Below are 141,092 nucleotides of genomic sequence, written 5' to 3'. Positions count from 1 at the left end.
CCTGCCAGGCGATCCTTATGACACCCCCCCCCCCCCGCGCGCCTTCATCCACGCGCCCAAACAAGCAGGCAGCGAGCGGGAGGCCGCGCTGATGTGGCTTATTAACCCAATCGCACCAAAGGACTAGAGGGTCTATGAGCGCCTGTGTTCATTCGGCAGGCCTTATTTAGGGCTTTTCTGGAAGGACGTGCCACAGGAAGACCTCGTGTCTGATGACCTCGTGCGCCCTAAAACGAAAGTCCCTTCCCCGACTCACAGGACCCCTGTGGGGTGGGGTGGGGTGGGGTGGGGTGGGGTGGGGTGGGGTGGGGGGCCGTGGGGGGGCTTCCTGTCCTCAGAGGGGCGTCGTCGGTTCTGTCCTGGGACTCCGCTGATCCTCCAGCTCTCCTGCCGAATGCATTTGCGGCTGGGGGACCCTCCAAAGGCCCTTTCCGTCAGAGCTTCTCCGCGCACACTCCTGACTGGTTGGCCACTCGGAAGACGCTGGGGAGAAACTCGGAACCGACACGAAGTGAGCAGGGCACAGCAGGAAGAGCCCCGTCAGGCCCCGGGTTTAACCCTTGGCGGGATACGCATTTCAAGCGTTCTCCTTTCCAAGGCAGTCCCTGCAACCGCCCTCTTTTTCTCCCCTCCGAAGACAGCCAGGCTCCCCGCCTGAAATGTGTCCGGCCTCCGTCTAGCGGAGGGCTCTGCGAAACCGGGGCATGCGCGGCCGAAAGAGGCAAAGGGAGCCCACCTGCGCTGGGAGGCCCCAGCACAACCCTCGGCGCCCTCCGCATGGCCGTCGGGGGAGCCCGAGCCCCGATGGAAGGAAGGAAGGAAGGAAGGAAAGGAAGGAAGGAAGGAAGGACAGACGGGCTGCCGCGGTTCTTAGCCATCCGATGAGAGAGGAGACGTTTCCTCTCCCGCACTGCCACGGGCTTCCAGAGCAGCACTTGCGTCCCGTGGCACCTTTAAGACCAACCACGAGTTAGCCAAGGCGGGAGCGTTCGTGTGCAGGCGCACGTCGTCAGACAATGGAACCGCGGTCATCAGATACAGATGAATAGTAAATTAGTGGCCAGTTAATAAAGTCCCAACAAGCTTCCAGAGACACGCTTTTTTAATAGCAGCAGCAGCAGCCGCCTCTGCTTTTCACCCTCTGGCGCTTTCGTGGCCCACCAGGTTGAGCGGGCATGCACCGGGGCCTGCCTCGGTCGCCTTGGGGGCGGCGGGGGGGGGGGGGTCCCCGCAAGCTGCCTGTTCTCCTGCGGCGCGCAGCAGCGGGGAAGTTTATGGCCTGCCGGGCGGATTAAGGGCGAGACAGGCGCGGAGCACCATACAAGGCCGGCTGGCCGGGACGACCGCGGCGCGCCGGCCTCCAGGAGACCCATCCATTACGGCGGCCGCCTCTGGAGCCAGCAAAGATACACAGACGATAAATCCCCCCCCCCTCCCTGGCGGGCCTGCCTGGGGAGTCCGCCGCCCCCTGCAGCCCCCGGCCTGCGTGCAGCGAGGCCGGCCCGGCCACCTGATCCTGCTGGGCCCCTTCTGCGCTGCCTTCGGAGAGGCCCTCGGAGCCTCGCCGGCTTGCCCAGTCCCGTCCGGATGCGCCCCGTTTAGCCAGGGGCCACAAACGCCCCAGCGCGGCGTCCTGCCGAGCGAGGGGCCGTCATCTAGCCCGCCTGGATCCGTGGCTTAGAGCGGCAGGCTCCGATCTGGAGAACCGGGTTTGGATTCCCCACTCCTGCTACACATCCAGCCAGCTGGGTGACCGTGGGCCAGTTACAGTTCTCTCAGGGCTCTCTCAGTTCCACCTGCCTCACAGGGTGTCCGTGGTGGGCATAGGAAGGGAAAGGCATTTGTAAGGTGCTTTGGGACCCCTTCGGGTAGTGAAAAGTGGGGTATAAAAACCCACTCTTCCTATTCTGGCAGGGTGCTTTCAGCTTTTCAGATTTAGGGGAATGCCCCAAAATCCCTCCACCTTAAAGAGGAAGGTGATGCCCTCTCCTCCGCTATAGGATTCCCGCCCCCCTTGCGTTCTTCTGTATGTGTCCATTCAGCCTTCCTAAGTAGCAGGAAAGTCAGGGGAAAGTAGCTGCAGAGAGAGAGAGGAGGGAATGGGAAAGCCAGCTGCCCCCAGAGGAATGTTAGGACACAAAATAACTGATACTGTTTCAATATCAACTCTTTTTTAAAGCTAGAGTTCCCTTCTTCAGATGCATGAAGTCTGTATCCATTAGGAAGATACATTTATAGCAGAAGCTTCAGTTATTAGAAAGCGGGAGGCTTTGGGGGGTGAGTGGGGTCTGGAGCATTATATGTAAATGTTAACTGCCTAACAAATGTAAACTTCATGCATTTGAAGAAGTGAACTCTGACGAAAGAGAGAGTAGGAAAGACCATTGGATCCACCCCTAGGCCCTTAAACCAGACAAATTAACTTGGATGTTTAGAAGGTCCCAGAGGCAGTCACTCTGAGTGTATTAGAAATGTCCATGGCTGAGTATTTTATGTCTGGCCCATATGTGTTCCCTTTGGGGGAGGGAAGCTTTCCCGTACAATTGCAAACACTCAATGGACGTGTTCCTAAAACACACGCATGTTCACCTGCAGAGAGATTCCCACACCCACCTGTCAGTTCTCTTCTTTCCAAGCTACAAGCCAGACAGATTTCAACCAGCTGGGAGTGGGATAAAGATACTTTTTCCATCAACCCTGGCTAAAAAAGAAGAAGAATCACGCTGGGGAAACTTAGGGGAGATCAATTTGCAAAAAGGTCGACCCCAATCTGGGCCTGACATCTGATCTGAGTGCCCCCACCATGGTCAGTTTCAGACCAAAGACTTCTCCCAGGCTGAAGGCTGGGCTGGAGGGGGGGGTGAGTTGGCCTGGACTTAAAGGCCTCTGGGGTCGACTCACAAACTGTGTGGCCCTTCTGAGCAGAGGAAGTTGGCCTCTCAGCATCACTAATGAGGCTGCCAAAGGGAGGGGAGGGGGGACTCGCTTCTTCTCCTTCTCAGCTCCTGCTGTGAGACAGAGCAGAGGACACACCTTAATCCCACCTATTCCGTCCTAATCCATGGACACGCCCATAGCTATCGCTTCCAAAGGGTCTACAAGGGAATCAAAGTAACAACACCAACGTATACCTCCCAAACGCTTTCCTAATAATGGCTCCAAAAAAATGACAGGACATGATATTGAGGATGTCTCTACTCTTCTGCAGCGTCATCAGCTGCCAATGGCAGGAAATGATGGCACAAAGGCCATGACAAGGCATCTGCATTAAGAACTGGAGAAAGTACTCGGATTCAAGTAGGTCCTGGAAGGATAATTGAGAGAAATGAAATTGCTCTCTTGTTCAGGTACACACCTGAATGCAACAGTGTTATAATCAGCAGTTGCATGCTGCCCATGAGTTTTCTTTTCCCGTGCAGGAAGCTAAGCAGGGCCAACCCTGGCTAGTATTTGGATGGGAGACCTCCAAGGATTAGGGTGGTATTTCCTCCAAGGATCACTAGGGGTCATGACAGGCAATGACAAGCCACCTCTGAACGTTCCTTGCCTGGCTACGCTACACACATCATAGGATAAGTAAATATTCCCATGCAATATTTTACTTTCTATTTCCATAAAGCAAGAAAGGGAAATCAATGGGACAACGATGTGAGAGGGAGAGAGAGAATGCACCATCAAAAATATTTTCCAACCAGAACGCTTAGCTCATGTTTACATCAAGCAGCTTAAGTCCCTGCACCACGCATGCATTCTCCTAATCATTGTTCCTACTCAGAAGCTTGGGAGAGAATGTTTGCTTAAACTCTTCTGAATCCAAGATATTAATACTAGCTACCAGGTAAGAAGAAAAAGAATAGAAAGAAGGTACCTTGCTGGCAACTCCCACAATCTGGTCTGTGATTTGAACAGTCCAGCTGGCGGCAAGGCATCCCTGAGTTCTCACATGCTTTACTGTATCCCCACCCCCACCCCTTGCACACACACAAAAGCTCTAGAGAAGTCCTTGCCTATTCCGTTACTTCATATCTTTGGCCTCCATGATGGTGTCACATGAGTTCAGAAATCAGGCAGAAATCCATGGATAACCTTAAGCTTGCCTAGCTGGTCACAAGAACCAGGCTTTGTTCAAACACTCCCCTAGTTATGGATTCCAGCGTAAGTTCTCCAGCCCACCTGGATGTCAATCGGAGGCAGCCAAACTCTTTGCGGAGGCACAAAAGGTTTTCTCTGGATGCTGAGGCTTGTCCTGGAAAACAAATCCCAGGACTGAGTTTAGGGGCGAACGACAGTCTAGAGGTAGACATGTTGCTGGGCCTCATGTTTTGAGTCTCCGGCCCTCCCCCAAGTCTTAATCATGATTGGAGACCATAGATAATATGTCTGAGCTAGACAGACAGGAAGGTTTGGAATAGGCTGGGTTTTGCTAAGAAATCCTTCCTGACATTAATGGGGAAAGGAGAATTTGCTGAAAAAAATAAGGTGAACTCACACTTCTTTAAAAAACTGCTAAAATGTTTATCTTACAATATGCTGGAATTCCTGCCACCTTGGGAGCATGAGACCCAGAGAGACAGGAAAGCTTCTGATTTCTCCAGCACCTGCCAACTCCAGTGCATGAATTTATATCCATATTCATACCTCAGCTTATCTCTTCATGCCTTCAAGGTCATGTGGTTTTTGGCAACATTTTGCCTTTGGAATAAGTCTCTCCCCCCTCCCAAGACTTTCATTCTCATTCCCTGCAGAAGTTAACTCTGCCAGAAAGTCATTTTGGGACTCCTTCAGGCAGTGAAATGTGGGATATAAGAATCCAGAAGAAGAACTAGTTTTTGTACCCCACTTTTCTTTACCCTAAGGCAGGGATTCCCAACCAGGGTGTAAACTGCATGGAGCTTTTATTCCAAACCCAGGTCAATTCAGACCCTGCCCTCTAAACAAAATGCGATTTCCGTTTTGATTTTGGGTAATTTAAATTTTCCTTCTGCAGCAAGAAGGATTGATCCGGAGTGACCCTACCTTTATTGTGTGATATCTTAGAGTGCTTTTAATGCTCAATATTTCAAGATTCGGATTGAGAAAGCAGGCTGTTTTGAACCTCTGTGGTAGAGACACCTTGATTGGCCAAAGGTGGCCATGTGACAAGCTTGCCTTAAAGGAGAAGCTCCTAATTTCTCTCAACTTCTGTCGGTCTTGGATTTTTTCTCCTCTGCCTTCTTCAATCCTCCCCCCCCCACTCCAAGAAAAGAAAGAGGCTCCCTGCTTGGCTCCTCTCCCTCCCCCCTTCAAGGAAAGAAAGAAAGAGGCTTGGCTCCCCCCCCCCCCTTCTGAACTACCCTAACCATGTGCAGAACACTTTCCTGTTTCAATGGGGAAGGGGGAGAAGAGGAAGACTCAAGTTCAAATCGATCTGAATTCAACAGGATTGACAATGGAATAAACAAAGTAAGTGCAGACTCTACCCAGAAGTCCACAGACCGCCAGGGGTCTGTGGGAGCTCCAGAGGAGGTATGTGGTCTTTCCCCTCTTGCCTTAAAGTACTGGGTTACAAGGTAGGGAACTGGCCATTTCCATTGTTCCCCTTCCCAATTGTGAGTGAGGTGTCTTGTGGTTTCTGCGCCTGGGAGGTGGGTGGAGCCTGCACATTTACTCCTAGCTGAAACCTCCTCCTGCCTGTTAATATGAGTAGTGATGTCATTTCCGGGGGTGTGGATGGCTAACAGCACTTCCAGGGCTCCTTGAAGCCTGAAAAAATTATTTCAAGAGTTCCTCCATGGTCCAAAGGTTGGAAAAGGCTGCCCAGAGGAGTCTCAAAGAGGTTTCATATCGCCTACCATTCCTCTCCCCACAACAGACACCTTGTGAGGTAGATGGGGCGAGAGAACTGTGACTAGTCCAAGGTCTGACTGCTTGTGGGGAATCAAATCAGGTTCTCCAGATGAGAGGTCTCAGCTCTTAGCCACTACAGCTCCCTGTGTATAGAAAGTTGTAGACAGTTTTTGCTCTGACTTGGATAGCCCAGGCTAGCCTGATCTCAGAGGCTTAAGCAGGCTAGGATTCGTATGGGAGAAGGCCAAGGATTATCAGCTGTGGTCGGCAGAAGCAGGTGATGGCAGCAACCTCTCCTGCAGCAACCTCTCCTCCGGGGTCACCTTCAGTTGCCTTCACCTTGACAGGACTTTCCATCCCCTGGCCAGTTTCCGGGAGAAGGACATTTATTTCCGGCGGGCAGGAGGAAGAGCTGCCCTACTGGTCCTCTGCGCTCCTTCCCCGCCTAGTTGCGGAATCAGTCGGTGGGATCCTCTGGCGAGCCTTCTCCTTCAGTCGCTGGCCAATTGGTGCCTGCCTGGGGCTCTGGATGAGGCGTCCTGAGAGGAATCCAACCAGGATCCACTGGAACTCTACTTTCGTATCCTAAGTAGGGCATTCTAAGTAGGGCTGCTGACTTCCGGCGGGAGGGAATCCTGAGGATCGCATTGTCACTGCAGCCGGGGAGAAGGAGCGGGGGGGGGGGTGAGCTCCTTCCTCTTGGTGGGAAGTGCGGAAGCAAAACCCACACCTAGCATACCGCAGGAGAATTGGTGTGGGAGGCGATTGGCCCAGACGACTTGTCCTGCCATTCCTGTGCCCAGAGGTCAAATGGAAGACCGCGCCTGAAGGCAGCCAGTTTTACTTCCCCAGACTTTGAAAAGAAAGGCGTTAACCGCTTGGAACCGTGGCCAATTCTGCTGGGTTAGAGTTGATGGGAGCAATTGAGGGCAAAAGAAGAAGGGGACGACAGAGAATGAGTTGGCTGGATGGAGTCACTGAAGCAGTAGGTGCAAACTTAAATGGACTCCGGGGAATGGTAGAGGACAGGAAGGCCTGGAGGATCATTGTCCATGGGTCAGACACGACTTCACACCTAACAACAACAAGAGTTGATGGTGATGATTATCAGGGCTGGATTTTCCTATAGGCTGACTAGGGTGTAAACTGCACTGAGCTTTTACTCCAATCCCAGGTCGATTCAGTCCCTGCCTTCTACACAGAATGCGATTTCTGTTTGGATTTTGGCGATTTAAATTTTCCTTCTGCAGCAAGAAGGATTGATCCAGAGTGACCCTACCTTTATTGTGCGATATCTTAGAGTGCTTTAAACCCTCAATATTTAAAGGCTGTTCTGAATCTGGGCTCTCCTCTGTGGTAGAGGACCCATAATTGACCACAGGTGGTCATGTGACAAACTTGCCTTAAAGGAGAAGCCCCTAATTTCTCTCAACTTCTATCCGTCTTGGAATTTTTTTCTGCCTTCTTCGATCCTCCCCCTCCCCCTTCAAGAAAAGAAAGGATTTTTTCCTTCCTCCTCTGACTTCTTTGATTCTCTCCCCCCTTCAAGAAAACAAAGAAAGAGTCCTCATTTGCCTCCCCCCCTCTTCTGAGCCTCCCTAACCACATGCAAAATACTTTCATGTTTCAATGGGGAGTGGGGGGGGGAGAGGAAGACTCGAGTTCAAATCGATCTGAATTCAACAGGATTGACAATGGAATAAACAAAGTAAGTGCAGACTCTGCCTAGGCTTCAGCCTAGGGCCTCAAGATCAAGAGGGGCCTATATTTCACATTTTTTATAAAGGTTAGTACCAAACACAACATGTTTCATTTAACATATTGATATATATCACAGTAATTATGTATTTTATTATCTCTCATGTAATTCACACACTTAAAAATGGGAGGTGAAAGGACCACATAAGTGGAATAGCCTAGGGCCTCTTTTCATGTAAATCCGGCCCTGATGGTGGTGATATTTTAATAGCCCTTCCTTCCCACTTGGCTCAGGGCGGGTACCACCAAGGCATGGTAGCGTGGAAGTTTTAACAGAGTTTCTGTGAACCGCCCAGCACCCGTTTGTCGGGAAGGGTGGGATAGGAGCCTAATCAATGAACGCCGTCCGGCCATTTGTGGGGGGGGGGGCGTCACGTCCCTCTGTCCTTGCTTCTCCCCAGAGAACTGGGGGGCTCGGCCACCCTCCCTGGATTTGCGCAGCCTCCTCGGAAGGCTTCCCAAGAGAGCAGCCAAGAAGGTGACTGCCAGGCCTTCCTGGTGTGACTCCGGCTTGCCTTTCTCTTTCGGCTCCGTTGTGCTCTTTCCAGTCTCCTCTGGCCAAACCATTCGCAATTGCGCAAGCCCCAATGATACCCCCTTCAAAAAACAAATAGAGCGTTTCGCCTTGGGCTTGCGAGTTCCTCCCTGTGCGGCATAGATCCATTCACTGCCAATGTTCATTTGCGGCCGATTCCAGCCGCTGCCCCTCGGCCTTGAAGCTGGCCTTCGCTCTAGCCCCGCAGTCCGCCCAGCTCCCAGTCTTCCCGCCCCTTCGATGTCCCTCCCCTTTCTCGGCGGAAAGTCCTTTGCGACTTCTCGGGGGTTCGGCCGGTCCTTCCTCAGCTGTCCTCGTCGGTGGATCGGGCCCCTGCTCTGGGGCTGCCTCGCGCTGCCTTCCCTGTGCCTCGGAGCCTCCTCAGACGCCCATTAGCAAAGGCGAAACCCATTAAGAGGGCTCCGGTTTCGGCCAGGTGGCCAGCATCAGACCGGGAGCCGGGCATCGCTTCCTTCCTCCGCGGCCGGGACCTCCCAGGGAAGAAGACCACTCTGGAAGGCCTTCGCCGTGGCGGGGGGGTCACGCAGGCTGGATGAGAGGTCTCCCGGGGCTTTCAAAGGCAGCGCCACCCGTTGCCTTCCGCTCCATGTGGGCTGTCGAGGGGCGCCTTCTGCCTCCGCCCTCCACGGGCAAGGCTTCCTCCGTAGCTCTGCATTTATTGCCGCTGGCGGCCATTGAGCCCACGTGCATTACGCTGGGTCGCTTCAGGAAAAGAGATCCCGGGGTTAGTCCGAAGCGAGAGGATCCAGTATGAGTCCGGTGGCACCCGGAAGCCCAACGGAGTTCAATTTGTAAGAAGGACGTGACCATTCCCGTGAGAAAGACCTGCTCAGGCTGGCCTCAACCAGGTCCTGGCCCCGGCCGGGTGGAAGGCTCTGCCCAAGGGGATCAGGGCCCCGCCTGGGCAGTCGCACAGCGCTTGGAAGACGGAGCGGTTCGGCCAGGCCCGGGGTGGACACCCCGGAGTGACATCTGAACTGTTGGCCTCCCCGTCCGACCCCACCAGACGGAAAACCTGTCCGGCAGTTCTGAAAGCACCACGCCCAACGTTAACCTTTCATATTTTAACATTTCAAGATTTTAATGTAAAGCAGAAACTTGGTCTCAATCGTAAATTGTGTATAATGCAATATTTTCATCCGCCCTGAATTTCCGAAGTCAGGGCAGAACATAAATCCCTCAATAAATAATGTAAATAAATAATAAATTGATCATTCTGGGTATACGCTCTGGCGATAAAGTGTGCGTGCACCCGGAAATTTATGCCCCGAATAAAACTTCGAGCGTCTTCAAAGTGTCCCTGGACTAAACCTTTGAATTAGTCTCCGGTCCTGCTCCAAACAACCCGGCTCATGTCTGGGCGGCCAGTGCATCGCCAGCCTCTCTGTTCCCTTGCAGACTGGAAGCCGACCTCGAGTTCAAATCAAAGCCTTTCGAGTCAGTGAGCTGCGGTATCTCTCGAACTCGCCTCCGGCTTGGGAAAGGCGAAGCCGCAGGTCCGGCTGGGTTCGGGGCCTCCCTGCAGCAGCACAGGGATTGCCTGTGGGCAGAGCAGCACTGCTGGATCGAGCCCTCCCCCCACGGCCCTGGGCCTGCAGGCCGAGAAGCCCCCTTTTAGGCGCCGCGGGGGGGGGGAGACGGAGGGGGTCTCCCAGCCGGGTGGTGCCGCCTTTGGTCTCAAAACCAGCTGCTTGTTGAAGACGGCCCATTCCGCACACACTGCATAATGCATTTTCAATGTGCTTTTGCAGCTGGGTTTTCCTGTGCGGAACAGGACTATCTACTTCGAAAGGGCCCCGTCCAAGCGCCGACAAGTCGAGTCTCCGCCAGGAGGCAAGGGAGGAGAGGGCTTCGGCCGTAGCCTTCCCAGTGCCCCGGCTGCTGAGCTGCCGAGGCCTGGTGAGAGGGGGCGATGCTATGCCGCCTTCCCTCCGGGCTGACGGACTCCTGACCCCTGTCCCCGGTACAGACCGCAGGGAAAGAAACCCGCCTGAAAGGACACCACGAGAACACATCCCTGCCGCTTGGCCGACTTTCCTGCTTGGGGGGTGTATTTGTTCCTTCATCCTGGGGCCCGCGTGTCATGTCTCCGGAGATCCGGGGATGGTCTGGCAGCCAGGCAAGGGACGGCGGAGGTGGTTTGCCATCGCCGGTCTCCGAGTCAGGACCTTCCTTGGAGGAATTACCGCCCAGATCGGTGGAGGACTGGAGCGGCCTTGCCCGGCCGCTCCAGGCCCTGTGCTTTGGCTTGGGACAGTGCGTGCCCCGACCCAGACGCCCAGACCTCTGCACAAGGGCCTGGGTTCCCGGCGCCTTCCTCCTTCCGAGCGCGACACCTCAGGCTGGGCGGCTCTCGGACGCCTCAATAAGCAGCGTGTGGAGAGGAAGCGTGGCCGCCGCCCAGGGTCGCAGAGGCAGAGAGGCGGCGTCCGGGCCCAGGCCACTCCGGAGGAGATGCCCCGTTGCCCTGCCAAGCCAAGCGTCTGCTCCAGCCGAGCTACAGCGCCGCAGGTCTGCGAGCTGAATTATAGCTCCTTTCCCGCCCCTTCAGTTATGCTGATATCCGAACGGGACTCAAGGTTTCGTGTACGCAGCCATTACTTCGGATGGGCGCTCCGCCGCAAGAAGAGGGTTTCATTCTGAATATTTGCTGTTGTGTGGAAGAGCGATCGCGGCCAATGTTACCCTGACAGCCCAGGAGGGGCCGTGTGTCCGAGGGCCGCCAACCAGCCAGCCCAGAGGCACCCGCGCTCCGCACCGAGGGGAAGCTGCCTGCGAAGCCGAGGCCCGGCCGGGGTCCGCAGCGCCGGGAGTGGAACCGACGAGGGGGAAAAAAGAAAGGCCTGCGGGGAGCCCCGGCCCTTTCCCCACGGGAATGCCAACCCTGGCACCCACGACGCCTGTTTTGGGGAATTGGAGAAATGGGCCCAGGCGGAGGCTGGTCCGCATCCCATTGGATGATTTCAATGTCACCATGTGCTCTGTCCCCCCCACCCCCCTCAGAAAAGGGGTGGGTTTTGACAGTAGATATGGATGTGTGGTCCAGATTAGATTAGATTAGATTAGATTAGATTAGATTAGATTAGATTAGATTAGATTAGATTAGATTAGATTAGATTAGATTAGATTAGTCATGTTGGGGGCACAGAACTGCCCTGTCTGGAGCAGTTCACTAGGTGAAGTTCACTTGGCAAAAGGCCACCCTTCCGTTTTGAACTCTCATGGGTTCTTGTAAAGTTGAAAGACTCCTTTCAGCTTCTTAGAAGAAAAAGGAAAGGATTCTAATGCGATTAGTGATGCAATTTAGGTACAGATCTGGAGCAAGATGTATAAATTTGCCTTCAAAGTTGTCTGGCATCCTAAGAAGGATTACAAGCTACCCCTCGCACTGATTTTAAATAAATCTTGTTTCCAGTAAAGATTTCCTCCCAATGAATGAATGAATGAATCAGAATCACACAGAGCTGGAAGAGTCCGCAAGGGGCCATCCAGTCCAGCCCCCCACCTTCTCAGCACTCCTACCAGGTGTTCATCCCATTTCCTCCTAACAATTTCCAACGAAGGTGACAAGGCAGCATATTCCAGCTAGGAACAGTCCTCATCGTCAGAAAATGCTTTCTACTATTTAAGTGGAACCTCCTTTCCCATAATTTGAACCCATTGCTCCTAGCCCTTGTCCCTAAAGCTGCACTAAATAAGTTGGCCCCTTCTTCAACCTGTCTACCTTTTATGTAGTTAAACACAGCTATCATATCACCTATAAGAGCCTCTTGTGGCGCAGAGTGGTAAGGCAGCCGCCTGAAAGCTTTGCCCATGAGGTTGGGAGTTCAATCCCAGCAGCCGGCTCAAGGTTGACTCAGCCTTCCATCCTTCCGAGGTCGGTAAAATGAGTACCCAGCTTTCCGGGGGGGTAAACGGTAATGACTGGGGAAGGCACTGGCAAACCACCCCGTATTGAGTCTGCCATGAAAACGCTAGAGGGCGTCACCCCAAGGGTCAGACATGACTCGGTGCTTGCACAGGGGATACCTTTACCTTTACCTTATCATATCACCTCTTCCAAGCAATGAATGAATGAATGAATGAATGAATGAATGAATGAACGAACGAACGAACGAACGAACGAACGAATGAATGAAACGTGTTCCTGCATGCCTGGGCACGTGGGTGTGCGACTAGCCCAAGGTCACCCAGCAAGCTACCATGACAGACTGGGACTGAACCATGGTCTCCCAGTTCCTAGTCCGTCTAACCGCTTCCCTCAGCTGCCGAAGGGAGGTGGGGACGGGACTCTGCGCCGGATGCTTGGGAGGATTCATGAATGGACAGCTACATCCGGCCAGCCGAAAGGCTGACGCCCCCTCTGCGTTGTAGCGTGGGCGGCAGAGCCTCCGCGCCTTGTTCTCAGGGCTGAAAGGGGGGGGGGGGGGCTCAAGCAAAACCGCGGCATCCCTTCGTGCCATCCTCAACAGAGTAGCTGGCAGAAGGATTCGCTCTGCTTGGGATTGTTTCGCGTGTTTATTAGACCGTAAGGATTCGTCACGAGAGGAGAGTAAGAAGTGAACCAGCGTCACGAGACACGACCAAGCGAACCGTCCCCGTCGTCGAAATCCCCCTTTGCCAGGCGCTCTTCTCCCGGAGTCGCCATCTCACCCCCCCCCCCGACACACACACACACACCCGCCACCCCGGTGCGACCCTCTCTTGCAAAGGGATCGTGTCCACAGGCAGCCTGCAGGGGAAGCTGTCAGAGGGTTGTTACTCGTTTACTTGGAACTGGATCTCTTCCCCGCCTTCCACCAGGTTTTCCTCTTTCTAAGCTGCGGCTTCTTTTAAACAGCCCCCCCCCCCCCGCGGCCTCCTTCTCCCCACCCCACAAATCACCGTTCGCAACGTTAGTAGGGCCACATTCGTTTGCTACGAAGTTTCGTATCCCGCCTTTCCTTTCAGTTTAAGGCAGTTTACAAATCTGAACTGGGCGCATCACCATTTCAAACGGCACCATAACCAGCGCCGCTCCCCCTGGCCCCAGGGCTCAGGCTTTTGCCTGGCTGAATATGGCGCGACTGGCCTGGCCCCTTTCCTTCAGCCGAGGGGGAGAACCTTGAGGGCCTCAGAGCGTCCGGAGGGCCCTGGAACTCCGCGGATCCGAAGGCGGGTCTTTGAAAACCTCCCGGGCAGCCGACAGAGGCTCCAAATCAGAGGGCAACCAGAAGGAATTCATTCTCCGGCCGCTCTCAGGCCCCTGGGCGCCCTTCGTGCATCTCCGGAAGACCGTCTGGAAGGGTGGGGCTGGTGGTTTCTGCCCCCAAGCCCAGCTGGCTGGCGGCGATCCCGACGGGTTTTCGGGGCCAGGGGCGTTCCGGGGGGGGGTTGCCGTTGCCTGCCAACCTGTCTCCAGGGTCCGGGTATTCCTTGGCGGTCTCCGAGCTCTGAGGAGGGGGCTCACTTCCGCGCTGAGGCCAGAGAAGTCCCCTTTGAGCTCCACTCAATTGACTGGTGCTTCCGATGGAGGAACTCCTCGTGCCTTGGGTTCTTGGAAGGCAGCGGCGCTTCCCTGGGTCTCTAAGCGAAGTGTCCCTCTTCTAATCTTACCAGTCACCCGGGACCTCATTCGGCAGCGTCTCCCAGGCAGCCTCACACTAGGGGGCTTATTCTTGTCCAGGGAGGAGTGGACCAGAGGCCCCTTTCTTAAACGGTGTTGATGCCCTTGCATTGTTGTTCGCTCATTGTCAGCCGCCTTCTGTTCAAAAAGACAGGGCGGTGTGGGAAGATTTGAAATGAACGATTGGTTCGTTGAGTAGTTAATCAGTGAACGAAGCAGAACCAAGCCTGAGTCCAGGGGCCTCTTGCAGGCCAACGCACTTTCATGCAAGGTATGAGCTTTTGTGCACACGCACGCTTCGCGAGGTACAGGTATGCATGCACACCAAAGCCCGTACCTTGAATAAAACGCTGTTGGTCTCAAAGGTGCCCCTGGACTCCTACTCTGTTCTCCATGCTTCACAGGGACCCTGGAGGCCACAGAATTCCTCGATCCGCACCATCTTTGCAAGGCCTCTGTTTGGAGAGGAGAGGGCCACCGTCCCCGCAAAGGGTCATTTCAAGGGCATCCCGTGGGTGCCCGCTGCTCTCGAGCCATTTGCAATTATTCCGTCGAGGCACCTTTTATGGGGGGGGGGGAGAAAGTGACCGCAGCCGGCGTTTCCCAAGGCAACACTTCCCCTGAAATTGACCAGGGTCCGGACTCCGCTGAAGTCCCCTCTTGCCTGGCTTACCAAGTGGGGTAGCGCGCCTGCTATACGGTTTTGAGCGATCACTTTTATTCTGAACCTTTAAATCGAGCCCGATCCCCTGCGCCAGCGAGCATTAAAGACATGGCACCATCTAGTTTGGGTTTTCATAGATCATTCTCCTAGCAAAGAAAGAAGGCAATTCAGGTGGGGAGCCGTGTTGGTCTGAAGTAGCACCACAAACTTTGAGTCCTTGAAGACCAACGAACATTTATTCCAGGTGTGAGCTTTCATGTGCATGCACACCGTTCAGTTGCTTTTGATGTTTGGGTCCCCCGAGAGAAAGAAATTGGTAGGACGGAAGAACTCCCCATGATTTAGGCCACCAGAAAGACCTCCGGTTAGGATTGAGCCTCGATCCAAAAAGGCGTGTTACTTGGGTGTAAGCCACCCGGTTGGTTCCCAAGGATTTCCCTCCCAAGAAAGTTGCCTTCGATCAGAGCCTCTTTACTTAGAAGGGAACCCCATGGCAGTTATAATCAAAACGCAAAAGTAGCAAAACGATCGTGGTTTCGTTGACAGCCAATTTCCCCAATTCATCCGTCTGCATCGCAATTTCCCCTCTTTTCAGGGGCTGCTGACGTTTCCCTGCAAACTCCTCCTCTCCGGTCTTCCTTCTGCCACGTTGACTCGGCCGGCTAGAAACACAAGAACGTGGGCTTTAGCTGGTTGGGAACTTGGTTCCAAGGATTCCTTGGTGGAATCGCAGCCTAAGCCACCTGTCCGTGGATTCGGCTGTGGAGGCAATATTCCGCTGTTGTTGCTTCGTCTAGAAGCCGCTTAGAACGGACTCCCTTTTCCATTCATTCCGGTGATATCCGGGCCTAAGGTTGTAGCCCTATGCAACTAACAAAATCAGGGAAGATGTGAATATTTACATAAGCCACGATCCAGCCACTTTGAAGAGGCATATTTATATCCTAGGCATATTTATTTGGGATCAAACGCAACTGAATCCAGGGGGACCTAATTCGAGTAAAGGCAGAGGCCGCTGAGGCGCAGGTGTTCTTGTTTTTACCATACGTCTCTAGACCGGTCCCCGGATATGCTTTCTGCATGCTGATGCTGTATCTCCCTTTATGGCGAATACTCCCCCCCCCCCCTTGGTGTGTCAGCCCGGCCCCCTTCAGACCAAGAACTGCTGCAGAACTGAATGCTGGGTCGCAGTATTTGTCGTCGAAAGTCGGATAAGCTTTTAACTTAAAAAAAAAAATCTCACTCTATCCAGCCTGTTGTGATTAACGCGTCGATCCACAATCCCATTTAGTTCCTGGTTGTTTAAACGTTATAGGAATACATAAAACCGCGTCTGAAAGTTTCCTTTAAACTTTCCTTTCCTTTAAAGATTCCACGCAAGCCGGGCAGGACTGCCTTGCCTTCCTCTACCTCTGTGTTTGGCCGAGGGAATTCTGTTGCGTTAGATCTGAGGAAGTGTGCTTGCACACGAAAGCCTAGCGCTTCAATAAAACGTCGTTGGTCTTCAAAGGGCCCTGCACTTGGAAGCTTTGCCCTGCTGCTTCAAACCTACACGGCTGCCCGCCTGAAATTCGCCTCGCCTTTTGCTGCTCTTGGAAGGACCTTGGAAACCCCCGGTTGGAGCACCCTCCCTCCTGGCTGCAGCGATTCGTATTTGTGAACGGGCCCCATCGAGTCCATCCGACCTCATTCCCCAGTAAACGCTCTCCGAGACACACTGGCTCAGCGGCCAGACACGCGGGACAGGAGGGAACTTACCTTCGAGGAATCCATAGGAGCTCGCGTGGTCGGGATCCAAGGAATGTTTTCCCTCGGCCCTCCCATCCCGAACGTATCCCACTAAAAAAAAGAAAGAAATCCTATGGGGGTTGGCGCTCACAAGGCTCCGCGGGCCCAATCCTAGGAAAGTCCAGCCGCCTGCTGTCGCGCTCCTTTCAACAGTGGGGTTAAAACTGGGGGCCTCTTGGAGCCCCCCCCATAAGATTTCCCGTCCGGATGCGTCGTTCTGGGTATGAGCAGGATCACTCTCGGGATCCAGCCGAGTACTCGGGCGTTTGGCATGTCAGCCTCGAGCCACATATTTAAAACAGATTTACACCGTAATTTAGAGTGGCTTCTTGAAACGCCCCAGAGACCGTTTATGCACTGGAGGTTTCATGCCGTTCTGCAGGCTGGAGTTTTAGTCATGGCAGGTTGCCCCACCTTTTCCTGCACCCACACTGGGGAACATTTGGCCTAGTACACCTCATCCATCCCCGATTTGTGCTCCTACGTGAGAGCTGGGGCAGTGAAGTTCCCAGTGCATAAACGGTTTAGAGTGGATCACATTTGAAAATCGCGCCGGTTTTCAGAAGAAAAGAGCCGAATTTTTTACACCCCACTTTTCCTTACCTTTTCCTTCCTGAGACCCATTATGCACGGGGGTTTTAGCGCACATTCGGGGTGGAATGGCGGCGACTAAAATCACGGATAATGCACGGAGCCGGCTGCAACCGGCTGCAGCTTCGGTGCATGCCGCTGAAAAAGCCGCGTCAGTGAAACGCGGAAGAAAGCGCAGCTTCCGGGTGAGCGGGGCGCAACCAGAAGCGGCGCCCGGATCGGCGCGTGCATAATCGGTTACTCTGGGTTTTGCCGCCGTCGCGCCCCGCCCCGTGTATAACCGGTATGCGTCGCGTCTTCCCCCTCCGCGTTTTCCATGTGACCCGAAATCGCCGTTTCGGCGGCCGTGCATAATGGGCCTGGGAGTCTCAAAGCGGTTTACAATCGCCTTCCCTTCCTCTCCTGGCAACAGACCCCTGAAAGAGCTCTGACCGAACTGTGAGTGGCCCAAGGTGAGGCCGAAAGAGCTCTGGCAGAACTGTGAGTGGCCCAAGGTGAGGCCGAAAGAGCTCTGGCAGAACTGTGAGTGGCCCAAGGTCACTGCCTGCGGAGGAGGCGTGGGGAATCAGACCCGATCGCTTAACCCAGGGGTAGTCAAACTGCGGCCCTCCAGATGTCCCTGGACTACAGTTCCCATGAGCCCCTGCCAGCATAGTCCATGGACATCTGGAGGGCCGCAGTTTGACTGCCCCTGGCTTAACCGCTACCCACGCTGGCGCCCCAGTCCCAGGGAGCAGTGCGAGGAAGATCTGCTTTGGGAATAAGCTCCGAGTGATCGAGCAGGAGAGCGTTTTCTGGTGGTTTGTGTTAAGAAGGCAGGCTAACAACGTGACGCGGAAGAGTCCAGATCACACCGTTTATGCAAAATATGCGAAATCGATTCGATTTATTGACCTACATGTTTCTCTGGGTGTCTGTGCGCGAGCGCACGCGCTGTAGGGAGGAGTGCTGCCAATGTTTTCGGAGTCTCCGTTCGTAAAGCAGGGGGGGGGGGAGTAAGATTACATAAATCTTCATTTCGGACCAGTGGGATTTACTTGCCATTCCCTTCGACTGTAACTCTGTGCAGCCGTTCCTGGGATCAGGGCACGAAATCCGTCGGACTGACTTTCCTTGTCAACGTGTTTTGGGAGGAAAGCCTGGATCTGTGAGCGCTCCTGCTTCACTCTTCGTTTGCTCCTGCACCGCTAACCGCTTCACAAAACAGATGTAGGTTGCTCCACGTCTTCATATCGCTGCGAAGTTGCTCCGGTTCAGGGACTAGGTAGTCTATCAGAACCGTTCTCTACCCCCTACCCCCACCGGGCAATTTTGAGGATACCCGAAACCTAAGCGCTTCCGCTTCCACCGGAATCCACCCTCGCTGGCGATCTGCGCTGCTCAGACTGTGACAGAGGTCGAAAATCCTCGAGCAGGCCGTGAAGGCGCATTTGGGGCGAACGCTCGGGCCTTCTTGAAGGTGCTGCCGAAAGTCCCTGCCGCCCTTTCACGGCACAGCCGTCCCCATTGCGCGGAGACCCCATTGGGGCCTCATCCCGGCGCGGGGAACAAGTCGAGGCTAGCGGCCCTCCCTGCCCCGCCGGCCCCTCCGCCTGCCTCGGCCATTCACCGGCCGCAGAGGGCTTCAGGGGCGGCAGGGCATCCCGGGCATGGAGGAAGCAGCCCCGTGCTCTCAGCAGCCCGAGCGGAGCTGAAACCCAGGGCGGCGGGGGGGGGGACGTCAGACGTCTGCAGGGGATGTCCTGTTCACCTTCCCAAAACGAGCGTCAGTAGAAGCCTCGCCGGCTTTCTAGTGCCTTCACCTAGCCGTCGTTTGGCCAGAAGCAGAAGAAGCCCTCACAGGCACCTCGTCCTCCCCACCCGAGCAGGAGGCGGCACGGGGGGGGGGGAGGGTCGTCTGGATGTCTCCCCTCCTTCCCGCACTAGACGGTGCTTGTTCCTGAAAAGGAGATGGGCGAATATCTGGACCCAGCGAGCTACTTTCGGTTCCTCACCGGTATACCTCTTTTCCTGCGCCAGCACAAAACCCAAAACAAGTTTCTTTTCGTAGCCCCCCCCCCCCCCAACCACTCCTGAGCTACTTCTTAACAGATGTGGGAAGGTTTCTCTCCCTATGCCAAATATAAGCTTACCTGGAAGAAACTCTAGATTAATTTAACGCTGCGGTTTCAATGTGCATTGGGAGGCAGCCCTGGGCTGAATCATGCACTTTCAATGTGCTTCTGTGGCTAGATTTTCCTGTGCGGAACAGGATCCTCTACTTCTAGAGTGCATTGAAAAGTGCATGATCCAACATGTGCCGAAAAGACAGAGTCCTGACCTGGATGGCCCGGGCTGGCTGGCCCCTCAGATCTCTGAAGTAGGCAGAGTCGGTCCTGTTTAGGATCTGGATGGGAGACCACCCAAAAGATCCAAGGTAACTCTGCAGAGGCAGGCAATGACAAACCTCCTCTGAACAGCTCTTGTCTTAAAAACCCTTCCAAAACCCTCCAGGGTTTACTGAAAAGACTCAGTAAGTCATGGGTGCCTTGACACTTTACATACCCACCCCACCATGCACACACACACACATTTCACACACACAATTTTGAATTCCTGCATTGTGCAGGGGATTGGACTAGATGACCCTGGAGATCCCTTCCAACTCTATGCTTCTATGAATGATCTCAGGAGAGGTACCTGAGATGTTAGGACTACAAGGGGGTGGTTCGCTCCATCGCACCCGCCTTGCCTCCCCTCCCATCCTAGTGAGTTTCCTAGGTGTCCTCCTTGAAAACAGAGCACTGGATTTGCTTGAACTGATCCTGCAAGTTATCCTTCCCACCAGTTATTCTAACAAATGTGTTGAGATCATAGAGCAATAGGAAAATGGGAACCAACTTCACCAGCTTGTTTTCTTCCTTTTTCAAAAACACAGGACAGCAACCTAAGATGCCACTTCATTGTCTTGAGGCACCAAACCATTGGTGTGAATCATGCCACTTATCCACCTCAGCTAGGCTTCCTACCAAGTAAGAGGGCCTGGGATTCCTGCGCTATTTAAATTTTTCCCTAAACTGCCTTTCCTTAGCAAAAGGTGGTTTGTAACATCACTGAAATTACACTCCACACATAAATAATTGTGGTGATTAATCATCTGGATTTTTTTAAATGATCAATTACCCTTACTTGGTTTAGGATATTAAAATAACCGGTCAAGTTGTCTGAGTTATTTTCAAAATAAAACCTACCACTATCCAAATTAAAACTAATTTGTTCCCAGCCTTATTCACAACCTGGAAAGAAAGAAAGAAAGAAAGAAAGAAAGAAAGAAAGAAAGAAAGAAAGAAAGAAAGAAAGAAAGAAAGAAAGAAAGAAAGAAAGAAAGAAAGAAAGAAAGAAAGAAAGAAAGAAAGAAAGAAAGAAATGCTTGCAGTCTATCTGATGCCTTGGGACTGGACAATCGAGATGATTCTCCCGAGCAACAAAAAGAAAGGGAACAAATTTAGTTTATTTACAGTCTACGTTTATCAGTGCAGTATTTCTTGGCCGGATTATAAAATGCAAGGCAATTGGGAAGGGCCTGGCCGGGCTGGGTCACACTGTGAAGAGACAGGGGAGGAGGCAAAGGCTGGGGCGGAGGGCTCAAGCCCGCTTGGCGATTTCCTGGGGCGGAGGGAGGGCGCTCTTCCCAGCCGCCTTTCCCGGGGCTACGTGCCGCCTTCCTTCTTCACTGCGCAGGCGCAGGGCCTCGGGGGGCTACATCCTCTAGGCGCTGGAGGAGCCCTTCTGCCGCGGCCAGTGTCCCCGGCCACTCTCTCACACACGCCCTCCAACACAGCTGCCGCATCCAATCCGCCCTGCATTTGGGAGGCACGTGGCGGGCCCTCGGCAATGGCCAGCGGAGGGCGACGGCTTGGGGCTGGCTGGGGCTTCCAGCCGGCGGCTGTCCCAGGATCGGCGGTCAGGGTGACTCCCGCGGCAGGCCAAAGGGGGGCTCGGGGCGCCGCGGCGCTTCTCGGCCTGACTCCAGGCTGGCGGGAGCCGAGAGCAGCTCGGGGAGAGCAGCAGTCTCGCACTCGGCCGGGCGTTGCAAGGGCGGGCTGATGGCGACGGAGTGCCGCTGCAGGGGCTGCTCGGCGCCGGCCCCGGCCTCAGTCCGTTCGAGGTCGCTGCTGCCCGGCTCCAGCTCCAGGGACTCGGCCTCGCTGCTCTCGCTCTCGCCTTCCGAGCGGCTCGGGCTGCTCTCCGGCTCGGCCTCCCCCTCCCCGGGCGGCGCGGCACCTCCCGCCGCCGCCTCGGGCGGCTCCTTCTCCTTGTCCTTCTGCGCCTGCGCCTCCTTGGAGTGCCTCCACTTCATGCGCCGGTTCTGGAACCAGACTTTCACCTGCGGGCAGACACAGAGCAGAGGTGGGCGGGGCGTCAGGAGGGGGCGGGGCGAGACTTGGCCCGGTGGGGCTGCCCCGCACCCACGAGACCCACAGGGGCTGCCGACGCCTTCCAAAGAACAGGCCAAAATCCAATCTGGCTGCCTGGGTGGGGACCCGTCTCCTGAACATTTCTCTGCCCTTCTGATACGGGCAGCGCTGAGGGATCTCGATTCTACGTCACCCTGTCCTGGCATCACTTGAGGCGTGTTCCAGCACATTTACACTTTGTGGGTCTAAAAGGTGCCCCTGGGCTGAAAACTTGGTCCTGTCACCATTTAATATTTACAGGAGCGTCCAAGTTATGCCATTGTCTTGGAAACCGCCCCGGGAAACAGAATGCAGAGAGCCAGTGGGGGAAAACTGTTTCTCGCAGGACGACAGCGGGCATCCAAGGCTTCCAAAGCCTAGGCGAGCGTCACCCTTCTCCTCCTTCCCTCTCTGCCATGGAAAGAAAGTAGCCGTGCGGGGTCCAGACAGGGTGCTTCCCGACTCACCCCCTGCCCCCTTACACACACCCCACCCACACACACACACACACACACACACACACACTTCCGCCCCCCACTGGCCTTCCACAAGCCTAGACTCCACCACTGGTGAGTGGGCCATCCACAGCTCCTCCCCCCTCCCCACCGCCCTGAACGGTAAGATGGTCGCAATTTAAGGGGCTGGCGTTCGCAAGGGCCGGGCGCCATTTCAGAGGCAGGGAGCAAGAAAGGACCCCTCCTTTGTATGTCGGCACTTTGAGTCAGCGACTTACATTACTGCACATGGGAAAGGGGGGGGGGTCCCTTACACTCCCACACACTGAAGGGGAACACTTTGCATTTCCCAAAGCAAGCCAGCAAACAAACCCAACAAGGCTCAACAAGCAGCAAAATGTTAACAGGCCCAGGACTGATCCTGCGGTCCTGTCAGCCGTCCCCTCATCTCCCCTCGTGCAATCCCCTGGAGCGAAAGACTTTAAGCCATGTAGACCACAATTATGCCAGCATATCCCCAAAGAGATACGTGGGCCAGGTTTTTTTCCTCCTCAGAACCCCTCGAAAACATCTGTAATCTCTATCGCCTGTCTCCTTTGGTGCAACTTGGGTTTGTTGGGGCTTCTCAATCAGCTGTCCTCATGCCAGAGCCCAGATCCAACTTCGGCTGAGGATCGGGCCTGGACTGCCATAGAGCTTGACTCTTCCTGCGCTTGACTTTCCCAATGATCTGTGTGGGCCCGGAAGGCGCTCGACTTCAAGTGGATTGTAGCCCCAGTTTTTTTTTGGGGGGGGGGGAGAATTCTGGCTGATCCTAAGCTCCCAGAGTCCACAAGCTAACACCAGTTAAGCGCCGGTGAAGCAGGGAAGCTATCGGAGGGTATTTAAGACTGCTTAAAGAGGCTCCCTTGGTATGATACAACTTTTTTGCAGGTTTGTTTCAAAGTCAGTTGACCTTCCCCTGTACAGAAAGGACCTTGCCCCTACGGAAACGCTCATAGAGGGAAACCTCACTACATCACCGCTATAAAGTCCAAGCCTGGTCAAACTCGGCCCTTTCTGGAGCTGGATCAGAGGCTTTCCCCGGTTCCCTTTGGAGCCGGGGCAGGAGGGGAAAGGAGGCCTTTGCTTCCGTCCAGCCAGCCGCTCCCCAGCTTCCCCACGCAACCCGCTGGGCCGCCACACCGTGCTTTTGCTGCTGGCCTTGGCCACCGGCCGCCAAAGCAAACACACCGAGAGCGAGGCCCTTCTGTCTCCCTGCTCCGCCCGCTCCCTTCAGAGCTCCTCAACCTGACTCAGCAGCTAAGCACCAAGCCCAGAAGTTCCAGCGAGGCTTTAGGAAGCAGAGCCCAGGGCCACGGGCAGAGAGGAAGGAAGGAAGGAAGGAAGGAAGGAAGGAAGGAAGGAAGGAAGGAAGGAAGGAAGGAAGGAAGGAAGGAAGGAAGGAAGGAAGGAAGGAAGGAAGGAGCCATGGGAGCCATGCAGCTGTCTCCCTGCCATGCCCTAGGAGGGAGGACTCCCCTCAGACATCCACCATTTGCTACTTGTGCAGGGCTGGCAGAATGGACTGTGCCGCTTCGGACTGTCCAAGAGACAAGAATCAGATTTGAATGCTGGGGGGGGGGAGAGAGGGGTACAAAACTTAGACTATCCGAGAGTGGGCTGAGAAGGCGCCTTATATACTCCCCCACCCACCTGTGCAGCTGCGGGATTTGCAAACACCTGGGAGCCTTCCAAAATGGTGTCCTGTCCCCCCCCCCCTCATACACACACACACACACACGATCTACTGCAACCACCTTCCTGTCAGGGGCCACCACGTGTCACTTACTTGCGCGTCCGTGAGGCCCAGCATGGCCGCCAACTGTTTCCGATCCGGTTTGGTGACATACTTCTGGATTTCAAAGCGCTTCTCCAGGCCTTTTCTCTGCAGATTGGAAAAAACCGCTCGGGACCAGGAACGCTTCCGCTTGTATGTCTGTGGCAGAGTGTCTTTGGTGAGCACCGCATAGGGCCCTGGAAAAGGAGACAGAGAGAGAGCGCGCACTCTTGAGTCCAGGACTGGGGCTGACTGACAGTCAGATCCTGCTGACCCCATTTGGGAAGCTCTCCTGAGACCCTCACAGTTGTGGCTAGGTGCATTGTGGGGGTTCGCTATTGTTGCTTTGGAAAGAGCACATTCCCTTCCTGCCTGCCATTTCTTGCAGGACTTCGGCCTAGCTGGCCTGTCCGGCGCTTCCCCCGCCCCACCGCCACCATGCTCCCACCCACAGATCCACCCTTCTCTTTGCAGTCTTAAATTCCAAGGGAATTGACTTCCAAGCAGGCGTCTCCTGAGGAGGGCCGCCATTTAGATTAAGCACAGAGCCCTTCTCCTTTGTGATCATAATAACAGTAGAAAGGACAAGACAGAATAGATTTATATATTCAAGCTTATATTCAGCCCAGCCATGCCGTCATTTGGATTAGCATACCAGAGCACCGCTGCTCCTCTTTCTAGCATCTACACAGAAAAGGCAGAAGTCACCACATCACCCTGAAAAGGGAGATGGCACCCATGCAGGGGTGCGACGAAGCTTTGCATTGACAGTAAGCTCTGTTGAAGGGAATGGCGGGTTAGGATTGGGAGCGTGATTGACTGGCAAGTAAACTCCCTTGAATCGAGTCCCAAGTAAAACAAAAACAAAACACAAGAGCCTTGAAGACACGGTTTTTATGGTAGCTTGAGCTTTAGGCCACCAAAGTCCAGAGGGAGAAAGACCAAGTCCTGAAACAGTACCCCAAGATTCCCATTTGGTTTTGCTGAAGGAGTTTAAGATGGCTGCCCACTCTTGGCTTTCCTCCCCAGCAAGGGCGCCTGCCAGCCTAGAAGAACAGAGGTCAGCTGGAGAAAGGGAGCCAGTACTGCCGAAGGCCCAGTTAAAGGGGGTGGGGGGTGGGGGGAAGGGTTTGTACCTGGAAAAGTGTCTTGAAACTGGTGCTGCACTGAATTCCTGGGGGTGGCGTTTAAGGGCCCCAAGACCCCGGAGGCCTCGTTTAGGGGTTCTAGAGAAGCGAAGAACGGGCCGGCTGAAGGCTGCAAGTTGGGGACGTGAACCCCGCTGGGGCGGCTGCTGGCTAACAAGGAGGTCAGATCTGTGGGCACAGGAACAAGGAGAGTGCAGTTATCAGTCAAGAAGGAAGACGCACAACAGCAGGCAGTGGGAAGACAGCGGAAGTTTCATTCACATCCTGCAGCCAGGTCAGGAGGAGACTATTCTGTGGCGAGTCCCACTGCCGTTAGAAGGCTTTACTTCTGAGTAAGGGTGCCTATGGCCACAGCCTTCAGCCTCCTTCTCTCTGGAGCATAAACACCAAGAACTTTGGTCATGATTTTTGTCTGGAAGTGAGTCCTACGGATTGCAGGGACGCTGCCAAGGCAGGCTGCAAAAAACTTCAGCAGGCCAGCATGCGCATCCCTCCTGCTGAAACCGCAAAGATTTCAGCAGGCCCCGGATCAGCCTGCAAGAGGAGGGCTGTGAAAGCACAGCGATCTTTGTGAGATGGGAGAGTAAAGTTTGCCACTGGATGTCACTGAGGAGGGTGGAGGAATTGTAGGCAGGGTGCTGCTATTTGTGTTGGGGGGGGGGGTCCTGTCTTGAATCAGCATCCTAATTAATGGCAAAACCCCACATTAATTTGACAAATGCATTTGTGCTGTATTCTCACGCACCTAGAGCCCACAGCTCCACCTACTTGGGCAAGAAAATCCCATCGTACTGGTGTGCGCCCAGGCACCCCCTGTGGCCTCATCACATTCCCTGCTGAGGCTCCTGCCACGGATCTGAACCACTTGGGTGCCCCCTCTTCAGAACTCCTGCCCTGAGAGCACTGGTGGCCTTTAAGATGACACAGGCTCAAGGGAGCTTTCCTAAAGGCCTTTGGTCCCAACCAAGGTAAGAAACCAGGCACTGAATGCAAAGAAGAAATGCAACATATTTAGGAGGTGTTTGAAAGAGGGGGGAGGGAGGGGACTTCTGGGGCAAGGGAAACTCAGGGGAATTGTCCTCTCCTTGTTTTACAAACTGAGTGGGCATAATTCATGATTTTATGTTTGTTTTACTTCTACTCAGAAGGAGCATTCTGGCACTGACTGCAATGGGCTCTGGGGTTCTTCCCAGGCCAGACAGCAGGCCGTGGCTAGGTGCTTCTGAAAGGGAAAGGGGAAGGGCGGCCTTGGTTCACGGGCAGCCTGTCAGCATAATTCCCACTGAATTCAGCAGGACTGACTTCCGAGTACGGGCCCCCTACACACTTCCCTCACCAGACAGAAAAGAAAGTGGGACAGGATGGTCCCAGCGATTTCCAGGAAGATTCGGGATTTGAACTCATATGGGGGGGGGGCTCCTTTAAGGTCCAGGGGCGACTGACTGGCAGAGTTGGGCCTGAATGCCCTGTGAAAAGCGGCAGGACCCATTTCCAAGTCCCAGAAGAGAAAGTGGCCGGTTTCTCTCTGTCTTTCTGGTGTTTTCTCAGGCCTCCCGATTGCTCAACGGGCCGGTTCCCTTGAGCAACCCTCTCTGTATCTGAGCTTCGTTTCCTCTCCCCACCCCACTCCCTGCCGCCACCGCATCTGCTTTTTAAAAGCCACCTTCGATGGCGGGCGCCACTTGAAGACCCGGGAGGCCAGGGGAGGGGTGATGGTGGCACTGGGACAGGACCTGGCGAAGGCGAGCCCAACGGTCCTCCCTCCCTCCGACCCGCGGCGCGCCTGACTCCCTCCAAGGGGGGATCGGCCGAGGGACGGGAGCTCGCTGCGGGCTCGCCTTTTCCAATTCGAAAGCAATAACGTTGCCTGTGACAATCCCTCTTTCCCGTTGCAAGCCTGCATTTCGGGGGGGGGGAGAAAGGGGGCTTCCTCCTCCACCCCCTAGAAACAGCGCCCCGTCCGCCTTCTGTACCTCTGAGGGTGTTGCTTTCCTTGACTTTCGGGTCGAACTCGGCGGATAAAATGCGATCAATCCCAAATTTCAAGTCTTTGCTGGACGGCGCGGGGAGCGGCCCGGGGAGCGTCTGGTGGCTCGGCGCCCGGCCTGGGCCTGGAGACGTTCCGGGGGGCGAGCGGTGGTGCGGGGGGTGGGAGTAGCCGGCCGAGAGTCTGGCGGGGAAGGCGACCGAGGAGTCCGGAGCCACCACGGGCGTGGGCCTGAGCGGGGATCCCGCGGCGTGGAACTGCGCGTGGGCGTGGACGGCGCTCAGGTGGGCCGCCAGGTTGGCCGCCGAGCCCCCGGCCAGGCCCTCCCCTCCGGGCTCCCCGGCGGCGGCGGCGGCAGCGTGCAAGATGTCGGCGATGCAGAACGAAGGCTTCTTCAGCCCGGCGGGCTCCAGGGGGAAGCAGCCGCCCGCGGCCGGCCCGCCCGGCGCGCAGTACGCCGCCGACCACAGGCTGAAGTTGGACGCGTAAAAGGGGGCCAAGCCGGCCGTGTACATCCTGACCCCCCCCCTCCGCGACCGGCCCTCAGCGGCGCCTCCTCCGCCCGCCGGCCCCGCGCCTCTCACAGCCCGGGAGGCGCCTCGCCGCCGCCGAGCATCGCTGCCGCTGGACGCCGCCGAGCAGGAGGAGAAGGCGCGCCAGCAAAAGCACCACCAGGGCGGCGGGCGGGCGGGGGCGGCCGCGGCGAAGTCTCTTCCCGCCGCCCTCCGCGGGTCGCTTTCCCGGCCCCTTCGCGCGGCGCCCACAGCCCAGGCGGAGTGGAGAGGGCTTTTCTGCACGGAGCTCATTGGGCGCAGAGCGACCAATGGCCGCAGCCGGGGCGTGGCAGCACCTCCGCCTCCCCTCGCCCCGCCCACAGGGTCGCGGCGCTGTCCCTCCCGCCCGCCCTTCCCCCGACGGCGGCGGCGGCAACGCTGAGCGCCGCCGCCGCCTGGCTGCCTCTGGGCCCCGGCCCGTCGCCCTGCCCGCTAGGCACGGAGCTTGCCAAGGCGCAGGCCAAGGGCCGCCTGTCCCGCTCGCTCCAGCCAGCCAGCCGCCCTGCAAAGCGGGCAGGAAGGCCGGCGGCTCCGCTTTCGCGCGGGCGTGTGCCGGCAGCGGCTTCCTTCGCGAGGCCGTCGGGTCCGGGCGGGAGGAGGAGCGACGCCGGAGTGCGGCGGGCCGGGGAAGGAGGCCTTCCGAGTGCCTCGGCTGAGGCGAAGCAGGGCCGGTCTGCTCAGTGTCCGCGCGGGGACCTCCGGGGAGCTCGCCTTGCTGCGTGCGGAGTGCCGGGGGGGGGGAGACAGGGGGGGGGGCAGAGAGGCCCTTAATAAATCACGACGCCGTCCGGTGACAAGGGCACGCGCCGCGAGGCTGGCAGACGCCTTCAAGAGCCTGGCGAAGAGGCTGCGGGGGAGCGCGGCTTTTCTCGCCCTCGAAGGTCGCCCAGAAGGCTGGATCCAGATCAATGAGATGTCATGCGTGTGTAATCAAATGTCCAGAAGCAGCCCGCTCCGAGAAGTGCTTGCTCGGAAGTAAGATCGCGGGGGGGGGGCAGTCTGCTCCCAAAGTTAAGTCGAAAACCTGGAATATTAAGATTTACACCGAATATCTGGAATCAAAATCGGATTGCAATAGGGTTGTAGCATATCATGGAGACTCCCCATAAACAGACAGCAATTTCGTTTACGTTTGCTTTTTTTTTTTTACACACTTGTTTTATCCGTTTCACTATTTATAAGCACTCAGAATAAATGTTTTACTATGACAAAATTTAAGAATGTGGGCAGGAGCTTGCTGTCTCCCTGACCACTTGAACTACATATCCGAATATACAAAAATAGAGATTTCCTCCGGGCTTGTAGAAGGAACTGCCTAGGAAGACGGGGTGTGGGGAATCCTATTTCGGTGAGATTTTTGTTTAAAGACGTTTTCATTTCGGGAGTAATGTTAAAGTCACTACCTAGAAATCATAAGATCTTCCGCTCAGCTGATAGAAAGGCTTGCTCGGAAGTAAGATCGCTGCTTACTTACAATGTTCAGCGCTTCCAAACCGGCTGAGAATGAGCCCGGCACTTGGACAGGTGAACGTGTGAAGACTTTCAAGCAGAGAAAGATGCGCTCCGCGACTACATCTGTCTCTTAATTCCCAACGGAATCCTGCAGACGGCGCCTGTTCTGCCGGCGGGGCTCAAAGGAGCAGCGTCGAGATTACGGGCGCCTCGAAGACTCCCAGGCCCACGTTCGGCGACCCCTATTCTTTGTTCAGCAAAGGGGCTGTTTTTGCAGTGCCCACCCCCGTTCTCTTCCAGAGCAGAAGCGTCGAGGAATAAGGGCGAGGGGCATCGTTTGCACGCTTGACTTCCCAGTCCAGGGTTGTGCTCGGCCTGCGAGCTTGCTTGCTTCCTTGAACCCCCGCGCCGAAGGGCTCTCAGCAGAGAGGAGGGCGAGCAAGGATCTCGTGGGGAGATCCACGCCCGCCCACCTCGTCCCCAAGGGCTGGCCTGTGCCAGGGCCTGTCCGCCCTGGGCAAACCCCCCTCTCCCCATGGCTGGGCTCCCTCGGGCGGCAGGGCAAGGCCTTCATTCCGGCAGGCCCCCGCAGCCAGAGCCCAGGCCTCCCAGGCCGCTGGACGCCTGTCCGTCCACTCTTGGGCCGCCCCTTCCATTGGAATGGGAAGTCATCCTTTGGGGCCGCAGCGCCGGCCCAGAGAAGGTGAGGCAAGGAAGCCTCGGGGCGCGGAAGCCAGAGCAGCAGGCCCTTCACCTGGCCAGACGCACCGCGAAGGCCGCGAAACTCCCCAAGCACAGGGGGCGGCCGGGGGAGGGCTCTCAGCTGCGCCACCCCCCCCCCCCCAACCTCAGCCCAAAAGACAAGCGGCCGGGGCTTCCAGTTCAGAGCCGCTCTGGGGGTGCGCGGCAGGCGGTCCGCCAGTGGATCTCTCGCCTGGGGCCTGAGGGTACTTGCTTGGCTTCTCGGGGGAACGGTTCAGTTCCTTGGAGGGGGTCGAGCCAGCCCATGTTCAAACCCCAGTCGCCGCTACGGGAACTCGAGCCCGCCGTTCGCTCTGCGCCAGGGAAACCAGCGCTTTTCGGATCTTGGCCTAGCAGGCCAGCTCTGCCCCGGGCCGAATGGAGGGCGAGGGGCTCCCTTGAAGGCTTCGTGGCCCGAGGCCTGGGGGCGACCCGGGGCAAAGACTCTGCCTGGAGTTTCTGCAGGGGAAGGAGGAGGAGGGCAGCGGGTGAGGCCGCACCGTCTGGCGCCTTGCCCGCAGGCGCATCCTCGTCCTCCTCGCAGCAGCGTTCCCAGGACCTGGCCTGGTCGGGGTGCGCCACACGTCCTTGTTGCGACGGCCTGGCAGCACCGCCTTCCTTGACCTCTCCGGGCCCTGCCTTGGGTGCGATTACAAGCGACACCTCCACCCACGGCCCCTAACACCAGACACTTCTGGCCGGGGACCTCACGTCTGCTTTGCGTGGATCTTTCCAGTTTTGCCTGGAAAGAGGAAGCCCCCGGACTGGCAGCAGTGCGCTCCATTCGACGCTCGCTAAGAAATACCGGGCCCGAATTCGATAAGCCTGTCTCGAGCGGCTTTGGGGCCTCAGATTCCGGCCACCGCCTCTCTGGCGAAAGGGAACCGGATCGCAACCCACCCTAACCTCCTTTGCGTCTTCGGGAGCGCGGGGAAGGGCCGGGGAGGGGGGGGGGCGCCTGAAGGAGGGAAAGGAAAGCTGCAGGGGGGAGAAAAACGCGCGGTCAGCTTTTCAGCGCCGAAGGATATCTCAAAATAGCTCGGAGGAAATACTCTCCTCGACGCGGCACAATGCAGTGGGTTGACCTGGGCTGGGCCCCGCTTGGTGGAGCGGAGCTGGCTCTTGGGGGGTGGCCCTGGCTGGCCTAGAGGTCTCTCCCCGAAGAAACGTTCTTTTTGGGGGGGGGGGTCTAATCGAAGGCTCCCTCTCCAGAGACCAAAGAGCCGGGGCTGGCGACCACAGAGCAAGATCCCCTTTCCTCTCGGGGAATGGCCCTGGGGAGACAGCCCCGCCCCGCAAGAGCCTCAGGCGAACCACGGGGGGCTTGGCTGGAAGGGTCCCCCAGAAGTACCTGCTGGAAACGGATTTCTTTTCTTCGCGACGTGGCCGTCCCTCCCCCCCAAAAGGTGACCCAAATGAGCGGTAACCTTATAAACGAAGCTTGTTATGCCTGCTTGGTGTGTTAACCTGGTCCACGATGCTGGATGCTGCCTTCCTGCTCACCCACGTCCTTTGTGCGTGGCCTGGCCACCCCCGCCCCCCGCACTGTATCTGGGGAAGGGGCGGGGAGGCTTCCCCCTGGACTCAGACCCTGTCGGTCGTACAGGACTCCCACGGCTATCCACTGGCAATAGCCCGCTTAGCGGTTCCTGATGGCCCTGGCAGAGACGCAGCAGCCTCCTCCCCCTCTGGGCCGATCTCGTCCGGCAAGGACGGATCCTGTCTGCCCCCCCCCCCCACTCCCTCGCAGCCCTGGGCCTGTCTCCTGTCTCTCTCCTGTGGGGTTCTGGGCCGGCTGCCTCCAGGCCAGGGGCCGCCCTTCGGTGTCTGCCTGCCCGCCCGCGTGTTGGTGCGTTGGATCAAACCTTTCTCTGCCGCTATCCCACCCAGTTCGCAAAGTCGAAATACGCGCAAACAAGGAAAAACCCGCGTGGCCCCGTCAGTCCTGAAGGTTTCCGAAGAATTCGTTTCCACTGCGGCAACACGGTCTTATGTTTCGACTGGAGGACGACATTAAGCAGAGGAGGACGTCATTAAGCGAGAATATCTTGTCTCCTTTAGGAATAGGAAGCCTCAAAAGCAAAATGTGCGCTTGGGTGGGAAGTGTGGCCGCCTGCAGATTATGATCCCCCCCCCAATCCCGCAGCGGCCACCTTGGGCCTAAGGTTGGCGGGGTCACACATTCCGGGGGGGGGGGTGAAAGGGGCCCTTTCCCTTCCTTTGCTCAACCCCAGCAAGAAGAATCTTAGCTGGCTGGTTTCCGGACCAGAATGCGCAGCGCCCCAGACAGCGACAGGCCCGGCAGGGACCAGGAGAAGAGGGGCTTGGGTTCCAGAGCCGGCTCAGGGCCAAAAGGGGAGGTAAAGGTAAAGGTAAAGGTATCCCCTGTGCAAAGCACCGAGTCATGTCTGACCCATGGGGTGACGCCCTCTAGCGTTTTCATGGCAGACTCAATACGGGGTGGTTTGCCAGTGCCTTCCCCAGTCATTACCGTTTACCCCCCAGCAAGCTGGGTACTCATTTTACCGACCTCGGAAGGATGGAAGGCTGAGTCAACCTTGAGCCGGCTGCTGGGATTGAACTCCCAACCTCATGGGCAAAGTTTTCAGACGGCTGCCTTACCACTCTGCGCCACAAGAGGCTCCAAAAGGGGAGGAGCTAGGCTAATTTACCGGCAGCCTACAGGCCAATCAGAAGCCAGCCCTTCTATTACTCCCAGGCGGCCTGCGGCCTTAAGGATGCCGCTTTCTCATTGGGTGAGATCGATTCAGGTGGGCAGCAGGGCTGATCTGAAGCAGCAAAAACGTTATCCCCTTTTGATTCAGAATCTATTTAACTTGTTTTCATTGATTGTTTGTTTATAGTTGGATTTGTTTCCCACCCTTTCTCTGTGGACTCAAGACACATTCCATCAAGATAAAATTGCAGCAATAAAAATGGAAGTATGAAAACAGAACTTTAAAATGAATGGATAAATTATTTAAACATTAGATTAAGTTTGCCTATTCTCTCTGTTCCATGAGGAGCGGTAGGGGAGGGTCACCGAAGACCCTTCAGCTGGAATAGGATTGGGTGGATTTCCGGCAGCGAGGCCCGTGATTTCAGATGTCATTTCAGGCCCCAGCCTGGCAGGACAGCTCCATCTCGCGTGCCTCGCAGAACCGATTAAGGTTCCGCAGAGCTGCGATCGCCTTTGGCAGAGCCTTCCGCCAGGCGGCATGTTAATTTACTTCTCACACTTTACCTGTAAGTATGGACATTGCACTGCCTCTGAGGAAGTGTGCCAGACCTCCAATAAAACTTCGTTGGCCTTAAAGGTGCCCCTGGACCCATTTTTCATACACACAGAGAGGGTCCTGCTAACATGTCTTTGGGGAGGCTTTGGAACTTTCCAAGAGTATTCCTGAACCTGTGCAGAGTGCTTTCACATCTCAGAAACCCAGGATTCCACCTGGCCAAGACTGAGCCCCAGCTATTTTCCTGGGCCGGGGGGGGGGAGCAGAGGTGTCCTGAGAAGCATTTCCGGTTGCTGGCAGTCCTCCGGCATGGAAAGAGAAAGAGGAGGTTTTCCTGTTTCCGCCTTTCCACACATAGCGCAGGCTGAAGTGTGTTTATGAGGCAGGGGAGTGTCCTAGGGTACTTTAACCTTCTGTGGCGGCCCTTATTCTAGATGAGCCGTTGCAAAATGGGATCGGAGGTCCTCTCTGAGGGAGTGGCAGGAGGCGCTCATGTGGAGCGCGAATATCCGCCAACCAGCAAGGAGCTCAGCGAGCCGCAGGCCCCGGACTGTCCACCAGGTGGTGGGAGATCTGCGTTGCGTGCAGGAGGTCACAGGTGCAAATCCACAGCCGCTCCCGTTAAAAAGCCTCTGGCTCCAGGGATGTGAAAGACGCGGGGCCTTGGAGAGCGGCTGCCAGTCAGAGTAGACAATCAGGGCCTCGGCCCACGAGGACCCTTTCCAGCAAAGCGCCAGAAGCACACCGAGGCAGGTCATCTCGGGAGCCCTGCGCACCGCACGGACGGAAGGAGCGACATTTGGCCCAGAATACGCAGCCCCTCCGCAGGCTACCACGGCCAGGCAGCTGGCGAGCAGGTCGCTCGACGCTTGGCTCCGTCTAGGGCCATTCCTGACCACCTCTGAAACCAGCCTTTCCTTTCCCGGCAGGACATCTCCATCCTGGGTTTGCCACAAGAGGACACTGGGACCCGGCAACTGCTTTCTGAAAGAGCCCAGACCCTCTCGTGCCCCCTCGTGGGAACAACGACCCAATCGACCCACAACACTGGGCCGGCCTTTGTCCCGCCACCCCCTCTTGGCGTCTCTTGACCCGCGGGGGGGGGGCGCCCTAGCAAATGTTCTGCCAGGGTATCGCGCCCTGACCACAGCGCTGGCCCTGGAGTTCCCAGGCCAGAGGGCTCCCGTCGGCTGAGGAAGGGGGGGGGGTCAGACAGCTGTGACCCCACCCCGGCACACACACCAGGAGCACCGCTTCCAGAGCCATTGAGTCGAGGAGAGCCCCGGCAGGCCTCCTTTGGGGCCCCAGCGCAGCCATCTGCTCCAGACCTCCGTAGGCAGCGCGACGACAACTCTGGAGTCTGGAGCCCCCCCCTCCTCCTCCTCACTCTCCTTCTCCTCTTCCTGCTTCTCCTCCTCCTTCCTCTTCTTCTGCTACTCCTTCTTCTTCCTCCTCCTCCTCCTCCTCCTCCTCCTCTCTTCTTCTCCTCCTTCCTCCTCCTCCCCACTCCTCCTCCTCCTCTTGCTTCTGCTTCTGCTCCTTCTTCAGTCCCGGGCCGGCGCAGAAGACAGTGGCCGCAGGCAGGGCCCGAGTCCGGCCGACGCGGGTCATCTCCTGTTGTTGCAGGGCTCCAAGCTGGCCTCAAGGAGCGGAAATAGATTGGGTGCCCGAAATAGAAGCCGCGCCAGTATTTTAGGATCCAGCCGAAATCCTGATTTCTTCCGGCGGGTGGGGGAAAGAGAGAGTGTGTCTTGGGGGGTGGGGGGGGGAAGAGGCTTCATAATGAGCCGGAGCACTTCCTCTTCCAATATTTATGCAACTTTATCTCCCCCGGCAAGTTGCTGGCGTGACGCAAATCCGCCCCTGTGGGCTCCAGCGACAAAAATAAAGTCAAGGAAGCCCTCCAAGCAAGGAAAACAGCGATCCACAGCTGCGACGTTCCCCTTTCATCTTGCCTTCCGGGGGACTTCGCAGAAAGGCCCACATGAACTCAAGAGGGGAACTTCTCCGAACCAAGCTGATTGGGGGGGGGAGGCGGGGGTCTCTGGAGGAGGGCCGGCGGAGGGGAGGGGGAGGGGAGGGGAGGGGGCCAGGCCGCTGATCCACAATAGCCGCTGCGAGCAAGCCAGCGCGTTGAGCCTCAGAGAAAGGCAACTGCTCGACCCGCCCATCCCAGGAATTGCCTGGACGGGGAGGGCGACTCGACGAGTGTTTCGGGGATCACGTTTGGCTTCCGGGCCTCCCCCCAAGGGAGGCTCCGTCGCGATCCGTGGGTTTTTCTCTCAGCCCTGCGCGGCTCCAGCCAATGGGGCTTCCACCCAGTAAAGGGCTTTAGGGTTGCAACTGAAGTTTGGACGGGAGGACAACGTCATTGCAGTTCGAACCGTTTATACTTAATGCGCCCAGATTTCTGGGCCACAGATGTAAGCGTGCCCGCAGATCGAAATGAATATGCCCTCGCTTGATCAGAGCTTCCTATTAAAAGGGAGATGGGGAATGGCGGTTTGCGGGGAATAGATTTATAACTGCGCGGGGGGGGGGGAGGCGTCCAATATTTGGCTGCCCCAGCCTTTCCCCGTCTCCTGCCCATACATTTGTGTTCCCAGCGCATACTCCTGCGTGTGTGGAGAGGGGCTGATGATGCTACGACTGCCCAGATGCCATCCAGGTGCCAGGGAGCCACGTCCACTGGCTTGAGCGGGGGTCACTTCCGTGTGCAATACCCGTCGAGTCGGGCTCATCCGGATCGTCCGCTCCAGCAGCCTGGCCCCGGGCTCCCTTGCTCCCCAGGCGACCCCACCGTCGAGCCCCGGCAGGACTGGCGCCCTCCTGCCGCTTATCGCGAGCAGCAGCTGTCCCCGGCGCGCCTCCTGGATTCCAGCTCTGCGCCCTCCGGACTCGCGAGCGTGCGGAAGAAGCGCACCCAAGTCAGTGGGGCCGTCGAGGGAGAAGGGGCAGCCAACGGGAGAAGAGGCGGGAGGGGGGCAGCCTGGGCAAGAAGCCCGTGGATCGCAAGGCATGGGGGCTGGGGGCTCTGAGGTTCTGTCTCCTTCCGGGTGCCGAGGGTGGCGGTCGTTTTCAGCGGAACTGGGCAGGTTCTCCCTTTTTATTGTCCCCTTTCTATCATCTTCTTTGTTTTGTTTTCTAAGGGTTGTCTAAGTAATTTAATTAATTTTAGGCAGTCATTCTTCTTCTCTGCTGGAAAAGCAAGCTGTATGGCCTCCTTGGTCGGCTCAGCGTCTGCGGCGTGGAAGAGCTCCGTTGTATATGCTGCTATTGGCTGCACTCTCTTCTTTGAGCACTAAAGCCAGGAAAGGGCCAGCCGTTTCTGCTAACTTCTCTGTTATCAACCTCATTGGCTATTTTCTTTTGTTTTGGACAGGCACGGCCTGTGGCTGTGAGGTTTGCCCCCAGACCTCAGAAGGGGCCCGGACTTCCTCATGCCTCTGCGTGTCTCACCAGTTCTCAACCTTCCTAATGCCGAGACCCTTCAATACAGTTCCTCCTGTTGTGCTGACCCACAACCATAAAATTATGCAAGGGTTCTTCTTTCACAGAAATTAAGCCAAAACTGACCAATGGCGTGAAGATCCGTTGTTCATGATTGTATATAAATTGTTTTTTTTCCTGGGGTTTCTCAATTCAGTTTTGCCTTTTCTCCTACCATGCCGATCTCGCTCTTTTCCACTGCTCCAGACAGACGAACGCCCTAGCTCGATCTACCCTGCAAGGCTGTTGTGTGGATGGCACCCCCCACCATCTGCTTGCCCTTCCGCAACCCCTGTGAAAGGGTCATTCGACCACCAAAGTGGTCCTGACCCCCAGGTTAAGAACCACGGGATTAGATGAAGGTGGCTGATGAAACCTGTGAATGGTAATCAGTTAACACCCAAATAATAAACAGATGTGAGAACAAAGGGGGAGTCCATTGGGGCTCTTGCTGCTTCTGACCAGCCTGGGTTACCCACCTGCACCCTCCTCCATAAGTGGATCCATTTCCTGTGACTGCTGGCCCGGGAAGACTCACCACCTGCTGGCCTTCAGGCTCCATCAGCTTAAGGGCATTTGCCTTGGCCCTTGGCCCAACCCCACCCAAGGAAAGACGTCCTGCTCCAGGTGGTGCCAGTCACCCGTGCTTTCTGGCCTACCCAGGGTCCATGTAGGGCCGAGCAGAAGGGCCACCAAGGCTTGCTGCAAAGGCAGGGCTGGGCATGCGTCTCCTTTGAGGGCCCTCCCAGCCACTCCTGCAGAAAGGTCTTTGCCTGACCACAGCAAACAGGCGAACAACCACCTCAGAGACTCTCTTGCCTTCAAAGCCCTACAGGGACACCCTAGGGCAGCTCTTACTTGTTGGTACTTACACACACACACACACACACACACACACACACAATACCCAATATCTTTAGGATCCAGTCTCTTCCCCCCTCGCCCCACCCACTTGGTGGATGCTGGTGTGCCCAGGAGCACTTCCAGCTCTTGAACTGCATGGGGTGGGGGTGGGGTGGGGGGGATGAGTAGGACAGTCCAGCACTGATGGGAGGTGAGTCCAGCAGGGTCCTCCCAGCAGTGAGGGCACTCCAGCCTAGAGGGCAAGGTGATGGGCTCTTTCACTGATGCTCAGTCCTCCAGTTTCATTCCTTTGTAGCCAAGGCTAGCAACTGGATGTGGCCATTTTCACCCAGTAAAATCCAGTGGCAAAGTTCCCTGAAAGTTGGCTGAAAGTGTGTGTGAAAGGGCTGGTTGTTAAGGGAGGTGAGCTTGAGGTCCCAATTGGGAGCATTTCTTGTGGGAAGGTGACGCAGTGGGGACCAAGGGGGGCTGGTCTCCTCCTCTGCTGCTGCTGGAGTCCAGCTTGCAAAGTTCCCTTCAGAGTGGTCCCTGCCCAGGGGCTCCAGCAAGTGTTCTCCCCTTACTTATGCTCAGCAACTCCATAAGGCTCCATCTGATGCTACAGATGTCTGGAGCAGCCACAGTGGGGGTGCAAGGGTCTCCCACAGTGAAAATGGGTGTCACTCCAAATGTCCTTAAAGCAGGGAAAGGGGGTGAGGAGATAAGCTACGGCCCTGATCTGTAGGGGGGAAGGTACAGTGTGGGGCCCCCGGAAGCACGGGGGGGGGGGGCGTAATACAGGTTACATGTGCTACATGCATAAACTGGCCGTCCCTGGGATGCTGAGGTAGTATTTTTGTCTTTGATTTCCCACATGCAGTCAGCTGGGTGACCTTGGGCCGGTTACAGTTCTCTTAAGACTGTTCTCACAGTGCAGGTCTGTCAGAGTTCTCTCAGCCTCATCTACTTCACAGGGTGTTTGTTGTGGGGAAAGGAAGGGAAGGCAATTGTAAGCCACTTTGAAACTCCTTCGGGTAATGAAAAGCAGGGTTTAAAAAGTAACTCTTCTGCTTCTTCTAAGTAAACGATCTGACTGCCAGGCAAGAGACTTTGGAGGTGGTCTGCCGTTGTCAGCCCCCATGTCACAGTGTTCCTTGGAGGTCACCCTTCTGAGTCCTAGCTTAGCTTCGGAGATCTGATGTGATCAGATTTGCGTAGGCTAGTATTTGGATGGGAAACCTGCAAGGGAAACCAGGGTAGTGACACGGCAGCAAGCAGTGGTAAAGCACCCTTGACCATCTCTTGCCTTGAGAAGCCTACAGGGTCGTCATAAGTGAGTAGAGACTTGACGGCAAAGAACAACACAACTCCTATCCACACACAGTCACACACACACATCTGTAGGAAAGCACCCAGCGTTACTAAGCTATGTAAGAAAAGATATGTTGTGGCATCACCTACTGGCCACCTGCTAGCATTACAGCATGTAATCCTTGAGTAAATCTTTCATCTTAACAAAGTTTGAGTCCTGTGAAACCTTCAAGGACAACAAAGTTTTATTCAAGGTATGCGTTGCCACGTGCATGCACTCTTCCTCAGACACAGATCGGATGGAGTGTGCCTGCACATGAAAACATTCCCATTCTGTCCTGCTGCTTCAGACCAACACAGCTGCACACGTGAATCTGTTGTCCAGCATTGTGTTTCTAGGGGGGGGGGGAGGGGGGAAATAGGCGCTGCCCCACTCCCGCAATAAAAAGGGCTTCTCCTTCTAAGTTTGGACAGAGCCCTTTCTCCTCATCCACAAGCAGCATTTCCTTAATGACTGAACAATACACAGGAGGATAAAGGGCTGGATTTGCTTTACTTTCATTCAGATTTATTATATGTTAGAGCCAGAGGAGCTTAGAGGTTGTCTGGTTGCCAGCTGGTGATGTCTTGCCTTCCTGGGCTGCAAACAGGAGAGTCAAACTTCCAGTAGGGGAGCTTGGGGGGGGGGGTGAGGGCGATTGGCTGTCTATCCCATTTTATTCTTCTCGCTTTTTACAAGGTACACAGATTAAAGGTAGTGCAATATAAAGGTAAATGCATTCTGCACCCCCATTCTGCAGAGACAATGCTGAGAAGGGGGGAATGAAATGGGTCTGCCAAAGGTTCCTGAAAAAGCCAGATTTCTGACTCTCACTACTTCCTGCATTACAAGCAATAGGTGACTACAATCTTGCCATAGAAGAAGAAGAGAGAAGAGCTGGTTTCTATACTCCATTTCCCACTGCCCAAAGGAGTCCCAAAGCGGTATACAAAAACCCTTCCCGTCCTCTCCCCACAACAGACACCCTGGGGGCAGGTGGTGCTGAGTGAGCTCTGAGAGAACAGCTCTAAGAGAACTGTGACTTGCCCAAGGACATCTAGCTGGTTGTATGTAGGGTAACTGGGGCTGGAGCTTTCTTTTCAATATGTCTAGAATGGAAGATACCTTCAGTGTCAAATAAATATTAACATCACTCCCTTCCCCCCTTCCTCCACCTATCCCTTTGGGGAAATTAATTTTTTTAAATTATTTCACCTTCACTGACAAATTACAAGGGTAGGAAATGGAGGATATTATATTTAGGTTTCTCTAAAGTAGTATGCAGCAGTGGAATTGCACTTTATCAATTAGATTGTGGGCTCTTGGCACTGAAAGTAAAAGGGAGCAGGGGATTGCAAAGGACAGATCCCTGAAAGTAAGGAACACCTTACAACACAATCAAAAAGAGCACCTACCTTCCAGTAGAGAGAGCCAGTTTGGTGTAGTGGTTAAGAGTACGGACTTCTAATCTGGCATGCCAGGTTCGATTCTGCACTCCCCCACATGCAGCCAGCCAGGTGACCTTGGGCTCGCCACGGCACTGATAAAACTGTTCTGACCAAGCAGTGATATCAGGGCTCTCTCATCCTCACCCACCCCACAGGGTGTCTGTTGTGGGGAGAGGAATGGGAAGGTGACTGTAAGCCGTTTTGAGCCTCCTTCGGGTAGGGAAAAGCGGCATATAAGAACCAACTCTTCTTCTTCTTCTTCTTCTTCTTCTTCTTCTTTTTCTTCTTCTTCTTCTTCTTCTTCTTCTTCTTCTTCTTCTTCTTCTTCTTCTTCTTCTTCCTATTTCTTATCCATCAGATTATTCTTTTTATCACTGTAATGTTGCAGTGTTGTAGCTCTACTGCTCAGCCATGGCAATTCAAAGTTTCAGTTTTTTGTGTATTTTCTCACATAACAGTCAGCTCAGAAATGGGATGAAATAACCTGCTGAAAAGTGCTGGAACGTAGCCCTGGATGCAGGAAAGTGGAACCTGGTCCTTGAGGGGTGCAGAGAGTTGGGTTGTAATGGACAAACACAAGGGAGTAAGGCTTCACATTTTAAATTGTTCCTGATCAGTGCTATGAAAATATGTGTAAGGGTTGTTGTTTTTTAAAAGTCTTCTGTTATTGCACAATTTCTCTTTGGTGCTACACATGCACTAAAAAAAATTAACAAGGAAAAAGAAGGTGGGAGGAGATTTTGAAGGGAGAAAAGACAGCAACAGAGGGAAGGAGGGTGTTAATGCATGGCCTGGTGTCAAAGGGGAAACGTGGCTAATACTGGAGTGCACTGAGCTGGATGGAATCTCTGTTGCAAGTGCAAGCGGAGAAAATACCACACTGGCAACATGATGAGGAGAGTAAAACAAGAGTGTGGAAGTACCATAGCTTGCATACCAGTGGGAGGAGGCTAGAGGCTCCAAAGTGGGCCCAATTCTGAAATGAAGTCCGAATAATCAAAGACATGGCTGACGCAAAGTGCGAATGAAAACTAGCAAACAGTGACGGTGGCCAGTGCTGTGGCAAATATTCATCTTGGGAAATTAGCAGCGGACTTTCGATTTCAGCTCTAGTGATCAATTCCCTGTGGCACCAGCCTGCTCTAGAAGCTCCATCAGAATGTGCAGCCCAACCCTCAGTGAGTCACGGCAGTCCCCAAAAGCTGCCCAGCGTAAGCTGAGAAATGATGGGGAAAGATCGAGTTGTGTTGTGAACAGAAGCCAGTCATTTAGCTTTTCATCATTTGCTGCGTACAGCCCCCCCCCCTCCAAATTCAGAACATTTGTCTTGTCAGGATGGCCTTTCTTTTAAGTCAGTCATATCAACATCCGTCTAGAGATCATAATACTCCCATTCACCTCAGACCATGAGAACGTCCTCTTTTGCCTTCTTATAGTCAAAACATCACCCGATTGCTTGCCTATTGGGCCTTCTAGGCCTCACATGAATAAACACGTCTGATTGCATCGCACATGGACAACCTCCCCCGCCCCACCCCACCCCTTCGACAGAAGAGTACATCAAGTCTTCGGCAAACGTTTATCACCTCATTCTCAACTCCATGGACGGCTAACTGTTTCCTCTTCTCCAACTCCTGAGGGCCTTTTTAGCTCTTGAGCGCCTTCCTTGCTAAGAGAACCAGGAGTGGAGGCCAAGAAAGAGAGAGAGAGAGTCCACGTGCACACTGAGGAGCTGCAACGGCCTGCTTGTAAAATCACTAACAATTGGCTTGATACACAAACTGCAGCTACAGCACATTCCTCAGATCCCACGCTTTGGAAGCCACGGTTTGGGAAAGGCTGCTCAGACCATTGGTCTGGGATCCAGCCTGTGGAAATATTCATGAATTGAATAGTTGAGCACAGCTTCTAATGAAATAGCACATTGCCCACGAACATTCAAATGGCTTGAAACCTCCATACCATAGCGGACTTTCTACTTTTTTCCTCTTTGTTGTTTGTCCATCATCTCTTGCTATTCCTCTGTCCATTTTGTTTTTGGGCAAAGGACTTCCAAAATAATTTGTGTCTCTTCAACTTTCACACAAGAAGGGATAATGCAGTTTAGAATTAAATCTTATGAGAAATTAGCGCAAGAGTTTAAGTGTTTGGATTAGTGGTTATATAGACTGATAAAGGATAGATTTGAAAGGAATTGGGAGATATGGGAATTTGAAATGGAAAAATCACAATTAGAGTTATATTTATGTAAAGATGACAATCATTAATCAAGAAGATGTATGAATTATGTTTATTATTGTATACCAAGGATGAGGTAGTCAAAGATTTTATGATTGATTGGGCAAGGAATCTTGGTTCGAACATTCCATTGGAAACCTGGCAAAAATGTCAAGTAAAGATCGGAAATTTACGAATAGCTATTATATCAAGGAAAACTATTATAAATAGCATTACTGTTGGTACATGACTCCACATAAATTATCAAAAATAAACAAAAGCTTATCAGATAAATGTTAGAAATGCTGGGAAGCGAGAGGAACAATGTTTAATGTGTGATGGACCTGCAAATGAGTAAGACAATTATGGCAGGACTAGTAAAAGAGCCCATTGTAACGAAAATACAATGGGCGCTAGAATCTGGGGGATAGGGAGGGATAGGGCAGCGCGGGGCAAGGAAGCTCACCTTCGAGAGGGCGGGCGGCGGCGGCGGGGCATCCTCGGGCGGTCTGCGGGCCGTTGGCGGCCATCTTTGAATCCGTCGGGGTGTTCTGAAGGTGGCAAAGTTCGGGGTCTTCCGAAGATTTTTAAAGGGGAGTCCCTGCCAGCAGTGCCAGGCCCCCGTGCGAAGCATAAGGGACTGCTCAGTGCCAAGCCGCTGCTCGCCCTGAGGGGATCGTGTTCAAGGTCAGGCGCGCTAAGGGACGGGGACAGACCCCGGGAAGGACGCGCACGTGGGACAGGGCTGATCAGCTGGTGGATCACGGGCTGCCTGCCAGGCTCCATTCGCGTGGCTGCCGGGGTTGTGGGGTGCCAAGTGGGGGTGCGGTGGGGGGCAGACCGGACCGGCGCTTCACCACGAGCTCAGCCAGGGTGCGCACTGGTAGGCGAGGCATGCAACGCTTGTTTTGTTGGTGGCTTTCTCCTTTCAGAGCGAGGTGGGGCGGAGCCGAGGCAGAAAATGGCGGCCGGCTCGCTGTCAGCGGGAAGAGGGGAACTTCTGGGCAGAGTTTTTATGCCGCAGCCCCTAAATGGCACTTGCTGTTCAGCGTCCCGTCCCAGGGAGGCCTGTGGGATCCCCTTCTGAGGACAGCGGCCCTGGGGGCAGCCCCCGGCGGAGCATGGCCAGCGCGAAGGAGCCCCTCCTCCCCCTGCGGCCGGGGCACCTTACCCTCCGACCCCACACCTTATTCAGCCGCGGGTCACGAAGCAAGTCGTAGGCCCTCCTCAGGGTCCAATCGCGGGTCTGCGCGTCCTCCCCGCCGCGGAGGCATTTGGCAGCGGCGTCCATCGGCGGCGAAGGCAAGAGGCTGGTCGGAGGGCTGGCAAGCGGTGCCGCTGATGCTTTTTTTTTGGAGCGCCCGTGAAGCCGCCCTGCCCGTGAAGCCGCGGCCCGAGGGAGTCCCTGCCAGCGGCGCGCAGGCCGGCTTGCGGGGGCTCCCTGCCCGGTGTTCTGACGCGGCGAGAGGCGCTTCGCGCCTCTCACCGCGTCAGACCGCCGGGCAGGGAGCCCCCGCAAGCCGGCCTGCGCGCCGCTGGCAGGGACTCCCTCGGGCCGCGGCTTCACGGGCAGGGCGGCTTCACGGGCGGCATCTTGACGTGCGGGTTGACGGGCAGGGAGCCCCCGGCAGGCGCGCTCCGCGCGACTGCCGGGGGCTCCCTCGGGTGGCGGCCTGACGCAGTGAGAGGCGCTTCGCGCCTCTCGCCGCGTCAGGCCGGGAGCAACTGCGAGCCGCGCTGCGCGCGGCTCGCAGTTGCTGCGCCTGGGAATCGGAGGGACCAATCGGCAGGCGCTTCGCGCCTACCAATTGGTCCCTCCGATTGTCTGTCATGAGGAAGGGTCCAATCCGGACCCTTCCTCATCCCGGACACAGCCCGCCTCAGGAGGGCTTACTGTTTTATTTAGTCCGTGGCGCCCGTGGCGCCACGGGCGGTGTACAGATATCCATAAAGAAATTTCAAAAATCCTTAAGGACTTCATAGCCTTAAATCCAGAAGCTTATCTTTTAAGGTTTTTTGGTTAATGAAAAAGATTTTAAAAATTGAGAGAGATTTAGATACTTGATGACGTCAGCAAGGATAGTATGGGCAAAACATTGGAAGTTTGATTGGCAGTTGAAAATGTTAGAGCTCACCCAGATGACAAAATTGACAATTTACAGCGAAGATAAACAAATATTGGACTTTAAGACAAAATGGAATCTTTGGATACAGTATATCAGAAAAAAGTATAATTGTGGGTTTATGACTATTGGCTATAATTTATGATTTATAAGGGGAAATGAGAATGGATTCAGAAATTTTGAGTAGGAGATTTAGTGTTCTTTTTCTGTATACTCTTCAACAAATGCAGCTGAAAGTTATTATTTGTAACTTTAATATAAGGTGGTTAAATGTATTGTTATGAAATGGATTAGAAATAAAATTTGAAATGCAAAAAATTAATTTGTGTCTTTTCAGAGTTTAATAGTAATTATGAATTGTTCACTTTTCATTTTAGTCAGTTGTTACTTACTGTGATGTTTCCAGTTGCTTCATTTCCCTAAGATGCAGCCTTTTATTCCATTTTCATGCTATGAATCTATAGCCAGCATGGTAGTTTTTTTCTTAATCCCTTGAATACTGTCATTTCCTTCTCTCTGGTCTTCCTGTTTGCCACCTTCAGCCTCTTTTTATCCCCGGCCCTACTGCTTGTATTATTTGTTTGATCCTATCACTCATCTCCTGTTTCCTTTCATGGGTCTTTCTTTTTCTCAGAATGTTCATTTTAAGCTCCTTCACAAATACTTTTGCTTCTGTTGATCTTTCATGCCATCTTCCATGTGTCCCCAGCCTGGTATCTACTTCATTCTGCCAGTTCTTTCTTTATTTCACACAGGCAAAGATTTCTTTATATATGAGAGCCAGTTTGGTGTAGTGGTTAGGAGTGCTGACTTCTAATCTGGCAAGCCAGGTTCGATTCTGCGCTCTCCCACATGCAGCCAGCTGGGTGACCTTGGGCTCACCACGGCACTGATAAAAATGTTCTGACCGGGCAGTGATATCAGGGCTCTCTCAGCCTCACCCACCCCACAGGGTGTCTGTTGGGGGGGGGGAGAGGAATGGGAAGGCGACTGTAAGCCGCTTTGAGCCTCCTTTGGGTAGGGAAAAGTGGCATATAAGAACCAACTCTTCTTCTTCTTCTTTATCTGCCTCCCATCTCCCCCCTTCTTTGGTAAATTCCATGGCCTCTCCCTGCTTTTAATGCCGAAATGGCCTCATTGCTATGATTAAGAAGTACCATTTACTAGGCTTTCCCATCCTAGACAATCTTTCCACAGGCTCCTTTTCTTTTGTGTCACTTTTTCTTTTTGTAGCGTGTTTCATTGCATGTCCTATAGAGATGATGAGTAGTATAATTGTAGAACCATAGTATATATCCTAGACTTTGACCCACTAAGGTTAATGAGATCTCTCGAGCTTCGTGTCCCAAAAATGAATACTGAGGTCCCAAGGAGATGTGTTTGTGATGGCTGATTCCCATGTTTAGAGCTGCCTTGCTGTAGCTATTTGGCACAGCTTCTTCTGGAATAAATTCAAGGGATGGTGGTCTCCAGGGATGTGGCTCGTATGTATGAACTGTATATAAATATCTGATACGTTCCTAATGCTGTTACCCATGCCAAGCAGGAAAGAACAGTGAGGATTGTGTTTCATCATTCCCATCATGTAAGATCTCTGTTCCTCAAAGCACCAGGCAGACTTAGGAGGGATGGGTGCTTAGAGAGATGGCCTCCTCTGTTCTTTCCACTGGGCATGCATTCACAGGGCCATGCATTGTGAGGCAGCCAATGTAAGGGGCCATGGTTCTGTGGCAGAACATGGGATTTGCATATAGACAATCTCAGGTTTAGTTCCTAGGGTAAAAGGATTTCAAGGACGAGTACATTGAAAAAGCAGAGGAGGAAGAAGCATAGCTGGTGTTTTTAACCCTTTTTTCACCACCCAAAAGGAGTCCCAAAGCAGCTTACAAACACCTTCTCCTTCCTCTCCTCACAAGAGACACCCTGGGAAGTATGAAGAACTGAGAAAGCTGTTCTGCCAGAGTCGCTCAAAGAGAACTGTGATTAGCCCAAGGTCACCCAGTTGGCTGCATCTGGAGGAGCAGGGGATCAAACCCAATTCTATGGATTAGAGTCCACTACTCTTAACCACTACACCACACTGCCTCTTGAAAAAGACTCTTGTCTCACCTCTTAGAGAGTTGCTGCCTGCTGAACTAGATAGACCTGGCCTAGGTAAACCAACTATGTGACAACCCCATGTAAAAACATGTTAGTAGCTGAGTGGTTGATTTCTTTTACCTGTAACTCACCTGTCTCAACGGAGATTCAAGGCCAATGGTGGAATAAAGACAATACACCCATACTGCATCCGATATCCAGTATGCAAAAGGACTAGGCTTACAGCCATACAAGACCATGCGATCAACAAACTGCCTACAAGCAACATACTGAGCAGAATTTGAAAGGTAGAAGACAGTGCAATGCAAGCCAGACAATGCCTAGAATCATCATTGCAGAGGACTACCCTCCTGTTCCATTATAAAGGCCCTCGGCTTGGACTGTTCTAGGCCCTTGAGAAGTGCATTACAATCATCTACCCTTGAGGTGACTCTAGCAGCTGAGTCACGGTAAGCGGCCGACTCCCAGGCTCCATGGAGATGGAAGAATGCGGTTTTGCAGCTGCATCGACTACCTTCTCCAGCAGTAACTCTGGATCCAGCATAAGCCCTGGGCTTGTGTTAACTGAGTCAGCAAGTGAGCAGACAGAGATTCCAACCTGAATGTAAAATGAGGCAGCCAGCAGATTCCGCCTTTGACGATCATTTCGAGCAAGCATGTGCGAGCACAGGGGTATGGCAAATTATGACTAAGTGTTAGAAATCTGCAAGAAGCCATAACAAATTTTCTAAGATGCCGTTCCACATTCAGTCCAGGTGGGAAAATAACAATCTGAACCAGGGTTTCACCCTGCTAAGCCCATCCATCTCATTGAGAAGGGTGTGTTTAGGATCGCATGGGTTGGAGTGCTTTCTTTTTAATTTATTTAAGGCCTGGATTTTTAATTACTCTTCCTAAAACAATCACAAAGTGTCTGTCCATCTTCTGCAGCATTTTATAGTAATGCAAGAAAACCCAATTTTGTCTTGCTAGTGGGAACCACGATTGATGTTAACAAGACATGTGCAGTCAATTCCTGAGCACATTCAGGCCCACATGGAAAAGAGGGGAGGGGGTTGTTTGTTCAGAACAGCCTCCTCTGCAGCACCTCCTGAAGTGCCTTTCCCCAAGAACTCAACAAACCATATTTTCCTCTGAATGAAAAATTGTGTGTGTGTATGTGTGTGCGCGCACGCCTGAGATGCCTATTTTTACACCTTCTGTTTGTTCTTCAGGGTGACGTTGTTCATCACAGTCCCACCAACCTTCCATTGTTCAGCTCCTCAAGAAGAATGTTGTTCTACTCCTTGTTTGTGCGTCAGCTCGGCCCTCTCTGGAGCTGCACTTGGATGAAATTAGATAATTTCCATTAGAAGGACATGCATTATTAGTCCCCTGTGCCAGACCGGAGAGCGAGCCAAGAGGACTATTTCTGGCCACGTTCACCTCAGGAAGGAACCTTCTTCATTTTAATGGGATTTTGCTATTGTTTGTTGCCTTCTGTTTGGCAGGGCGCCAGAAGGGTTGCAAAGTGTTTAGAAAGCTGCATGAAATATAATAAAGCCGCAGCCATTTGCTGTAGCACATTCCAATGTGATGTTTATTTTGGAAAAGGGGGGGGGAATTATTGTCTTTCACAGGAGGAAAAAAAGCTTTCCTTCTTAGCTCAAATTCAAGAATCTAAGTTCCTTGCAGCTATTGATTTTCAAAGCTCACGTTAGCTGTCACTAAACTGGATATGCAGAAGTGGGCTATGGTTATTGGAGGAGGAGAAGGAGGAAAGTTGGGTTTTATATCCTGCTTTCCACTACCTGAAGGAGTCTCAAAGTGGCTTGCAATCGCCTTCCCTTCCTCTTCCCATAACAGACACTCTGTGAGGCAGGTGAGGCTGAGAGAGCCCTGAGAGAACTGTGACTGACCCAGGATCACCCAATTGGCTGCATGTGGAGTGAGTGGACCATAGGTCTTCCAATATGACCCCCTCACCACCACCCTCCACACACATCTGAAGACCTTCCGAAAGGGAGCCTGTTTTGGGGGTCTGTCAAGAATTAGGCTGTCCTTGGGGCTGTCAGCTCTGGGTTAGGAAATACCTGGAGGTTTTAGGGTAGAGTATGCTGAGGGAGGGGCTTAGGGAGAGGAGAGACCTCATCAGGCTATAATGCCACAGAGTGCACCATCCAAAGCAGTCCCCGAGCCTTCCCCCTGTCTCCTGTCTTAATGGGTTTGTTCACAAGCTATTCCCAGCATTGCCATGAAAGCAGGAAATTAGCCGCTTCCATTGACCTGAGGGTGGTGCCTGGGAAAGGGGGTGGAGCCTGGATGCCCACCCCACCCCCAGGCATAGTAGGGAGGCATGGCCAGCTGACATCACTTCCGGCCCAATTCTGGAAGTTCTTGAAGCCTGAAAAATATTTGGGGGGCTCCTCCACAGCCAACAGGTTGAAAAAGCCTGCCTTATAAGGACCAACAACAAAGCATTAGGCAAGTCCTCCCCGAGGTGTTTAGAATTTTACGGCCTCTGAGTGTGGCGATTCTCTTTAGTCAGATGGCTAGTGGCCATTCATGAACCTCTCCAACTCCCTTTTAAAACCATCCAAGCATGTGTCCATCACTACATCTACAGGCAGTGAATTCTACCATTTAATTGCTCATGGAGTGAGAAAGTTCACCCTGAACCTATTCACTGGGTTGCCCCCAGGTTCGAGTACTATGGAGGAAGGAGGACATTTTTTTGATCTCATTTGTCCACAACATGCAGATCCCCACTCAAGGGGTTGTCTCTGTGTCACAGCATCATTTGTGTATTAGATTTTCTCTAAGGAGGAGGTGGGATTGCTGGACAGAGTCACAAACCAAGCCAATGGCAGCATTCGTTAGCTGCTTGGAAAGTTTTAAGCTGAAAATTGGGGTACAACCATATTCTGAAGACATAGAATGAATACTAGAAAAAGAGAAAACTGGAAGCTGCCTTGGCCATGAGCACTCGCAAGGGTTCTCCACTGATCCTTTGCCTCATGACACAAGCAGTTGTGGGCTTGGCCTTGGCTACTGCAGCTTGGTCAAAAGGAAGGGCAATATTTTCTCTTTGGCTTCTTGTGGATAACACACACACACACACACACACACCATTGGGACAATGGCTCTGTCCCAGCAGCCCAGCAGTGGTCGAGGGAGATGGCCACCCCTTTTGGCTGAAAGGATAGGCAGATGTTAGAGGAAGCATATTTTGGATGCCGAAAGAGGCAGAGAGGAACAGCCAACCACTGCTGAGAGTTGACTGAAGAATGTTTTTGGCTTCTTGGGTAAATCTGCAAATATATTTTTTAACTGTTTCTGTTATCTTGAAGCGTTTGGTCTTAAGAAGGATGACATATGAAAAAATAGCCTTGACTGCTTGCAAAAGCAGGTCTGCCGCATGAATTGCCGAAGGATACAGTCCTCTGTCTGAGGAGAGGCCTAGAACTGGTGACTGTGTGGGTTGCTGTCTTCCCGCTACAGAGCTTTATCCCACCTGTGGGTTTATCTTGGGAGAGTGGTTTAGGATAGCCAGTGTGATTCTAATCTGGAGAGCCGGGTTTGATTCCCCACTCTTTCCCCACATGCAGCCAGCCAGTCACAGTTCTCTCAGAGCTCTCTCAGCCCCACCTACCTCACAAGGCATCTGTTGTTGGGAAAGGAAGGGAAGCAATTGTAAGCTGTTTTGGGACTCCACCAGGTAGTAAAAAAATACTCAGTTTTTTTTAAAAGGTATTAATGTGTTTAATTGCTATCCAGTACAGAAGAAGGGGCTGTTTGCCTCATTCTGCATTTGAGATGTGATTCAGTTGCTCAGCAATCTGTGATCCAGTGTGTGGAACAGCTCCAAGAAGCCTTTGAAAAGAGTGATGGACTGCAAGACACTGCATGGAGTGCATGGCTAGCTGTGGGCAGCCCATATCCACATCACACAAGCCAAGCCTAGAGGCCAGGATGGGCCCAATGCTTGTACCACAGAGAGAATCATTCTGAATTAGGTCTTCTTGCAGGGGCACATCCACACGACTGGCAATCTCAGGGATCAGTGCCTGCAGTGGATGCATACTGCTGGCTATTGTTCCCTTTGAACGTGGGGCCCTTCTGGAACTCTGGTCAGTGGGTCCTTTCATGCTTGTCTGGATAATTGGGGTTCAGGGCATGGGCTATGCCTGCACTGATCATGCAGGACTTGGGCACAGCTTCCTCAAATGCCTGTCAGATTCTGTGGTGAAGCCAAGAGGTACGAGTTCAGTGAGCAGAGACAGGGCACCTTGAGCATTTTCCAAACCCACATCTTCATTGTCACATAATGCAAGCAGGCGCACAGTAGGCTCTTTGGCAATGCTCCAGGCCCCTCACTGGATTCAATTAATGCCTGCGCGGCACAGTAACAGCTGTGGAGGTTGTCCAGGCGAGGGGAGAATAGGAACTCATTGGAGGCACCACTGAGCGTTGCAGGCTGTGTATCCACCAGGCAAAGCTCTATCTCAACCACCTGCTCAGGCTGCACTTCCATCTGGGAGTAGAGAAGGGACAGCAGAGCTGGACAATGCCAATTCTGCTGGACAACCGAGGTACAAACAGTACCTGTATTGGACACCTCCTTCTCTAGTGCTTCCTGGACTTCTGTGGCCAAAATTGGGACCAGGTGGTTCTCAGTGTTTGGTCCAAATAACTCATTCACGTTGTGTTGGAGATGGATGGCCAAATGTGGGATATGGAGGAAGGGGTGCTCCACCTTCACCAGATGCTCCAGATTCCACCTCCATAGGACGCGCCCCCACCTGGATAGTGCTCTCCTGCCCACACTTCAAGCGGCGCTTCCCTTTTAGGCATGAGCTATCTGTGTGGGCACCAGTCATATTGACATCGTAGACCATGATCCAGAAGTCCAAACCTTTCTCAACGACACCAGTGATGTAGCCATTTACTTGCGTCATTTACTTGCATGATTTTTCAGTCTCTTCCTAAGTCACAGCCAGTTACAGGAAGAACTGATGAAAACTCAACCTGCACTCCCAGGTCCTTTACCCTTTCCCCCAGATCCACAAAGTCTTTCTTAATACGTTCTATGCTGTGCTGGGCAGTATCATTTTTTTCCTACATGGATGAGAAGAACGGGTAATGATCTGAGGGCTTGATGGGCCTGTCCAGCCGTTCTGTGACATCCTTGATGCATGCACCAGGTAGGCAGCAGACCTTTCGAGACAACAAGTCTGGTCTACATACTTTGGCCTCTACGCCTCTCAGCAGGGAATCCCCAATTACCAGTACCCATTTCTTTGTACCCTTGAGAACAGACCTAGAACTCTCAGCTGTGGGAAGCTGTGACTTTTTTTCTTGGTCTTCGTGGGGTCTTGGGGGATTGCTCATGCTCCTGTGTTCCTAAATCAACATCCTCAGGCAGATCCTGAAACTGAATGCTGCTCCTCAATGGGGCAGACCTTCTCCTTATTCTTCTACTCCTATGCATAACATAGGAGCCTTCCATTCATTGTCAAAAGCCTTCCATTCATTGTCCTCCTGTGTTCAATGCTCCTGTGTTTGTTTTGATGGCTTTCCCTCCTCCTGCACTTGCTCTCTCAAGAGTGCTTCATGAGTTCTGTCCAAGAACTCTTCACCCTCCTTTATACGTTACAGCATATTCAAGCGTTCTTCTAATCCCTGTACCTTCTCCTCCAGCAGAGCCACTAATCTACACTTGCTGCAAATGTAAAAGCCATCCCACCAAGGTAAGAAGACAAACATGCCACAGTTGGAACATGTTACTACCTCAGCTCCTTCAGTCATCATGCCACTTTGATTCCTCTGAAATGCTTCTGAAACAGTCCTGCCTTTCACTGAATCCTTCAGCTTGATCCTCCAGCAAAGGGCCAACAGCCAAGCGTCCTTTAACTCTTGCTGTTTGGTCCAGAACCCAAGAGTCCTGTGCACGTCTCTGGCAAGCAAGAGCCTTCTACAGTACAAGGCCCACTCAGCAGAGGGCGGAGCTAGCAGTCAGCTCCTGAGTCAGCTCCTGATATGCCACTCCCTCCTTCTCCAAGTGCAATTTTGGCTCACAATTCTCAAACACTGATCTGATCCATAATTAACTCAGAATTCATAATTTTGTACTATCCAAACCCTATTGCTTTGTTTATTGCACAGGCCATCCTGTTGATTGTATTTGACCCATGCTGTGTAATTCATCTTGAGCTTCAGCAAGAAAGGTGTGTGTGTGGGGGGGGGAGATAAAGTAAATAAATGAATAAATAAAATTGACCCTTAGGAGTGAGAGAGTTCATGGGGCGAGGGCAGTACATGTTCATTAGATCCAGAGACAATCTACAGTCTTATGAAAACACAGAGTTCCCTATTGGTTGGATTCAGGAGGTATTCATGGCCATGGAAAAAGTTCAGCAGAGACTGTCATAGCCCCCCCCCCCCCCATTTCCCTCCTCTCTATTTCCTGGTCTCTGTCTGCATGTACCTCAACAGGTCCCAAGACGCTAGTTGCTGTAAATTATTTGGAGAGCAGAGATGGTGGGAATGAGCTCTTTCTCAGCCTTGACAACTCCCAGAAGATCTATCTTGGGTCTATGTAGCATGGTTTTGTTCTATAAATGACATCTTATAATAATTATTAATGAAAGCAAGATAGACGTGGGGAGTTTTTCTGATCTCTTGGTATTTTCATTGTATTAGATTCCTAAGGATATGCAATATGATTATTGAGAGAGGAGAGGAGAGATTCTCAGGAGGGGAGGGGAACAGAACCAAGAGACTCCAGCACACAAGACAAGTCCAGAGCATCTGAATCCTCTTGAATTAGAGCTAATTCTGGGATAGAACTCGTATGTGTGTCATGACGTATGGAGGAGTGGAGAATAAAGTCACTTTGTTGGGTTTTGCTACTTATAGTTCTATACATCTACTTGAGTCCCTGTGGACAGGCATTGCGCAGGTAGAGTTTAAGTTTGCAAAGAGGGGCACAGCACTAGACTGCTTAAAAGCGAAAAAATAGTTTTATTGTGAAGACACAAACAATTTTGTATAGAAAGAGAGAGGAGAGAGAGTCCTTCAGACTAACTTAACACTCTGTCTGTTGTGGAAGCAAGCACAGAGGAAGTGTGTTCGAAGGAGCAGGAAGTGTCAAAGAGCCAATCAGGACATAGGGGAAGACTATTTGGAAAGATCAGGGTGCTCCCATTCTAGCCATGCGAGCGACATATCTCCTCTGATGCCCCCTGCAGGGTATTCTTCTTATGCGGCTGAATCATGCACACTACTGTTCTTCAATATTCCAGCACATTGTACAGAAAGCGTAAGGGGATACGTGGCTTCTGAGCTTTTTAAAAGCCTATTACTTTAAAGTATTTGCAGCCCATTTACAAACTACATTTCTCAGGACAGTTTACAGCATTTTAAAAAGAAGACACTTAAGCTTAAAAAGGAACATCCATATAAAACAAGAAATAAAATTCAACCTTCCAACAGATTAAGAACATCAGGAGAGTTTATTACGGTTCAGCTAGTATGCCAAAGGCCCGGAGGAAGGTCACCAAGATCCCCCCTTCAAGGCTGACCCCTCTCATGCAAATACCCATGGATTGTGGAGTTTTTTTCACATAATGACTGAAACCCTAAATATTTGTGTCTTCCATCATGGCAGGCTTTCCCCCATGGATGTGTATTCAGTTTGCTCAAAGAAAGCCTACCAGGAAGAGGTGTGATGCTGGGCCACAAGAGTGCGGGATCAGTTTCTTTCCCTGGGCCATTCCTGAGGCTGCAACCTCGGGCAGGGGAGATCTTACTGAATTGGGAGCCTGGGCAAAAGTCTAGGATGGGCCTGCAGAATCAATTGTATGCCCACAACCCTCACCAGCCTCCCCTGCCAGAGCCAAGAAAAGGGCTCATGCCAGGTGAGGTAGGTGTGAGCTGCCAGCACCTCAGGTGGCTGCCCAAGTCTCAGATGGGCTGGAGCAAGGGGCCAGGGCCATGGAGGTTCAGCCCCCATCACATGAAGCCCAGGGTAGCTGCCCCTGTTGCCCATTGGCCCAGGGTAGCAAATGAATGGCATTGCCAATGACCCCCCCCTCCCCATAGGGCCATGTGAAGCTGCGGCAGATTATTGACAATGAAATTCTGATTTCAAAGTAACATTTCAAGGCCAAGTCATTGGAGGGGTAAAATCTGCCAAAGGAACAGTAGCGTGCCAAATCCCAGAAGGTGGGAGGCAAACACCCACAAAATGAACTCCAGATGCCATGTGCATGACTTGGAGGAGTACAGTCAGATCTGTGAACCTCTGTCTCTCTGCTCTAAAGAACTTCAAGTCCTCCTGAAGTTGAAATGTGGAAGAAAACTAATTCAGGGGTTCTTTTTTTTGGGGGGGGGGTACATTTAATTTTAGAAATACCTTATTTAGAAAAAAAATTGTGGCTAAACTTTGATTTAGGGTTGTGGGATCTTTTCTGCTTGCTGGAAATGTTAAGTGCAGAGTGACTCCTGCAGGGTGTCCTTTAGTGAGTGCCAAGCAGGCTCCAGGGGAGAAGAGAAAGACTAGAAGCTCCACCCCCACAGCCAGGAAGAGTGCTCTGGCCAGGCAGTCAGCTGGGCCCTCAGGAACAAAGCATAGCTGGGGTATCAGGAATCACCCAGCAGCCCTCACCTCTCCACCAGAGTTATAGACTAGGATAGGGAAGACCGCAGAGAAAAGCACAGTATAATGGGGAAACAACTGGCATAGTTCCTTGGTTCAAGCCCTGCATGGTCTTAGCTCCCAAACAACCCTGGAAGGAATCCCAGGCACAGATGATGTTTGCATGATCAGACAGTAGGACATGATGGTGGTCAGGGAGCAGGTATGTGGCTGCATTGCATGATGCCTCTGTTAGAATTCATACCATGAGGGCTTTGGGTGCTGGTTAGACTCTGGTCCACCCCAATCACTGCCCATTTCTGACACGATCAGGCTGTACCATGCTGCCTTCCCTCCCGAGATGGCAATACTATCAACACTTAAAAGATGGACGTCAAACTATAAGAAATAACTAGGTAAAATAAAGACATTTCCCCAGATAAAATTAATCTTAGTTCGCTAAGAGTGAACAGAGGACAACAATAACAAAATTACTGCCATCCTCCACTGCTTTAAGATTCTGTGCAGTTTTATTCTAAAAATGCTGTTGATAAAAAGGGGATGATCTATGACACTCAAGTCTTTTTTTCATTTCTAATTTTAAGTTTGATGGGAGCAAATGACTTTTCAGTCTCAGTGGTACAAATACAAGAACATTCTTGTGAGATTCCAGTTGTTACTCAAGAGGGAAATAAAAACTCAGATATAGAGTGACAGGTCCAGAAGATATTGCCACCCTACAGAAAAGGCAAGTGGGAAAGAATAGAAGTTCCAAGTTCCTTATTTCCCAGACCAGGGGGAATCTTATGCTGGGAGACAAGAGAGTCCTGGAGTTAGGGCTGTCAAGAGCCATCACATCCCCCCCCAAGTATGATCCTTTGGAGAATGCCTCCCCCACATGCACACACACCAGATTTGGCCATGTGACATCCAGACTATCACACATAAGATCCTTGATTAGAACAGACATGCTGCTAATATCTCTGCATTTACCTGGCCTTCAAGGCCACAGGGCAACCTGGAACCTGGAACTTTGTGTGCCAGCCTTCTTCCCAGCAGCCCTGTTGGACAGCTTTGGTAATAGTTATTTGTTCCCAAATTGTTTGGAAGCAAATAGGCACCTGGGCTGAATCTGCACTTACTTTGTTTATTCCATTGTGGATCCTGCTGAATTCAGATAGATTTGAACTCGGGTCTTCCTCTTCCCCCCCCCCCCGTCCCCATTGAAACAGTAAAGTGTTCTGCACATGGTTAGGGAAAATTCAGAATGGGAGGGGGGGGACTAAGCACAGCCAGAGCCTCTTTCTTTCTTTTCTTGAAGGGGGGTGGGGGAGAGGATTGGAGACAGCAGAGGAGGGAGAGAAAAAGCAAGAGGCAAATCTCTACCAACAGAAGTTAGGGCTTCTGGGAGCTTCTGCTGAGAGAAATTAGGGGCTTCCTCTTCAAGGCAAGATTGTCACCTGGGCAGCCTTGGCCAATCAGTGCTTCTCTACCATGGCATTCAGGAACAAACTCGAAGCAGCTGGAGCTCCACATGTTTTCTCATGCTTTCTCAGTCTGATTCTTCAAATATTGAGGGTTAAAACCACTCCAGGATATTGCAGGATAAAGGTAGGGTCACTCCAGATTAATCATGCTTGTTGCAGAGGGAAAATTTAAATCGGACAAAATCAAACTGAAAATTGCATTCAGTGGAAATGGCAGGGACTGAATCGACCTAGGATTGGAATAAAAGCTCCATGCAGACTCCACCCTGGTCAGGCATGGTTAAAACAGCCCCAGTCACCCTCTAGGTTCCAGAGTTGGCAAAGTGGCTAGCCAGAACAGGGACTTTTAATGGAGGGTGTTGTGTGCTAGAGATTTCCCGTAAACCAGGTGGCCTGTCTCAGGGTTGAGACAATGAGTAAAATGGGTGCTAATAGCTCAGGAGGTGGGTGTGGGTGGGGCTTGAATGCTCTGAAGAAAAGTAACCATAGTAATACAATGGGACAGTTCCTATCTGTGTGAGCATATGTACAAGGAAGAAGTCTCATTTCAATTAACACAAGGCCCAAAAACAGACTATCTTTACTCTGCTCTGGTTCGGCCTCACTTGGAGTACTGTGTTCAGTTTTGGGCACCATAGTTGAAGAAGGATGTAGGCAAACTGGAGTGTGTCCAGAGGGCAACAAAGATGGTGAGGAGTTTGGAGACCAAGACGTATGAAGAAAGGTTGGGGGAACTTGGTCTGTTTAACCTAGAGAGGAGACGACTGAGAGGGGATCTGATAACCATCTTCAAGTATTTAAAAGGCTGTCATATAGAGCAGTGGTCCCCAACCTTTTTATCACCAGGGACCACTCAACGCCAGGGACCACTCACCGGGGACCACTCAACAACTTTTACTGAGGCCCAGTGGGGGGGTAGTTTACTCCTCTACTCTCAACCACTGCCCTAGTGCTCCCTGATCGCTATGGTAATGTTTTAACATCCCTTCACAATAAGATACAGACACACCACAACAATGAAGTGTGTTGTAAAGGGCTGGGGGGGATGAAGTAAAGGGCCGGGGGGGGGGAGAAGGCGTCCTTCGGGGCCCACCTCCAATTAGTCGAAGGACCACATGTGGTCTGCGGCCCACAGGTTGGGGATCGCTAATATAGAGGATGGAGCAGAGTTGTTCTCTCTTGCCCCGGAGGAATGGACCAGAACGAATGGGATGAAATTAATTAAAAAGAAATTCCGTCTCAACATCAGGAAGAAGTTCCCAACAGAGCAGTTTCTCAGTGGAACAGGTGTCCTCGGGAGGTGGTGGGTTCTCCATCTTTAGAAATTTTTAAACAGAGGCTAGATAGCCATCTGACAGAGAGGCTGATTCTGTGAAGGCTTAAGGGGGTGGCAGGTTACAGTGGATGAGTGATAGGGTTCTGAGTGTCCTGCATAGTCAGGGGGTTGGACTAGATGATTCTATGATTCTAGGGGGGCCCGTTGTCTGTCTCCATTAGCTTTGCAAGAATGGCATTTGATATTTTTCTGAAGATCATTATTATTACCTTGTCTATATATTCCACACACTTAGGTCTTCAAATGTTCCCATCTGGTAAGGGGGGAAGAATAATTTCCCTTTCTGCCAATGATGTAAGGAGTGGTGCAGACAGCGGGAAGAAAACTACATAGACTTTCAAAGCCCTTGCAAAGTTGACCTGCCAGATGTGGTAGGCCATGGAATCTCACTGCAGCCCAGAATCCTTTGGGACTATTTCCCACAGACTGTCTAAACTTGCGTGTACCAGTATACAAGGTCCATTCACCAAACTCTCATTTCTGGAAGCAGATGGAAAGGCACATAGTAAAACAGACATTTTAGTGGAATAAATCTACAGTTCCTTAAGCCAACGGCATGCTTCGTATTTCCTGGATAAAGATGAGAACTAGAAGCATAAGTCTTTCTCTTGTGTTTACATTGCATGTGGAGTCAACCAACTACACCAGGATCTCCATCTGGAGTCATTTTACTGCACAAAAGTGAGTCTCTTTGAGAGGAAGCTAATATAAAAATACCAGTCAGGAAAAAAAGCAATATGTTTTATTGAGCTGGTAAGAAAAAAATGTATATATGGCTGAATTCAAGGCTTCCATTAACATCTATGAATATATCCAAAGAGATTTATTTTTATAATGACTTCAAAGTGGTAAGGCAAAACCAGAGTTGGGGTTTTCTAATGCTCACAGTAGCACTGTCCAGAAGAAAACTCCAGTGCGATTGCAGGCCAAACATTTCAAAGTCTGTCACATGAATAGGATCTTTCAAAGAACGAGGAAAGATGCTCAAGTGGCTCATAAGGTGTAGTATTTGGCTTCTGGAGACCAATATGCATCCCCTGCCTTTTGACAGGGCACACTGACCTGTGAGCCAGCATGGTTTAGTGGTTTAGAGGTTAGCGGTTTAGAGGGGAGGCATCTAATCTGGAGAACCAGTTTTGCTTCCCTACTCATCCATCCGCAGCCAGATGAATGACCTCGGGCCAGTCACAGCTCTCTAAGAACCCCCTCAGCTCCACCTACCTCACAGGGGGTCTGTTGTGGGGACAGGAAGGGAAGGTGATTGTAAGCTGCTTTGAGACTCCTGTGAGTTGTTAGAAAACCTCACAGAAAGTTTGAGCCAGTCAGGACATTGTATATGAAACAGTTGAAAGAATTAGAGGCACTTTATATATTTGAAAGAGCCTCTTGTGGCGCAGAGTGGTAAGGCAGCGACATGCTGTCTGAATCTGTCTGCCCATGAGGTTGGGAGTTCAATCCCAGCAGCCGGCTCAAGGTTGACTCAGCCTTCCATCCTTCCGAGGTCGGTAAAATGAGTACCCAGCTTGCTGGGGGGTAAACGGTAATGACTGGGGAAGGCACTGGCAAACCACCCCGTATTGAGTCTGCCATGAAAACGCTAGAGGGCGTCACCCCAAGGGTCAGACATGACTCGGTGCTTGCACAGGGGATACCTTTACCTTTTTATATATTTGAAATAATACCACTGAAGAAGAAAGAAATTGAAAACAGGGAATAGAATTATATAGTTTGTCCAGAACCTGTTTTGGTGGTTATTGTTTGGTTCATCCTTTATATTATTTGGAAGAATGCACACTTCCTTATAAGGGAGTCTCAAGTTGTGAACATTTAAAAGAATAACAAAATAAAAACAAGGAGAATTAAGGTCAGCCAATTGGTCCAAGTTCCCCCCCCCCTCATTTTCTGGACTAGCAATCTGACCAGCCTTCTTTGTACCATCACCTTTTAAAAAGCTGGATGTGTGTGGGAATCTGGGAAAGGGGGTCATACAGCCTCCAGGGTATAAATAACAGACTTCAAAAAGAAGAACTGTGCAAATAATTGCTGCAAAAGTTGCTAGAGGGGAGGTATCAAACATTGACAATTGACCACTAATCATTTCAATATAGGCAAATATTGTTAAAGATGCCCTGAAGATGAGTGTGTCCTCATGAAGGTAGCAAACATCCCACTGACATCTGATTGCAGAGGAAGAAGTCAGGATTCCTTGCTCCCCAATTCTGCAGGAATTAATGCCCACGGGGATCCCAGATGTGGGAGTCTAGGGCATCCTTTCTCATCTTTTTTACCATTGAGAAGCGTTCGAAATATTCTTCAGGCTTCAAGAAAGCCCAGAAGTGGCACAATTGTGCAGAATATGGTTGGGAAGCATAGCTATGTACACACCCACCTGGGGACCCTCCTCTTCCCACCCCCTCCAGGCCCATCATTGGCCATTTTGGGAGGGGGAGGCAAGTTGACATTACCGTATATGGTCATATCACCTGACAAATGTTTAACAATTTTTAAAAGTATATATAAAAGAATTAACTCCCACCCATTCGGGAAACCCTTCCAGGGCTGTCAAGAAACCCCAGGGTTTCATGAAATCCTGGCTGAGAAAGCCTCTTGTAGGGCATGTCATGAGAGAGGTGTCCCAATAAACAGAATAACATCTCACAAAGTGAGGGTCAAAAATGCCTCCTGCCCATCTGAAATGAAAGCAGTGCTGTCTGGCCACCATCTCTTTGTTCAATGCTTGTTAATGTCTTCAGGGGGCCTATGAGAAAAGGGCTAGGTTTTACCCTAGCAGAACGGCCCTTCTATATTCCCCACTTGCAATTTCAGAGAGGAAGAACAGCATTGGCCCGATTGTGTTCTCCATCCAGATGTTCACAGCCCAGGCAACAAAACAAAACTTTCACACTGATTAATACATTTATAACAGCTGGGAGTAATTTCTAAATCTGATTACAGTTTTGCCTGGGGAACAGTTTAGCTGTTTAAACTGTCAAGCTTTCAGAAAACTGTTTTATATGCAGCATCTCTGTAATGAAAGTCCTAGCAGAACGTTAGGGCTGAAAAAAGGGGTGAGGTCTTCAGAATCGTGAATCTGAGAATGTCTAAGCCCTTTTGCTCTCCCAAGAACTTTTCATTCAGGACCACCAACAAAATCACTTGGGTTATTTATCACGCCACTTACCTCTGTCATGCACCATCCAGAGGCTCCTTGGCGGCATGAAAGCCCCAAGGAGGAAGTGGTTCGTATTAGACTAGGTCATGGGGGGGGGGGGGTCAGATCTCTGCTTCAGTGCTTTGAGGCCACATGGCAGCAATGAGGATGAGTGGTGACGCTCCAACGTGGCCCTCAGGTCTTCCAGGAGCTCATTCCACCAAGTCGGGGCCAGGACCAAAAAGGCCAGGTCAAGACCACGTGTTCCCCTTGTGGGCCAGGGATCACCAGCCGGTTCAGATTTACAGGGCACAATGCTCTGCATGGGGCATAGGGGTGCAGCTGGTCTCCCAAACAGCTCTGCCCTCTGCTACAGACTCACTAGCTGTGCAGTCTGATCTTTGTTACCCGCCACGAGCCGTTCTGGGAGTGACAGGCTATAAGTCCAATAAATAAATATATAAACCTGATATCCATTCTGGGTTAGTAGTTTGAATGTTGGAGTAGGATCTGGGAGTCCAAGGTTCACATCTCCACTCTGCCATGGAAGGTTGCTGGGCAACTTGGGGCTATTCTCTTCACCTAGCTTGCATCACAGAGTCATCACAGGGATAAAATGGAGGAGAGGGGAATGGCATGAGCCACTTTTAGTTTCCAATAGGGAGAAAGGCAAGATATACCTTAATATTAGGTAACACTGAAGGTTTGGAACTGGCCTATAGGTAACCTCAGGAAAGCCACTCACAACCCGAGTAGCCCCTCTACCTGCAATGTGGGGATAATCATACTGGTTCCTAAGCCAGAGAATGTGAGAAGCACTCTGAGCATGTAAACTGCTAGACAATTGTAGGTGTTGTTATTGATGTTATTGCTGGTCAGCCTAGTTGTCTCTCACCCTCATGGACCTCACAGGTGTGTTGTGCTCCCCAATGTCTGAGATGATGATAGCCAAAGAGCTGTATGCCTCCAGATCACCATTGGCCATGGCTTGAAATAGGGGCAAGGGGTGACTATCCCTCCTTCCAAAATAGCACCCTTTCCCTCCCGTTATACATTAATGAAGGCAAACACATTGATTCTGAAGTAAACAGAAGGCACTGGAAACTGAACAAAGGGGGAAAGTCCTTTTTTCCTTCTTGGCTTTAGTAAAAAGGCTTTCAGACCAACAGGCAGCTACGTAGCAAAGCCTCTGCTCCAAACTTCAAGGACAGGACAAAAATGTGGGGGGCTTTTCGCACGCCTTCAAAATCGCACAATGGTTGCCAATTGAAAACGCTACTGATTTGCCGTTATGCACAACGTCGTTGACAATCTGCCACACACCTGAAACCGATCTGCAAAAAGCGCTTCCTTGTAGCGCTTTCAGGGAAATCCCCCAAAGTGGATTCACCCTCCGGAAAGCGATACACTCCTGCAACCAATCTGCAACACTAGCGAAAAAGACCTGTGCGTTAACATTGTTGCGGTTTCTACAAAGTCCCTCCCCCTGGCTCTTTCCTCTGATCTTCCAGCGAAGCGATCGCCATTTTTTTTTCTCCGAGCGAGCGGGGATAAACGCACCAGCGAGCCTCTTTCTGTTTAGAGGCTTCCCCGGCTTCAGTCCCTCCCCTTCAGTCACTAAGCACAAAGAACAGAAAAGCCCGTTTGCTGATGTAGTTTCCCTTTATTTTTTACACATTCATTCAGCCGAAAATCGGGCCCGTGAGAGGGGGGGGGGATTTTTTTTTTTTCACTCGGAGGGAGCGTGGCAACGATGAAATGACAGCTCAAACACACCAGGCAGCTGGATGGGTCTCTCCGTTGCAACAAATCAACACAGATTCGTTGCAATGGGTCTGGTTATTTTTTTTTTAAACTTTCTTAAAGGGAAAGGGGCTGTTTGGGAGCATGCTAACGGCTGCCCATTGGCTGCTTGACGGCCAGGGGCGGGACGAGCTTGGCAATAGCGCTTCCTTTCTAGCGATTTCTGCCGAGACCGGAAGCCTGTGGGAAACGCTACAAAACGCAACTGGATTCCACTACAAAGGCAGGTATGCATAACGACAAATTCCACTATTTTAAATGGCGATTTTTCATTCAGCAACCAATTTGCTACAAAGATCCCGGTGCGGAAAGCCCCTGGGTAATCCTTTTCTTCTTCAACAGTAATAGTCCTCTAAAATAATAATATCCTTTACCATTTCTCTCTTTCAGCTCCACAGCTGTATGGCAGGGGAAGCGATATTTTAGACTAATGTTTGCATTTTTAAGATAGCTGGAACACGGCAATACTCAGGAGATGCATGAAAAGTCCTCTTTCCTAATGGCGTTGTAAAATGTGAGAGACCAAGAAAAGCACCCAAGACCTTCAGTGATCTGTGAACGCCAATCATGCAATGGCCTGTGTGGAAGAATATGGGCCTGGCTGCCCACACAATTTGTCTAACATCAGATGTGTTTAAATGTACGGATATTTTACAAAACTCAATCCCTATAAAGGCAATTTTTTATTTCACTTCTAGGAAATTCTGCTGGCCTTGGCTGCCCTCTACACTTAGATAGGGGAAATAACAGTATAGCTTGGACAAGTTACATCTCATGTTGTTGAGAAAAGCAGTTATGTACATCTGTTTCTTAACACACTATGTCAAAGCCATCATTAATATATCTGAAAAATGAAATTAGCAGGCTATGTGTAGGTGCTTAGCAGGCTATGTGTATAACCTGTGTTCCCACAAATTCATAGACTGATTTAATGACAATGAAACTGTACAGTTCCTATAAAACAGGGAAAGTAATACCGACACAGCTGATGCCTCTACAGCCAGCATTTCTTGTGTAATTCAAAAAAAAATTGCAGTGGCTTTGAATTCAGGTTACCTAAAGAGCATGTGCAAGTGTTAAGCATCCTCACAGGAAGGAGTCCCTGGAGAGTCCTGAGGGAGGGGTGAACGTCTGAACTGGCAATTGGGATGTGCATTTGGAAAGAGATCTTTAGAGATGGAAGTTACTTATGGCAGGGGTAGTCAACCTGTGGTCCTCCAGATGTTCATGAACTACAATTCCCATGAGCCTCTGCCAGCATTTGCTGGCAGGGGCTCATGGGAATTGTAGTTCATGAACATCTGGAGGACCACAGGTTGACTACCCCTGACTTATGGCACAGGATCCAAGGATATAAAATATCTCTGAGCATGGAAATCCCTCAGAAAAAGTTTAGTATAGTGGCTACTACTACAGCAACCCTGTAGGGTAGTTCAGGCTGAGAGAGAGAGAGGACCTGGCCCAGGGTAACCACCGAATTCCCACAGCAAAGTCGGGATTTAAAGCCGGGTCTCCAAGATCCTGCTCTGACATTCTAACCCCTATCTCACGCTGGCTTTCAATCCAGAATCAAGACAGTGAAGGCTGTGTCTACACAAACATGAAGTGAGAAGTAGATTTAGATGTTAAAAAGATCGGACCATCTCCCCTAGTGTTATGCCAAAATGCCCCCAAGTAAAAATAATATGGCACTGCAAATGTTTACAAGATTTGATTTAAAGTTATACAGTTTCCCTTCAGCCATAAACCAGAACAAATACTTAAAAGATTTATGACATCCTTCCCCCCAGAGACTTAAGTAACTGTAGTTAAATAATAGAGCAGTTAAACAACACAGAGGCCCATTATTCTACTTCCTGGATTCTTGAGAGGCATATTGTTTTTCAAAAGGATTAAGGTCTAAAATCGGAGCCTCTAAATATGTCCTTTATCATTCCCATTGAATAGGAGGCCCATTTGTCATGTTTTCCCTTATGTGCCCTGCTGCACTATGCTGACAGGGCAGTCCAAAGCAGAGTTATGCCCCCCTGAGCCCATGGACTTTAATGGGTGTAGAAGTGTGTCACTCTGCTTAAGATAAGAAGTGTGTCGCTCTGTGAGTTTCCCTCTTGGAGACTTTTGGAGACTTGACATTTTGCGACAGGCTGATCCATACATTTTTTTTTTTGTATCATGCAGAACTAACCTCCCAGAATGGATTTCACCAGTTGCTCCCTGGGACACACTATTCTGATATTCACTCATGCTTTCTGATGTCACTCAAAAATGTGAAAGCTGGCTTGGTGTTACTCTAGGTACAAAGTGTCTTTCTGCTGGCGTGTGCTTCCAAGAGATGGAGAGGAACAACGCTGTGATGAGGAATTGGAGGCAAGAATAAAAAAGTTTAAGATGAATAAAAATGTTTAAAAACATTTCATATTTTTCTGCAACCCTAGGGGTCCCCCCAAGTTTGCAGAAAAATCTCTTTAGTGTTGGTGTGGCCCCAATCCAGATTTAGATATCCACAGATGGAGGAGCAGACTTTGCTATTAGATATATAGACAATGCCTGCTGTGAGCAGTGGTGGCTCTATAAGGTCTCAGGCAAAGAAGTATGTCCTTATGCTTCCACAAGATAAACTAGCAACCCTGGGGGGCAGGGGGAACTCACGTTAACAGCCGCCTGACAATAGCATATTTCAGCTGACTCTCACATTCACACACACCAGCTCTGTGTGCTTCCACTGGTTTGAAATATAGCCTCACATTTATCTTGGCTGCATTAACAAGATCTGTTTTACCAATACATTTATATTTATGATGACTAAGGGCAGATTATAGCTGTTAAAGCTGGTCCTCCTGACATGAAAACACTACTATGTCATTAATACATTTTCTAGTATAAACTGTGATGTCAGGTCAATGGAAAGGGTGAAAACTTTCCTAAAGTATGCACACATTGGGCTTTTTTTTCCAAGCAATTGAGCCCTAATGGAATAACAAAAGGTCATCATAACAAACCATTACAGCTTTGGTCTTGGCAAGGAGGCCTAGAGAAGCCTCTCCCAAGCCAGAGTCATCATTTCTCCAGTGTTATGGCATGAGGATGACAGGGAACCGTACACAGATGGGAGAGCAGCACGGCGGTAGCCATGTGAAAAGCGGAGCGATCAATTAGTCAACTGTTTACCAGGAGCCTTCCCAGCTGATGCTGTCCAGAGCCCTGGGGGGAGAAAGAAGATCCCAGCAGCTGTCACAGGGTGGGCACCCCAAGAGCATGTGCTTGGCAGCTGCTCGATTCGTAGCACTGGGCTAAGCCGAAAAAAAAGGCCACAGCAAGAGTAGGGAGAAGGCTGAAGGAGCCCCACTCAGACTCTTTCATCCTGCCCTCAGTACCTGGAAGGCAGGCATTCATTGACAGCCAGCCTGGTAGAGCGGTTAAGAGCGGCAGCCTCTAATCCAGGGAACTGGGTTTGAGTCTCCCCTCCTCCTCATGCAGCTAGCTGGGTGATCTGGGGCTAGTCACAGTTCTCTCAGAGCTCTCAGCCTCACCTACCTCACAGGGTGTCTGTTGTGGGGGGAGGAAAGGAAAGGGGATTGTAAGCCGCTTTGAGACTCTGAGTAATAAAAAGTGGGGTACAAAAAAACAGCTCTTCTCTTCAAAACCAGTGTTTTCTCTGAGCCATATCTGTACTTATCAATCCTTCTGCCAAGCAGGACAATAGGCAGGGTGCTTGGGGATTTGAGCCGGACTCCTCTGAGCAGCAATTGTTCCCCCCCCCCCAAAGCAGTTTAGTCAAGCACTTTGTGGGCCATCGGGGCAGGACATAGAGCTTTCCAATCTGTGGAACCAAACCCCTCAGGGATGAGCCGGTTGCCCCGGTTCCATTCAGTTATTCTTCATGGCAGCACTCAGCTCCACATTTGGCTTCTCCTGAGTTTCTGTTGCACCTGGAGACTTTCTAACTTTGTTTTTTTTTTAAATAAACACATGCATCTTTTCCCCCCTTTGAATACTAGCACAGGTGACACAGATTTAAATCTTGGGAAAAGGGCTGGCTTAAAAAATATTCAAATCCCAGCTGAGTCCCTGGAAATGCAGCTATACATTAAACCCAAATGATCGGATGAATTCATGCCTTCCCTGTGAACAGAGGTGGTCCTAGTGAGCATGTTATCCATCTAGCCTGTTAATCGCTGGAGCCCCCAGCTGCCTGCTTCCCTTCCCAGGGGCAGGCCTCACCTGCAGGAGAAGACACTGTCACAAGCCTAGAGGACGGGCTTGACCAGACGTAATGTAGTGCATTGTGAGTTCAGGTGCAGATGCCTTCATTTATTTATGCACATGACAACTCCTCTAAACGAGAAGTGATTCACAACAATACAGACAGAACTAAAAGTAAAACACTCAGAATTTAGGCATCTCTTGAGAAAACAGCTTTAGATTTTAGGAGTAAGAAAGTCTCTGGTAATATTTGTTTTAAAATTTCATTTTTAATTGAAAGTTTTATATATGTCAAACTTAGCCAAAGTTACATAGATTTCACAGAAAAATAAATGCTTCCTCTTTTTCAAAATTACAATGGATTAATTTAAAATGTAATTTTTCAGCAAGTGTACTTCTTAAATTAATGGCTATTAGTCAAGTTATTTCAAGATTAAACATGAGGTACAGTCTCAGTAGAAAGCAAATTGTGGAATGGTTGTCACCTGTATCCTTCGGGTACTTTAGTTTTTTGTTTCTTTTGTGATCCATTTTAAGGATTTGGAGACCCCTGACCCATATGATGCGCAGGGCTCTTTGTCATCACCACCTTCTTCTCCACACCCCTTATTCCTATCATGCATGTGCATACACACACACACACACACACACACACTAATTTCTTTGCAGTCAGTATAAGGAGGGCTCAAAGGAGCCAGAGAGAAGCACTGCTCCACTTCCTCCAATATCCAACTAAGAAGTGGGAGATCTCTCCAAAGACCTCTGCCGAATCCCAGAGGCTTCTAGGACAATCTCCGATTTCCTGCTGGAGAAAGTATCTGGTGAATGCAGAGTGCAACTACCATATGGTCTCAGTGGTTTGTAGGGTGCTCTTTTCTCATGTGAGAATGGACAATCCTCTCCATCTGGTGGTGGGCCTTGGGCAAGGTCAAGATACCCGGAAGGTGCCAATCCCCTGACATTGGCTCTGTTAACAATTAAACTACAAACACTTGAAGAATGCATGGCTGCATTAGCCAAAGGTGAGTCCTTCTAACTCTATCTGGTTTCAAAAGGGTAGTTAAATGTTCCATAGAATGTGAGGATGCCACCATTTACCTTCTGGAGCAGACCAGTTGTTCATCTAGTACAGAACCCTGGTTCATCCAGTGTCCAGCCTGAAGGATCAACAAATGGAACAGACGCTACGGCATACTCCTGATATTGTCTCCTAGTAAGGGCAGCAGGTATTTACTGTCTCTGGACATGGAGGTTCCCTTTAGTTGCCATGGCTAGTAGTTATTGATAACCCTCCATGAATCTGTCAAATCCTCGTTTTAAAGCCATTTATGCTTGTAATCATTAGATCCTTTGGACTTGCTGAGGGAAAGAATACTTCCTTTTGTCTGCCTTCGGAACAAAACTCATGGAACTTAAACAGAAATTTTGATTTAGCTGCACCAGACTCTATATTACTTTAACACTGAGTAGGCTACACATTGTTTTAAGGTAAATCACCTTCTCCCTCTACAATACTTTTTCTAACCATCAATTATCTTATATACTGGATCTCCTTTTTTAATGGTTCCAATGTGATCTACTCCATAAAAGCTCCCAAACAGTGGAGCCGATTTGTAGATATGTTTCTGAGATGGATCACACATCCGATAGCTGAAAACAACAGAGAATCTTTGTTAGTGACATTTCGCCAAGGGATGGATGTCAAAATAATTGTATAGGAAAGCAAAAAGGGACACAAGGGGTGCATTAGTCCATTCGGCACTGTGGTCGGACTAGAACAGGGCTGGCCAAACTGGTTCTCCAGCTGTCTATGGACTACAATTACCATGAGCCCATCGTAGTCCATGGACATCAGGAGAGCCACAGTGTGACTAGAACAATGGACAGCTGGGATTCAAGCCTCCTCTAGCCATGAAGCTCTCTTGGGACAGACACTCTCAGCCCAGTCTGCCTCACAGGATAGTTGAGAGGATAAATGGGAGAAGAAGAAGAAGAAGAAGAAGAAGAAGAAGAAGAAGAAGAAGAAGAAGAAGAAGAAGAAGAAGAAGAAGAAGAAGAAGAAGAAGAAGAAGAAGAAGAAGAAGAAGAAGAAGAAGAAGAAGAAGAGTTGGGTCTTATATGCTGCTTTTCTCTACCCGAAGAAGGCTCAAAGCGGCTTACAGTCGTCTTCCCTTTCCTCTCCTCACAACAGACACCCTGTGGGGTGGGTGAGGCTGAGAGAGCCCTGATATCACTGCTCGGTCAGAACAGTTTTATCAGTGCCGTGGTGAGCCAAAGGTCACCCAGCAGGCTGCATGTGGGGGAGTGCAGAATCGAACCCGGCATGCCAGATTAGAAGTCCACACTCCACTACACCAGGGGTAATCAAATTGCGGATTTGGAGGTACAGTCTCAGTAGAAAGACTGTAACTTCATTCCCATAAGCCCCTGCCTGCATTTGCTCGCAGGGGCTCGTGGGAATTGTAGTCCATGGACATCTGGAGGGCCACAGTTTGATTACCCCTGCACTACACAAAGCTGGGCAGGGGAGAGCCATGTACATCCCCTGAGTTGCTTGGAGGAAGGAGGTGATAAAATCCTGAATGTAACATTGGGGCCAATCCAGTAGAGCTGACTTAAAAACACTTCAGTAATCTTTTTGAGTTTACACAAAATATTTCTCTGCAGAGCAGGACAAAGCAGACCCAAAGGTCAGCTATCCAGTGACACATTTTAAAATATTCCTAGAAAAAAGCCATGCTAGAGGATATGAGGAAATATCCCTGGTCAGGTATACCTTTTTAAAATCAGGGTGTCTGACTCAGACCTGGACCTTAGCACAGGGGGGAGGACTATACCAGTCCCTTCCCCACAAATGTGCATGATTTTGTGAACTAGAACCCCCTCCAGTTCTAATCCAGAAAGGGGAAAACACAGGGATTCATTTTGATTAGTATGAACACCACAATTGAACGTAACTTTAGGATGCTTTGGGCTGATCCTGTGTTGAGCAGGGGGTTGGGCTAGATGGCCTGCATGGCCCCTTCCAACTCTATGATTCTGTGCTTCTGATTCTGTAACAAGGACAGAAGAGTAATAACTGCAGGAGGGAGGAGGACCTAACAGCCGTTGGAAGAATGTTCTCCCCTGAGAAGCCGCAGCATAAACAGAAGGAGGAAACAGCTCCTCTTCAAGCATGAGCAGCCAAGGGGTGGAGCTGAGCGGGAAAACCTCAGCCCTCTGTGGAACAATCTCACCTGGCCAGCAGCAGGAGAAAGGTAACAATGCCGCTTTTCTCATAATTTTTCCACTAAAAAGGGCCAGAGGCTTACTTGGGGAGGTGGAAGGAAGGAAGAAAGCTGGAAATTAGTAGGGCATGGTTGCAACAGGTTATTAGACTGGTATAATGCTACAGCTGTTCCGGTTTTGTTTTTTTACACCTGGAAGTGCCCTCTAGTGGCAGAAGGCAGAATGACAGTCATAAAAAGCTGAAGGGTGATGGAAAGTTTTGTGAACCATCTCAATTGGAAGCTTCACTGATGCTACAGTTGGAATATGCAAGATGTGTAGTGTGAATGATTCAAAAGCATATGAGGAGTATCCTGCAGGGGGCATTGGAGGAGATGTGTATTTAGCATAATTAGAACAGGAACTTCCTGAGGTTTTTTTTTTTTCAAATGTCCTCCAGAGTTCTGACTGACTCATTTGGAGACTCCCCGTTCCTTGGAGCACTTCTGCCCTGATGGCCTCCACAACACACTGACTGAATGAAGGCAACAGAACAACAGTTAGACAGTTAGTTGAGGCCTCTCTCTTCTCTTCCTATACATAGTTTGTTCCTCTTCTTCATAAAATGATTGTACTCTTTTAAGTGGCTTGGTGCCAGACTCCTCTTTGCATATGCAAACTCCGCCAACAGCTGCAAGTGCCTCTGCATTCAGAGCCACTGTGAGAGCAACACACAGAAGTGTCCCTGTGTGGAAACAGCCCAGGGCTAATGGAAGGTTCGGGAGACAGTTTCGATCATGGAAACGGTCTGAGGAAAAGGGCAAGCTCCTCTCTCCTCTAGCATCACTGCTTTGATTGCAATCGGAGCCCCAGGCATCTGCTTTAAAATACAAACAGAAATGTCAAGAGATCGATGCTTCCCCTAACTTGGCCTGACTCCAATACTCTAGCCCCCGTGGAACTTCATACACTTTCCCAAATGCCACTGTGCCGCTAGGAGTTGGATCTGCTGTGCTAGCAACAAATGTCCCAGGAACCAGGGCAGCAAGACAGCTTGTGCTATTCTGAACTAGCCATCAGTTAGAGGTCTCTTTTGATAGGGCTGTTGCTGTGTAAGGGCTGAATTTGCCGGATGGGAGTCCCCAGTTCTAATCTTGCTTAGCCATCAATTCTCCAGGCAACCTGAGGCAAAATTATTTTACATCTAAGCAACACCATAATGAGGGTGGTTCTACAAGCTGGTTAAGCTGTCAGTAAAACGGACCAGACTACGAGGACCAGTCCTGTCCCTCCAGCTTGCAGTCACTAAGCAGTGTGGATCCAGCGGGACTAGCTTGCATGCAGCGGCCCAGCCACTCAGTGGGCTCTGCTGCCACCATGTTTCCAGTAGCCAACACATTGTAGCGGGTCCACCATGGTGTGAAAGAGAGAGGGCTCATTGGGACCTTTTAGACCACCTTATTCCTTTGGGCTCCCACTATGAGATTACTGAAGTTGTTATGTGAGGGGATGGTTTCTTGAGCCTAATGACTTCTACACAGTTGAATCCAAGCATTTCATCCTCAATGAGTCAATCAAAGGAAAAGGAAAAGTGTGTTGACTGCACCAGTCATGAGAAGAAAGGTTTTTCACATGAAGTCCCAAGGCTACAGTGGTTATGAACAATCTGAACATTATGCAGCTAACCTTCTGCCTTTGGGGAACAATATCTTGAAGGAGCTGAAAGAGTTAATATGGCTTTCCAAGCCTCTCTGCTCACGTTTATTTCCAAAGCCACAGTGCTGTCAAATAACTGACAGAGGCAGGATCACCAGTGCTGTTCGGACATCTTAGAGTGCTGGGAGAATTGTTTTCTTTTCACCATTTACCCATCAGAGATTTAGTATCCTGACAGGTTCAACTCTCCCCACACAGGTATGGAAGGCACTTTCCAGTTGCCAGATGAGCCCTTGTGACCCAAATTTACGGCGAGAAGGGGGCTTATATTTACATTTCTCTGTTTATGACAGTTTAAAGGCTCTGTAAACTCCTAAGCATTGACTTTCAAGCATAATTACAGCCCATTTAGATAAACATTGTTATAGGATTGGTCAGATTACGGAGAGGTAACCTGTTAAATCCTCTTTTTTATTCTGAGGATCATTGATGCCCCACAATGATTATTAGCTGCTTCATCGTCTGCTTTTAAACGCATTAACTAATAGCTTAACCAATTAAAATAAAATATTTATTTATTTATTTATTTATTTATTAGATTTCTTACCCGCCGCTCTCAGAGTTGACTCGCGGCGGGTTACAAGAATAAAATCCCAATACATAAAAGCATAAAAGCCATGAAACCCAAATCCCAACCTACTCCGGCAACAAGAAAAATAAAAACCCCTCTTCCAACTCCCATGACCGCCTCTCCCTCAGCACCTCAGGGCCCCATACCCCGGATTCCGATAGTTCTAGTTGTTGAGGGACCCCTGCGATATGTTTGCTTATTAAAGTCTGCCTTAAATGACTGGCATGAATTGCCATGTGGATAACTCCTATCATATGAAGGCTGCCAGTCTTCAAGGAGTGGCTGGACAGATACTTATAATGAATGCTTTAGGCTGACCCTGCATTGAGCAGGGGCTTGGACTAGATGATCTGCATGGCCCTTTCCAATTCTATGATTCCACAATTCCCTACCAGCTCTGAGTATCCCTGGCAATGGTCAGTGCTGGCATGGAAATTCTGTAAACGATCTGGAACAGTTCCATGACAAGTCACAGTAACAGAGATGGGTGTGAAGAGACAGAAGTCTACCAAGGTGGACTTCTAGCAAATGGGTAACAGCTATTATCAGTTACATCATTTGCATCCTACCCTTTCCATCTCTCAAATAGTTCCCTTGGACAGCTGACAACACTTTAAAAGCACAAAGGTTACACTGTGAATGAGTTTTGGCTATCCAATAATAGGTGACGAAGCCAGATAATCTGGATCCTGTCTCTGAGGCAACTGAGATCTTGCATACAACCTGAAACAGTGTCAGCAAGGCATCCTCACATATGACACCAAAATATTTCACTTTGAACAAGTAGATTGTAATGTAACTATGACTGGCATAATGCTCTTTAGTTTAAAATCATATATATATCATATATATATGCTTTTTCTGGTCTGTGAACCAAATGCTCCAAAAAAAATTAAACCCTAGATGCTTCCATACTTTAGAGGTCAGGTGGGGACAATAGGGCAATATTCTCAGCTAACTGCTGTCAGCAACTGGCTATTTGTCCATTATAGATATTTGCATTTTTACTGTGGACAAATATTTGCCATGCAATTCAATCTCAGGTGAATGCAAACAAATCCTGATTGCTGTTTTTTCCTATGCATCTCTGGAAGCTGGGCAATTTCAATATGCTGTATGTTAATTTGCCCTCACTCAATCTATAAGTCTGAACTGATTACTTCCATGCCATGACACTGTATCTGAGGAAGTGTATGTGCACAGGAAAGCTCATGCCTTGAATAAAACTTGGTTGGTCTTAAAGGTGTTGCTGGACTCTAAATGAGTTCTGCTGCTTCAGACCAACACTTGAATCTATTGTTCTCCAGAGCAGTGGTCCCCAACCTTTTTATCACAGGGGACCGGTCAACCCTTGACAATTATACTGAGACCTGGAGGGGGGGTAGTCTTTTGCCAAGGGACATCGCCGCAGCCTGAGCCTCTGCTCCACTTGCTTTCCCGCCGGTGCCCTTGACTTCCCGCCATCCACTGCGGGGTGCTGCCAGCAACAGCTGCGCAGTGCCACGCCAAGGGGGAGCCCCAGCCATGGCGGCTGCAGGAGAGCACCAAAGGTGAGCCGGTGGCAGAGTGGCAGTGCAGCCCCCGAGGCAACAACTGGGGAGGAGGACGAGCCGCGTCCCGGTACCGACTGATCCATGGACTGGTACTGGTCCCCGGACCGGGGGTTGGGAACTACTGCTCTAGAGTTCAACATAAATATGTACAGCAACATGTGCACCTAGGAAGACAGCCGCAGTACGGGATATTGTCAAGAAATACACAGCACCACTTCAAAAACTTTGTTTCATAAAGCAATGTCGTGTTCAGTCACCACCATTATATTCACTCTATTCTAAGCATGTAATTGCTAAAGATCACTGTAGTTTTACCTTTTGAGTGTTTCCAGTGGCTCTTTTCTGTCTATGATTCCAGTATCTGGATCAACAGTTGTAAGAATACACCTGCAACAATAAGATTTTTGTAGAAGCTAATGCCTGACCTGCATGGTCCAAGCTAGCTGATCTCATCACATCTCAGAAGCTAACAGGATTGGCCCTGATCAGTGTTTGGACAGGAGACCACCAAGGTAGTCCAGGATCACCATGCAGAGTTAGACAATGGCCTTTTGGTCTCTGGCTGAGACTTAACAGCACTTTCCACCCACCAAGCTAAGCTAAACTACCATGATTTTTCTTACCTCTTACAACAAACTTACCTGTCACACGCCATCACCCATTTCAGTTCTACGTCACCAATTACAACCTTGTCCCAGGTATCCTAGGGAACATTCAATAATTCAGATGGATTTTAACAATTACCGAGGAGTCATGATTTCCCCTTTATTAGCATGCAGTCCCTGAATATTTCGAATGCTTCTGATCAGGAGGACACCAAGATACAAATGTTTATGACAAGAATATTTCATACAAATAAATAATGGGAAGATTTATATTTCTTTAGGGGATGGAGAAAAATACAGATAAATCACAGAATGGGAAAGCAAGAGAGAGTGGACAGGAAGAGTATCTTCCTCATCCTCATTCACAGAAAGACCTCTGGTTGGGCTGAAAGATCGGATGCAAATCTCATAAATAAACTTTAAATAAAGAAAGTAAAGTTTACTAGATGGACCATTCTTCTGAGCCAGAAAAGCTGCAGTCACCTTATCTGAGTCAATTCATACAATGTCCTAAGGTGACTTTCTTCTTCAGTTTTTGTGTTTTACAGCAGCCATATAAAAACACCCTTATCTGACATGTTTTATTCAAGACTAGTAAAAAAGCCCATTGTATCCGAAATACAATGGGCGCTAGCAGGCTGGGGCAGAGTAAAAGGTGGCTTACCGGTGAGCGGGATGAGGAAGGGTGCCGATTGGCCCCTTCCTCTGGACAGACCATCGGCCGAGCCAATCGGCAGGCACAAAGCGCCTGCCAATTGGCCTGGCCGATTCCCACCCTACTGACAAGGAAGCAACTGCGAGCCGCGCTTTGCGCGGCTCGCAGTTGCTCCCTTGCCGGTGGCCTGACACGACAGAGGCGCTTTGCGCCTGCCAATTGGCTCGGCCGATGGTCTGTCCAGAGGAAGGGGCCAATCGGCACCCTTCCTCATCCCGGACCGAGCCCGCTCTAACTCCTTCCACACAGCCCTTACGGCTTTATTTAGTCCGCGGCGCCCACGGCGCCGCGGGCTGTGTTAAGATATGAAAATTTGCCATTTTAGTATGTGGAACATCTTCCACAAAGCTAGTATCACATGAGGACTGAGGTGGAAAGTTACTGTGTGCTGACTCTTCCACCTTAAAAATGATCCTGTGAGCCAACCTTCCAAAGAAAGCCACTGAACACCAGATCTTGTGCACTTTTATAGTCTCTAGGTATTTGGTGCAAATGAGAACAGAAATGATAACTTTTTGGGAAATGTTGAAGCAACAGGAGGAAAAATGTCCCCCCCCCCATTTTGGGGAGGAGGGAGAACAGAAATGGGGGGGGGGGACTGACAGATACCAAGCACTTTTCTTTCAAACCCAACTTCTTGCAATACACCATCACTGAGTATCTGTTCCACCCATACTGCTTGCCAGCCCTGTGGCTCATTGCACTCTGGATACTTAATGGTACTTTGATTACTGATTATTGAAAGCAATACTGGAAGAAACAACTGCAAGAGCAAATATCCCTTTTGGGTGGACTATATGCAAAATCAGACTTACAACATTTCTCCCCAACAGGGACTCAGTGGGTTGAATTGTTATCCTGTCCTTCATTTTACCCTCAGAAAGGAACAGAAGGCAAGGCCTCTTCCTAATGTTGCCTTCTTGCATTGGCATTCAGAGGTTTATTGCCTCTCAATTGTGGAGGGTTGCTTGAGTCATCCTGGCTAGTTGGATATATCCTCTAATAATCTCTCTAAGAGGAGCCATCACTTAGTGGTAGAACATCTGCTTTACATACAGGAGATCTCAAGTTCAGTCCACGGGATCTCTAGTAAAAAAGCACTGGGCAGTAGATGCTGTAAAAGACTCTACCTGAGACCATGGACAGCCACTACAGACACCTTGAATAGAGAGAATGTCCAGCTTAGTAGAAGGCATCTTCCTGTGGTCAGGCAGGCAAAAAAGACTTTAGAGCCTAAATTGATTCCAAGTAGTTTTGACTGTAAGTCTCCCCAATTCTACAATCATGTCATGACTGGAAGTGTTTTCACTATGCTCGCTCTTCCATGTTCTTTTCTGCCACAATGTTAACAAAGATGCTGAAATAACTCTTTTATTCCTACACTGATCATGACACACAGGAATGCAATGCAAGCATCTAATTCTCCTGCTCCTAGGTAGGCTGCTTGGTCATGGCATCCAAGTGTTTGTTGCTGCACACCTCACCACAAGATGGCAATAATTCCCTTCTGAAGTAGTTAACTATGCAATAAGGCCTGCTGCAACACCAAAACGAGCCATCTCAGTATGATTCAGCGTTTATTCTAATGCACAGTGGGACATATTTTGTGCAGTAGAAAAATGACTTAGGAGCTCGGAATAAACATGTGCAAAACTCAAACAACTTGGTAGGACTTCTTGGTTGCATATTTGCTACTATGTTGCCATAGAAAATCCTGATTCATCCTGACCATGGCGTTTCAAAGATAACACGCTGAGGACTAGAAAATGCTTTCAGGAATGCCAAGGTCAAGTGAGGTAACATTATATTGGCATAAATTTAAAAATGGAGCACTTACAAAGCATTTTCTAGTAAGAAGAATGGACACTTATGGTCTAAATAGTGCACAGAATGCAAGAACATGGATCTCATTTTTGGAGGCAACCATATGGAAATATAACATGCATTTTGGCTATTAGTTATGGTACAGGGGGAACTATAGCCTTCCTTGCAGTTGTCTCTCTTCTGACTTTCAGTGAATAACCTGCTGACAATGCTATGAGTTATGCATATGCTAACTAGGTAGTGACTAAACGTAATGTACATAAGCAAAGGAAGAGATGAAAGCCCTAACAAAGATAGAACTTTTTTGAACGGCCAATGTTGTGCAACATACAGAGTCTTTTTTAATTTGAACTCCTCCTTGCTGAGAGCTGGAAAACTAGCATAAATTTTTCATGGGCACAATTAGTCCAACATTTCCAATGTTCATTCTTTGGCACCATCATTCTGTTTGTCCAAAGTCACTACCTCTTAAAAGGTACATGCAGCCAGCTGGGTGACCCAGGTGAGCCAGAGTCCTGTCAGAGCTCTCTCAGCCCCACAGGGTGTCTCTTGTGGGGAGAGGAAAATAAGGTGATTGTAAGCCACTTTGAGACTCCTTTGGGTAGTAAACAGGGTTCAAAAAAACAGCTCTTCTTCTTTTATAAAACTTATTCATATGAGCCTCTTATGGCGCAGAGTGGCAAGGCAGCCGTCTGAAAGCTCTGCCCATGAGGCTGGGAGTTCAATCCCAGCAGCCGGCTCAAGGTTGACTCAACCTTCCATCCTTCCGAGGTCGGTAAAATGAGTACCCAGCTTGCTGGGGGGTAAACGGTAATGACTGGGGAAGGCACTGGCAAACCACCCCGTATTGAGTCTGCCATGAAAACGCTGGAGGACGTCACCCCAAGGGTCAGACATGACTCGGTGCTTGCACAGGGGATACCTTTACCTTTACCTTTATTCATATAAAAATCCTGTTACTTGTTCACTAATCATGTTGAGCAAAGCAGTTAGTTTCTAAGATTCAGCTCAACTGATTTCCAAATGCCCTCAGAAATATTTTTTTAAGAACCATATCAAATGAATATATTTGTTTACCTCTTCATAAGCACTGCAGCCAGAAACTGTGATACTTGGTCTAAAATTACGCATATCGATTTTCTTCTCCATTCTAGTATTCAGGTCTTCTACTGAAGCTTCTGAGATGATCAGAAGAGGGCCACAATCATTGTAGGGGATCTATGTTGCAAAAATTCAGAAATATGATCACATGTCTCTGCAAGAATACACTTATCAGGAACCTACAGGCATACCTCTCAAGTGTTCTTTATGCTCAAGGAATTCCTTGGGTTAGTATGGAAGAATGCACTTCTTAGTAGCCTGCAAGTACATCTCTCAAGTGTTCCTCGTGCTTAAGGCATTCCAGGGGTTTGTTGTCTTTGAAAAGCTGCCTTGCCTTTTTACTGGATTTGCACAGTTCCACAAGCTCTGACTTTTTCCGACCACTGAGTGCACAGGACTTCAATAGATTGGTAACGCCCTACCTAATAACTGTTCTTCGAATGCTTATCTGCAGATCTGCATGGCTGTGTAAAGTGTTGTCACATTGCAAGCAACAAGAGATGAACAGAAGTGGTTTGCCATTGCCTGGCTCTGCTAGCACACCTCAATGTCTATGATTGCCTCCCATCCAAGTACTAATCTGGGTCAACCCTACTTAGCTTCTGAGAGCTGATGTGATCAGGTTTGTCTGAGTTAGCCAGTCTGGAGGAAAATGGCCTGTGACTTTCATATAAGCTTAACAGGCTGTTATTGACCAGGTGATGTTACTTACTGTGAAAAATTTCAACTGCCCATTTGTACACATTAAGCTTCTATTAAAGGACCAAGGCAGTTTTCTCCAGGCCAGGTGGCAAATTTATAGATTCAATAATCTCCTCTCCCAGTTTCAGCTGGCTGGATATATTTTATTTCAGAAATCCCAAGCACTTGAAATGGGCCTTCAAGACCTGTTTAGTGCTGCTGTGCTGAATGGGAAGCATGGGGGAAGGGGCACAGATAACTCAGGGATATCAGTGTCTGAACTCTTCTTGGAATGAGTGTAACCATGTCACCATTTTTCTCTGCTTCCCTATGTATGTTGACTTCCGGGTTTTACATCTAACTGAAATGTGTTATGAAGTCCAGCTGCCAGCCATTAGTTCAGTACTCAAAATGTGACAATAATTTGTTTTTAAGCAAAGTAGAAAACACAGTGGCCACAATGGAAAACATCTACCTTATCCTTAGTTCGAAAAGGAGACTTAATCATTTTGCATTTCCTTGGTGTCATCTGAGTCTCAAAGTGAACCAGCCGACAGGGTCCCGAGTTGAAGTAAGCAGTGAGCCAAGATGCCACATCGTTCCCACAGTCCCGTCCTTCGATATCAAGCCCAAAGACCCTGGCACAGATTGCAAAACAGACATTACATTTAAAATCTTGGATTACGATAATAAAATATTTTAATTATATCTAAACTGATAAGTATCATTCAGGGTGTGATAACCTGCAACTTGTTCCATAGGGCTGCTTTCCCAAGACCTTTTTACCCTGTGAATGCTACAACAGAAATATGACCTTAAAAAGGGTTGTGCAGAAATCACAATTCTTGGTCCCTTCAATTAATGTAGCAGAACTATTTGCTCAAACAACTGTGGGGGAACATAAAGATCAGGGGTGTAAACTGGGGATGGAGCTGAGGGGCTTGAGCCCCCCATTTGGTTTCCCCACCCCGTCCCTGACAACCAGTGCCAAGTCATATTGACAGAGTCGCTGCTGAGGGACAGGACTGCCCTATTCCCCTGCAGTATCTAGAGGCAAAAGCAGCAAAATGCCCATGCTGGAACACAGTGACTGAGGCTGTAAGGAAATGTGCATGCTATGATTAAAGAATGTCCATGTCTCAAACATCTAAAGTTTATTGTGGCTGGCTCTTACATTAAGAAAGTTTGGCCACCCTTGATTTTCCCTACACCACTCAATCAGTACTCAAGCAAACAGCCCTATCCACTTGCAACGTAGCTGCAAGGCCTCTCTTGGGCTCAACATACTTGCTTGGCTTCGATTCAAATTTGGCTGATTTTATTTTACTTTTCAGTTATATTACCATTACATTTCATTTTGAAATGGAACACTTGCTTGCTTGCTGCTGTTGCTTTTGATGTGGGATAGGTCTATGTGTTCTTGACTGAGAAGAATTTTTTTTTTCAGAGTGGGCTCAGGGTAGCTAGCAACAGTGTATCAAATACATTAGATACGAATCTAATAAAAAGTGCAACAAAATCACAAACAGCTTAGAAATCACTGATACCCTACCCCAAAACACATAAGATGGTGTTCTGTCCAATATGGGGCTAGTTGAAGGCTTTACAGCAATTTCCATTTCATTTTAAAATGTTGAGGTGGTATCCATTGATGAAAACTGGTGGAACGCTCTGCTGAATTTAGCTGGCCTCCCTATCTGTTACCATGTATTTGCATTATATTTATTAGATCACTATTTCCCTTCTTGTTAAATATGAATTGTGGTGTCGGGGAAAACTAGTTTTAATCTTGTGTTGGTTTTATTCTGATGTAGCCTACCCTAATCCGACATATATTCTAAACTTTTACAAAACTCACCTGGATGCTACCTGACTATTTGTTGTTGTTGTTATGTGCGAAGTCGTGTCCGACCCATCGCGACCCCATGGACAATGATCCTCCAGGCCTTCCTGTCCTCTACCATTCCCCGGAGTCCATTTACGTTTGCACCTACTGCTTCGGTGACTCCATCCAGCCACGTCATTCTCTGTCGTCCCCTTCTTCTTTTGCCCTCGATCGCTCCCAGCATTAGGCTCTTCTCCAGGGAGTCCTTCCTTCTCATGAGGTGGCCAAAGTATTTGAGTTTCATCTTCAGGATCTGGCCTTCTAAAGAGCAGTCAGGGTTGATCTCCTCTAGGACTGACCGGTTTGTTCGCCTTGCAGTCCAAGGGACTCGCAAGAGTCTTCTCCAGCACCAGAGTTCAAAAGCCTCAATTCTTTGACGCTCGGCCTTCCTTATGGTCCAACTTTCGCAGCCATACATTGCAACTGGGAATACCATAGCCTTAACTAAACGCACTTTTGTTGACAGGGTGATGTCTCTGCTTTTTAGGATGCTGTCTAGATTTGCCATAGCTTTCCTCCCCAGCAGCAAGCGTCTTTTAATTTCTTTGCTGCAGTCCCCATCTGCAGTGATCTTGGAGCCCAGGAAAATAAAATCTGTCACTATCTCCATTTCTTCCCCATCTATTTGCCAGGAATTGAGAGGGCCGGATGCCATGATCTTTGTTTTCTTGATGTTGAGTTTCAAGCCAACTTTTGCACTCTCCTCCTTCACCCGCATCAACAGGCTCTTTAGTTCCTCTTCACTTTCTGCCATTAGAGTGGTATCATCTGCATATCTGAGGTTGTTGATATTTCTCCCTGCAATCTTGATCCCAATTTGTGACTCCTCTAATCCCGCATTTCTCATGATGTGCTCTGCATACAAGTTACCTGACTATAGCTTCATTGTTTTTGGATACTGCAAGGGGTGCAGAAAGTATAACTTTTAGCTCTTTGTGATGTGATTGATCTGTTCAGTGGAGAACAAGGGAAATGTCTACGTAAAGAAATACCAAAATTAGCTAAACTTATCAGAGTAGGCCTTACCATACCTGCTTGCTCCTGCTCCTCAGAAAGGTCATTCTCATGCCTTTGTAGAATAAAGACCTTTCTAAGGTTAAGCATGAGACAGGGAAGACTCGATCACATGGCTCTTCTTCATGGGCATAAACAGACCTCTCAGGAAATTGACCTTAATGTTATAGCTAATGAGTTCATTCAATGAACATCAGTTAGAACCAATGTATTCAGTGTCATTTAAGAACAAGTGTTTTTTTTAATTGTGACATCTTGACAAGTGGGTTGTATCAGAGAAGGCAATCTGGATAAGGAAACTGGGAAGGACAGTTGGGGAAGGCAGGAGAGGATGCTTGGGGGGGCAGGAGAAGGGCTAACACGGATTAGGAGAATATCTGATTGTACTATAATTTTTAAAAATGTAAATACATAGTTCATATTGTTAATTAAAATTTAAAGATGTATTTCAGCTATCTGAAGATCATTTGTTGTAGCCAAATGTGTTTTACAAGTTGAATCTAGAGAGCAGAAATTAACAATGCACAGGAATGCAGTAATTTCCCATAAATTGATTTATAATAGTTTGTTCTGAATGTCTGTGTTTTTAAGATGTTTTAAGCAGTGTGCTAAGAAAGCAAGGTATATAAAATCATAGTTGGCATAACTGGATTTTCTTTGAAGTCAAGACTTTGGGAACTATTCTGAATTGCCTCAAAATGTACTTGGACTCACAGGATACTAGTTTGAAGTGAAAAGGTACTCTGAACTCTGTACATCTCCCCTTCCTAAATCCCCATGGCCCCACTTCCATAGTGTCACCCTCCATGTGACACCATTGGCTCCTCCCTGTGATGGACGCTAGGCCTCTGGCTCAGCCCCAGCCCCCCCCCCCAGGGAAACGGGAAAGTCTGCACCCTGAGAAAGATTACTTGCAGTTGCTTGACTCTCAATCAAATAATTTTAGCATGGAGAGATCCTAAACTTACTGACACAGTGGTATGGACTAACTCCTCAGGAAATAAGATATCATGGCTGGAATGTGTGCCCAAATCACAGGTTAAAACAGATTTCTCAAGCCATTTCTGGAAGGCTTTCAGTTACTTAGTGGGTCATGATCTGGGCATATGAATCAGTCTGATGATTACTACCAAATCATAGATTCAAGTAGGCAGCCATGTTGGTCTGAAGCAGTAGAACAGACTGTAAATCCACTTTTAAGACCAACAAAGTTTATTCAAGATGTAAGCTTTCGTGTGCATGCACACTTCTTCAGATACAAATGTGCAAGTACACAATTGATTATCCCTTGAATGACTCAGTAATACAATAAAGGACTTGGTTCTTTGAGGCCTTTTAATACATTTGCTGTCTGACATGCATATCCGGCAAGGAAAAACAGTAAATGGGAAAACATCTTGAACAGTTTAAATGTTTTGTAAAAACAGCATGAATTCAGCACCTGCAGTTCTTGACTGGGTTCCCTCCAGGGAGCTTGACAGGAATGCTCAATTCCTTCATCTCTGGAGCATTCAGGATCAAGTTGCCATTTTCACAAGCTACAGAAATCAGCACCAAGCGAGGTTCCTGCCGAGCTGTCACCATGTGCCCGTCTTCTCGAATTACAAGCCAAAACCTAAAGTTTAATATGGAGAGCACGTTATTCTTTCACTAAGTAGTCTTTTACTCTCATGTTGCAAACTGGGATAGAAGAGGAAAAAAGAGCTGCGTTTTTGCACTACCTTTTCTGACCTGAAAGAGTCTCAAAGTGCCTTACAACTGCCTACCCTTCCTCTTCCCATAACAGACACCCTGTTGGGCAGATGATTCTGAGAGCTCTGTCAGAACTGTGACTGGCCCAAGGTCACCAAGCTGACTGCATGTGGAAGAATGAGGACTCAAACCTGGTTCTCCAGATTAGAAGCCATTGCTCATAATCACTGCACCAAGCTGGCTCTCAAATTAACTAAACATATTACCGTACCAAGCCTCCTAATTCATAAGTCAAGCTGATTGTGATGTGCAGGCATTGTGTACCAATGAATGGGCTCCTTATGTATTGGCATCGAGAGACCCAGTTTTGCAGAACAGATTTTAAAATTAGGTTGTTGGAAGGCTAATTTTGACTTCAAGTTTTAAATATAAAGGATTAAGTAAGGATCACTTCTTCGCAAACTGTTTTAGTTCTGCCCAAAATCCAGGTAGCTTACATCCACTCACACTGTAGTAGAAACCATGAACCCACATCATAGAACTGCCTCAAGCACATCTCTGGAGAGGTGGCTTTTAAATTTTCTAAATAAATTAAAAATAAATAGTATGTCTGCCATTGAAATTAACATTGGAGGACCAAGCATTTTCTGGAATGGCCCTGTGATGCTTCCTGACAAATCATGGCCATCATTATTTTAGCTCTGTGTGGCGGCATTTTTAACACTACAGGAGCTGCCACTGTGGCAAACCTACCTGCAACTACAGCACAAAAATGCATACATGAATGAAATTGCAGTGGTGTACATTCAAATGTTTAAGAAATGCTTCTGTACATTCTTTTTGGGTGCCAGCACCTGATCCTGGTGGCTCTTGGCTGGGTCTTTTCACCATCAAGAAAAACCTATAAGTTTTTATCTAGAATTATACTTTATTGGACATTGATATTTTTGACTGAGCTGTGTAGAAACGTGAGTGTTTGGGGTTGCAGATCAGATCACGGTGACAGCACTGGGAAAGGACAGGTGAACTCTTTGCCTTCTTGCTATTTCCCTAATAAAAAATGCTTCCACCTTCCATTAAGCCCCACAAGGGAAAAACACAGACATTGCTACGAACTTCCTTGCTGCTAAAGCAGTTGGAATGGGGTATTTCCAATATGGGGTGAAGAAAAAGTTTTAAATAGCTTCCAGAGTTCAATGGCCCCAATCAATTATCCCCTCCCCCAAAGCACATAGATATTCACCAGTATTTTTGCAGCTACATTAGATATTGGGCATTCCAACTGCAAAATGAATTGTGTAATTTGACCTCCAGACTGCAGGTCAAAAACCACACTGTTGAATATGAGAAAGACTTTCACAAGTGGAAAATCAGAACAGCAGGCAAACCTTTGTCCCTCTTGTAATTGTCAAGAGGCTTCTTATGTGGGGCAGCATTCATTCAGCATTGTCTGAAATGCACAATCCATTCTTCCATCGCACTCCCTCTCCCCTTCTGCCTCCGGGGTAGACCAAGGGGTCCCAGGGCCTGCCTAAGTTCTCAGCAGGTGCGGAGGCAAGTTGAGGTGGTCTTGCGAATATGGTCACCACGTGTTCAGTGTGGACTCGATTTACTCGACCACTTTTCGGGGACAAACACCACCACGAATGCCGGGAGCCTGGGCCCCGGCCCTACAGAAAGGGTCGCTGGCCATAAGAAAGATGACGCCCCCACAACCCCAGCACCCAATCCCTGCCCAGTGACTCCAGGTCGCCGGCGCAAGCGGGTCCCGTCCTCCTTTCCCGCTGGGTTTGCTGAACGCGAGTCGGCCGGCGACTGAAGGCGTGACTCCTCCGCTCGCCCCCTCTTCGCTTTCGGCCAGCGGGCCAGCTTCTCCGGCGCGAGCCGCCATTGCTCGCCGCCTCCTTCCCTCCGCCTCGCCCGCCGTACCTGTCGCCCATGTCCCCTTTGCAGAGGCCCATCTCCGTCACGGCGGCGTCGTCCACAGACACCCTGCGGCAGGACTTGACCGGGTAGATGTACAGCCCGGACACCGTCCCCACTTGCACCAAGCTCCGGGCTGCGTGACGCTGCCGCCGCCGCCGCCAGGCCGCGGCCACCCCCAGCGCCAGGGCGGCCCCCGCGACGCAGAGCCAAGCGACCCGCGAGGGGGACAGCTCGGGCGGCGCCATGGGCACGGCTCGCGTGGGGCTGCAAGGCCGCTGGAGAGGGGGCGCCGCTTCCTCGCGAACCAGCCCGGGATTGGTGCGGGCGCGAGGGGCTCCACGTCAGGCGCACCGCTTTTGGCCGTGGACGCGCGACGAGCAGGCAGCGCACCCCGCCCCTCTTCGGCAGAGCTCCGCTGGAACCCCAGGCGCGGGCGACTTTGAACATTTGAAGCACGCGGCAAACAAGTCCGTATAGCGGGGGCTGCCAGTGGATCTGGGGGCCGTTTCTGTTCTTTGCCTTTGAAAAGCAAGCGGGATCTGAATTCATTTCAGTTACAGAGACTTAAGCCCACTTTCGATCGGGGTGGAAAACTTTCGAGTGGGTTGGGCCAGGTTTTGAGGACGGGGCAGAGATGGCATCAGGTGGCTGCTTCAGAAGGCGCTTGGCAGGCATCGGGGAAAGCGAGGGAGAAACGACAGAGTCCATCGGAGGGGGCCAGGCAGCGGCTGGTGTGAAGGGGGAGCTTGTTGTTACACGTGTCTTGGGGTAGGAGGTAGAAATCCGTTGAAATGACAGTATCCTGTTCCTCCTCCAAAGACGGCTCTTTCTCTCTCTCTCTCTCTCTCCCTGCCAAGTATTCCTTCCCTATTCATCCCCCCTGGACTTTGACCCCTATGCCACGTTTCCAGTGCCGGGATCACTTTTCTAGATTTGTTTGTGGAAATACATAAAAGTACCTGTAGGCAGAGATTGTGTTTCCATCAGTAAATTAAATCCAGGTATGTGGGCTAAACTGATATGACACTTTTGACTTACTAGCAACAAAAGGAGGCAAATCTACCTTAAAAATGGGATGCTGAGATTTTCAAAACCATATAATGTGGTTAGTCATGCATACTCACATGGAGAGAAAGCATCAAAACTAAAACAGTCCTAGATACATAGCAACACAATACATGTAGGAGAATAACCTTTTTTAATTCATGCATGCACACTTCTATAGATACAATGGCATGGAATACATGTCCATATTTATAGGCAAACTGTAAGTAAATTAACATACAGTTTACTGAAAATGTTTAACAATTTCCAGACAAACAAAAATAACAACCTATTTGGATTCAATTTCTGGGATTGAAGTGAGGGGGGAGATACAGTGGGGTCAGTAAATATGTCAAAATGTGACAGTTGTGGGCAGATATATAATCAATTGCTGACAACAGTTTAGCCAAGCCCTTACGCTCCATTTGGCCTCTTTCAAGCATGGAGGCATGTGTGTAAGCGGGAAGGATTTAATCCCATTCAGGCATTACTCAACTGGATGCATGACGGGTGGCAGTGAGGTCAGTGTGCAAGGTGTGCAATCTCCCCCAATCCCCACCACCTGTATGATCAGTTGCCATTCAAACCAGTTCTAACAGAAGCAATATAAGCACACGTGCAGCAGTGTTCCCTCTAACCTGTGCAGGTGAGTGACTGCTCAGTAACTCAGGAAGTCCCACTCAGCAGCAATCTGGAGCTCCCTTATACATTTAATTTCTTGAGAGCACTGCTACTTGAATATATAATGAGTTTGGGAGAAAATTGTTGTCTTGTTGAATGAATACTTTGAAAAAACAAAAAAAACATACTAAGAAACATTATAAAATATATTTATTCTTTGCCTATACAATATTATTTCTTGCATTTTAAGATTACAGCAGTGCTATTCTGCCAAGGATGTGAACTGCTCCACTCAGTAGGGGGGGAAATTAGAGGGAACACTGAGGTGAAGTCACCCTGTACCAGAATTACTCACTGAAAAGATCCAGTTAAAGACTTCCAACATCACAAAGGGTTGGACTCTCACATTCAATGGACTGAAAAGGGTAGCTTGGCAAAATTGATGCAGAAAGTCCATTTGTGCATAAGTCTTTTTTAGTCATTACATTTCCAGAGTGCCTACTATGCAAACTGGCAGAGAGCTTTGTACAGTCAACCCAATATGTATGATCAGCCTTTTGTCCAAACGGGAAAATGTATATCTGTTCTGGTTTAACTATGCACTCTGATCATTTTCCAGAACATATGTTCACATGTACCTAAACTGGAATAAACATGTGGCACCCAATTCAGATAAAATGATTGTCACACATGTTTTCCTAGTATGTGCAGTAGGAAGTATTAAAAGCATAATGACTGAAAAGTCCCATACATATCTTCAGTCAGTGGATTATCTTGTACACAGGGTCTCCAACTTGAATTACTCCAGTTCTATCAACTCCATAGAGATATCCAAATGGGGGCTCATTCTTAAAGTCATGTTGTTCAGAAGGATCACACTTACGGTAGCTGAAAACAAAGAAGGGAAAAAGATGAACCATTAGGGTTTTTTTTTTTGGGGGGGGGTTCTGAAGTCAAGAATCATTCAGAGCTGTGTTGCCATTGCCTGCCTCTGCATCACAACCCTGGGATTCCTTGGTGTCCTCCCATCCAAATACTAACCAGGGCCAACCAAAATATGATTCAGTTAAAGCAAATGTTCACATAAAATGCACAGCATCTAGCACGACAGTACAAGGACAGTGGACGCACATTCCCGTATGGCGTCACAGATTACATTATCTAGATTACAATGGCAGAATAATTTTGGGACTGTTAGTTTTCTAAATCTAAACGAGTTGTGCACAATAATAATATTTTATTTTTATATCCTGCCTTTCCCTGGTCAGTTGAGTTTGGGTAACATCAAATTTGAAAATAATACAAAATAAATTACATATACAATAATTAGAATTTTAAATTTGGATTTTAAATTACATTTAAACCACTTCCTCTTTACAGTTAAAATCTTTCTGAGAAGGGTTAGATGGATAAATTGGTTGGATGGTTTCTTAAGCAGGAAGGGCCATGTCTTCTCAATGTTATCTCCTGGCTTCAACCATGGGGCTGGTGGAACAGCGCCATCTTATAGGCCCTCCAGAACTCTTTAAGGTCCCAGAGGGTCTGGGTTGGGCACTTCGGCATCCAAAGCAACCGGCCGCTACCTGTGTTCCACCAGGTTGGGGCCGAAGCTGCAAAAGCCCTGGCTCTGGTTGAGGCCAGTTTTATTCCTTTGGATCTGGGGGCCCTGAGATGATTTTGATTGCTCAGTCTCAACATTCTTTGGAGGACTTAGCAGAAGAGGTGGTCCCATAGATATGGAGGTCCCAGACCATTTAGGGCAGGGGTAGTCAAACTGCGGCCCTCCAGACGTCCATGGACTACAGTTGGCAGGGGCTCATGGGAATTGTAGTCCATGGATATCTGGAGGGCCGCAGTTTAACTACCCATGATTTAGGGCTTTGAAAGTGAGAATAGAACCTTGAATCTTATTTGGTCCCCAATCTGAAGCCAGTGCAACAGACACAATGTGTGCCCTCTGTTAGGTCCCAGTGAAGACTCAAGCCACTGTATTCTGGAACAGTTGGAGTTTCCAGAGCAGCTTTAAGGGCATCCCTGCCTAGAGCGAGGAACAGAAGCCTAGACTGGAGATAAGCATTATGTGGATCCCAGTGACTAGGTCAGGTGCCTAGAGTTAAGGTGCAAGTTGTTGTGCCTGGCAAAGGTGATCACATGCCTGGTGAGTAACATTTGTGACCTGGGCCTCCACGGAAAAGGAGGCATCCAGAATCACAGCCAGGCTTTTGACATGTCACACAGCAGCTACATTTGTATCAGTTTAGCCCTTTGGTACTAAACCAGGGCATGATAAGTGCTCAATGAAAAGAAGATACTTTCTTTCTTCCCCCTCTTTAAAATGTGAGAGTCAGTGAAGTGACACTGTACAATTGGCAGTGTAGCTAAGTGTTCCCATAGGTTGAACCATGAGGAACAGAAATAGGAGGAACATGTTACAAACACTTCTGTGCTTATTTAGGAAGAGAACTAATGAACTTCTAAAATCCCTGTCAAATCTTCCATGTAGATGCACTTAGAGCCAGCTTGGTGTAGTGGTTAGGGGTGCGGATTTCTAATCTGACAAGCCGGGTTTGATTCCCCACTCCCCCATATGCAGCCAGCTGGGTGACCTTGAGCTCGCCATGGCACTGATAAAACTGTTCTGACCGAGCAGTGATATCAGGGCTCTCACAGCCTCACCCACCTCACAGGGTGTCTGTTGTGGGGAGAAGAGAAGGCGAAAGTAAGCTGCTTTGAGACTCCTTTGGGAAGAGAAAAGCAGCATATAAGAACCAACTCTTCTTCTAAAAAGCATGCATTCCTTTTAAACGTCCCAGCCCATTCCAGTCTCACAGTACCTGTCTCAGACACAGCACTTCCCTTTGGAGCTGGCTCACATGTAGAATTGTAAATCATCAGTTACTGAGTAATCATGTATGAAACCAACCTAAAGTATGAAGGCTCAGTAATAAAGAAACCCTTCCATGGACCAGTTTCCTCTTAACAAATTAACTTGGACACTTCTAAGGTTCCCTGGACTGATTTTCCTCTTGCCACTCCCTTTAACCAATACTTATCAGCAGCAATTAGATTTTTTTTTTAAATTACCTATTTATTCTACACTTTACAAGATCTTGCAGTTTCATGGGGTCAAGAACAAGCCTGCATCACAAGGACCACTCAGCTCAGACCTGGTCAGCAATGCCAATGGTGGGCATCATCTCACTCATTGCCCCGGGGGGAGGGGGCAGCACAGGAAGAAGGCAGCTGGTGAGCTGAAGCCAATCACTATAGTTGCTGAAGGGTCTGATTCAAGAAACTCCTTCATGGTTGGTAGAATTGAAGGGGCTTGGCACTCCTTTTCCCTGCCCATGCACAGCTTACTGCAAGCTTTCCTGGTAAGTGAAATGGCAAGTTCACCTCTCATTAAATGATATGACCTTCCACATGTAACATTGGAACCGTGAAAGGCTTTCTCACGTACAAATAGCAACCATTTGATCCTGAACTTCATGGTGCTGCACACAAGCATATTGAAGCACACTAATTACACTTATACTGGTCAATGATCATAATAAAGTCTAACCTAAGCCCACAAAGTACACAAAACAAATAGTAATACATTTACTACCTTTTCAGTGTTTTTAGTGGTTCCTTCTTATCCATAATCCCGGTGTCTGGATGAACTTTTGTAAAAATACACCTGCAGTTACAGAAAATATTAAATTAAGCTGTATATCCTATTAACATACTCCCTCAAGAATAGTCTTCACTCATCCAATGAGGACCAATTTTTAGTTACTGAATACAGAGGATGTTAGCCCTCAAAATCCATCACCTGAGGCCACCACACCTCATTCCAGGATGGGCCCTGTTTGAGGTAGGATAGAAATCTAAATTCAAGAAATACTCAAAACGATTTGCTGGCATAAACCCAAATGCTGAAGAGACAAATGCTTGATACTCTTACCTGGGACAACACATGTGTCCTCCCAACTTCACCTGACCAATCAATAGCTCAACCCATGCATCCTAAAGAAATACATAACGGCCACATGTTATAGCAGGACTCTGAAAAGGCAGCATAAAAGTATCCCAAATAAAAGAATCTAAATGATTTAGACAAGTGTTTTCATTTTAACCCATCACGACCCCATGGACAATGATCCTCCAGGCCTTCCTGTCCTCTACCATTCCTCAGAGTCCATTTAAGCTCGTACCAGCTGCTTCAGTGACTCCATCCAGCCACCTCATTCTCTGTCGGCCCCTTCTTCTTTTGCCCTCAATCGCTCCCAGCATTAGGCTCTTCTCCAGGGAGTCCTTCCTTCTCATGAGGTGGCCAAAGTATTTGAGTTAGTAGTAAGATTTATTATGGTTTATACCAGGCAAGTATTTGAGTTTCATCTTTAGGATCTGGCCTTCTAAGGAGCAGTCAGAGCTGATCTCCTCTAGGGCTGACCGGTTTGTTCGCCTTGCAGTCCAAGGGACTCATAAGAGTCTTCTCCAGCAACAGAGTTCAAAAGCCTCAATTCTTTGACGCTCAGCCTTCCTTATGGTCCAACTTTCACAGCCATACATTGCAACTGGGAAGACCATAGCCTTGACTAGACTAAAATATACTATATTAAACATTTAAAATAATTACAAATGAACTTGTGTGGGTGTGGAGAAAGGCAAACAAATTGAAAACAACTGAATTTAAAAACAAAGCAAAATATAACTAAAGAAACCCTTGCTCATAAATGGGGAACATGAGGGAGGGAAGACATGAAAAGGCAAGTCTGAACTGAACCAGGAGCCTTTGATCATATTATAAAAACGGAGATACTTATTGCCCAATATGATAATTCAAGCTACACACCCTGTTTTCAAGACCTTCCTTTCAGAGACATGAAGGAGGAGTATGTAGCTAAGAACTAAAGATTTTGAATGCAGTATTCCCAATACATATTTTAAGAACAGATTGCTTACCTCTTCATAAGGAGCACAACCTGTAACAACTATATTTGGCCGGAAATTGTTTATTTTGATTTTCTTCTCTAACCGGGCATTGAGGTCTTCCAATGAAGCTTCAGAAATTAACAAGATTGGACTGCCTTCAGCATAGGCAACCTGTACACACACATGCAAAGAGTTCTGGTGTTGAACTAGCTTCTGCTGGGGAATGAAAATTGCCTAAGTTTTTACCAAGCTGTAGAATCATTCCATGCAACCTGAAAAAATGTCTTCTAGTAATTATATCCTAGTAACTGCTCCAAAGAAGAAATAACCCCATTGTTCATTTCTTAAGAAACAGAAGTCAAACTCTAAACACTCTGCAAAATCATGTCAGCTAAAAAAAATGGCGATAATAAAAATAGTACTAAGGTAGTTAACCCAAGCTAAGGTCACGATTTGGGCAACTCATACATCTCTTCCTCTGGAATCAATGGAGCATCACATTTCTTAACTTTGGCAGGGTAAACATCTCTGCTTTCCTTATTTTAGTTCATTCATAGCAATAAACTAAAAGCCATGGTAGTAAAAATAGTCCCAGGATGCAAAAGTATCGTGCAACAAAGGAATACAAAAAAGATATCCAAACTTGGCACCATTTCTAAGAAGAGTGTTCTTAGTCTTGCATACAAAGATCAAATACTGATGGCAAACATGCCCGACACCTGTATTTCTCCAACTTGTAAAGAAGCAGAAAACAGATGTAAGACAGAGGTCTTCCGCTAGGTCTAGGGCTGAGGCCAGGGCATGGAAGATCAGATGGGCCCCTCTGGAAGATACTGTCACCAGGCTAGATCATCACTGCTGGTGGTTGTCAGCATGCGTAGCCCCCTTGATGCATCGAGACGCAGCCGCTATTGGCTGTGGGGATGGGAGATAGTTTTGCTGCCAGGATTTAATGGGGATATTGTGTGTTTTATGTGGGGTTTTTATCATGTAACCCACCATAAAATGGCTGGCCATGAATGGCGAGATATAAAGCCAACATAACAGCAACAGCAACAACAACAACAACTGGCAGTCCAAACACATTAGGGGGGAAAATGTTTGGGGGAGAAATGGGACTCTTACTTCATCTGTAGGAAGGAAAACAGGCAGGAAATCAACTGGTTTCCTTGTCTTCATATCTGTTTCATAATGGACCAGTCTGTAAGGCTCTGAGTTTAGGAAGGTTGTGATCCACTGAGCTGCTTCATCTCCACAGTCCCTGCCTTCACCCTCAACTCCAAAGCGCCTATAGGACCACAGAAATGTACCCACACATGCCCTTTTAAAGTTGTACATTTAATACAATACTTCACAACACAAAATTACCTTCAAACCATTTTGTCTGCTTTCCAGACATTGCTTTTTACCAAAATCGTGAATGGCAGTATCATCCTACACAGAGTTACACTCTGCATAGCCCATGGACCCCAATGGACTTAGATAGGGGTGTCAGGCTAGGATGGCATTGTGGATCACTATTCTACAGAGAAATAAGGAGCAGAAAAGAGAGAGAGATGTAATGATAAAGATTAATAAATGACTTTGCTGGATCGGCCCAGTGGCCCATATAAGTCCAGCACTTAGGATGTACTTTGTGTACATGTAAGAGATACAGAGACAGAGAGAGAGAGCACACTTTCACTCAAATGTACGCATACAACCTACATGCAGCTTAGTGTTTCCTCATCTAAATTGAAGAAGAGTTCACAGAATCATAGAATCATAGAGTTGGAAGGGGTCATACAGGCCATCTAGTCCAACCCCCTGCTCAACGCAGGATTAGCCCTAAGCATCCTAAAGCATCCAAGAAAAGTGTGTATCCAACCTTTGCTTGAAGACTTCCAGTGAGGGGGAGCTCACCACCTCCTTAGGCAGCCTATTCCACTGCTGAACTACTCTGACTGTGAAAAACTTTTTCCTGATATCTAGCCTATATCGTTGTACTTGAAGTTTAAACCCATTACTGCGTGTCCTCTCCTCTGCAGCCAACAGAAACAGCATCCTGCCCTCCTCCAAGTGACAACCTTTCAAATACTTAAAGAGGACTATTGTGTCCCCTCTCAACCTCCTTTTCTCCAGGCTGAACATTCCCAAGTCCCTCAACCTATCTTCATAGGGCTTGGTCCCTTGGCCCCAGATCATCCTCGTCGCTCTCCTCTGTACCCTTTCAATTTTATCTACGTCCTTCTTGAAGTGAGGCCTCCAGAACTGCACACAGTACTCCAGGTGTGGTCTGACCAGTGCCGTATACAATGGGACTATGACATCTTGTGATTTTGATGTGATGCCCCTGTTGATACAGCCCCAAATGGCATTCACCTTTTTTACCACTGCATCACACTGACGGCTCATGTTTAGTTTACAATCCACAAGTACCCCAAGGTCTCGTTCACACACAGTGTTACCTAGAAGCGAATCCCCCATCCAGTAGGCATGCTTTTCATTTTTCTGACCCAGATGCAGAACTTTTGTTGTTGTTATGTGCGAAGTCGTGTCGGACCCATCGCGACCCCATGGACAATGATCCTCCAGGCCTTCCTGTCCTCTACCATTCCCCAGAGTCCATTTAAGTTTGCACCTACTGCTTCAGTGACCCCATCCAGCCACCTCATTCTCTGTCGTCCCCTTCTTCTTTTGCCCTCGATCGCTCCCAGCATTAGGCTCTTCTCCAGGGAGTCCTTCCTTCTCATGAGGTGGCCAAAGTATTTGAGTTTCATCTTCAGGATCTGGCCTTCTAAAGAGCAGTCAGGGTTGATCTCCTCTAGGACTGACCGGTTTGTTCGGCTTGCAGTCCAAGGGACTTGCAAGAGTCTTCTCCAGCACCAGAGTTCAAAAGCCTCAATTCTTTGACGCTCGGCCTTCCTTATGGTCCAACTTTCACAGCCATACATTGCAACTGGGAATACCATAGCCTTGACTAAACGCACTTTTGTTGGCAGGGTGATGTCTCTGCTTTTTAGGATGCTGTCTAGATTTGCCTGCAGAACTTTACACTTAACTTTATTAAATTGCATCTTGTTGGTTTTTATACCCCACTTCATTCTCCCCTAAGGAGTCTCAAAGCAGATCACAATCTCCTTCGCTTCCTCTCCCCAGAACTGACACCCTGTTAAGTAGGTGAGGCTGAGATAGCTCTGACAAAAAATGCTCTGTGAGAACAGCTCTATCAGAGCTGTGAATAGCCCAACATCACCCAGATGGCTGCATGAAGAGTGGGGAATCAAACCAGGCTCGCCAGACTAGAAGTCAGTGCTACACCAAGTTGGCTCTGGGAGAGATCATGGTAAACAGATAGCTCCAGTGTTCAGGTTGCAAGAAGAAAAACCACCTACTACCGGCAACTGCAGATGGAATTTGTTCTGGGTAGTTCAACAGGAATACTCAGTGTTTTCATTCCTGGGGCACTTAAGGTTAAATGGCCAGCTTCACAGGTTACAGAAACTAGCACCAAGCGAGGTTCCTGCTTAGCAGACAACATCCGTCCATCTTCCTTGATCACAGTCCAACACCTGACATTTAGAATAAACACAAGTAATGCATATTAAAGAGTTACAAACTCATATTCCATACAGATACCTCAATTGTAAAATGCTACATTTTTAAAAATCATAATGTGTGAGCAGGGGGAGGTGGCATGGTATGGTCCAATCTCGTCAGCTCTTGGAAGCTAAGTAGGGTCAGTACTTGGAAGGGAGACCACCGAGAAAGTCTCTCCTTCTCATTTGCCTCGAAAGCCCCTTGCTGGGTCAACACAAGGCAGTTACAACTTGACAACACTTTATGCACAACACACATATGTACAGTAGGCAATATCAGGGCAGAGACACCGAGCATACAATATAAAACTAAGAGGGAGAATGCTAGTAGCAGCATTATTGTGCCTTGTAGGAAGCAAGATGGGATCTAGGCTCCCAAGACATTTGACAAATCCTTTGAAAATGGAGTCTTCTGGACCAGTGGTCCCCAACCTTTTTATCACTGGGGACCGGTCAATGCTTGACAATTTTACTAAGGCCCGGGGGGGTGGGTAGTCTTTTGCTGAGGGACATCACCACCGCTGCCTGAGCCCCTGCTCCATTTGCTTTCCCACCGGCACCCCTGACTTCCCGCCGCCCACTGGGGGGTGCTGCCAGCAGCAGCTGCGCAGTGCCATGCTGAGAGGGAGCCCCAGCCATGGTGGCCGCTGGTGAGCACCAAAGGTGAGCTGGCGGCAGAGTAGCAGGGCAGCCCTTGAGGCAGCAGCTGGGGAGGAGGACGAGGAGGAGCCGCGGCCCAGTACTGACTGATCCACGGACTGCTACCGGTCCCCGGACCGGGGGTTGGGGGCCATTGTTCTGGACGATGTTTCCTCATTTGGGGTCTAATACAAGGACAAGGGAGTTATAACTTCAGTTTTGCAACTCTGGTTACTGGTACTTAGGGCCTGGATAAAGGAATGTTCTCAGTGTGTGCAGCAAATATACGGGAAATGTTCCCAGGTGTTGGACAGAAAAATCAGATGGAAATCAGCCAACGTTGTTTGGGCTATGAAGCAGCCCTGACTAGCCTCACCTTGTCAGTGCCTGGAAGGTAATCAAGGACAGTACTTGGGTAGGAGACAACTGGGCTGCTAGGCAGAGGCAGGCAATGGCGCCTCTGCTTGTCTCTTGCCTCAAAAACCCCAGGAGGTGGAACTTTATGGGGTCACTGTATTTTGGCTGTGACTCAACAACACACTTTACCTTACCTATAAACCTGGAAGAAGAGTTGGTTTTTGCACCCTGCTTTTCTCTAAGGAATCTCAAGGCAGTTTACGATCTCCTTCTCTTCTTCTCCCCACAACAGGCCCCCTGTGAGGTAGGTGAGACTGAGAGAGCTTTGGGAGAACCGTGACTGCACACAAAAGCTTGTGCCTCAAATAAAACTTTGTTGCAGCTGCTGCAGCTGGACTCTACATTAGGTTTGGGGGAGGGGAGCGTAAATATGGCACGCACAGAATTTATTACATGGATTTTGTTTCATGCACGTCTTTGGAGTGCCAGCACTCAGTCCGATGTCATTGACCATGAGGGAAGTCTTTACTCAGTCCCCAAATAAACAGAAGCCTCAGGACTGAGTTTGAGAGTTCACACCTGTATCCGGCCTCCTCATGCAAGTCTTAAGCTCTTGCAACAGATGTGATCTGCGAAGGTCCAGGGGAGCCTGGCAGGGCCCCATGGTAATTGTAGTCCATCGACTAGTCCAGGGGCCAGCGGGAAGGTATCTGCCTCTCATTGACTGCCCCTTCCCTGCCTATCCTTACCTGTCGCGAAGATCCCCTTTGCGAAGGCCCAGCCGGGTCACTTCGGCCCGCTGCACAGGCACCCCCCGGCAGGACTTGATCGGGTAGATGAAGAGCTCCGACACCGACCCCACTCGCACGAGTTCTCCACGAGTTCGCCGTCGACCCCAGGCCGCCGCCGCCGCCCCCAAAGCCAGCCCCGCGGCAGTCGCAACGGCGCAGAACCAGGCGAACCGCGGCAGCAGAGGCCACCCGCGAGGGGAAAGGCCGGCGGACCCAGCCATGGTCAGGCAGCAGCCTGCGGGCAGAGCGCGCCCTTTGGCCGGGGCCCCACGGAAGGCAGCTCCTCCCGGCCACCGACCTTCCACCGACTGGGAGCGAAGGCGAGGAGCCTCCCCAGGAGACCGCGGGCGCCCTTTCGGTCCCTCGCCCCGCGCACATGCCGCACAGCCTCCCGCCCCCTCCCACGAGCACTTCCGAAACACCGACGCGCCTCTCTCCTGAAACCTGAAAGACTAAACCGGGGGGGGGGGGCAGAGTTTTCCGGAGCCCCCGGTGTCAGATGCAGGAAGTGTCCATACCCGGGGCCGCGAAGATCTGCCATTCTTGATAGCCCTTTCCCTAATATCTGTGTGATTTGGGACAGGGTAAAAGCCTGCAAAAAATACTGGGATGCATTCCGGACACTGGAGAACAATATTTTAGAAACGAAGAAGTGTAACTCTCACCCCTTTATCCACCCATTCAGGGCCAAAGTGCCTCTGGAACAGGCATCAAACAAATAACAGATCCTCAAAAAACTGTGGTACATATTTAAGGCACTCCAGAACAATATTTTGGAAATCAAAACCCAGAAATATTGTCCACAGATTAACCCTTTCCAGGACAAAATGCCTCCAGGATGGGAGGAAGGGGAAGAATTGTTCTATAGTTGTGGCTGCATTCCAGCCTGGGCAGAGGTTTCCAGAGAGGTGCTGGGTACTTGTTGCTTATCGGTTCAGGAGTAGACAGAACAAATCCTGGTCAACTAGAGGCTTCAAATTCATAACCCTTCTTCCTGGAATGTGAAGCTTCACCAAACTTGCTGGTCATGTAGGGGGCATCCTGGAAAGAGGCACTGCAAGTAAGCGTATGGCTTGTCTGCATTTAGAGTCCCCAAGCATTGTTCTGGAGGGCCTTTGACATGTGCCACTGCTTTTTTCCAGGACTATTATTTCTTTGATGCCCATTCCAGCCTGTTATGGGGGTGTTCCAGAGACATTTTGCTCTGGAAAGGGTTGATAAAAGTGCAGTAGTTCCCATTTTTCATCTCAAAAATATTATTCCCAATTGTGTGTGATGCATCCCACTGTTTTTTGCCATACTTTTGTTTGTTTAATGCCTGTTCCAGACTGTTCCAGGACAGTTCTGAGGCTTTTTGGCCTGGGTAAAGGTTTACCAAGGTGCAGGATTTCTGCCTTTTAATCTCTAAAATATTGCTCCCACATGGGTATAATGCATACCACTGTATTTGTGCTCCTGTTGTTCATTTAATGCCCATTCCTGTCTGTTCTGGTCCTTCCAGTTTGTATGTTGGTTGTAGTTCTTGGTGTTAAAGTTGTCTCCTCGTAAATAAACAGATGTTTTGAGCCAGCTTGTCTCTGAATGGATTTAAGAATAATCTCACCAGGGAACCCACAGCCAAAGCGGGGCATCACACTTGGATTGGATTTTTCTTGTCTACGTTCCTAGGTTGCCAACTCCAGGATAGGAAGGGAGGTGGAACCTGAGGGTTGCAGGATTTGGAGATGGATGGGTTTCAGTGGGATATGATGCCACAGCGTCCATCTTCCAAAGCAGCCATATTCTCTAGCTGAACTGATCTCTGCCACATGGAGATCAGTTGTAATCCCAGGAGATCTCCAACCACAACCTGGAAGTTGGCAATCCTAGTCCTCTGAACCAACTAGGCTCTTAGTCATAATAATGCCCTAATATAATGGGGCCTGAGGTATTGGAGGTGGGGTGTAACTCCCCCCGTCAATCTTATTTGGCTTCAGCTTTGTTTTTGTAAGATCACAATAATAATACAAAGTTTCTGTAATAGTGGACTAGAAGACACTCCATAAGAAAACTATACACAATCTGTGTCCAATTTGCATCCATTGAGTGGCAGAACAGCTGGAGACCTCCCTCTATAATAACTGATCTCCAGGCAACATTAACATCCCCACTTCACCTGGCGAAAATGGCTGCTCTGGAAAGTGAACTCTGTGGCATCATACCCCCCCCCTGAAGTTCCTTCCCTCCCCAAACTTCACTGCCTCCCAGCCATAGTCTCTTCACCACCCATTATGGTTCAATTGTACAGCTAGCCCAAGTTGGTTGCCCAAATGTACTGCTGATGTAAAGCCATTGCTCATAGCTTCAGAATATAAGATCCCTTACAGTCAAATCTATTGTTTTTTGTTTCGAGCAATATAGTACAACTTCAGGGGAAGAAATACAACTATGGCAAACACCAACAGAATCCAGTGTTTGATTAATTATCTTGACTTAAAGCAGACAAAAAATGATAAACCAGTTGTGCTTGTTTGCCTTAGTAATGTTCCCAGGATTATTGTCTAGCTAGAGAGCCAACTTGATGTAGTGGTCAAAAGCAGCAGACTCTAATCTGTAGAGCTGGGCTTGATTCCCAACTCTTCCATATGCATCCAGTTGGGTGACCTTGGGCTAGTTACAGTCTTGTTATAGCTGTCCTCACAGAGCACTTTTGCTAGAGCTCTCTCATAGAATCATAGAATTGGAAGGGACATCCTGGGTCATCTAGTCCAACCCCCTGCACTATGCAGGACACTCACAACCCTATCACTCATCCACTGTAACCCCCTTGAACCTTCACAGAATCAGCTTCACTGTCAGATGGCTATCCAGCCTGTTCAAAATTTCCAAAGATGGTTAACCCACCACCTCCCAAGGAAGCCCGTTCCACTGAAAAACCGCTCTATCAGGAACTTTTTCCGGAAGTTTAGACAGAATTTCTTTTGAATTAATAAAATCAAATTGGTTCTGATCTGTCCCTCCGGGGCAAGAGAGAACAACTCTGCTCCATCCTCTATATGGCCTTTTAAATACTTGAAGATGGTTATCAGATCCCCTCTCAGTCATCTCCTCTTCAGGCTAAACAGACCAAGCTCCCCCAACCTTTCTTCATATGTCTTGGTCTTTAAATGCTTCACCAGCTTTGTTATCCTCCTCTGGACACACTCCAGTTTATCTACATCCCTCTTCAACTGTGGTGCCCAAAACTGAAAGCAGTACTCAAAGTGAGGCCGAACCGGAGCAGAGTAAAGCGGTACCATCACCTCGCATGATCTGGACACGATACTCAATTTGATACAGCCCAAAATCCCATTTGCCTTTTTAGCCACTGAGTCACACTGCTGACTCATGTTTAATGTATGGTCTACTAAGACTCCTTTTCGCACAAACTACTGCCAAGACAAGTGTTCCCCATCCTGTATTGGTGTGTTTGGTTTTTCCTACCTAAATGTAGAACTTTACATTTGTCCCTATTGGATTTCATTTTATTCTGTTTAGCTCAGTTCTTGAGTCTATCAAGATTGTCCTGGATTCTGACTTGGTCTTCTGTTGTGTTTGCTACCCCTCTCAGTTTAGTATTGTCTGCAAATTTAATAAGTACACCCTCTAATCCCTCATCTAAATTTATAAATATGTTGAACAACACAGGCCCCAGGACAGATAGACTTTCCCAACACATGCCATCCCCTATCTGACAATTCAGTCCTTTCCTTATTTATAAATATGACCTGAACTTGGAAAGTTCTCCTTTCTCGTTTGTTGCATGAATCTTCCCATTCCTCTTTAATTTATTGCTTTAGAATTGACTGCCACCTTGTTTGGAACCTCCAGCTGAGCAATTTGGATCTCTGCTTAGAGCCTGTTTATACCAGGAATTACGTAATAACTTCTTTTTTTGTACCTTTGTACTCTTCAGGAATAATATGTTGAACAGTATATGTAGGCATTAGAATATTTGCATGTATTTGTATGCAATATTTCTAAGAATCCTACTTATGAGTAGTAATATTGAAGTATGTTGATATTATAGTTAAAGTCTTAAGATTAATAACATTTATTCAAGTGTATGTGTTCATAAGGCAGAGCTCACTTCAATATATGTAAAGTTATGCTGGAATAGACTTAATCTTAAAGGTACCACTGGGCCTGTTTAATATTGGTGATATTAAAGAGGACTGTGTGTGTATTCTTTCATTGAGCTTTATAAATCTGTGTTTCACCACAGGCCTCACTGTGCCCTTTCCGCATTTACTTGAAGAGTCTGAAAATGTTGTCAAATGATTCCTTCTATAGTTACTGTTCACGTGGGCCGTCCCCTCAAGGACAGTGCAAAATCTAAGCCATGTTGTGACGGCTCACCCTTGTTATTGTTGTGATGGGAGATCAGCAGTCCTCAATAGCAGGCTCCTGTGCTCTTCTGGGTTGGCTCTGCTTCAGCTCTGTAGCTATCACCCCCGAAGTGCATCTCATCCTGTCTCCACACACACGCCTTTCTATTTCCTGCTTTAGTGGTCACTGCTTTCGTTTAAACCAGAAGAAATAATCAGTCCACCCCTACACAGAATCCTTAAAATTCAAAATTATACTTTAAATTTACTCCCTATTTTACAATTTTAGAAGATGATCACTATTTATGGATTACAGTGAATATCAGTTGCTTTAATTCAATCACCACATTCAAAGATGGATATGTTAAAAAGTACATTCAAATAATATTGCCTGAGGTAGGCTGCTTAGACACGTTACAGTTCAGTGATGTAAAAATATATATATATATCAACATTTATCCACTAAAGTACAAGTGATCTCTGAACATTAAGGAAAATTTCACCAATATCTGTTTCAACAGACCATCTTTTTGAATTCTGGCACGAGACACAACAAAAGATACAACACGAATGGAGTCGAAGAAAAATATTAAAGGCAAGTTGTCTTTTCCAGCCTGATCCAATCCAGTTGTCTCGAACCACTTGCCTACTTTGTGGCTAGATATGTTCCCCACTTTCCCTCTGTCTTGGAGGGGTTGTGTTTTAGGCAACTCTGCCTGAACCATCCAGACACCTCTTCCCAACAACCGGCAAGTGGGGGGGGGGAGGGGAGGGTCCAGCCGGCCATCCATCAGGAGATACAGCTGGGTGTCATCCGCATACTGGTGACATCCCAGCCTCAAACCCTGGACCAGCTGTGCCAGAGGGTGCATACAAATGTCGAAAAGCGTAGGGGAGAGTATCACCCCCTGTGGCACGCCACAGGGGAGCGCAAAGGGGTGTGACAACTCTTCCCCCACTGCCATCCTCTGTGTCTGGTAGGAGACTAGCCACTGTATGGCTGTCCTTATCATCTCTGCCCCCGTGAGGCAGTATGCTAACAACTTGTGTTTGACCACAACAAATACAGCCCACAGATCTAAAAGCACAAAGATTGCCAAACCACCCTGATCCAGCTGGCACTGGAGATAATCCATCAAGGCGACCAGCATAGTCTTCACCCCATGGTCAGGTTGGAAACCTGACTGGTATAGGCCCAAGGCCAAGGTTTCCTCCAAGAATGCCAGGAACTGGTCCGCAGCAGCCCTCTCAACCACCTTACCCAGAAACGCCAGATGCGAGACAGGGCGGTAGCTGGCGGGATCTCGCAGGTCCAGCAATGTTTTTTTCAGAAGACTGCCTCCTTCAGCCCTACAGAGAACTCTCCAGATGACAAGGATGCGCAAAAATGAAGATGAAGTCATTCCCCAGTGATGTCACTCCTTTCTTCAACCTCTGAGTGAACTTCCATTAATCCATTTACAGTGATTAAAAAGTTGAATTCTGAAAAGTTTCAGAATCAGCTATGTATGCGCAACATAAAAAGGTCTGTTTTTTACTAGAACAACTTTCTCCATCTTCAAACTCAAACCCTTTTTATAAAGTTCTATGTGCATCAATATTTCATAAATTTTTTCTAAATATGCATTACAAAAAAAGAGCTAAATAATTCCCCCCACAAACAAAAAGGCAGTTAAAGGTCAAAAGAAGAGTTTCCATTTGGATTGCATCTGTATTACCCAATTATCTTGTACACTGGGTCTCCAACCTGAAGTGTTCCTGTTTTAGCAACTCCAAAGTACCACCCAAAGAGTGGGTGTGACCTGTATATATGCTGCTCAGAAGGATCACACTGGCGGTAGCTGCAAACAAGATGAGAACAGAATAAATCAGGTACAGGGCAGTTAAATGCTGCTATGAGAAGAAACACAAGAGGATTGAATTCACATCAAGTTCCATGCTAGTTCCCCTGATATTCTCAGCCTGTCCTGCCCCAACACGTAAATTTCTGGCCCTGGGCAAGTTTCTTTTGATCTATTTGGGAGCCACTTGGAACTCCACAGGTCAGGTTGGAAGGCTTCAGTGGAGTGGAGGAGACATCACACCTCTTCTGTCAGCAGAGCTCCTCAGGCAAGAGGAGAAATTTCATTCTTCCCCCTCCCTAAAGCTTCTTAACCCACACAGTTATTGAAAGCCAGTGTGGTACAGTAAGGAGTGCTGGACTAGTATCTGGGAGATGCAGGTTCAAATCCTCGCTTATGCCATGGAAGCTCGATGGGCGATCTTCGGCTATACACTCTCTCAGCCTAACCTATCTTAAGAGGATAAAATGGAGGAGAATGATGTAAGCTGCTTTGGGTCCCCACCGGGGAGAAAGGCGGATCACAAATGAATTATGTAATTACTTCATACAGGCCCCACAAGTCTCCTGTGCCTTCCATGGCTAGACCACAGGAGCCAACTAAAAATGTCTAAATATGAAGTCCTGGATGGTTACTAAATTGGCAGCCTCAGAGTACTTGTAGTAACAATGCTCCTCCTTAGGTCATTATTTCATAGTGAAAGTTATTCTATCCTACATGACTCATCTGCAATTTCCTATGAGGAATAAGTCATTTACAAAGAATACATTTCAACGTAACTTCATGACACTGTCATCTGGCCCATTAAACACCAGCATGATGCAAAAGGATCACAGCATCTTGAAATATTCATGCACATGTCCAAAATAAAAATTATCCCAAATCAGAAGCCTTTTGTATCTTCCCTACAACCCTCTGCCACTGCCCTGTTGAAGCTTTTGAGGAAAGGTAACACTTAATATGTTTGCATTAATGAATCAAGAACTATCCCCCAAGAAAAAATTAAAGCCATTGCCAAATTAAATCACCTGTACTTGAAAAAAAGTTGAATTAATATCTATGGGATTTATAGGCAAGCAGTGTGTTTGAGAACAGAGTTCAACTAGGACTATGAAGTGAAGCATTGCACTAAGAGGCTAAAGTATTCTGAGTGCTATCCTAATTAACAGCTAAGGAAAGGGGTGATACCAACCAAGACGCCAAACATCTACACCAACATAGATACAGCTTTATAGGTTGGCTGGGAGAGCAATTACTGTGTTCCAGCCCACATTATAACAATTCTGTCCATGCTTTTAAAAAGTAAGAGAACCCTGCAAACATAACCACTAATTTTCCCATACAGAGAACCAAGGGAACAACTAAAAATACTTCACCTTTTCAGGGTGTCAAGAGGCTCTTTCCGGTCCATGATCCCAGTATCTGGATCAACAGTTGTAAGAATACACCTGCAACAACAAAGCAGTGTGAGAGAAAAGCAGCCTCACACTTCTGCTCTTAAATATTGTCCAAAATGCTTACCGAGGGCAGGCCATGACACTTTTCATTTTGGCACTTCCAATGACTAGCTCATCCCAGGTATCCTAAAGAAACACAACGTTCATAACATATACCTTCATATCAGACTGGCACTGAGCATAGAATCATAGAGTTGGAAGGGATCTCCAGGGTCATCTAATCCAACCCCCTGCACAACGCAGGAACTCATAACTACCTGCCCACACACAGTGACCCCACTTTCATGCCCAAGTGATTTTCCTCCCCCCCCCCAAAAATCTCCAGACTCCAGCTTGGCCTGGCCCTCCTTGGCAGTGTGCAACTTGAACTGATTGGCCCTGATTGGCAGAATGCTCTCTCTCTCTCTCTCTCTCTCTCTCTCTCTCTCTATTGGTAGCATACCCTCAAGGAGGTTCAATTAGGTAGGGAGTGAGTTGTCAAATTGAGCTTTATTATATTATATTATTTATTTATTTATTTAGATTTATATACCGCCCTCCCCGAAGGCTCAGGGCGGTTTCATTGATGATATTGATTTATTTATGATATTGCTATTACCGACCTTCTTAAAGCCCTCTTGTAGTGAGGAGAGGAGCACTGACAGCCACAGAGGGCGGAGGCAAGGAAAGCATGGCAAGAACTCCCATGTGGCTGTTACTCTGCCACTTCAAGAGCCTCAGGTTTTACAGCAATAAGAGCTATTTGGAAAAACGTAGCCATGTGGAAGCAGCCCAGGTTTATACATACATTCAATAGTAACTTTACTCCTCATGTTATAATTCCTGTAAAGGTGAAATCATTAGAATAGCTCAAAGAAAAGCTATTTATGGATATATCCTACTCCAGATGGAATTCCTTCAGTGGCACACCCAATTGTATCTGAAAGTGTGCTCCTTCCCATTGTCACCGCTTCACTGAAAATCTAAGCATTTGTTACCTCAAGAGCTTGTGCAAATGTTTGGTTAATATTTATCCGTAAACATGTCATTTCCATTAAATATTAACACAAAGTGCAAAGGCACTTTTTGTTAGTTTATAACTGGTACCTCCTCATGAGGACCACAGCCTGTGACCACAATATTTGGCCTGAAGTTACGTATTTGAACTTCCTTCTCCAGTCGAGAATTTAGCTCTTCCACAGATGTTTCAGAGAGTACCATAACTGGACTACAGTCGGGGTAGGCAATCTGCAGGAAAACGTTTTTAAAAGAATTTTTAAAAGAAATATTATTAACAGCATCCAAAAATGACATATCTAAGTTTGGCATCGTGAACTGCTTGCCCACAAATTAAATGCATCTCTCAAAGGATTTGTATCTAGCTTCTGGTTGTTCTAAGGCACTTTAAGGAAAACAAGATAAAATATGTGACCCAACAGGTCACACAAAAAAAAGAAAAATGTTTGGAAAGGTCAAAAATAACGATATTCTGTCATATTGTGTTGCATCTCTGTCTAGACTCTAGAGTCTTGTAAACAATGTCCCAGCCAAGAGTTACTTGGAGAAACTATTACAAAGGGCGAACAGCAAAGGGCTCAAGTTTATATGACAGAGTTGCTGTCTGGGAGAATGGCTCCCAAGAATATTGTTACCAGTGACAAAAAAGGTGGTAACTTGTGGCACCCACCAAGCATACCACAACAGCCTTTCAACATGTGCCAGTGAATTTCAACCTACTTTAAAAGGAATGTCAGGAAAGAATGACAGCTGTAAAATGTCAGTGGAAGAAAAAAAGCACACAAAAGAGGTGGTTCACAAGGGGTTCTCCCTACCTAACTAGGCTATAAGATACCTAATCAGAATCGCATTGGAAGCCACAAAAGGGAAAATTTGGCTCCAACCTTGAGAGTATTCAGAAACTACAAATTCTAGTTAACTTCCAGTGTTTAAATGGTTAGATGCTTGCAAACATCTTCTATATTCTCAACACATATACACTTCTTGCAGGTGTCTAGAAACAGTCAACTCTATGCAGCATCACTCCAGTCTAAAGCCCACTGGTTTTATTTATTAAACTGGGTTTAGATGAGAAAAAAAGCCAATGGTGTTGCACTGCAAGACACATGGTAAGAACGAATGCAATACATTACCTCACCTTATCACTGGGTTGAAAAGGCTCCATAATATCCTTTGAGTTCCTTGGAACCATGTTTAATTCAAAATGAACAAGGCGGTATGGATGCGAATTCAGAAAGGCTGTGATCCACTGAGCTGCTTCTTCACCACAGTCTCTGCCTTGGATATCAAAGCCAAACACCCTGAACAATTGAGAGGGATATCAGTATATTCACTTTATATTCTCTGCTCTCTGGGACAAACTAGCTCTCAGTTAATAATCTAGACCATGGTTTCTCAACAAGGATTTCATGAAACCCTGGAGTTTCTTGATAGCTGTGGAAGGGTTTCCCAAATGGGTATTAAAATATTAAATATTTTAAAAATTTGTTAAACATTTATCAGGTGATATGACCATATATGTCAGCCTGCCCCCCCTCCCCAATGGCTTATAATAGGCCTGGAAGGGGTGGGAAGGGAAAGGGCCCCAGGTGCACATGGACACAGCTATGCTTCCCAACCATATTCTGCATGATCACACAACTTTGGGGGTTTCTTGAAGCCTAAAGAACGTTTCAGGGCAGTGGTCCGCATGTGGACACCCACATCTTCCCATCTCCACCAGAACCAAACCTTTTTAAGGCTGCGGACCGGCGGCGGTGAGGAGGGCAATCGCCCGGACACGCATGCCGTGCATGCATGACAGCAAACACGCATGTGTGGCACTTCTGCTCCAGCGCATTTTCAGCCATGCATGTGCGGCCCTGCTTCCCTCTCCCCCCCCCCCCAAAAAAAAGAAGCTTGCCGGGCCACAAGTTAATCGGCTGCTTTTGCGGCCGATTTGCTTGCGGCCTGGGAAGTTTCTTACTGCGGGGGTGGGGAGCTGCGCCCGGTGTCAGGGCCTTCGTGGCCCGGCACCGGGCCGCAGCCCAGTGGTTGGGGACCACCGTTTCAGGGGTTTCTCAACAGTAAAAAAGTTGAGAAAGGCTGATCTAGACTATGCCTGCACATTCTTTCAAAACTTGCTCTTATTTATATGATAAACCCATAAATATTATAATATTATTATTTGATTAACAGCCCCTCTCTGCATACTGGCTCAGGGCAGTGTACAACATATAGGCTCATGGGATATAGTAACTAGGCAAGAATGAGCCAAAAACTATACAGGGGAATATGCAAACTTGGTTTGGTTCTGGCGGAGATGGGAAGATGTGGGTGTCCACATTGCCCTACCCATATCCAGTGCTGTTTCCCTTCATTCCTGACATTCTTTCACACAAAGAATTTCTCAAGACCAAACAGACCAGAGTTACTCGACCTGGATAGCCAAGCAAGCCTGATCCCATCAGATCTTGGAAGTTAAGCAGGGTTGCCCCTAGCTAGCAGTTGGAAGGGGGACCTCCAAGGAATACCAGGGCCATGACACAATGGCAGAATGACAAACCACTTCCAAGCATCTCTTGCCTGACAACCAGACATTCTTAGGCTCTCCTGGCTACATAACACATGTGCCATACAAGTTTCAGAGATACTACAGTGCAGCTACAGTGCAGCTCATTCAGTAAAGCTCTTTAAGTAAATACTACTCTTTCCAAAGGGCTTGCAAACAACAGCATTAAATCTTTTTGATTAGGGCTGCCTAGTTCTCTAAAATTCTTCACTAAGAGGAGAGAGCAGAAGAAAAATATAATGGTACTTATAACAAAGAACTTCCAACTTCACTGAAAATGTAAAAACACCACTGAAATGCTTTTAGAGATGATTTAATGACATAACTTCAAGAGATTCAGTTTGAGTCTAAGGCATTTCACAATTTGATTATTAAAAACAGGCAAGAGGCTGATAGAAGGAAGTATTTTAAGTCACCTGCAATTCTGCACTGGATTTTCTGGGGATAACTTAGCCGGAACATGAAGATCTTTCATTTCTGGAGCGCTCAAAGTTAAATATCCATTTTCACAAGTGAGAGAAATCAGCACCATCCGAGGCTCTTCTCGAGCAGTCACTTTATGTCCATCTTCCTTTATTACAAGCCAATGCCTGAAGTTCAAAACACATCAAAATGCATTCAGTGTTGTGGATAAACAATTGAACTTTGTCCAGTTCAACTTCTACAGTAGTCTGCTGTTTAACACCAACTGTGAACAATCAGATCCTTAGTCAGTGCTGATTTTTAATGTGACACTTGTATTCTAGCCTTAATCAAGTTCAGAATGATGCATATAGTGTTCCTACCTAAGTAGCAGCTAAATATGGACTTCATGGAACCAGGACTTTCAGACCATTCTCAGGTAAATGAACAATCTCTAGAACTATGCGTTTTGCTCAGTTCCCCCTCCCCCTTATACAGAAGTGCAGTATGTCTCTGTGGCAGCAGCCAGTAAATTCTTGTAATAAACTCTTGTAGTTCTGCCCACTAATATATGATCTCTATCACTGATTATCACCAGTGCATGAAACTCTTGATCTTATCAGGATAGTCTGGGAACAGCCACGAGATTACTTGTGGCTATAATGCTTGTTCCCAGAAATGGACACTGTCTGAGGAAAGACACATGAAACAGCCTTTTACTGTCAGACCATCAGGGTCAGTATTGCACTCTCTGACTGGCAGCAGCTCTGACATCACCGCTTCCCGACCCATTTAGCAGAAGATGCCAGGAATGGAACCTGGGACCTTCTGCATGTCCAGCAGATACAACCTGGCCACAGTCCCTTCTCACTTTTTAAAAGAAGTAGGAAGTAGATTTGTCCGTTTTTGAAAACATCTTTGTAGCTCAGCACCTGTTTGATTGAAGTAATTAGTAGGTCCCCCTTCAAGGATCGCTGCCTTGTTGTGGCAAGGGGGCTTGCGTAGCTCAGTGAAGCAGGGCCACCCAAGACGGACAGGTCATAGCTGAGAGCTCTGACAAAAGGTGATCCACTGGAGAAGGCAATGGCAAACCACTCCAGTATCTTTGCCATGAAAACTCTATGGACAGTTCCAATAGGCATAACGATATGACGCCGGAAGATGAGCCCCTCAGGTCGGAAGGTGTCCAATATGCTACTGGGGATGAGCAGACGGCTAGTACGAGTAGCGCCAGAATGAATGAAGCGGCTGGGCCAAAGCCGAAAGGACGCTCAGTTGTGGAAGTATCTGGTGGCGAAAAGACAGTCCAATGCTGTAAAGATTTTTATTCCATAGGAACCTGGAACGTCAGATCCATGAATCAAGGCAAGCTGGACGTGGTTAAACAAGAAATGAGAAGACTGAACATCGACATTTTAGGAATCAGTGAACTAAAATGGACAGGAATGGGTGAATTTAATTCAGATGACCATCAGGTATACTACTGTGGACAAGAATCTCGCAGAAGAAATGGAGTAGCCTTCATAATCAATAAGAGAGTAGGAAAAGCAGTCTTGGGATACAATCCCCAAAATGACAGAATGATCTCAGTTCGAATCCAAGGCAAACCATTCAACATCACAGTGATCCAGGTCTATGCCCCAACCACTGCTGCTGAAGAGGATGAAGTTGATCAGTTCTATGAAGCCCTACAACACCTTATAGAAGCAACGCCAAAAAATGATGTGCTTATCATCATGGGGGATTGGAATGCTAAAGTAGGAAGCCAAAAGATAACCGGGATAACAGGCAAGTTTGGCCTTGGAGTACAAAATGAAGCAGGGCACAGGCTGGTAGAATTTTGTCAAGAGAATACAATGGTCATAGCAAACACTCTTTTCCAACAACCCAAGAGACGACTCTACACATGGACATCACCAGACGGTCAACACAGAAATCAGATTGACTATGTACTCTGCAGCCAAAGATGGAAAAGTTCTATACAGGCAATAAAAACAAGACCAGGAGCTGATTGTGGTTCAGATCATGAGCTTCTTGTTGCAAAATTTAGGCTTAAATTGAAGAAAGTAGGGAAAAGCACTAGGCCACTCAGGTACGAACTAAATCATATCCCCGACGAATATACAGTAGAGGTGACAAATAGATTTAAGGAATTAGATCTGATAGACAGAGTGCCTGAAGAACTATGGACGGAGGTTCGCGACATTGTACAAAAGGTAGCAACTAAAACCATCCCAAAGAAAAAGAAATGCAAGAAATCAAAATGGCTGTCTGAGGAAGCTTTACAAATAGCTAAGGAGAGAAGGGAAGTGAAAGGCAAGGGAGAAAGAGAAAGATACACCCAATTGAATGCAGAATTCTAGAGAAAAGCTAGAAGAGATAAGAATGCCTTCTTAAATGAACAGTGCAAACAAATAGAAGAAAACAATAGAATGGGGAGGGCCAGAGATCTTTTCCAGAAAATTGGAGATATGAAGAGAACGTTTCATGCAAAGATGGGTATGATAAGGGACCAAAATGGTAGGGACCTCACAGAAGCAGAAGAGATTAAGCAAAGGTGGCAAAATTATACAGAAGAACTATACAAGAGCGAGCTTAACATCCCTGATGAACACAGTGGGGTAGTTACTGACCTGGAGCCAGACATCCTGGAATGTGAAGTCAAATGGGCCTTAGGAAGTCTGAGCAACAATAAAGCTAGTGGTGGTGACAGCATTCCAGTTGAACTATTCAAAATCTTAAAGGACAATGCAGTAAAAGTGCTACACTCAATATGCCAGCAAATTTGGAAAACTCAGCAATGGCCACAGGATTGGAAAAGGTCAGTTTACATTCCAATCCCAAAGAAGGGCAATGCCAAAGAATGTTCAAACTACCGCACCATTGCACTCATTTCTCATGCTAGCAAAGTTATGCTCAAAATCCTACAAGCTAGGCTCCAGCAATATGTGGACCGAGAACTTCCAGAAGTACAGGCAGGATTTCGAAGAGGTAGAGGAACTAGAGATCAAATTGCCAACATACGCTGGATCATGGAAAAAGCTAGGGAGTTCCAGAAGAACATCTACTTCTGCTTCATTGACTATGCTAAAGCCTTTGATTGTGTGGAGCACAACAAATTGTGGCAAGTTCTTAAAGAGATGGGAATACCAGAGCATCTTATTTGTCTCTTGAGAAATTTATATGCAGGTCAAGAAGCAACAGTGAGAACTGAACATGGAATCACGGATTGGTTCAAAATTGAGAAAGGAGTTCGGCAAGGCTGTATACTGTCGCCTTGCCTATTTAACTTGTATGCGGAGCACATCATGAGAAAGGCGGGATTAGAGGAGTCACAAATTGGGATCAAGATTGCAGGGAGAAATATCAACAACCTCAGATATGCAGATGATACCACTCTAATGGCAGAAAGTGAAGAGGAACTAAAGAGCCTGTTGATGCGGGTGAAGGAGGAGAGTGCAAAAGTTGGCTTGAAACTCAACATCAAGAAAACAAAGATCATGGCAGCCGGCCCTCTCAATTCCTGGCAAATAGATGGGGAAGAAATGGAGATAGTGACAGATTTTATTTTCCTCGGCTCCAAGATCACTGCAGATGGGGACTGCAGCAAAGAAATTAAAAGACGCTTGCTCCTAGGGAGGAAAGCTATGGCAAATCTAGACAGCATCCTAAAAAGCAGAGACATCACCCTACCAACAAAAGTGCGTTTAGTCAAGGCTATGGTATTCCCAGTTGCAATGTATGGCTGCGAAAGTTGGACCATAAGGAAGGCCGAGCGTCAAAGAATTGAGGCTTTTGAACTCTGGTGCTGGAGAAGACTCTTGCGAGTCCCTTGGACTGCAAGGCGAACAAACCGGTCAGTCCTAGAGGAGATCAGCCCTGACTGCTCTTTAGAAGGCCAGATCCTGAAGATGAAACTCAAATACTTTGGCCACCTCATGAGAAGGAAGGACTCCCTGGAGAAGAGCCTAATGCTAGGAGTGATCGAGGGCAAAAGAAGAAGGGGACGACAGAGAATGAGGTGGATGGATGGAGTCACTGAAGCAGTAGGTGCAAACTTAAAAGGACTCCAGGGAATGGTAGAGGACAGGAAGGCCTGGAGGATCATTGTCCATGGGGTCGCGATGGGTCGGACACGACTTCGCACATAACAACAACAACAACAACAATTAGTAGGTAATGAGGTGGGGTGCTTTGAAAAGTTTACTTGCTGATCTCTAGTAGTACAGGAGGATGGTCTTTGCTACATATATACACATAAGATCAACATGTTATATATTGAAGTCAACAGAGCTGCAAAAAACCCTAAAGATTAAAAAGGCTATTGTCTTAAATAAATAAAATTTAATTTAAAAGGCTACCAGGATAAAGTGTGTGTGAGTGTGCATGTATGAATACATGAAAATAACTCCGTGAATGCAGATTAAAGTAAACCTGACACTTTTAAGAGCAGGGTTTTTTCCCAGCATTATATTAGTCCTGTCTCAGTTTCCAGACCTATCCAGGCAGCTGTAAATTCTTGACACAGAAATCCCACTGAGTTCAATCAGACTGACTCCAAAGAAAGGCTGTATCCCCTGGACCACAAGTTAGAACCCACAGTAGTCCCAAAGGCCTGAGATTATAGAGAGGGCAATTTTTGGATATCTGCCACACAGAGAAATAACAATCTTATAACCAGCTGAGAACTCTAAAGTAGCAAACCCTTACCCTTTCACACCTGTTACCAGAGAGCAGAGAAATGGCACTTTTCACTAACATATCCCACAAATGTCTATGCAGGTGTCCTTGCACGTGAGTTTAACAGGCCTCTTTTCCAATTGGGAGGAGGGTTTGAGCAGTCTCTAACTCAACAATCCTATGTACACTTGTATTTGGAAATTATTACAAATATATATAAACGTTGGCAGTCTTACTTCCGAGCAAATAGTCATCTAGCAGGGCTGAGTGATCTGCAACCCATCGTTTGGAAGTAAACCCAAGTCATTAGGATCACTTTTGACCACAGGGGCACATAGTCGCACACCCTAAGCCAGTCCAAATGCAATTATTATGGTAATAAAACACTCTAGAAACAGGATCAATGAATATGGGGGGGGGGAGGGAAAGACACCACGGTAGGAGTCCGTAGAGAGGCTGGAGGGTTGCCAGCTGCGGGTTCGAACAACCTGGAGACCTTGGGGGTGGAGCCTGCAGAGGACAGGTTTGGGGAGGGGGAGGGACTTCGATGGGGTACGATGCCACACAGTCCATCTTCTAAGCGGACCCTTTCTCCGGGGGAACTGATCTTTGTTGCCTGGAGATGAGATGTAATCCCGTGGGGTCCCCCGGTCTCACGTGGAGGCTGGCACCCCTAGCAGACAGGCCAAACCCACGCGCTCCCCACTACCTGTCGCGCAGATCTCCGCAGGCGAGACCCAGCGGGGTCATTTCGGCCTGCTTCACGGCCACTCCCCGGCAGGACTTGACCGGGTAAATGAAGAGGCCGGACACCGTCCCCACCCGCACCAGGGCGCGACGAGCCCGCCGCCGCCGCCAAGCCGTGGCGACCCCCAGCGCAGCAACGAGGGCCAGGGCGGAGGCGACGACCCACGCGGGCCGGCCCTTGGGCAGAGAGAGGAGGCCGGAGTCCCCCATGGCGAGCGCACCTCCAGCGCCAGGCCGCCTGCACAGCGGCCTATAATGGCTGGGGCGGGCCTCCTCGCAGCCTTTCCCCGCCCGCGCCTCCCCTCCTTTCCTCCGCGAAAGCGCCGGCAGACTGCTGCGCCCGTCCCGTCGGCAGAGGGCAAGGGAGCCTGGCTCAAGCAAACTGGCCCAGGCCCAGGCACTTTTATATAACGCACAAGCAGGGAACGGGCTTCCGAGATAATCGTAACGCTTCCGCCTGGAAAGGCAAACGCGAAAGTTTGTAGCTCGGGGATAGAGTACAATGCAACCCAGCCTTGCCAATCTCCAGGTGGTAACTGGAGATCCCCTAGAATTACCACTGACCTCCGACCTACAGAGCTCCCTTCCCTCGGAGAAAAATGCTTGGAAAGCAGATTCAGAGGCATTATACCATGTTGAGGGTCTCTCCTTTCCCTCAACCAGAACCTCCCCAGGCTCACCCCTTCCCCCAGCCTCCGGGGGCTTCCCAATCCAGAGGTGGCAGCTGTTATGCTCTGTGCCTTTAAGACTCTACGGACTGTCGGGGGTGGGGCTACAGGGTTCTCGGGGGAGAAAACTGTAGAGAGTGAGTTGTGCTGAAAGTTCGTTCTGTCCAGTTGCAAGGTACAGTAGCAACCCTAGCCCTTGGTTAGATACGGTGGTTGCTGGACTGCCTCTGATAGCATAGGTTGGGGCTTTTCCCTGGCGTCTGTTTTCCACAAGCATCCCCCCCCCCTCCATTTTGGGTAGGATTCCAGTTTAAAGAAAAGTTCTTGCATACTCAGAAACCAGCTTGCAACATTGTGCCTTGGTAGTAATATTTAAATTATTTCTATGGACCAACCAGCTGCTTTGTGAGAACACAGCTTCTTTATGCTAGAACTAGCAGTAAAGCCTATTGTACTAAAAATAGGACGAGCTCTAGGCAGCCAGCCATCCCTCTCAATCCTACCTCCACCCTGTGAAGTTAGGAGGCAGAATGGAAAGGGAGAGCAGGCTGCCTAACAGCTGATCATGGCAGGCAGGGGGCTGCCATAATCAGCTATAATGCAGGGTCTCTCTAAATGCTCCCCTCTTGCTGAAGCCCCCTCTACACCTCCTGAAACGCTACCCATGGAATTTAGGGTACCTCAGGAACAGTGCTGAGTGTGATGCATTGGTCTGCAGGGGGGGATTGGTGAAAATTTGCCCCCCCCTTCTTTGATGGATGTGTCTTTTATGCCATTAAAGGTAATATGTATCTGATGGAGGTGCCCTTGTGTTGGTGGAAATAGACTGCAGGCTCCAACTGTTATCTACTGTACACTAAAATAAATGCATTTCTTTATATAGATGTACAGTATATACATATCTATTCCACTATATATTTCTGGTAAGGCCTTGGAGGAGTGTGTCTCATGGCTTAAGTGCCACTCATTGCTTAACCCCCGCCCCTAAGAGCCTCCTCCTCCAACTGGCTATTTCCTTGCTGTCCACATATGGTAGAATAATGGATTTATATTTTGTCCTTTCCAACTTTTGGTATTATAGCTTTTATAAATTCTTGCAGTATCTTGCAGACATTCAATAAATTTCATCTCATTGACTCACAATCCCATTGATCTAAGCTTATGTTTCTGAATAACTATAATGCCAACACACTTGTCTTTGCCTTTTAATGTTTTCTTTGCCATGTTTGTTTGCGATATAGATTTTATACCAATGCTATAGTTCTAAGCATGCTTCCTAGAGCCCCACGGAATTCTGTTGGACTGACTTCTGAGAAAGAATTCTCAGGCTCATGCTGCATAATATGCTGTAAACCAGGGACAGTCAAACTGCGGCCCTCCAGATGTCCATGGACTACAATTCCCATGAGCCCCTGCCAGCGAATGCTGGCAGGGGCTCATGGGAATTGTAGTCCATGGACATCTGGAGGGCCGCAGTTTGACTGTCCCTGCATAAACCATGGTTCCATTTCATAGCCAACAGATCTGACTATGGAAGATAATGTTGTGAAAGGAAATGTGCTGTTTGTTCCTTTTGGAACAAATGAAGAGCAAATAATGTTTTTTTAAAGGCTGACATGAGGTCATAGTGGATTTCAAGCTGTGATGACTGGTGCTTCTGACATCATAATGAGTTCCTTGGCAACAGCTGAAGCATGAACACAGAAGCCATTGCTTTGTGAACTCACACTTACCTTGGCTGACCAAGCAAAAGTGTTACCTGGTGAACTCTCTCTGCATCTGAAGGTTGAGGTACCTGGAGTCCTGATCTTCATCTCTCAGCTTGAGCCCAGGAGACTGAGCTGGGCCCATAAGTTCCTACTCTCCTGTGGCTGTTCTTTACATCCTGAACTGATATCCTTTCAAGACTTTGTCTCAGCTTACTTGGACTATTCAATTAGGACTCCACAGAAGGCTTAAATTGTTTCTTTTAAGTAAAGTGGGACAAAGCCCAAGTCCGGAGACTTGACGAAAGAAGAAACAGAGGACTTGGCAAAGAAGAGAGCCAAAGCAAGATGGGAGACTGGAAAGCCTACATCAACACCATCTTAAAGGACAAAAACATTGAAGATGTAGCCATTGTGGGACATTCTGACAATAAGTCAGTATGGGCTTCTAAACCAGGAGGCCTCCTGGCAGCCATCTCTCCCCAGGAAGTGGGAGTGATCACTGGAAAGGACAGGAAGGCGTTCCTGCAGACCGGGATCACCATCGCCGGCAAGAAATGCAGCGTCATCCGTGACAACTTGCTAATGGAGAAAGATGCTGTTATGGACACTAGAACCAAAGGTGGCGACAGCAAATCCATCTGCATCGGGAAGACCGCAAAAGCTCTCATCTTCCTCATGGGCAAGAAGGGAGTCCACGGAGGCGCTCTTAATAAGAAGATGCATGACTTGATAGCAAGCATGAAAGCAAAAGGCAGCTAAAGTCCGACTTACAGCTCAACCACTTTTCTCCTGGCTCAAGGATGTGGGGGGATTATTGTTAGCTTAAAATAAAAGGCATTTACCCAGCTTTGCCTTGCATCTTTCGCAAAGGGGAATGGGATTTGTCTGTTGTTCAAAAGGAAACTGGTTACCTGGGAGGGAAAGAGCAGACCTGACTGTTGTCTAAACAATGTCTAGAAGGCAGCTTCTCCTTCAGTCCATTATGAATTGTAGTTCTAAACTAGAGGAGGGAAGGTCAGACATGGTCAGAGGGAAGGTCCATAGTGATCTTGCACGTCATTTGGGGCTGTCATTTGGACTAAAAGGGTTTGGCACAGTCCACATGTAGCTTGAAGGGGTCAGGCACACAGAATCGGGGAGAGCAGCTTAGCGGTTTAGCGCTTGAGAAAGACCTGGTTCAAGTCCCTGCTGTGCCCTGAAAGCGTGCCAGGTTACCTTGGGCCTCTCACATTCTCTCAGTCTAGCCTACCTCACAGGGTTGTTGTTGCAAAAGTAAAGGGGAAGAGAACGATGTAATAAACCACTGTGGGTCCCGATTCAAGAGAAAAGTGGGATGCAAATTTGTAAGAAATAAGCACCCATTAGGCCTTAAAGGAGTAGTGCCCTTACTATGATTCACCCAAGAGAATCGACCAGAACTATCTTTGGGCTAGCCATCTGGGACTAGAGCAAGAGGGGGGAAAGATGGTTCATTTGCATATGCATATAGAGCTCTGATCTGAGAAGTCCCTGGTGCAATTCTAGTGTCAACTGTGAAGTCACTAGATGGCTTCAGGAACACCACTCACTCCATCTGCAATACATTCAAAACAGTACTGTTGTGGTACTGTATTTTCTTTTTCACAAGAAAGCACTATATAAATGCTACGTAGGCATTGTGGGAATATTTGCCATTTCAGAATTAGCACTCGGTGGGGTAGGGACTGCCTACCTGAGAATGTCCCTAAGAGTGTTGCAATCAGCCATTGCCAATCAGCTGGGGGTCCCTGGCCCCAAGGAAATACACTTGGCCATCTTGGCCCTCGCCCTTGCTTGGTGGAATGAGCTCTTGGATGGGATCAGAGCCCTGATGGAGCTCACTGAGTTCTGCAGGCCCTGCAAGATGGAGCTCTTTTCCAAGACCTACGGTTGAGGCCAGTGGAAATTGACTTAGTACGAACTCATTCAGTTGCTGATTAGAACTGAGGTTTCAAGTGGTTTTGAATGTTTAACTGGGTATTTATGTTTTACCACTAGGGGATGTCCACAGTTGTCCACAGTATATTCTAAAAAATGTTCAGACATTAAGGTTGTCCACAGCTCCAATACCTTCCTTTCATTTACTCTGTATGCAAATCTGTTACAGAATATATCAGAATCTACCATGAAAGTCTCAGATTAGGAATACCAAGTCTGGAACTGAAGTTCTTTGTTGTAGGTAGAATCATATAATCATAGAATCATAGAGTTGGAAGGGGCCATACAGGCCATCTAGTCCAACCCCCTGCTCAACGCAGGATTAGCCCTAAGCATCCTAAAACATCCAAGAAAAGTGTGTATCCAACCTTTGCTTGAAGACTGCCAGTGAGGGGGAGCTCACCACTTCCTTAGGCAGCCTATTCCACTGCTGAACTACTCTGACTGTGAAAAACTTTTTCCTGATATCTAGCCTATATCGTTGTACTTGAAGTTTAAACCCATTACTGCGTGTCCTCTCCTCTGCAGCCAACAGAAACAGCATCCTGCCCTCCTCCAAGTGACAACCTTTCAAATACTTAAAGAGGGCTATCATGTCCCCTCTCAGGTGTATTTGTACACACACACACTTGTAGTTCCTAAATTTTGTCAAGGAGCTACATTTGGGTTTTTGTTTGTTTTGTTATGTATGCTGTTTGTCTCAGGAGCTGTAGGTGAGATATGAGATGAAAAGGCAATGATTTTCTTGCCTGAATAGCAAAACTAATTAAAAGTATCACTTTTCAAAGAAGATAGAAGAGTGATAAAGATACCTTTCCTTCTGTTTGTAGCCTGCCGAGGTAGAATTTAATTGTGCACTTCATCAGAATATACCTGACAAGGAGGCAAGGCTATTGACAGCATTAAAAATAAAGTCAATAATGAAACCCTTCTAAAGGAGATCACTCCTGCAAAGCAGCAAGATAATGGCTTTCATTTATAGTTCTCTCCCTCCATGCAAAATCAAACCTGGAAAGCCAGCTATTTGGATTTGCCCATTCCAGTATAGCAAGACCCAGTCTGCTGTATATATGTCCTATGCTGAAGGTCATTTCTTTCCACTGGTGTCCAGGGATGGACTGGGTAGATAAAATTGCCCAGGAGCAAGCCATGCTTGGCAGTCCTTGTGGTGCTGGAAGCCAGGGCTGCAGGGCTTAGCAGCACCAACAATAGGGGCTGGGGGTTGGGGGTACAGGAAAAAACTGTTCTTTTCTGTTCATTCTTAAATAATGAAGAATATTTTAAAAACATTTAAAATTGTAAAAGTTCTTCGAAAATATGGCTTAGGTTTGTTGTTTTGTTGTCATAAGCCTCCTTGAAGGCTTACCAGACCATGACAGCAGATTAAAAACCAATAAATAACATTCTAAATTCTTAAAAAAAAAAGATTTTTGTTTGGGAAGGTATCTGAAGCACAGAAATTAGGACAAGGAAGGAGGCAGCTCTTGATTGACAGTAATAGCAAGTGTATATCCAATGCACTATTCTGAAGTCTGAAGAACAGTTTCTCTTAGAAATCTTTTAGCAACTGGGCCATTCAGCAGCTGTTTCATTTAGCACACTTTGTTCCCAAAGTAGTTTATTATAGAGAGAATACGCATTTAAAATCTAAAATCCTTTGATGGTCCTCAGCAAATGTGGTTCCTCCGCACAAGAACCGCAACACCTCTCCCAACATCCATGGCTCATAAAGTTAAGAGCCGCTTATAAATTGTTGCTACACAAATCTCTTACCAGATCCTACTGAATTCCAGAATGCTCTGTGGGTATTTTAGCAATCCAAGCTTGGAACATGAACTTCCTTGAAGTTAGCAACAAAGTTGCCCCTCATTGTCCTCTCCTGCCCTTGGGGTGTTATCTGGCCTCCTGGTTTACCATGGAGCTGGGACCACCTGATCCACATGATGGTAACACTGAGATTAGACCACTGTAAAGTACTCTATGTTAATCTCGAAGTCAAACTTGGAATCTCCAGTTGCTTCAGAATGCTTCAGGAGGAGGAGCTTGTGCAGTACCCGCCCTGAGCCAAATAGGAAGGGCAGGCTATAAAAATGTTTGTATTAAATTATTCCCTTCTGCAACCTCTCCATTAGAAGCCCATTCGTTTTTAAGTTCAATTCAAGCCACTGGCTATCACGTGTGAGTTTTCCATTTGTTGACAGAACTTCCAACTTGCCATTGGGTTCCTGTGCTAGAAAGCACACACCACCTCACACATAACAATGTGCACCATGCAGCCTGCACTGACTAAAATGTAATCTGCAAGGAGGCTCTGGTTCCGATATGTTCTGGACAGATATGCATTTGCATTGAATCTAATCAATGGCACAGAAGTAATGAAGCTTTTGGAGTCATTTCTCCTTTCTGTGTGTATTCTGGCCCAGTGCCTGTGAACACAGACCTTTATACACATCAGTAGAGCAATGGTGCACTCAAGGCACACATGGTATTCCTTTTAGCTAACAAAATGAATGTCCACCTCATTTACAATTGCTTAACAATTGAACAGATGAATAACAAGGTCTGAAAATGTATTTATTAAAGCAGGATATTAAAGGCAGAAAACTGGAAGAGGAGGAGGAGACCAGTCAGCTCATATTTTTAAAGAGCTCCATTGTAGTAAGTCAGCATTCCTCTGGATTCTGCAAAAGGTCAGTGTGTTTGTTTTTGTGCACTCTTTCAAAAACAAGTTTTACTCATTTTCAAAGGAATTTGAATTTTTTACAATAGAGGGCGCTCACGAACAATAATATTGAATAAAACTACTATGTAAGCTTTCATGTTCCAGCTGAATAGCAAGGTTAGTCTTTTTGCAGCAAACACAATAGATTTTCGTGGCAGTCGAAAGAATAACCAGTTTATTACAGCATAACACTTGTTTGTTAGGCTGACAATTAGTCATTAAGGCATCACCAGCCTCCCCCCATTGATTATGAGAGTAAAATATGTTTCAGTCAAATAAAGCCAGAGGCCTGTATTCTACTACCTGTCTGTGTATTCCCATTTTTATAGTGTCCATTTTACTTTCTTTTCATATTTAGACTTGCTGATAATTAACAGGATGTAGAAGTGAAAAAGAGAATATGTACATTAAACCTGGGCAGAGTCTGCACGGGGCTTTTTATCCATCCCCAGTCAAATCCCCTCCATCTACACTGAATTTGATTTCCATTTTGATTTTGGGCACTTTAAATTTTCCCTATGCAACATGCATGATTAAGCTGTGCTGAAACTACCTTTCCCCCACGATATCCAGGAGCGGATATAATTTGGAATAATTGATCAAGTCACTGAGGTAGGAAAGCAGTCTATCCCTAATTGGCTGAGTGCCAGTTCAAAAACTTCCTGGTTCCCAGTTACAAAACTTTTGGAATCTGTTTTAAAGTGACAGCGCTCCAGAATCCCGCACTTCTCTCAGCATAGATTTACCTCGTTCCCTGAGATGCTACTGCGGGCTCGGCTCCCCTTTCCCCCCTCTGCTCATTCAGAAAAGGAGATGAGCAGCCTCCTGCGGCACTTGGCTTCTCCACCGGCAGTTAAAAGAGAATAAAGCATACTCCTTTTATGCCGGCTGGAATTCACACACACCCTCTGCCCTCCCCCCTCTGAGCTTCCCTATCAAGTGCAGAACACTTTCTGTTTTAAGGCTGGGGAAAGCAATGAGGAAGAAATAGGTTCAAATCCATCTGAATTCAGCAGGATCAACAATGGAAAAAACAAAGTAAGTGCAGTATCAGCCCTGCTTTGGCTTTGCAAAAAGGAAATACAGATAATATTATTCAGTTATATGCAATCTTCATTAAACAACAGTAACATTTGGGTTCTTTGATCTTTGGCGCAATGTCAGGGTTGAAAGGTCTTGGCTACCACTATCAGACAGTGATTACAGGGGTCTCAAACTGAATGCTAGGCTAATTGGCTAGGACAACTATCCACTCCATTATGTTAAGGCCTTTCCTCAGGCTGTTCCACTGCATAGTGAGTAGATCAGTGAAGCTACTGGCTGCAGACATGTTTTGCCAGGGAATAGAAGATGACTGGATGCCATTTAGCAGTTTGTTTCTCTGCCCAGTTGTTTTCTTTAAATCGAATATCCCTCAAAATTTCACCAATTAAAACAGGAAAACTCTTATAACATTCCAAATCTCATAGCAAGGATCACCGTCTGTACTGCACTCGGTCCATATTACACACTCCTGAAAGTTCTACTTCACCTTCTCTAGTACCGTTCTTCCATTGAGTTTTACTTGAAGTATAGGAGGGTGTTGTTCTTTGGGTGAAAAATATAAGAAGACACATAATAGTGACCTACAGTATGATGCCAATGGCTCAGCATATGTAGCTGTAATGTGTGAACTGGCAGGCAGTCCACTGTATGACACCTGAAGGTTAATGCACATGCATTGACACTAGGGAGGACATATGTGCTTCCCTCTTGGGGACTTAACATCTGCAGAGCCTAGTTCAGCAAGAATTAAAAGTCTACCATGCCACACTAAACATTTCAAAAAGACATCCCCCAAAGGGAAAAATGGGAACAAAATAATTACCAAGAGAGAGAGATCAGTTGAAACACATGGAGCAATTTAGAATGCTTAGAGAAGACAATCCAGAGCTTATCATAGAGCACTGCAGATGGGACATCCATGTAGTTACTCCCCAACAGCACTGCAAACTGGTAGATAAGGATGCATGTTTCCATCTGTCATGTGGAAGAATATGCATGTATATCCATTTACTCTCTAGAGCCAATGCATGGTTATTGCCCACAGGTATGATTGTATGTAATACTCTGTAATTATCATCTCAATACCAAAGACTTCTGTACAGACTGGAGGCTTTTACTAAACCTGTACTTTCTAATATATCATTAGCACCAAGTCAAGACAGCAAGCACAATTTTAAGACAATCTCTGCAATAAATTGTTGGAAAATTAGATTAATGTAGTTGCAAAATGTGCTTCTTCCAGCTGCCTTTAGTGCTTAAATTGGCTTCTCATTTAGGCTTTGTTGAGCCAGATACTCTGACCCATCTCTCTATAACAGTGGTTCTCAACCTTCCTAATCCCGCAACCCTTTAATACAGTTCCTCGTGTTGTGGTGACCTCCAACCATAAAACTATGCAAGTGTTCTTTCACAGAAATTAAACTGAAACTGACCAATGCTGTGAAGATCCATTGTTCATGATTTTATATAAATTGGTTATAAATTGTATATAAATTGGCAGGCGCCTTCAGGAGGAGAGGCAATAGTGGTGACGCCCCCCCTCTCGCCAAGCTGCTCGCCCTGCCGCGACCCCTGTGAAAGGGTCATTCGACCCCCAAAGGGGTCCCAACCCCCAGGTTGAAAACCACTATAATCTCAAAGCTGAACTACTGCAATGTACTGTGAATGGAGCTGCCCCTGAAGGCTATGTAGAAGCTTCAAGTGCTATAGAACAGTGGTCCCCAACCTGCGGGCCGCGGCCCGCTGCCGGGCCGCGAAGGCCATGGCGCCGGGCCGCGGCTCCCTCTCCCCGCCCCCCACCCGCAGTAAAAAACTTCCCAGGCCGCAAGCTTGCGGTCCGGGAAGCTTCTTACTGCGGGAGGGCGGGGAGAAGGAATCGGGGCCGGGCTGCGGCTCGCGGGGCGCGGCCTGATGCGCGGGCGCGGCTCGCGGGCGCGGTCCGATGTGGAGGCCCGACCCGATGCGTGGGCGATGCGGATCGCGCCCCAATGCCCTGCCGGTCCCCAACCTCAAAAAGGTTGGGGACCACTGCTATAGAATGCAGCCACTCATTTTGTTGTTAGAGCCCAGAAGTATGACCACATCACTGGTATGTTTTTCATTATTTACACTGGCTGCTTAATTGTTATAAAGCCAACCTGGAAGTGCTGTTCCTTTTCTATAAAGCCTTATATGGCTTTATAGAGCCTCTTCGCTGCTATGAGCCCATCTGCCAACTGAGATCTTCCCAGAGGATCTTTGTGCCATCTTCAAAGTCCATTAGAACTGCCACGTTCAGAAGTACTTGCTCAGCCATGGCAGCAGCTGTGCTGGTCAAGAGGATTCCCACTTCGGTACAGTTCCAGAAGTGCTGAAAAACTTCTTCTTTAAAGAGGCTTTGAAATTGAAGGGATTTGAAATAAAGTGGTCTGGCTGAGAGGGCAAACAATTGAGGTGAGGTCAGGATGGTCCTTTTTGGTCCTTTTGTGTTTATAGTTTTCCAGTGTGCTTTTACACCTGTCTTTGCAAGCCACCTTGAGACATCATTTGATTATAAAAAAGACAAGGTATAAATTTTCTTTAGTAAAATAAAATGATGACAGGTTTGACAGGAGGTTTGTGTGAGATACCTTACATCAGTCAGACAAACAAAACTCATTAATGAAAACCTGTTTACACTCCTATTGTTCTCTAGTTAAATCTACTTAACATTTAATTTTCCTTGGAACGTAAGTTTTCTTCTTAATAGACAATTTGTTAACAATAGATCAAACCCCCAACCCCATGGTATTTTGTTTCAAAATAAACATGTGTTCTCCCATAAATTCTTCAATGCTGAAAATGTGTGTATCAAGAATTACTTATCAGCTCCGATTTGGGAATGCAATATTTTGGTTCATCTGCTGTGTGCATCTCCTTTCAATGGCATTAAAACTGTTAGTCCGAGAAATCTAGTTTAGTGGTTAATATATTACACAGTGATATCTTGATTTTGGTGCCTATGCACTGGCATAGAGACCAGCTTGATTACGCTATGAGCAGACTTCCCAGTGCTACATATGCAGACTACTCTACTGAAATTATTATACTGCTACTCAATATCCCACATTCATAATTTTCCTTAGTGAACATGAACATGGTGTGTGTTTTGCTTTTCACTGGTTCATGCTGTTCAATTTGCTGAAGCACCTAAACCAATGGTTCATATGGCTTGGAACATCTTAAAATATTTGCTCTACAGGCTCTTTTTACTGTTTCCAATTTGGACTCTGCTTATGAAGATGTTTCTGAGCACAAGAAGAGCACAGGCTCCATGCAACTAGATTCGAGTCCAGTAGCAACTTAGAGACTTTGGTGCAGGCCTAGTGTGTGTATTGCTAAAGTGAACTGCTGAACACGCTGTTATCGCAATGCAAGTAGAAAGCACAAAGAACAATAGCTGCTTGTACACTTACATGCAAGTAGCTTCTGGGTTTGAGTACCGTCCTGAAGGCCAAAAGAGATACATGGATACATGTTATGTGCAAGTGATGTGAATAAAAGATGCTGTTCTTCGGGGGGAGCTCGGCTGAAAATCAGCAGACTTCCCTTACACTCAGATACCTGCGTGTGTGTCTGAATCTCTCTCATCCCATCCCAACTAGAGACCAACAATATTTTTGGGGTATAAGCTTTCAAGAGTCAAAGCTTCCTTCATAAGGCTCTATGCAAATATATATACTCTATGAACAAATTCCACTGAAAGAGCATAACTTTGGAGCCAGTATTGCTGCTCCAATCCCGCTCCCATTCTGAAAGGATTATGGAAAGGGCTGCCTTATATTAGATGCCATTTTATTATTTCATGCATACCTTGCTCTTTGTCAATAAGCTTGAAATAGAATCCTACCCAATCTACTAGTATAAGCTGTAGGATACCTTGCTTCCCACATGGCCCTGGTTTAAGCGAAGGCACTTGGACTTTCAGTCTGGTCAAGGCGTACTGGAAGGGGTCAAAGAAAGGGGCCATAGCTCAGCTGTGGAGCATCTGCTTTTCATGCAGAAAGTCCCAGGTTCAATCCCTGGCATCTCCAGTCACAAGTATCAAGTAGTTTGTCAGAGTAGACAATTCTGGCCTTGAAAGACCAATGGTATGATTCAGTATGAGGCAGTTTCATGTGTTCAGATGTTCAGCTTTCCCAGTAACTGCCCTTTTGCCTCTTTAGAGGTTCCCCAATCCCATGTTCTAAGAGCTTGTCTTCAAAGGATTCTTATTTTATCATTGAGAAGCAGTGACAGAAAAGGCTGCCCTTGTTGAATGCCAGATCATCATGAAGCAAAAATAAAGAAACTTTATCTTTCCCTCTATTTTCCTCCTTCTTTCTTTTAACCATTTTCTTTCTCCCTCTCTGACTCACTTCCCTCCCTCTTCCTCTGCTATCCAAAACTTTGATAAAATGGTGCTCTGGCTCTCTTTTTAAAGGACAAGATCTGACTCAAAGTAATCAAAATGTTGTTGCTTTGATCTGACTCATTCTTTGATCTAATATTAACTAAACAATTTCTGACAAATGTAAGGAGCTGGCTTAGGTCAAGCCCTCCAAGTGTCCTGGTTTGATCTGTTTCTTACTGCTGAAATGCTGTCATTTCCGAAGGCACCTCAGCGATGACTTCTTTCTTCTTCCATCTCAAAAGGAATGGACCACCAGTCTACCGAAACAGCGTTGCTACCGAAACAGCCACACCAAAGGGCGACGAGTAGGCGTTGGCTAGGCCTTGCAGGCCGAGCACCACATAACGGCATCCTTTCTGCAGTACTTTGCCCACATTCTAGAATTAGCAGAAAGACAAACAGAGCCATTAAAGAACAGGAAAGGGTTTTCCACAGCAGTAAGAAAGGGGTTGACTGAGGCTGAATTCTCACATTGCCTTTTGATCACGCAGTACAAAAGAGCCTGTGTTGTGTCACAACAAAAACTGAGTCCAGTAGCACCTTTAAGACCAACAAAGATTGATTCAAGGCATGAGTTTTTGAGTACATGCACTCTTCCTCAGACAAAATGGAACAAGGATCATAAAAGTACAGATATAAAGAAAAGGTAAATTAGTAAACTGTGTCATAATATCCAAATTATGCAGTATTATAATTCTTTGCTAAAACAGCTAATCAGTCCTCTTGAGCAGTCTGCAACCTTTTTCCTGTTGCGGACTGCTGCCAAAGGGTGGGGGGAGAGGGCGACCCAGATCCCACGCAAACGCGCATGCGTGTTTGCGCCCGGTGGGGGCCCGTGCAAATATGCATGTGCGGACCTGCCGCACAAGCGCGTTTGCACCCAGTGGGGCCACAAACACGCATGCGCAGTAGTTTCTTGCATGCATGCATGCACTGACCTGCTGCGCATGCGTGTTTGCGCTCCCGGTGGGGTGCAAACCTGCATGTGCGACAGCCCTGCACATGTGCGAGATTGCCACACGCGCAAACACCATTGGGTGCAAACACGCATGTGCGGCAGGTCCGCATATGCATGTTTGTGCCGCCGGTGTGCTGCCGGCCACACTTCCCTCTCCCCCCCCACACAGCAAGAAGCTTGCCGCTTCGGTGGCCGATTTGCTCGCAGCCTGGCGAGCTTCTCGCAGCGGGGAGGGGGCGGGGAGAGGGAGCCGTGGCCCGCTGCAGAGGCTCTCAGGGCCTGGCACCAGGCCGCAGACCGGTGGTTGGGGACCACTGCTCTTTTCGTTATAGTTCACAAAAACATTGGAGAAATAAAAACGTCAAGGTTAGTAATTAACAGCAGCCACCTTCCCAGTGGTGTCACAGTTAGAGTACTGCATGAAGCTGATTAATTCTTGCAGGGTAACTGTACTGCACTGGGCCTAGACACAGTCTAGCCTCCCTCAGAGGGTTATTCTGAGAATGAAATTATAGCAAGGGACTATAATAGTGGAATAAAAATACAATATTGTTACTACGTGTCAGGTCCATACCATAAGAATATGATTTTCTGTGATCAGAGTTTCTCTCACAGGAGAGCACTTTTCATTTTGAAATATTTTTAGCCCTTTTGCCTGGTTCTGAAACGACCGTTATAGTCATTTACAAATGCAAATGGATTACAATATAAATACAATAAAAGCAATTATCAAAGCCATCTTAAAACACCAATTAACTGACCAATCCCCAGAAGTATCTTCAAGAAGGGCATTTTTATGACTAATTATTCACAACATGAAACAACAAATTACCACAAGATGATGTTCCATAACGAAATGTTACATGAGTTTTGTTCTCTTCTGGGGGAAGGGGGGTCACTAGAAATATACACTTGGATATTACCACATGAAATAACTACCACTAAATTCAAAAGAAAAAAGTGACAGTATTGGAAGGATACTGAAATTGACTGCTAAAATCTGCAAACATCAGTCATGGTCGTTGTTTCGGCACCTCGTTCTCTGCTTATCACACCATTTGTTTGCTTTTCACAGTAAAGAGAAGCAGGAGGGACAATGAGGGGAGAGGGAAAGATACGCAACAGAAAACAGTTGGTGGCTTCTTCCAACCAGAGGAGATAATATATATTCCAGCTGAACAATACCATTCACATTTCTATACACAGTGTTTCCATTTTCCACCATTCATTACAGTGTGCAATGATCATTAGAGTATTTCCTTGATTCTGTTGGTTTGCTGCAGTGGTTAAGAGCAGTGGCCTCTAATCTGGAGAACCAGGTTTGATTCCCAACGCCTCCTCTGCATGCAGCCTGCTGGGTGACCTTGGGCCAGTCAGTTTCTCTCAGAACTCTCTCAGCCTCACCAACCTCACAGGTTGTCTATTGTGGGGAGAGGAAACGTAGGTGATTATAAGTGAAACTTCTTCAAGTAGTAAAAAGTGAGATGCAAAAAATAAGCTCTTCTCTTCTTCAGGCAGAAGTGGATCCTGTAGAATTTACTTCCAATTTGATTCGCTTCAGACTGAGGAGAGAGGCAGTGGTTACCTTGTTTACCTTCTCTTGGCAACAAGCTCTGCACCTGAAAGGAGCAGAGGAAATACTTTGCTTCTGTTTTGGGGCCAGAAAGGAATAGAGAACACTTTCTTCTTTTGGAAAAACCAAATACACCAATATAAGATGGGGGAGACTTGTCTTGGCAGTAGCATGTGCGAAAAGGATCTAGGAGTCTTAGTAGACCATACTTTGAACATGAGTCAGCAGTGTGACTCAGTGGCTAAAAAGGCAAATGGGATTTGGGGCTGTATCAAATGGAGTATCATGTCCAGATCATGGGAGGTGATAGTACCGCTTTACTCTGCTCTGATTCGGCCTCACTTGGAGTACTGTGTTCAGTTTTGGTCACCCCAATTGAAGAGGGATGTTGACAAACTAGAATGTGTCTAGAGGAGGGCAACAAAGATGGTGAGGGGTTTGGAGGCCAACACGTATGAAGAAAGTTTGGGGGAGCTTGGTCTGTTTAGCCTAGAGAGGAGACGACTGAGAGGGGATCTGATAACCATCTTCAAGTATTTAAAAGGGTGCCATATAGAGGATGGAGCAGAATTGTTCTCTCTTGCCCTGGAGGGACAGACCAGAATGAATGGGATGAAATTAATTCAAAAGAAATTCCACCTAAACATCCGGAAGAAGTTCCTGACAGTTAGAGAGGTTTCTCAGTGGAACAGACTTCCTCAGGAGGTGGTGGGTTCTCCATCTTTGGAAATCTTTAAACAGAGTCTAGATAGCCATCTGACAGAGAGGCTGATTCTGTGAAGGCAAAGGGGTAGCAGGTTACAGTAGATGAGTGATAGGGATGTGAGTGTCCTGCATAGTGCAGGGGGTTGGACTAGATGACCCATGAGGTCCCTTCCAACTCTATTATTCTATGATTCTATGATTCTATGATTCTCCAATGAAAGGCAGACCAAATCAGATGAGATGCAACAGATAAGAACATGAGAAGAGCTCTGCTATATCAGATCAGTAGTCCATCAATATCCTGTGTCACACAGTGACCAATCAGTTCCACTGTCCAGTCATGAACAGGGCATAGAGGCCAAGGCCTTTCCCTGATGTTGCCTCCTGGATCTGGGGTTCAGAGGATCAATGCCTCCAACACTTTCAACAACTGAAATTTGGCCAAGACAGGAAAGGAAAATTTCCCAGTCAGGAATGTGCTTCTCACTAAAAACAAGGGGAATAAAAAGAAAACTGTTGGTAAGGAAAGACAATGAATGAAGGCAATAAGGAACAATTGAAAATGAAAAACAAAGAGCTGATGTGCAAAGTCACAAATGACATGTACATGAATGGACTACACCTAAAAAGACAGTCAAATAAGGAAGAGGCAAGATATGGAGGAAGAAGGAGTCTCAAAGTGACTTGCAATCACCTTCCCTCCCTTTCCCCACAACATATATCTTGTGAGCAGGTGAGGCAGAGAAAGCTCTGAGAGAACTGTGATTGGCCCAAGGTCACCCAGCTGGCTTCATATGGAGGAGTGGGGAATCAAACCTGGTTCTCCACCACACTGGCTCTCAAGCTTCAGGTTATCATGTAGAAGAAGAAGAGCTGTTTTTTTATACCCTGTTTTTCACGGCCCAAAGGGATCTCAAAGTGGCTTACAATCGACTTCCCTTCCTCTCCCCACACCTTGTGAGGTAGGCGGGGCTGAGAGACCTCTGACAGGACTGCTCTGTGAGAACAGAACTATCAAGACTGTGACTAGTCCAAGGTCACCTAGCTGGCTGCATGTGAATGAGCAGGGAATCAAATCCAGCTTTCCAGCTTAGAAGCTGCCACTCTCAACTACTACACCAAGCTGGCTCTCCAGACGACAGCCAATATGGTGCAACTGTCAAGGTGTAGGGCTAGGATCTAGGGGACACAGGATCAAATTCCCACTTTAACATGAAATCTTGTTGGGTCACCGGGGGATCAGTCTGTCTCAATCATATCTACCACATGGGATTGTCATGAGTATTCGAGTGGAGGGGGCAATTATGTACACCACCCTGAGCTCTTTGGAGGAAGGGTGGGATAAAAGTTTGATGGAGAGATAGAAAAGTGTCATGCTGATAAAATGGTCTACTCTCAGTCCTCTTTCTAAAAAGGTTACCAACTATTTTCCAAAGAACTTCCCTAAGAAAGACGATTTGCACCCTGGATTTCCTGCTTCCTGGGACATCTTTCCTTCAACCAAATAGACCAGAGAGAAACACTGGCTTCTTGGGTTACAATCAATGTCTTCAAGGCCCCTTTCCTTTCCCATTAACCTTCCAATGGACTGAAGGGCCAAATGCTTATGCTTACTTACAGCCTCAACCCAGAACCTGCTGTGCTGTGCAAATCATCAGTTAAAATGGAGAATACCAATGATTGTACCTGCACACCTCCATGACACAGGGTATTATGCCAAAGATGAAGGGATGCTCAGTTACCAATGCAGACAAAAATACCATGTCCTATGCATAGAATCACGAGGCCCCATGTGCACAAGATCCAAACCTCCTGTTCACTGCCTCCCCTGACATGGAAGAGAGAAGTATAAAAACACCAAGCTGGCACCCATCCACAGCCATCGGCCATATAAAGGGTATTTATCAAAAAAAAAAATCTCCTCCCTGACCTTGGGAACATTACATCACATCATTTGACTTGGCAGAGATGATACCATAAAATGTTTGTACCTTGACCAGAACAATGGAGCCCTGATCTCAGCAAGAACCAAAGCCCTTGCAACACAAATACACAACACTCCCAGCCCCCCCCCCCACTTTGCGCTTAACCCCTCTATGCAGTGCAGCAATATTTGTAAGGCAGGATGTGAATCTCTCACTAAGAGTTATAGCAAATTCAGATCAAACACAAAACTGGCTATTGTTGGCTATGACTACGGAAATCAACCAGAGCCAGTAAACAGCCTTACAGTTAATTCATACAAGATACAAGACTTTCCAAAGAACATACACTTTGATATTTACTACACAGTGGTTTAAATCTGAACGTCCTTTTCTGCCTGTGGAATATGCCTCCACTCACTGAAAATATGTGTGTGTTTTGGTAATTTCACTGTGGAGTACCACTTCATACACCAAACCTTGCTGACCCCAGGTGTCTACTGATAACATGATTTTGGGGAGGGGCGGGAGGCAACAAGTTATAGATGAAGGGGGAAGCAGGAAATGTCTCTTCATTCCTAATCTACCATGGAAGCTTGCTGCATGACCTAAACCAGGGGTAGTCAACCTGTGGTTCTCCAGATGTCCATGGACTACAATTCCCATGAGCCCCTAGCAGTGTTTGCTGGCAGGGGCTCATGGGAATTGTAGTTCATGAACATCTGGAGGACCACAGGTTGACTACCCCTGACCTAAACTACCTCACAGGGTTATTCTGATGATAAAATGAAGGCAAGGGGAACAACACAAGCCACTTTGGGTCCCCAGTGGGGAGAAAGGGAAGTTTTAAATGAAGAAAGTAAATAAATCTAGTGCCACTGTGTTAGAAAATAGTATTATGTAACAATCAAGAGAAATTCCCCCAAAAAAAACAGCGTTTATTTTTTAAATTTAAAATTAAAAATAAATTATCAAATGCAGAACATTCTGGAACAAGCTTCTTCAGCAATGCTGCATCTCCAAAAATAGGAGAAATGCCCATCTTGCCAGGTCCCTGGGAATATGTCTTCATTCTTCGCAATGTAGAGACCCATCTAGCTGGCGTGTGAGCTGGCGATTCATCATTACCACGCTCCCCCGAGTGGAACCCCCCCCCCCGCACTAACGCGATTTTTGGCCGAAATTAAAGGGAACTGGCGAACAGGGGGCTGTGTTGTGCTTGGGGAGCTTTAAAGCACTTCTGTGGAGGGACTGTAGCTGGAGAAGCCTCGCTGGGTGAATCAAGCCTCGCTGGTTCGTTGCTTTCCCCGCTCCAAGGGGGAAAAAATGGCGATTGCTTCGCCAGAAGTTTGGAGGAGAGAGCCTGGGGGAGGGAGTTTGTTGCAACTGCTACATTGAGAACACACAGGTCTTTTTCGCAAGTGTTGCAGGTTGTTGGCAAGAGTGTAGCGATTTTCTGAGGGTGAATCCACTTTTCCCAATTCCCCGGAAATCGCTACAATGAAGCGATTTTGGCACTAGTGTTGCAGGAGTGTTGCAGATTGCTCACGACGTCATGTGGAACGTAGTTTTAGTGGCGAAAACAAAATGCAAGACTAGTGCTATATTAAAGTTGTGCGGAATGGCCCCAACTGATTGCCAGATCACAGAGATCAGTTCCACTGGAGAAAATGGCTGCTTTGGAAGGTGGATTGTACGATATTATAGTTGACTGAGGTCCGTCCAGTCTCTGCCCCTCCCAGGTGCCACCTCCCCAAATCTCCAGGAACTTCTCAACCTGAAGTTGGCAACCCTAAACACCTGGTAATTCAAGCATACCACAGGGATTTGAAAATGGAGAGGAGGACAGAAGCGCTTAATTTTTCTTTCCCTCCTGTGTGCTACTCTCATTTCTTGCTAGAACATCTTCCTTCACCACAATTTCTCCCCAGCTGACTACGCAGCCAGCAAGGCTGCCAGAAAGAAACATCTCTACATACAGTTGCAGTTGCTTCAGAAATCCTCTTTTCAGTGAAGCAGGTGCATGTGTCAAAATTAACCCCCTGAAAAACAGTTTCAACTTAACCACGATGCTGTCAGTTTTCTACCTTTCTATCAGCTTCCATTCACATTGTTCATTGTGGTTTTTTTCTGCAAAAGTATGTGAGTTGCTGAATTTTGGAGACCTTTTATTTCTGCTTGGGAATACAGAGATACAGCCACTGAATTGTAGACCAGTTTATATTGGAGGCTGGGTTCCCCTGGGAGGACAGGTACAACCACTGCTTTAACATCATGCTTCCCTGGAGAATATCTACAGTAAAAAGATTTCAGGGATTGCTCCAGCAGCAAACCAGCAGTTATACCTAGGATCTAAAAGGCAGGGGAGTTTTCTGCATTTAAGCTCTTTGCTACTGTTGGGGGAGGGGGGACCGGGCCTCATAGGCTTCCTAATTGGAATGTTGTCACAATAAGGACGTCAAGAGAAAGGCAGCACAAAGAAATGCAAAGCATCTGTCACATGGAGGAGCTTAGAGCCTTTGCTCGATGGAAATGACAGAGCTCTCTTTTGATCTGTGTGAACTCCAGCTTCATTCGCTCTGAACTTGGTTCTTCTGAATAAGAGAGCAATCCAGCCAACTCCATCATTGGATTTAATTATTTCTTTTACAAAGAAAATGCTGTTTTGTGCTACAAAAATAGTCTTCTGCTCAAGAGTTGTCCAAAAGATCTCACCCAGACCTAACCTAAGATGCTGAAAATCACTGCCCTTTATTGTTACTTTCCCCCCTCTTATCCCAACTTTCTTCCAAAGAGCTCAGGACTGCATACATACATAGCTATATCTATTTTATCAGCGAAGAGCTATGTGGTTCAGTGCTTTGCAGACATAGGTCCCAAGTTCAGCCTCCAGTTTAAGGAATCTGGCAACAAGATGATATAAAAGACCTCTATCTTAGATTGCTGGTGAGAGAAGGCAGCCATGTCCCTGAAGGACCAAGAATCTAATTCATGTATTCCATATCACACCAACATCTATTTATTTTTACACCCCTATTTTTTCTCCAGTGAGGACCCAAAGTAGCTTACAAGATGGTTCTTCACCCCAACAATCCTTAGGACCACCAAATACCTGGAGAAAAAAAATGTTCCATACTTCTAGTGGAGTTTAAACAAGATGTTATGTTTATTTATATAAAACTAAATATTTGCCTGCCTTTCCCTTGAGCATTTCAGGACCCAAGGTGGTAACCACACCATCAGAACAATTCCAGAAGCATCCAGAACAATAGGTAGAAAACATTTCAAAATATCTATGCGCACCTCATGCTCCCACCAACCCTCTTTGTCCATGCTTAGGATGCTCCCAATGCATTCTGGAACAGCTCTGTTCCGCAGGATCATTGTCAGGAAGAAGAGTTGGTTTTTTATACCCCAATTTTTACGACCCAAAGGAGTCTCAAAGGGGCTTACAATCACCTTCCCCTCCCCACAACAAAAACCCTATGAGGTAGGTGAGGCTGAAAGAGCTCTGAGAGAACTGTGACTGGCCCAAAGGCACTATACACATAGAGGAAGATGGGGGAATCAACTCAGTTCTCCAGATCAGAGGCTGCTGCTCTTAACCACTACTATACCATGCTGGTTCTCAAGGTAGGATCTCCAGATCATGTGGGCCCCAGGCCACATAGGGCTTTAAAGACAAGTGCCGGTATCTTGAACTGGACCTGGAAACTGACAGGCAACTAATGAGGGGACCTCAGAATAGGAGCAATGTGGTCCCCGCTGGCTAACCACACACCAAAGAGGCTGCCCCATCTTGCACCAGGTGCAGTTTCCAAATTGTTCAAGAGCAGCCCCATGTACAGCACATGACTGTAACCCAACCTTGAGGTTGCTTTAGCATGGATCATTGTGGCCAGCTGAGATGTTTACAAATTGGGAGTAAGCTTCCTAAGTAGATGTAGCTGCTCTCAGTGACACTAGTTTCTCCAGCACAAGGCCTGAGATCTTAACAGAGACTCAAACAAAAGCTAGTTTCCAGTCCAGAGTAAGAGCTCCCCTTGTCAGGTAGGGAGCTCTCACTCTCAACAGCTCATATCCGAAAAACCTGGCTGGTCTCTAAGGCGCTACTGGACTGGAATCTAGTGGTTCTGCTGCAGACCAACTTGGCTGCCTTCAAAAACTATCAGCTAAAGTTGTACACTACTGATGGCAAGAAGAACATGCCCAATGAAAACAGCCAGCTTCCTCTCGGTCTTATCCGGAAGCAGCTTCCTGTTGCTCTCCCTCAGCCAGGGCAGGACCAACAGCAGCAGTGGATGGCTCATTCAGCATAATATATCGCTTGATGACATCAGCTACTGAAGACAGCTCACTTGGCAGCCCTGGATGATCTCATTAAGGGGCCCTGGTGGTGGAAGGTGCTGTCAAGTGGCAATTGATTTACGGCACCCCAATAGGATTTTCAAGGCAAGAGACATTCTGGCAAGCAGGCAGTCATTGCCTGAATACCATTGCCTGCCCCTGCAAGGCTCCCGCGGAAACAATTAAATATCTCCCATGGCAACCGTTCATGAGCAATGTGACGGGACAGACTGGAACCATCTCAATATTTCTCCATCCAGATCCACCTTATCTTCCAGACACCTCAGCAGTATCATTCGTCCACTATGTTAAAGGCAGTTGACAGATCGAATGGCACACATACACCTGCCTGCCATGAAAAGCATTATTTTTTAGATGGGGAACAGAGGCCCACAAAATTTCACCCAAATGAATAAATGAACAATTTTTTTATTCCTGGTCTTTTCCTGGACATAGTCAGGATGGTTGCATGCCTGTCAGGGATTCCTTAGCCCATGTCTTTCTGTTCTCTAGATCAGTGGTGACCGGGACCGGTCCGTGGATCAGTCAGTACCTGGCCACGCCTCCTCCTTGTCCTTCTCCCTGGCTGCTGCCTCAGGGGCTGCCCTGCTACTCTGCCACCGTCTCACCTTTTGTGCTCTCCAGCGGCCGCCATGGCTGGGGCTCCCCCTTGGCATGACACTGCACAGCTGCTGCTGGCAGCGCCCCCCAGAGGGTGACGGGAAGTCAGGGGCGTCAGCGAGAAAGCAAGCAGAGCAGGGGCTCAGGCAGCGGCGTCCCTCGGCAAAAGACTACCCCCCCCCCCCGGGCCTCAGTAAAATTGTCAAGTATTGACCGGTCCCCGGTGATTAAAAGGTTGGGGACCACTGCTCTAGATCACTTGGGTACATTCATTACCTTTTAGCATACCAAACTTCCAGGCAGTGTAATCAGTCCCCATCTCCCCAATACCTTTTAATACATTCACTTTTATGAGTGATACTTATCTATATTGATATCGCTACCTTAGAGGCTGCCCATCCAAATATTACTGGGACCCGAACTTGTTTAGTTTCGGAGATCTGAGGAGATCAGGCTAGCTTGGGCTATCCAAGTCAGGGCTACTAGGATGGCTAGCCTTAAAACCTAACAGACTTATGGCGCTGTACACGCTTAGTCTAAGGAGCAATAAGGCTCTTCTTGTTCTTGGGGTAGTAACACAGTCTGTCTTCAGGATCCTTGTGAACACAGGAAAGAGTCTAATCCGCTTTGGAGGTAGTTAATATGGGTTCTTTGGGGCTCTTTTACACTCAAAACTGTGATGTCACCCGGTGATTTTTTTTGTAATGCATTTGCCCTGCTAACCTTCATGACTGACTCTGCTGTTTTGGATTTAAACAAAAAACAAAAAACAGGTTGTGCTAGGCCCTGAGTGTTAAGCCCTCATCCCGAAAGGATTTCAGTTTTGTATATTTGGTGCCTGATTCAAATTTAGCCTGAAGACGAAACTGCCCCAGGGGGTCTCCCTCCTCCAGAAGCCCTCGATTCCGGCTTCGCACGCACCACGGTGCCAACTGGCCAAAGGGACCGAAAACCTGCCCACCGCTCCCAGGGAGCGACGCCCACCAAAGGGCCACCCCGGGATGGAACTGGGTGAATGTGGAAATGAAGACGGGGGCCCGCTTGGCTCTCCTCTCTTCACCCAAGCGGACTCCCCCCCCCCCCCCATCTGCCTTGCTGAACTCGACAACCAAAGCGGGCAGAGACGGCACCACCCAGAGGCCGGTTCTCGCCGTGGTTGGGCGGCCCGGGGACCTTCTGGTGCCGGCCCAACTCACCCCTCCCCAGCCTCCTCTCCCTCACCTTGCCGTATTTCCTGAGCTTCCTCCGGCGCTTTCTACTTTTGCGCTCGGCTCGCGGCTCGCCGTCGGCTGCGAGGACTGCAAAGGCGACTTGTTGGGAGACGCCGCCGGGCCCTTCCTCGGCGGGGCCCTGCGGCGCCGGCTGCTCGGGTGCCTCCTCCGCCTCCTCCTGGTCGTCGAGGATGGCGGTCTGGTCTTCTGCAGGGCCCTGGCGGAGCCGCCGTCCTCTCAGCGGCCCCCCTACCTTGGCCCCGACGGTCATCGTGCAGGGCAGGGAGCGGGAGAAGGCACCTTTGCTCTCTCTCGCCTAAGGCCAGCCGGGGGACGGAGGGAGGCCGCAGGTGGCGTGGCAGAGCAGGCTCCAGAGCAGGCGTCGCCTTCAGGCTGGGCCCCCTCCAACGCCCTCCTTCCTGCCTGCCTGCCTGCCTGCTTGTTGATCCCGGCTGCTCCGAGGTCCAGCTCCGAACTGTTTACAACACCGTTTCCCCTCGCACCAAGAAGCACCTCGATCCAGTACAAAGGGCAGATGCGGGCGGGCGGGCAGGCGGCGGCGGGGGAATGTAATCCAAGACATTGCATTGTTCGGTGGAACAGCTTGAATTCCTTTCCTTGTCGCCAGATTTTGACCTTCCCCTGAGAATCATAGAATCATAGAGTTGGAAGGGGCCATACAGGCCATCTAGTCCAACCCCCTGCTCAACGCAGGATTAGCCCTAAGCATCCTAAAGCAGAACTGCAAGAAGTAATGCAAACCAGGCGTCTCCCTTGATAAGAATAGTCTAGGCCAGATCCAGATTCTGTGCTGCTCCCACCAGTGCTGGGAAGATCCATTTTCATACAATGATGCTGTGAAAGCAGGAGATGACCAGGGCAAGGCTACCAGGACTCCTTTTCCATGGTCAGGAAGGCACCTTAACTGTTCTGCTAACTAGTTCACACACACATTTTCATTCCTCTTCTGCTCTGGCATACAGGAGCAACCGAATTCTGCTCCTGAATTCAGCTGCCTTCAGGAGTGTCTCTGAACCATTTTAAATTTGTTCCCTTGGGAAAATATGGGTCTTCCACCAACAATGTAGAAATGATTTTGATGGGCTGGAAAAGTACATCTGTGGCAAGATGTCTGGAGTTCCAGTGGGTACATTTTCAGTGATTAAAAAAAATTGTCTAGAAGCCTATAAACATAATTCCCTCCCCTACAACGACAACAAAACCCACACACAGTTCACCAAGTGGGTGCCATGATATAATTGTACAGGGTTAAAGGACACCGCTCCAGCTTGGGATGCTCCTAGAAATTTAGGGGGTCTCCAGATTCCACTGGAGGCTGGCATCTTCCATTACAGTATTACTGGTGGAGGAAGGGATCAGTGGAATAGGGAGGGACAGGAATACATGACATTAACCCTAATTGGGGTGGGGGGAGCTGCATTCCTTAGATTTGTATATTTTTTTCCAGAGTACCTGGAGATCTACTTATGTTCTGCTTAAAGGAATCTCCTCCATATATACACATAACCTACAGGTTACTACAGGTTACTAGGCACTGTAGATCAATCATCAGAAAGGCCAAAGCTGAGAGTGAGCTAAGATTGGTCAGGGAAGCCCATTGTAACAAGAAAACATTTTGCATTTATGTGAGGAGCAAACGTAAAATAAAGAAGGCAATAGGCCCACTGTTAGGTGCAGATGGACAAACTCTAACGGAGGATGCAGAGAAAGCAGAAAGGCTCAGCGCCTATTTTACATCTGTTTTTTTCCACAGGTCAAAGGGTTTAGGCACATCTAGAGATAGTGATAGCGTCTGGGTGGCAGGTTGACATGGACAGAGAGGTTGTCAAAAGGCATTTAGCTGCACTGGATGAGTTCAAATCCCCTGGGCCGGATGAAATGTACCCGAGAGTGCTCAAAGAACTTTCCGGAGAACTTGCACAACCTTTGTCCATCCTCTTCGGGACCTCTTTAAGGACTGGAGATGTCCTGGAGGATTGGAAGAGAGCAAACGTTATTCCGATCTTCAAAAAAAGGGAGGAAGGATGACCCGGGAAACTACAGACCAGTGAGTCTGACCTCTGTTGTGGGGAAGATAATGGAGCAGATATTAAAGGGAGCGATCTGCAAACATCTGGAGGACAATTTGGTGATCCAAGGAAGTCAGAATGGATTTGTCTCCAACAGGTCCTGCCAGACCAACCTGGTTTCCTTTTTTGACCAAGTAACAGGTTTGCTGGATCGGGGAAATTCGGTTGATGTCATTTACTTGGATTTTAGTAAAGCTTTTGACAAGGTTCCCCATGATGTTCTGATGGATAAGTTGAAGGACTGCAATCTGGATTTTCAGATAGTTAAATGGATAGGGAATTGGTTAGAGAACCGCACTCAAAGAGTTGTTGCCAATGGTGTTTCATCAGACTGGAGAGAGGTGAGTAGCGGGGTACCTCAGAGCTCGGTGCTTGGCCCGGTACTTTTTAACATATTTATTAATGATCTAGATGAGGGGGTGGAGGGACTACTCATCAAATTTGCAGATGACACCAAATTGGGAGGACTGGCAAATACTCCGGAAGATAGAGACAGAGTTCAACGAGATCTGAACACAATGGAAAAATGGGCAAATGAGAACAAGATGCAATTTAATAAAGAAAAATGTAAAGTTCTGCATCTGGTCAGAAAAATGAAAAGCATGCCTACTGGATGGGGGATACGCTTCTAGGTAGCACTGTGTGTGAACGAGACCTTGGGGTACTTGTGGATTGTAAACTGAACATGAGCAGGCAGTGTGATGTAGCGGTAAAAAAGGCAAATACGATTTTGGGCTGTATCAACAGGGGAATAACATCAAAATCACAAGATGTCATAGTCCCATTGTATATGGCACTGGTCAGACCGCACCTGGAGTACTGTGTGCAGTTCTGGAGGCCTCACTTCAAGAAGGACATAGATAAAATTGAAAGGGTACAGAGGAGAGTGACGAAGATGATCTGGGGCCAAGGGA

At 48.3% G+C, this 141,092-nt stretch overlaps 6 protein-coding genes and 1 pseudogene across 8 annotated transcripts; 1 reads left to right on the top strand and 6 right to left on the bottom strand.

Moving 5' to 3' along the window:
• Positions 1-20,258: 20,258 nt before the first annotated feature.
• HLX (H2.0 like homeobox) lies at positions 20,259-27,399 on the bottom strand. Of its 2 annotated transcripts, XM_077340015.1 has the most exons (4): positions 26,620-27,399; positions 24,635-24,814; positions 23,511-23,695; positions 20,259-21,154 (listed from the first exon to the last, which is right to left on the bottom strand). In XM_077340015.1, the coding sequence occupies exons 1-4, from the start codon at positions 27,146-27,148 to the stop codon at positions 20,732-20,734; spliced, it is 1,317 nt and encodes a 438-aa protein (XP_077196130.1). In that variant the 5' UTR covers positions 27,149-27,399; the 3' UTR covers positions 20,259-20,731. The 2 variants fall into 2 exon arrangements, with proteins under 2 accessions (XP_077196130.1, XP_077196140.1); XM_077340025.1 differs by lacking the exon at positions 24,635-24,814.
• A 22,590-nt stretch (positions 27,400-49,989) lies between these two features.
• LOC143823621 (aspartyl aminopeptidase pseudogene) lies at positions 49,990-51,124 on the bottom strand (annotated as a pseudogene).
• A 15,909-nt stretch (positions 51,125-67,033) lies between these two features.
• Positions 67,034-85,926, bottom strand: LOC143838533 (mitochondrial amidoxime reducing component 2-like). Its single transcript, XM_077339964.1, has 7 exons — positions 85,278-85,926; positions 83,098-83,271; positions 79,233-79,395; positions 78,053-78,193; positions 74,473-74,534; positions 74,147-74,218; positions 67,034-68,434 (listed from the first exon to the last, which is right to left on the bottom strand). The coding sequence occupies exons 1-7, from the start codon at positions 85,517-85,519 to the stop codon at positions 68,305-68,307; spliced, it is 984 nt and encodes a 327-aa protein (XP_077196079.1). The 5' UTR covers positions 85,520-85,926; the 3' UTR covers positions 67,034-68,304.
• Positions 85,927-86,455: 529 nt separating this feature from the next.
• LOC143838530 (mitochondrial amidoxime reducing component 2-like) lies at positions 86,456-97,668 on the bottom strand. Its single transcript, XM_077339951.1, has 7 exons — positions 97,180-97,668; positions 95,234-95,407; positions 92,982-93,144; positions 91,887-92,027; positions 90,886-90,947; positions 90,547-90,618; positions 86,456-87,827 (listed from the first exon to the last, which is right to left on the bottom strand). The coding sequence occupies exons 1-7, from the start codon at positions 97,440-97,442 to the stop codon at positions 87,701-87,703; spliced, it is 1,002 nt and encodes a 333-aa protein (XP_077196066.1). The 5' UTR covers positions 97,443-97,668; the 3' UTR covers positions 86,456-87,700.
• Positions 97,669-101,806: 4,138 nt separating this feature from the next.
• On the bottom strand, positions 101,807-114,882 carry MTARC2 (mitochondrial amidoxime reducing component 2). 2 transcript variants are annotated; one of them, XM_077339978.1, is made up of 7 exons: positions 114,806-114,882; positions 108,829-109,002; positions 107,000-107,162; positions 105,952-106,092; positions 104,930-104,991; positions 104,785-104,856; positions 101,807-103,408 (listed from the first exon to the last, which is right to left on the bottom strand). In XM_077339978.1, the coding sequence occupies exons 1-7, from the start codon at positions 114,865-114,867 to the stop codon at positions 103,282-103,284; spliced, it is 801 nt and encodes a 266-aa protein (XP_077196093.1). In that variant the 5' UTR covers positions 114,868-114,882; the 3' UTR covers positions 101,807-103,281. The 2 variants fall into 2 exon arrangements, with proteins under 2 accessions (XP_077196093.1, XP_077196102.1); XM_077339987.1 differs by lacking the exon at positions 114,806-114,882 and adding an exon at positions 114,204-114,586.
• A 1,728-nt stretch (positions 114,883-116,610) lies between these two features.
• PFN3 (profilin 3) lies at positions 116,611-117,464 on the top strand. Its single transcript, XM_077340000.1, has one exon. The coding sequence runs from the start codon at positions 116,964-116,966 to the stop codon at positions 117,375-117,377; it is 414 nt and encodes a 137-aa protein (XP_077196115.1). The 5' UTR covers positions 116,611-116,963; the 3' UTR covers positions 117,378-117,464.
• A 7,418-nt stretch (positions 117,465-124,882) lies between these two features.
• On the bottom strand, positions 124,883-138,685 carry C1H1orf115 (chromosome 1 C1orf115 homolog). Its single transcript, XM_077339935.1, has 2 exons — positions 138,099-138,685; positions 124,883-127,128 (listed from the first exon to the last, which is right to left on the bottom strand). Exons 1-2 carry the CDS (start codon positions 138,357-138,359, stop codon positions 127,009-127,011), a joined length of 381 nt encoding a protein of 126 aa, XP_077196050.1. The 5' UTR covers positions 138,360-138,685; the 3' UTR covers positions 124,883-127,008.
• Positions 138,686-141,092: the final 2,407 nt, after the last annotated feature.

The sequence above is a fragment of the Paroedura picta genome, chromosome 1 (assembly GCF_049243985.1).
Source record: "Paroedura picta isolate Pp20150507F chromosome 1, Ppicta_v3.0, whole genome shotgun sequence".
NCBI lineage: Eukaryota > Metazoa > Chordata > Lepidosauria > Squamata > Gekkonidae > Paroedura > Paroedura picta.
This window is presented reverse-complemented; position numbering and strand designations above follow the sequence as displayed.

Excerpts from the sequence above, each read along its gene's own strand:
- HLX (XM_077340015.1), bottom strand. The coding sequence starts at position 27,148 with ATGTACACGGCCGGCTTGGCCCCCTTTTACGCGTCCAACTTCAGCCTG. Across the intron at positions 24,815-26,619 it reads GGAAAGCAACACCCTCAGAG|ATCTGACCTCCTTGTTAGCC; the intron begins GTACAGAAGGCG and ends CTGTGCCCACAG. Across the intron at positions 23,696-24,634 it reads GTTTCAAGACACTTTTCCAG|GGCCCTATGCGGTGCTCACC; the intron begins GTACAAACCCTT and ends CTCCTTTTCCAG.
- LOC143838533 (XM_077339964.1), bottom strand. The coding sequence starts at position 85,519 with ATGGCGCCGCCCGAGCTGTCCCCCTCGCGGGTCGCTTGGCTCTGCGTC. Across the intron at positions 78,194-79,232 it reads CTTTTCGAACTAAGGATAAG|ATCCCCTACAATGATTGTGG; the intron begins GTAGATGTTTTC and ends TTTGCAACATAG. Across the intron at positions 74,535-78,052 it reads GCTGCAGTGCTTATGAAGAG|GATACCTGGGACAAGGTTGT; the intron begins GTAAACAAATAT and ends AATGTTCCCTAG.
- LOC143838530 (XM_077339951.1), bottom strand. The coding sequence starts at position 97,442 with ATGGCTGGGTCCGCCGGCCTTTCCCCTCGCGGGTGGCCTCTGCTGCCG. Across the intron at positions 95,408-97,179 it reads AAAGGGGATCTTCGCGACAG|GTGTTGGACTGTGATCAAGG; the intron begins GTAAGGATAGGC and ends TCTAAATGTCAG. Across the intron at positions 93,145-95,233 it reads AATTCCATCTGCAGTTGCCG|GCGCTTTGGAGTTGAGGGTG; the intron begins GTAGTAGGTGGT and ends GTGGTCCTATAG.
- MTARC2 (XM_077339987.1), bottom strand. The coding sequence starts at position 114,451 with ATGGGGGACTCCGGCCTCCTCTCTCTGCCCAAGGGCCGGCCCGCGTGG. Across the intron at positions 107,163-108,828 it reads AATCCAGTGCAGAATTGCAG|GGTGTTTGGCTTTGATATCC; the intron begins GTGACTTAAAAT and ends TCAATTGTTCAG. Across the intron at positions 106,093-106,999 it reads CTTTTCAACCCAGTGATAAG|ATTGCCTACCCCGACTGTAG; the intron begins GTGAGGTAATGT and ends GTTTTCCTGCAG.
- PFN3 (XM_077340000.1), top strand. The coding sequence starts at position 116,964 with ATGGGAGACTGGAAAGCCTACATCAACACCATCTTAAAGGACAAAAAC.
- C1H1orf115 (XM_077339935.1), bottom strand. The coding sequence starts at position 138,359 with ATGACCGTCGGGGCCAAGGTAGGGGGGCCGCTGAGAGGACGGCGGCTC. Across the intron at positions 127,129-138,098 it reads AGCTCAGGAAATACGGCAAG|AATGTGGGCAAAGTACTGCA; the intron begins GTGAGGGAGAGG and ends TGCTAATTCTAG.